Source organism: Salmo trutta, chromosome 2, assembly GCF_901001165.1.
Source record: "Salmo trutta chromosome 2, fSalTru1.1, whole genome shotgun sequence".
NCBI lineage: Eukaryota > Metazoa > Chordata > Actinopteri > Salmoniformes > Salmonidae > Salmo > Salmo trutta.
The window spans coordinates 7,329,546-7,434,106 of record NC_042958.1 but is presented as its reverse complement, the minus strand read 5'-3'; the positions used below and the strand labels follow the sequence as shown (position 1 = coordinate 7,434,106).

The window sequence follows — 104,561 nt, the reverse complement described above, 5'->3', positions numbered from 1 at the left end:
ATATACACCAGAGTTGCTTGCTGATCAACAACCAATTTGAAAGAGCTTGATTAATTTTTTTAAGAATAATGTGCAAATATTGTACATTCCAGGTGTGCAAAGCTCTTATAGACTCACCCAGAAAGACTCACAGCTGTAATCGCTGCCAGTGGTTATTCTAACATGCATTGACTCAGGGGTGTGAATTCTTATGTAAATGAGATATTTCTGTATTTCATTTTCAATAATATGCAAACATTTCTAAAAACATATTTTCACTTTGTTTTTATGGGTTATTGTGTGTAAATGGATGAGAAAACAAATGTTTTTAATCATTTTTTTTATTCAGGCATTAACACAACAAAATGTGGAATCAGTCACGGGGTATGAGTACTTTCTGAAGGCACTGAGTACCCCAAACATTAGGAACACCTACTACCACACCTCGTACCAAGGCATTTACATTTTTTGTCTTGCCAGTCACCATCTAAATGGCACACATACACAATCCATGTCTCAATTGTCTCAATGCTTAAAAAGCCTTCTTTAACCTGTCTCCTCCCTTCATCTACACTGATTGAAGGGGATTTAACAAGTGACATCAATAAGGGATCATAGCTTTCACCTGGATGATGGCGCCGGAGGGGGTGGCCGCCGTTTTACAGGCTCTTAACCAACTGTGCTATTTTGTGTGTTTATTCGCATTGTTTGTAACTTATTTTATACATAATGTTGCTCCTACCATCTCTTATGACCGAAAATAGCTTTTTGATATCAGAACAGCGATTACTCACTTTGAATTGGACAAAGATTTTTTCTTTAATGAGTCCGGAGTGAAGGATATACTGCTTTTTCGAGATTAGGCCCAAATCCCTGTCATTCACGGGGGGGGGCAGATATTGGGGTAAACGGCGGGAGTAACTTTGACTCTCTTAACTGTTGGGGATAGGGGGCAGTATTTGCACGGCCGGATAAAAAACGTACCCAATTTAATCTGGTTACTACTCCTGCCCAGTAACTAGAATATGCATATAGATTTGGATAGAAAACACTCTAACGTTTCTAAAACTGTTTGAATGGTGTCTGTGAGTATAACAGAACTCATATGGCAGTCAAAACCCTGAGAAAAATCCTAACAGGAAATGGAAATCTGATGTGTGGAATCACTTCAAACCTTTGCCATTGAAACACACAGGGACTTATTAATCATTTAGCACTTCCTAAGGCTTCCACTAGATGTCAACAGTCTTTACAAAGTGGTTTGAGTCTTCCATGGTAGAAACTGACCCAAAGAGAGGCTTGGGAATTTGGTCACAGGGGGAGGGCCATTACTACTATGACGCGGGCGCCCATGGGAACCCTTTTGTTCCGAAACGTTTAGTAAGACAATGCAATCGTCCGCCTTGAATATTATTAAAGCTCTGGTTGAAAAAGGCCCTAAAGATTTACGTTATACAACGTTTGACATGTTTGAACGAACGTAAATATATATTTTTTGCACATTCGTGACGACAAGTCCCGCACGCTTCAGTACATTATGAGTAGCCTTCGGAACGCGCTAACAAGAAGGAACTATTGGGACATAAATTATTAACTTTTTCGAACAAAACTACATTTGTTGTGGACCTGGGATTCCTGGAAGTGCCTTCTGATGAAGATAATCAAAGGTAAGGGAATATTTACAATAGTATATTTGATTTTAGATGGTTCCAAGATGGCGCTAACATGTATCGCCTAGCCTATTTTTCTGAGCATACCACGTCGTTTATTGCAAAGTGTGATTTCCCAGTAAAGTTATTTTTAAATCTGGCAATGCGGTTGCATTCACGAGATGTTAATCTATAATTCTTTGAATGACAATATTACATTTTAACATTGTTTTCGAATAGTAATTTTGTAAATTGTAGCGCTGATTCACTGGAAGCATTTGAGGGAAAATATTTTCTGAACGTCACGCGCCGATGTAAAATGCTGTTTTTATATATAAATATGAACTTTATCGAACCAAAAATGCATGTATTGTGTAACAGGATGTCCTAGGAGTGTCATCTGATGAAGATTGTCAAAGGTTAGTGCTGCATTTAGCTGTGTTTTGGGTATTTGTGATGCATCTAGTTGCTTTGAAAATGGCAGTGTGATTTTTTTTGGCAGGGTACTCTCCGAACATAATCTAATGTTTTGCTTTTGCTGTAAAGCCTTTTTGAAATCGGACAACGTGGTTCGATTCAGGAGAGGTGTATCTATAAAATGGTGTAAAATAGTCATATGTTTGAGAAATTGAAGTTATAGCATTTATGAGGTTTTGTATTTCACGCGACGCGATTCCACTGGCTGTTGACTAGGGTGGGATGCAAACGTCCCACCTTGCCCAGACAGGTTAAGGAATCGTTAACCCCGGACTCTAGGGGTTCCTACGTCTCTGAATGAGAAACAGTCGGAGATGGGCAGGTTCGAAGAGACGCTCCTGATGGGATAGGGTGGAGAGGTAGACCCTACTAGACCTTCTAGTAGGGTCTCCCCAAACCCTCTTCATGTGATGCCTAGCAGGGGTGGATCGAGATGTTCCCGACAGGCCGCTGCGGGGAGGTAAGGGAGGAGCCCTCTAGTAGGGTTCCTCCAACCCCTCCTCATGCAACACCTGTGGTGCGTGTGTGGGGGTCTCTTGGGGGACAGGACTGGAGGATAAGAATGAGGCTCTCTATGGAGACTATTCAGACCCTCCGTGTGGACTCCTGGGGAATCCGAACACACGTACCAAGGGTTGGTAACTAAAGGAATTGACGGGGTGCAAGTGACTACTTGTCCGAATCCTAGCCACTTGAAGACCAGGGATATGTTTAAGATTAAGTGCGAAGCCCAGAGTGTCCAAACTGGGGGGATCAACCATGGACTCACACATGCTACGCCAGGGGCATGATTGTGGAAAGCGAAACCTGGTGGTGCGAAAAATGAGCGAACAAATGAGCGATAAGATGCCAGTTGAGAAAAGCGAATGTGGAAAATGGAACTGCAATATCAAGCATTGCTTGAAACGCAGAAGGGCGTGGATGTCCGGCCCGAAGGGGGAGAATTCTCCTCCTCGCAAGAGAGGAACTTGCGAAAACGTATCCTTCCAGGATAAATCTCATGCCTAGAACTCAGATCCTCTCGAAGCCCCGGAAGCGAGAGAGGACGCGAGCTTGATGGCCCCTCAGTGTGTCGGCGAATCAAAGACACCTACCCTAGCATCGAGGGATGGGGGTAGTGAGGTCGTGCTGCCACCACAACCAGTTCAAGCGATGGGAGAGGCCTCAGCCAGTTGCTCGGTGGAAAAAGCCACAATAAACACCCTGCTGGTATCACTCCCCGTCCGAGATTTGAGATGTGGGCAATGTGGAAGGCCACTTGAGACCGTTGGGAAGGCAGTGAGGCACTTTACGAAGGTTCACTCAGCGGTCCCGGTGGTGTACAAATGTCAGAAGTGTGGTAGGTCCAGTGGTAATAGCCACTCCATCGCCTGCCATGTCCCTAAGTGCAAGGGAGTGGTAGTGACCCGAGTGGATATGGGCAGGACTCACCGTTGTGGACACTGTCCAGAGAGCTTTACTACATCGAGAGGACTTACCCAACACAAAAGACATAGACACGTTGCTCACTACTGTCGAGAGAAGGAGGGGGAGATGACAGCAAACAAGAAGGGTAAAGAGGAGGATGGGGATTCAAAGAGCGAAGCGTTGTCAAGAGGAAGGACAGGTCTATCGAAAGACTGTCGGCACTGTCTGTCTGAGAACGAAACTTGCTCACACATTCTCGGACAGTGTCCCGCAGTGAAAGAGAGTCGTATTAAGCGGCATCATAAGCTGTGCGAGCTGTTAGCAAATGAAGCCAAACGCGCCGAATGGAAAGTCATCAGGGAAATGTGCTGTAGGACCCGTGCCGGGGCACTGCGGCGCCCAGACCTGGTGTTCATGAAAAATGGTATCGCTCTAGTGGTAGATGCTACTGTGCGTTACGAGATGGACTATGATATGCTCATGGTCGCAGCTGCCGAGAAAGTTGCTCGTTACACCCCAGTTGTACCGTTCGTTATGACTGCCCTGAAAGTGAAGAAAGTCAAAGTGTTTGGCTTTCCATTGGGACCTCGAGGCAAGTGGATGGCGGGCAACAGCTGGCTGTTACATGCCTTGGGTGTAAATGGTGGTAGGAGCAGACAGCTGGAAAAGCTGTTTAGCAGGAGGGCGCTCCTGTACTCCTTAGATGTTCTTAGGGACTTCTACAGGGCGGAGGGAGAGACGGTGAACTCGGATGACGAGAGCGAGTGATCATCCCTAGGCCCGATATGTGCATATCGGGGAGTGCCTACTATGAGCTAGTGGCACTCTCACTGTCGACCCCGTATGACACCCGAGACCAAACCAGATTCCCAGACTTCACAATCAAAAACAACCCTAGCCGAGCTAGGAGATCCATGGACTTGGCCCATGGAGCGCCATGACGGTTGAAGTACCTCCACAGAGTGCTGGGGAGGTGGCGGCAATGTCGAATCATGGTGTAAGGAGCGGATCCCCAACTTCGATTGGGAGAGAGAGCCAATGGATAGGTTGGGTTGCTTAGTGCAACTGAGCTTACGATAACAGGGTTAAAGGGGATGACTACAGGGAACAGGGTCATCCCACCCTAAGAGCTGGGGCCTTGAGATAACACTTCCCATACCAGGATGGGGTGTGGATAGTCAGAAGGGCCAAATGGAAGGCGAATGAAAGTGAAGAGCGGTTGCTCACAAAGTTAAGTTAAGCCTGTAGCAGCAGGCACCGTGAAAGGCCAGAAGACGCCTGGATACGGTAGTGGATAAACCTGAGGGGCACAGGTTTAGAGGTAAGGACAAAGTGGGTCGGTTGGCCGGTTGAATTTATGAAGGCAGCAGGGCGAGCTGGGTTAAAAAAAATCGGGGTTCCTTTTGTAAATTCATCGCCGAGTGGGTAACCCGCCTCTACCATATGTTCTATTGGCCAACATACAATCACTGGAGAATAAACTGGATGAGCTCCGTACAAGACTATCCCACTAACAGGTCATTAAAAACTGTACTTACGTTTCATAGAGTTGTGGCTGAACGACGACATGATAATATACAGTTGGCTGGGTTTTCAGTCCATCGGCAAGACAGAACAGCTGCCTCCGGTAAGATAAGGGATGGCGGTCTGTGTATATTTAACAGCTGGTGCGCACAATAAAATATTAAGGAAGTCTCAAGGTTCTGCTCACCTGAGGTAGAGTATCTCAAGCTGTAGACCACACTATTTACCAAGAGTGTTTTCATCTATACTTTTCGTAACTGTCTATTTACCACCACGATCCGATGCTGGAACTAAGATTGCACTCAGCGAGCTGTATAAAGCCATAAGCAAACAAGAAAATGCTCATCCAGAGGTAGCGCTCCAAGAGGCCAGGGACTTCAATGCAGGGAAACTTAAATCCGTTTTACCTCATTCCACCAGCATGATACACGTGCAACCAGAAGGGAAAAAGCTCTAGACCACCTTTACACCACACACAGAGATGCGTACAAAGCTCTCCCTCACCCTCCATTTGGCAAATCTGACCAGAATTCTATCCTCCTGATTCATGCTTACAAGCAAAAACTAAAGCAGGAAGTACAAGTGACTCGCTCAATACGGAAGTGGTCAGATGACGCAGATGCTAAGCTATAGGACTGTTTTCGCTATGCCCTCAGACGAACCATCAAACAGGCAAAGCGTAAATACAGGACTAAGATTGAATCCTACTCCACCGGCTCCAGCGCTCGTCAAATGAGGCAGGGCTTGCAAACTATTACAGACTACAAAGGGAAGCCCAGCGGCGAGCTCACACAAGCATACCGGATGAGCTAAATGACTTCTATGCGTGCTTTGAGGCAAGAAACACTGATGCATGCTTGAGAGCACCAGCTGATCAGGGTGATTGTGTGATCACGCTCGCCGTAGCCGATGTGAGTAAGACCTTTAAACAGGTCAACATTGACAAGGCCGCAGGGCCAGACGAATTATCAGGATGTGTACTCCGAGCATACGCTGACCAACTGGCAAGTGTCTTCACTGACATTTTCAACCTGTCCCTGGCCGAGTCTGTAATACCTACATGTTTCAAGCAGACCACTGTTTTCCCTGTGCCCAAGAACACCAAGGTAACCTGCCTAAATGACTACCGACCCGTAGCACTCATGTCTGTAGCCAGGCTGGTCATGGCTCACAACAACACCATCATCCCAGAAACACTAGATCCCCTCCAATTTCACTCAAAAATGCCCTTTCCTACTTGGACAACAGGAACACCTACGTGAGAATGCTGTTCATTGACTACAGCTCAGCGTTCAATATCGTAGTGCCCTCAAAGCTCATCACTAAGCTAAGGACCCTGTGACTAAACACCTCCCTCTGCAACTGGATCCTGGACTTCCTGATGAGCCGCACACCAGGTGGTAAGGTTAGGCAAAAACACATCTGCCTTTCTGATACTCAGCACGAGGGTCCCTCAGGGGTCCGTGCTTAGTCCCCTCCTGTGCTCCTTGTTCACCCATGACTGCGCGGCTCCAACACCATCATTAAGTTGGCCGACGACACAACAGTGGTAGGCCTGATCACCAACAAAAATGAGACAGCCTATAGGGAGGTCAGAAACCCCTGCCTACATGTACATATTACCTCAATTACCTCGACTAACCTGTACCATATTCTCCCCTGTCATTGCAATGGTGAGAGGTTAACATGTCTTGGGGGTATGATATTTGCGCGTCTATGAACAAAAGAAAAGTCGTTTATAAAGTTAATCATAAATAAACAAGGTTTAATACAAGTTGCAACAGGGAGACAACATCCAGCATAGAAGCAGAGACAATGTCTTACTGGCCTCTTGGAGACAGTCGCTTTATTTCTTTATCAGACCAACAAATGTTCTGTAAACACCAGTCTCTTGGAGACAGACCCTTTATATCCTAATTAGACCAACAAATGTTCTGTAAACACCAGCCTCATGGAGACAGGCCCTTTATATCCTAATCAGACCAACAAATGTTCTGTAAACACCAGTCTCATGGAGACAGGCCCTTTATATCCTAATCAGACCAACAAATGTTCTATAAACACCAGTCTCTTGGAGACAGACCCTTTATATCCTAATCAGACCAACAAATGTTCTGTAAACACCATCCTGAGAGGCTTGTAGGAAGTCAAAATAAAAGGCAGTGGCTTTGTCAGCTACTCCAGAATCAGTGTTCCACAGAATACAATAATAATCAGTGTCCTCGGTCCTTGTACCTCCAGTCTGGCGTCAATCCCTCTCAACAGTTAGGAGTTTAGAGATACTCTGAATGATCGGCTATGAAAAGCCAACTGACATTTACTCCTGAAGTACTGACCTGTTGCATCCTCTACAACCACTGTGATTGTTATTTGACCCTGCAGGTCATCTATGAACATTTGAACATCTCCACCCGGCACAGCCAGAAGAGGACTGGCCACCCCTCATAGCCTGGTTCCTCTCTAGGTTTCTTCCTAGGTTCTGGCCTTTCTAGGGAGTTTTTCCTAGCCACCGTGCTTCTACACCGGGTTTCTGTACAGCACTTTGCGTCGTCAGCTGATGTAAGAAGGGATTTATAAATACATTTGATTGAATTTGATTAATAATCCACAACATACAGCATTGAGTCTAGTGACCATCAACCCAAGTGTTACAAACAGCACACTGGAAATCATGTTACAGACAGGTCAAATATATAAATATGCTGAACATTATATGAATCGCTCTAAAGTGAATCTGAACTTTATTAATCTTAAATATTACCATTACTTATGATTTTTTTATTTATATATTTTGGGGAGTTGTCAGTTAGTGTTGATCAACAGACACAATTGAGGCTGAATTTGAGGTTGTTTATTAATTGCACTGTAATAAAAACCTTCACATTAAATCTCAGTGTTATTGGTCCAACACGTTACACATCTCATGTGTAAACATTAGAGCATAATCATTTTTATTGGAAACAATACAAAAGTGACAGAAAATGCTAATGAATCTTTCCCCCTGAGCCAACCAGATTTCCTCATCACGCTCCAAGCCAATGGCCATTTAGTAATCCCAGGGACTAGCGAGCAAATACAAATATATTGAGGTGTTAACATTGTTTAAAAATGTTTAAATGAATATGGATATTTAAGCTTGTCCTGATTAGATATGATTCTTTGGGCTAAAGCTTGTAAACATCCAATGCCTTTATACTTCATTGCAAGATGTCAGTAAGGTACTGCTTAACACTGATTCTGCTCCATCACCTAAAACCTACTGATATAGCCACTGACAGTGTGTGGTAGCATGAACTGCATTCGTCAGTGATGCAGTTGCATCATCTCATTGTATTTTCTTACAATTTAGAAACTTTGGTTTACATCTACCCACATATAAGCAAAGCAGTTTCCACAAAACTGAAATTAGCTTGTTAGTAATTTTTTGTCCGTCCCACAATATTGCAGCATCAGTGTAGTGTAATGTCCAATAGTCAATACTTTCTTCACTCTCTGAATCATCTGGTCCCTCCGCCTCTCAATTCCTGATCCTGTGCTCCAGAGCCTTCAGCTCTCCCTCCACCTGATGGGGGAGGTCAGCTCCCACCTGCTGTGTAAAGTACGCCCTCAGCTCCTGAGTCTCCTTCTCCCAGAAGGCCTTGGGCAGGTCGAAGAGGGCACCCATGTCCACCTTGCTGCCCAGTCCCTGCAGGTTGATGGCTCCCTCCAGTGGCACCCAGCCCACCATGCTCTTCTTGGCCGCCTCGTCCTCCCTCTCGCGGCTGCAGCGCTTGAAGATCCACTCCAGAACGCGGGCGTTGTCGCCGAAACCCGGCCAGAGGAAGGAGCCTGACGCGGGGTCCTTCCGGAACCAGTTGACATGGAAGATCTTGGGCAGGTGGGTGGCGCCCTTGCGGGTCTCCATGCTCAGCCAGTGGGCCAGGTAGTCACCGAAATTGTAGCCGAAGAAGGGGCGCATGGCGAAGGGGTCGTGCATGATAACCTTGCCTGGAGAGAAAAAAACAACAACATTTTATTCAAAAAGGTCATTGAGGAATCAGGGAAAACAGTATACCATCATATCAGGTGATAATAACCTTAGAGGTTTTTACTGTCTACTCTATAGACAGCTGCTATCCACTTAAATGTTACATCTGGTTTTTATTTAACTAGACAAGTCAGTTTAGAACAAATTCTTATTTACAATGACGGCCTACATTGGCCAAACCCGGACGACGCTGGACCAATTGTGCACCGCCCTATGGGACTCCCAATCATGGCCGGTTATGATACAGCCTGGATTCGAACCAGGGTGTCTGTACTGACTCCTCTAGCACTGAGATGCAGTGTCATTGACCGCTGTTTCGGGAGCCCGAAACATTAATTAAATTATTGAATTAACTTTGATTTAATTCTATGACAAGCTCTTTAATGTGGTTAATGAAGTACTGTACCTTTGTACTCAGCAGCTGCTGTGGCCTCAGACCTCATAGAGGCTCCTACAAACACACCGTGGCGCCAGTTAAACGACTCGTACACCAGAGGGACTCCTGGGAAACAGAGGTCAGAGCAGAACAGTGTAACAATGTCCCAAAGTGACACATTGGATAAAAATGTCACATCAGTCATCATAGGGAATCATTTGTATTGTTCTCGTTACATTAACCAAACTGTATAATTTAAAACACTAGATGCTAGTATGAAAATATATAGTGGTAATCTTAGATGAGCTACTAAACCAATGTTTTAGTCATTGGATCAGTAGAGGCCACTCACCCTCTGGCCTCCTACCCCCAAAGATAATGGCATCGATGGGCACACCCTCGTCACTCTCCCACTGGGGGTCGATGATGGGGCACTGGGCCGCCGGGGTACAGAACCTGGAGTTGGGATGAGCACACGGGCCAGAGTCTCCTGTGAGGAAGAGAAAGAGGGTGAATATGATTGGAAAATATTATTACTGTTAGAAATGAATAGTATTAGAACATTAACATTTATATTACATTTTGATTTGATTGTATACATATAAATCACTTAGAAACATGATTACATTATAATGTAACACTAATAGATTCATGGATAAATGCTTTGTAGTGATTTACAAAGAGACAGCAGTACTAAAGTGTTGCAGTATTTTCTCAAAGCAGTGACAACAAAAGGATAGTATCATGCTGTGTCACCAGGTGTCACTATTACGACTACAGCAGAGGTTCCCAGCACTTCCGGTTCGGAGGACCACCAAATCACAGTCAAAAGCTCAAGGACCACCATTTGCGGAGTTGCAGATATATATTTTCTTTTTTACACCAAATTTCTCAGTAGTCAAATTTGGTCCATTTTAGCAGTGAATGTAACAAATGAATGCTGGAATCCTTAGTTGCTACATCTATATGAATGATATATACCCAGTGATTCTTGAAGAATATAATCCTCATGAGCTTCGTTCAACTGTCGTACCCCATACTCCAAGTCGATATTCACGTCTTAAGAAGTAAATCTCCCTCGACTAAACCCACAAATTGGGGAAAAACAAACATTATTTCCCATTGACCCCCATTGTAAAAGAGCCAACTTTATTGTTCAATGTACACAAAACCAGGTCAAAAAATCCTGATCTACGGTTCGCAATGCTCCCACGTAGGGAAATAAAGCCTGCGAGAAGAGTCCTGTGGCTACAGGTTATTCGGCGTGGGAAATGTGGGGAGCCAATGTCCAAGTAGACTACACGTTGCTATGGGTGTGGGAAACATTATCACTTTAAGACATTTCACTTGTTTTAGTCGATTTGTAACTCCACTCACTAGCTGTATAGTCTGTTTGTGTTGTTGGTCTTGTCTATGTTCCACCCACTAGCTGTATAGTCTGTTTGTGTTGTTGGTCTTGTCTATGTTCCACCCACTAGCTGTATAGTCTGTTTGTGTTGTTGGTCTTGTCTATGTTCCACCCACTAGCTGTATAGTCTGTTTGTGTTGTTGGTCTTGTCTATGTTCCACTCACGTGGCTGCTAGTACCTCATGAAAAGGGGCATGAAGGAAGCCCTACAGTCAAGATTACATTATTCTAAGTAGTGAGAATGCTCAGGAGCAAGCAATGTTGAAAAGTCATCTTGTACTTCTCTTAAATGTAGTTTTGTAATTGACTAAAACAAGCAGATAACAAAAAAAACTGCATTTAAACAAGGTCAAGTATTTGCTGTGAGCCAATGGGGTAACTTAGGTAACCGCAGGTTGTTTTCCCCACAGCCGGTCAGGGCCGTGACATTCCACTGGGTGTATCAGAACCCAAAATACAGTAGAAGCTTGTCCAATGTTTGTAAACAAACTAAATGTAAACAAACACTGTATATAGCCTCAACACAAGGTTAAAACTATGATTTTATATATTTGATGGACAGTCCTTGCATACATAGCTCTTGCTTTGAATTTGAGAGTGGTTACATTTCTCCAGGTCCATCACTCAGCTTTTTACCAAAACATTGTTTCATTTAAAGATTCCAGCTTAAAGGGCTTATTATTATTATTACTACTACTACTATGATAATAAAGAATTTGCATTGTGAAAAGTAATGTAAAATTGCTTATAATACCATTAATATCCCCAAGATATATTTTATTTGTATTAAAACAAATATATAATGAAAAGGACCACAGGACCAACTACAGGCTGGGTCCCACTGCACTACAGTGACTCAACTCTACCTGCTTTCCAGGATTTGCCGTGCCAGTCGGTCAGGGAGACCCCAGCGGCAGGGGGGTCCAGTCCCTCCCACCACACCCCTCCGTCGCTGGTCTCGCCCACATTGGTGAACACAGTGTTTTTGGCGATGGTCGCCATGGCATGAGGGTTGGTCTTCAGGGACGTGCCGGGAGCCACACCGAAGAAGCCGTTCTCTGGGTTGATTGCCCTGAGTTTACCTGAGAACAAAGTGACAAGGGCAGTGAGTGACAGAGATGCATGTATGGATTTGTTTCCTGAAGGAAGCACAATGAACTCTACAACAGGAGGGAGTTGATGGTTATAGTTTCAATGGGTTGTACAAAATGTCTGACCATGAAATGAATAGCCTGACAGTAAATTCAAAGCTTGAGTATGTTAGGGGTCGAGTCTTTACTAGTATGTTACGGGTGGAGTCTTTACTAGTATGTTAGGGGTCGAGTCTTTACTAGTATGTTACGGGTGGAGTCTTTACTAGTATGTTACGGGTCGAATCTTTACTAGTATGTTAGGGGTCGAGTCTTTACTAGTATGTTAGGGGTCGAGTCTTTACTAGTATGTTAGGGGTCGAGTCTTTACTAGTATGTTACGGGTCGAATCTTTACTAGTATGTTAGGGGTCGAGTCTTTACTAGTATGTTAGGGGTCGAGTCTTTACTAGTATGTTACGGGTGGAGTCTTTACTAGTATGTTAGGGGTCGAGTCTTTACTAGTATGTTACGGGTGGAGTCTTTACTAGTATGTTACGGGTGGAGTCTTTACTAGTATGTTACGGGTCGAATCTTTACTAGTATGTTAGGGGTCGAGTCTTTACTAGTATGTTAGGGGTCGAGTCTTTACTAGTATGTTAGGGGTCGAGTCTTTACTAGTATGTTAGGGGTCGAGTCTTTACTAGTATGTTAGGGGTCGAGTCTTTACTAGTATGTTACGGGTCGACTCTTTACTAGTATGTTAGGGGTCGAGTCTTTACTAGTATGTTACGGGTGGAGTCTTTACTAGTATGTTACGGGTGGAGTCTTTACTAGTATGTTACGGGTCGAGTCTTTACTAGTATGTTAGGGGTCGTATGTTAGGGGTCGAGTCTTTACTAGTATGTTAGGGGTCGAGTCTTTACTAGTATGTTAGGGGTCGAGTCTTTACTAGTATGTTAGGGGTCGAGTCTTTACTAGTATGTTAGGGGTCGAGTCTTTACTAGTATGTTAGGGGTCGAGTCTTTACTAGTATGTTACGGGTGGAGTCTTTACTAGTATGTTACGGGTGGAGTCTTTACTAGTATGTTACGGGTGGAGTCTTTACTAGTATGTTACGGGTCGAATCTTTACTAGTATGTTACGGGTCGAATCTTTACTAGTATGTTAGGGGTCGAGTCTTTACTAGTATGTTAGGGGTCGAGTCTTTACTAGTATGTTAGGGGTCGAGTCTTTACTAGTATGTTAGGGGTCGAGTCTTTACTAGTATGTTAGGGGTCGAGTCTTTACTAGTATGTTAGGGGTGGAGTCTTTACTAGTATGTTAGGGGTGGAGTCTTTACTAGTATGTTATGGGTCGAGTCTTTACTAGTCAGTGTGTGTTGAGTGTGTATCCCTCCCCTCACCCTGACTGTCGAACTTCATCCAGGCGATGTCGTCTCCTACACACTCCACAGTCCAGCCAGGCAGCGCAGGCTTCATCATGGCCAGGTTCGTTTTCCCACAGGCACTGGGAAATGCTGCCGCCACGTAGCGCTTCACTCCCTGAGGATTGGTGATGCCCAGGATCTGGTGGGGGAGGAGTGACAGAAGAGAGAGAGAGAGAGACAGGAGAGACAGGAGAGAGAGAGAGAGACAGGAGAGACAGGAGAGAGAGAGAGAGAGACAGGAGAGAGAGAGAGACAGGAGAGAGAGAGACAAGAGAGACAGGAGAGAGAGAGACAGGAGAAAGACAGGAGAGAGAGAGAGACAGGAGAGAGAGAGAGAGACAGGAGAGAGAGAGAGAGAGACAGGAGAGAGAGAGAGAGACAGGAGAGAGAGAGAGACAGGAGAGAGAGAGACAGGAGAGAGAGAAGACAGGAGAGAGAGACAGACAGGAGAGAGAGAGAGACAGGAGAGAGAGAGAGACAGGAGAGACAGGAGAGAGAGAGACAGGAGAGAGAGAGAGACAGGAGAAGAGAGACAGGAGAGAGAGAGACAGGAGAGAGAAAGACAGGAGAGAGAGAGAGAGACAGGAGAGAGAGAGACAGGAGAGAGAGAGAGAGAGATAGAGACAGGAGAGAGAGAGACAGGAGAGAGAGAGAGAGAGAGACAGGAGAGACAGGAGAGAGAGACAGGAGAGAGAGAGACAGGAGAGAGAGAGACAGGAGAGAGAGAGAGAGAGAGAGAGGAGAGAGACAGGAGAGACAGAGAGAGAGAGAGAAGACAGAGAGAGAGAGAGAGACAGGAGAGAGAGAGAGAGAGGAGAGACAGGAGAGAGAGACAGGAGAGAGAGACAGGAGAGAGAGAGAGAGACAGGAGAGAGAGAGAGAGAGAGAGAGAGACAGGAGAGAGAGAGACAGGAGAGACAGGAGAGAGAGACAGGAGAGAGAGAGAGAGACAGGAGAGACAGGAGAGAGAGAGAGAGAGAGAGAGAGAGAGAGACAGGAGAGAGAGAGAGAGAGAGAGACAGGAGAGAGAGAGAGAGAGAGACAGGAGAGAGAGAGAGACAGGAGAGAGAGAGAGAGACAGGAGAGAGAGAGAGAGACAGGAGAGAGACAGGAGAGAGAGAGAGAGATGGAGAAAGAGGGTGGGTGTTGCATTGAGTAGTTTCTCCCATAATGTAGGAACATCACAAGGGACTAACTAACTACTCCCTGCTACTGTATGAGGTACTGACTGTATCTGTATCTGGCAACCCATCTCCTGATATTGCAGGTCAGCACAGATATTCCTGTCTGCTCTTCCTGTCTAAGATACAGTATTCCTGTTGGAACCCCTCCAAAAAGGGAATTCAGTGCACCCCTATCAGTTCCCCGTTCTCACCAGCATGTGTTCGGCCAGCCAGCCCTCATCCTTGGCGATGCGCGAGGCGATCCTCAGGGCGAAGCACTTCTTCCCCAGCAGTGAGTTGCCTCCGTAGCCACTGCCGAACGACAGGATCTGCCTGGTGTCTGGCAGGTGGGAGATGAGCACCTTCTCTGGGTTACACGGCCACGAGTTGACCAGGGGAGCTGGGAGGGGGACCATGGGAGGGGGACCATGGGAGGGGGACCATGGGAGGATAATGGTGATGGAGGTATGAATGAATATAGAATGGAAGTAAAGTAAATGGAGAGAATAAATGAAGCGAGGTAACTGGCATACAGCTGGATGTGTTTGGTTATGTAGGGGATGTGATGCATGACAGCAGATCGAGAGAGGGCCTCTGTGAAATGGTACCTTTCAGTGGGAGGGGTCGACCGAGGGAGTGCTGGCAGCGCACAAACTCTGCCCCCTGTGCCAGTTTGTCCATGACGGGGGTACCCATGCGCGTCATAATGCCCATACTGGCCACCACGTAGGGCGAGTCTGTCACCTGCACGCCAAACTTAGACAGCGGAGAGCCCACCGGGCCCATGCTGAAGGGGATCACATACATGGTTCGACCTGAGCAAGAATGAGGAAGTTAATTTAAATAAACATTGAGAGTTAGGCATTATTTTTCATTAGACAAGTCTCAGTTAGCTGATAAAAAGACTTGGTGTCTCCAAAAAATGTAACCCTTTTCAGATATTTATTTAACTCTACATTTTAATCCTAAACTCGACCATTTTATCTTTTAATGACTACTGGCCCTCTCACTGTCTAATTAGACTTCAGTGGTATGACACTATGACACTATAACACTCGACTCAACGTTGACAGTCAACTATGACACTATAACACTCGACTCAACGTTGACAGTCAACTATGACACTATAACACTCGACTCAACGTTGACAGTCAACTATGACACTATAACACTCGACTCAACTTTGACAGTCAACTATGACACTATAACCCTCAACTCAACGTTGACAGTCAACTATGACACTATAACCCTCGACTCAACGTTGACAGTCAACTATGACACTATAACACTCGACTCAACGTTGACAGTCAACTATGACACTATAACACTTGACTCAACGTTGACAGTCAACTATGACACTATAACACTCGACTCAACGTTGACAGTCAACTATGGCACTTGCCACTGTCAACTTAGCTAGTTATTTGGGAGGTTTAAGCCTGGTTTTCTGGTAGGCAAAAATAGGCATAAAAAAAGGTGATGAACCCAATTTGACTGAAGAATAACACTCCATTACAGACTATTCATATAGTGTAGACAGCTGGAACTATAGACGGGGTGGTGTAAACCTCCAGAGAGGCCAGAAGGAGAGGAGGGTTGTGTACAGTCCAGTACCTGCCATGCAGCCTGGGAAGCGGTCCTGTCTGGCCTTCTGGAAGTCACCCTCGCTCATCCAGCTGCCCAGCTGGCTCTTAGCCCCCCCATCAGGGATAGGGATGGTGTCCCTCTGGTTTTTGGTGACGATCACAGTCTTACTCTCCACCCGAGCCACGTCCTTGGGGTCTGTACGTGCCAGCCAGCTGCACAGAGATAAAGGCCATAAACAGACTATTAATTCTCTTATCATTCTTTATGGTAGAGTGAGAATAACAGGCTTTTGATGAGCTCCAGGGCCACAGTGGAAAAAGTGACTCAAAAAACTGATATTGTGTTGTAGATTAATTTAACAGAGTCAGCCAGATTACTTAGTTTGACAGACTTAGTACTCTCAATAACGTATATATTCAACGTTCGCATTCTTTACTAACCAGAAAAATCATAGTTAATGTATTATATTCTTCTCTACATTACCTTAGCTCACTATCTTACTGCTTAGTGACATACAGAGCCAGATTCCTACCATTCACAGCGGTGCTAGAGTACGTAGGGGATCACAGCAACACTCACCAGTTCTCATACTTGGGTAGCCTCTTCACCATGCCGTCTTTCTCCAGGCCAGCTAGGATTTGAGCAGACTCCTCTGAGCTCCCCGTCACCACATGCACATTGGCAGGCTTGCACTCATCCACGGCCCTCTTCACAAAGTCAGCCACCGCTGGAGGCAGGGAGGGGATCGAGGCTAGGGAGCGGACCCCCACGGATGTCCCCACTCCACTCCGTCTGTACCAAGACACAGGGAGGTAAGAGTGGGTGTGTTACGGAGGCTGACAGGAAGGGGAACTGTATTCAAAAACATACTGTACCATAATATAGTTGATATCAGCTGTAAGAGGAGCAATACTACGATCATTTAGCAACTTGCCGTTAAAAAAAAAAAGATACCCCAAATGGATATAAAATTTAAATCTGGTGTCAAAATAGGAAACAATACAAACAACATTTAAATACTGGGTAGCGAGATGCATAATGGTAGCAAGACAAACAATCAACCTCTTCAGTTTCAGGAAAGCAAGTCTATGGAGAGCAGACTAGAGGACAACGTGTCACTATAATCCTACTAGTAGTGCTAGTGAGTAATCCACACATTAATAATATATAGGGGTAATGGACTAATGTACTGTCACTTCTCAGATCGCACTTTTTCGGGTTTCCCCAAACAAAGGCAAGCACTGTGAATGTGTTACTTCTGAACATATTCTACAAGAGCATTTCATGATCCATACATGTTCCCCATGATTTAAAAGTCTGTGAGACATATCCCATACCTTCAAAACTCAAATGACTTTCATGAGGCAAGGCCATTGACAGAGCAGCCATCTTCCTAAGCGGTTTGGTTTTGCTGCTCTTCCTCAGGCTAAGTAAGAATGTAAGTAAGTAGCAGGAAGTGGGCAATCTAATGCAAACTGTGTCCAGGGCAGTGCAACCTGAGACTTCAGCTCAGAGCTCTTTATAATGACAGGGGCACGTAGGGGGGGCTTTCTGTTGTTTGTTAACAGCAGTGTTCATAAACAAGGGCAGAACACAATCAGTTACAACACGTGTGAGCAATCTGACTAGCTGACTAGAAAAACCAGGCACGTGGCCGATGGTTTTACAAAAAAAGAAAAGAAAAAAATAGGGCTCAGAATGATGATATGGTTCTTCAATTGAACTTTTTTAAACTCATTTTATTGACCAGTCTAGGAACTGATCTGGGCTCTCTTTGGCTCTAGGAGCTGATTTACAATTGATCTCACATTCCAACTCATGGCTATAGGTCCATTGACTATTTGGCTTAAAATTCAAAAATCACACTTTTCAACTAGTTGAAAGATTATTGTTTTATTTAACTAGGCAAGTCAGTTAAGAACAAATTCTTATTTACAATGACGACCTACTGGGGAACAGTGGGTTAACTGCCTTATTCAGGGGCAGAAACACTGTTTTCCTTGTCAGCTCGGAGATTCAATCCAGCAACCTTTCGGTTACTGGCCCAATGCTCTAACCACTAGGCTACCTGGTATAAGTGCTAGCACGCAGCCAGTCCCAACTGGCTGCATCGTTGGTGTCATTCAACTTAACGTGTACATATCGGCCATTTCTAAAGGAAGGGTTAAAGGCTGCCCAGTGCCCTACGTGCAAACTGAGAAGATAACATGTTGTTGATGGAAAAATGGCATATTGCCAAGAACAATTCTTGCCCAACATCACAGGGAACAAGTGTTATTTAAAACACTGTTTAACCCTTTACGTGATGATAAATCATCTTAAAGATCTTATAAGTGACACATTTCTGCATGCAGTCGACCTAATGTGTGTTGAGAAACTTCAGACTGGGAGAGAGCAAGCAAGCAGACAAAAAATAATGAACCAGGAGAGGAGAAAGGATAGGCTTTCCACCTTTTCCTCAGTGTAGAATGCCATGCTTCAGGCCACTTAAAACAAACAGACTTCACTGAAAATCTATTGAGCATAATGCAGGAGCTTTTGTTCTGTCATGCAAACATCTAAACTATACACATGCTGCACAATATTACAAAGAAGAAAAAACGTTTTTTTTTTAAAGGATGGAGAATGTGCTCAACATGTAACATGAGCTCATATGTACTGTATAAGCTCTATATGTTTCCATTTAAGGGTATGGCAAAAGTCCCAGCTCCCACTACAAGTACCATAGCAGCACAGTTCAACTTCCGAGAGTACAAATCTGCCTGTGTAATTTTGCAATGTAGCTCACCAAACATAAGCTATATTTAATTACGAGGGCACCCTGCTTTACCATTGTGGGGCGCCTACAGACATTTCAGTGAAACTGAATGTAAAACAAGGAACAGGCTACAGTGTTATCCTGACTTAGTCAGGGAGAGAAACATGTGAGCACAACGATAACCATAACAATGTATCATTTCTCAACCCCTGTGGCCTTCTCTTTGGGTCCCAGTTGAGCTTTGCATTGTCTCATTTACACCAGGACAAAAACGTAGACCAATCACCATGCACCACACACGGTCACCCCCACCATATTGAATGTTAATAGCTTGGTCCAGAAGGAATTTTCAGGAACTGAGCAGAAATGCATGTAGCACATGCATGCTGGAAATACATAAATTCACCATGCATATACATGCAGAAGTCATTAAAACTCCTATGTCAATTACGCAGCTACACAAATCCTGACAGCGCACTCTCTTGACAATCTAAAAATATATATAATCCACTATGATTGTGTATCAACACTCACGCACCAATCACAAACGCACAGACACATAGACATAGATCCTCTCCAGACTGTCAAGACAAGATGCAAGACTGCTCACGTTTACTTTTTTTAGTCTCCGTGTGATGTCACCAAAGCCTAGAGAAAAAGTTGTGAAGGGGAACGTAAGAGATTCAAAATGAGGGACATTGAGCAGGTCTCTTTGGGCAGTCCTGTCTCTCACTTGTTATAACAGGATCGTAAAATTCTTTCCGTAATTTTCTATCTCAGAGGCAAACAGCTTTTGAAGTATGGTTGGTCAGATTTGTGCAATTCTAAATCTGCCTGACACAAACCAAGACACAGAGTTGTCGGTGTGTGCTGTGCTACATGTCTGACACTATTTCATAACTGACAATCAAGTTGTAGATGATGAATGGCTCAGTTCTTCGCATTTCAGTGCTTCACAAATTCTTCAATAGGACCTTCCATTCTACAATAGGGACATTTAATCCTTAGTTTGTGGACATTTAATCTGTTGTTTATGTATCCTTGATATTTGGTTACAATGTATCTCTGATATTGCAGGGTGTGTGTATTCCCCGAGTTTGCCGCCATAAACATATACCCTATCATAAGAAGGATGTTTGCCTAGGATTTCTGCCAACAGACATACAGTATCTTGAGTGAGATAGCAATATAACTGGTTAAAGTATCCTATCCACGATAGGGATATTACCAATTCATGAAAACTAATTTAATACCATCTTTAGGCGACCATTGCAGTTTCTAAAATGTTGAAAAACCATAATGTTTGCTGAGTAGGCTACACTATATTCTGCCATGGTTGGTCAATAAGGAAATACACTGAATAAAAATATAAACGCAACACGTAAAGTGTTGGTCCCATGTTTCATGTTTCATGAGCTGAAATTAAAAAAATCACAGAAATTTGCCATACACATAAAAAGCATATTTCTCAAATTCTGTGCACAAATTTCTCCTTTGCCAAGATAATCCATCCACCTGACAAGTGTGGCATATCAACAGCATGATCACTACATAAGTGCCCCTTGTGCTGGGGACAATAAAAGCCACTCTAAAATGTGCAGTTTGTCAAACACCACAATGCCACAGAAGTTGAGGGAATGTGCAATTGGCATGTGGACTGCACTGTTGCCACAGAATTGAATGTTCATTTCTCTACCATAAGCCACCTCCAATGACATTTTAGAGAATTTGGCAGTACATCCAAACGCAGACCACAATTGAATTTTAAAATGGCTATTTGAATGCACAGAAATACCGTTTAGAGATCATGAGGCCCATTTTTATCTGTGACCAACAGATGCATATCTGTATTCCCAATCATTATAAATCCATATATTAGGCCCTAATGAATGTATTTCAATTGAATGATTTTCTTATTATGAACTGTAACTCAGTAAAATCTTTGAAATTGTTGCATGTTGCGTTTATATTTTTGTTCAGTATAAATTGAGTTTAAAATGGCAAAATGTTAGATACTCACCTTCTGATAAGTCCAAGCAAAAGGCACGACATCTTGTAAAATACAAAAATGGGGTAATGAAATATAAAAGTCTAAAAAAATAAATATATATATAGAGAGAGAATAAGAGCGTCGTGTGCCCTTTAGCACCAACTACAACTCATGTCTGATTGGTCTATGAAGAAGAACTGCAATGTGAGGTAGACCAGTACAGGCTAATGAAAGAACTTTGCACTTTGCAACACGTGTAACAATTTATCGGAGGCATACACATTGACTGAATCTAGGTTCTGCGCATCTCAGTCGACGATGATGCTTAGGTTGATAACTTTAATGCAAACGAATCGCCAACCGATTGCATATATAGATATATATATATATATACACGCAAATGTATATTTATTTCGTCAAGTAATCCAGCAGTAGGCTATTGATGTAGCTAGATCTTCGTTATATCCGTTCAGAAAAAGGTTATAAAAACAGGACAATCTAAAAACAAATAGAAGGACCGCGAGGAGTCTGATTTTATGTTAAAATTACTCGCTTTCAATAAAACATGAAACAACTAAGAGGAGCATTTCATACAACTATCCTATCTCTGCTCCTGCCTCCTTCACATCCAACCAAACCGCCTCTACCGGGTGATGCAAGTTCTGAAGTTCCTGTATCCGCTAAGACACAACAGCCGCCCTGGCAACCCTCATATATACTTCAGCAATGGTGGCTGGTGGTGGATGTAAGCACGTACGGCCTGTGGAGAATCAATGTTGAGGAAAATAGTTGTCCGCTTTTGGTGTGTGCTCGAAAGGGACATGCAGAGTCAGCTGAATAAATGCAAAGTCATTGGGAAAAAAAATAGTACAGCGGAAGGATATCTCAAAATGACAATATTGGCTCCGTAAATTCTCTTGAGCCAGCTGGTGCGATGCAGGTTATCCAACAAAAGTGTTATTGCATAAACTAGTAGGCCTACCTAAATTATTACACACTGCCATGGGCCTACCTGTAGGACAAATAGGCCTGACAAATTACCGAGACTAGTAGATACCATAACCTATCATGACTTCTGTGCATCTGTAGTTTGATTTTGATAAGGGCAACTATGAGCAGTATGAAGCATACTAGGCTGAAAGTATATGGGATTCATCTAAAAATATTTGCTATCTGTGATACCACTATGTGATACCACATTGTACGTTCATTCAATGTGTAGGAGGCCTGAGCTGTATTCGTGGATGGGACAAAAAGCTTCTGATCTGTTGACCAGTTCTGTCCAGAATCTACCAAGCAATGCAATGTCTGGGCCTGGTCTGAGAGATGCAAATTGCAGATTTCCTGTTAATGTTTCCAAGTTAGAGAGAGGAAAAGTTAAAGGGGACGTTGTGTTAACAGTGTGTGTGAGAGAGAGATACTGACAGTAGGGTAGACAGAGTTCAAAGAAAGATGAGCCCCCAGTGCCACTGGTTAAACTTCTATAAACTGTGATATGGCCAGCAGAATCAGCCGCCATATTATGGAGAACACCATGCACTATTAATGCATTCACTCCCCCGCCCACAGATGCAGTCCTTGGTTATCAAAGAGAACATTCAGAAATGCTGCTGCTGGCACAAAAAAAAAAGGCATTTGAAGCTCAAATCATGGTTGGAATGTGGACTTAGTCTTGTTATCTTACATTGAGAGTCCATGAGAGAGGCCTATCATAGGTTACATGTACACTGATAAGGGAACAACTGCAAAAAGTAAGATCTCAACCAGACCCTTCTCACACCAGGTAATGTGGGTTGTTTGATTTGATTTGACACCAAGTAATGTGGGTTATTTGATTTTTTATTTATTTTGTTGTTCATTTTTTTACATTCTCAAATCAGGTCACAGAACCAGGATGGAAACTGAAATGTCATCTTTAAATGCACATTCAAGAATAGAAGGCAGACGATGCAATAATGAGTCTTACTTCTAGATTGGTTTAAATGTTCTAGAACCAAAAGGAAAATTATTTGACTGAGGATCAAAGCAAGATCTCTTGATGCTTGTTCTTTTATAATCCTAACTAATATGTCAATAATGAAGTTGATTCAGACTTGTATTTGTAGTTGGAACTAATACCATTTCATGGAACACTATTAATATGTCAGGCAACCTTTGCTACCATGTTTCTCTCCTAGACGCTCCCCTCCCCTTTATCGGTTGTCATCCATTGAGGAAAGACCTTTGGTCAGTATATTTCGCAACTAGGCAGAAATGGAAAACAACTTTCAACACCGTTTGCCATTTGGATTAAATGCATCACAAGGAAAGTTTAAAATAAATATGGGCCATTTTGTGTAACTCTCCATTGACTATAAAGGACATACATAATAAGTAAATAAGTCAAGACCTGTTTAAAGCATTTTTTATTTTACTAAAATTGATTATTAATGTCTCAGTCAAATTACAGTGCTTTCAGAAGTATTCAGACCCCATGACTTTTTCCACATTTTGTTACGTTACAGCCTTATTCTAAAATTGATGAAATTGTTTTTTCCCCCTCAATCTACACACAATACCCCATAATGACAAAGAAAAAACAGTTTAGAACTTTTTAAAATATATTAATAATAATAAACTGAAATTGGATCGTACTTTGTTGAAGAACCTTTGGCAGCGATTACAGCCTCTAGTCTTCCTGGGTATGACGCTACAAGCTTGGCACACCTGTATTTGTGGAGTTTCTCCCATTCCTCTCTGCAGATCCTCTCAAGCTCTGTCAGGTTGGATGGGGAGTGTTGCTGCGAAGCTATTTTCAGGTCTCTCCAGAGATGTTCGATCGGGTTCAAGTCCTGGCTCTGGCTGGGCCACTCAAGGACATTCAGAGACTTGTCCCAAAACCACTCCTGCATTGTCTTGGCTGTGTGCTCAGGGCCGTTGTCCGGTTGGAAGGTGAACCTTTGTCCCAGTCTGTGGTCCTGAGTGCTCTGGAACCGGTTGTCATCAAGGATCTCCCTGTAATTTGCTCTGTTCATCTTTGCCTTGATCCTGACTATAAATCATTTAAAAAACAGTTTTTGCTTTGTCATTGTGGGGTATTGTGTGAGGATTGCTGAGGATTTGTATTTATTTAATCAATTTTAGAATAAGCCTGTAACGTAACAAAATGTGGATAAAGTCAAGGTGTCTGAATACTTTCTGAAAGCATTGTATATCATTTCATCAATGCAACACACCACAGCACGACCCCCAAACAGTACATTTTATGTTTATTTAACCTTTATTTAACTAGGCAAATCAGTTAAGAACAAATTCTTATTTACAATGATGGCCTACCATAAGGCAAAAGGCCTCCTGCTGGGACAGGGGCTGGGATTAAAAATCAAACATTTAATAAAAATATAGGACAAAACACACATCATGACAAGAGAGACACTACAACACTACATTTAGAGAGACCTAAGACAACAACTTTGTCACGCCCTGATCTGTTTCACCTGTCCCTGTGATTGTCTCCACCCCTTCCAGTTTTCGCTTATTTTCCCCAGTGTATTTATCCCTGTGTTTCCTGTCTCTCTGTGCCAGTTCGTCTTGTATGTTTAGTCAAGTCAACCAGCGTGTTTTTCCCCGTACTCCTTTTGCTATTCTCCTTTTTCTAGTCCTCCCGGTTTTGACCCTTGCCTACTTTACTGTTCTACCTGCCTTGACCACGAGCCTGTCTGCCACTCTGTACCTCCTGGACTCTGATCTGGTTTTGACCTTTTTGCCTGTCCACAACCATTCTCTTGCCTACCCCTTTGGATTATTAAACATTGTAAGACTCCAACCATCTGCCTCCTGTGTCTGCATCTGGGTCTCGCCTTGTGCCTTGATAGTACGAACTGGCCATGACAGACCTAGCAGACTTGGACCAGCTCCGCCACGCTGTCTCCCTGCAGGGAGCCACCATTAGGAGACATGAGGAGTTGGTACAGGGCCTTTTGGAAGGGCTCAGGTCCTTGATGGAACGCCACGGCCATGTGTTAAAGGCTATTATGGAGCAAATCAGGGAGTTAACTCAGAGGCTACCTGCCACCTCTGAAAAACCCCAATCACCCAGTAATTTTCCCTTATCTGTGGTGAGTTTGTACAGTCTATCCCAGCTCCCCGAGAACCCTGCTTACCACCTCCGGAGTGATATTCGGGGAATCCTGGAACCTGCCGAGTTTTCTTTCTCAGTGCTCGCTTATTTTTGTGCTACAGCCATCTTCGTTTCCTTCAGACAGATCGAAGATGGCGTATATTATTACGCTAATGTCGGAAATGCGCTCTCCTGGGCAACGGCAGTTTGGGAGCAACAATCTACCATTTGTGGTCATCTGGAGGAATTCATGGCAGAAGTGAGAAAGGTATTTGAGTTTCCGGGAGAAAGGCGGCCAGTAAACTGCTTGACTTACGTCAAAACTCCCGTTGTGTTGCAGACTACGTGGTTGATTTTCGCACGTTAGCCGCCGAGAGTGCCTGGAATCCAGAGTCTCTTTTCAATATTTTTTGCACAGATTAGCTGAGGAGGTAAAGGATGAACTAGATGCTCGGGTATTGCCGATGGATCTCAACTCCCTTATCGCCCTTACCATTATAATTTGATGGACGCCTAAGGGAACGCAAGAGTGAGAGGTCTGGTCTCAGGCACACTCGTGCACCCGCTATGGCGCATTCACCTCCAAGGGAATCCGGATGTTTCCAAAGGCAGCTCTTCCAAGAGGATTCAGAGCCACCCAAGCCCTCTCGGGAATCTACAACGGGTGAGTTGGACACTCCTGAGCCTATGCAGTTGGGAAGAGCTTGGCTATCAGTTGGGGAACGCTCACGAAGGATGAATAATAACTGTTGTCTGTACTGTGGAGGGGCAGGACATTTTATGGCTACCTGCCCTATTAGGAAACCCTTGTCTCTAGTGGGTACCATTACTATGGTGAGTCAGACTGGGAGTTCCCTAATTCCCATCACCCGCACACCCCTTTTTGTTCTTGTGCTGTGGGGAGACCAATCTAAGTCTCTCCGAGTGCTCATTTACTCTGGGGCTGATGAATGTCTTATGGATGCCACTATTGCTTCGGGGCTTGGTATTCCCACTCAGCCTCTCTCTGTGCCCATGGATGCTAGAGCACTGGACGGCCGCTCTAACATTAACATTTAACATTTAAGTCATTTAGCAGACGCCCTGCGCCGCTTCCTGTGTGAGGCAGGGTCGTACTCTGCGAATGTTGTAGAGCATGAACCTACAGGATCGGGTCACCGCCTTGATGTTAGTGGAGAACGACAGGGTGTTGTCCAGGATCACGCCAAGGTTCTTAGCACTCTGGGAGGAGGACACAAGGGAGTTGTCAACCGTGATGGCGAGATCATGGAACGGGCAGTCCTTCCCCGGGAGGAAGAGCAGCTCCGTCTTGCCGAGGTTCAGCTTGAGGTGGTGATCCGTCATCCACACTGATATGTCTGCCAGACATGCAGAGATGCGATTCGCCACCTGGTTGTCAGAAGGGGGAAAGGAGAAGATTAATTGTGTGTCGTCTGCATAGCAATGATAGGAGAGACCGTGTGAGGATATGACAGAGCCAAGTGACTTGGTGTATAGCGAGAATAGGAGAGGGCCTAGAACAGAGCCCTGGGGGACACCAGTGGTGAGAGCACGTGGTGCGGAGACAGATTCTCGCCACGCCACCTGGTAGGAGCGACCTGTCAGGTAGGACGCAATCCAAGCGTGGGCCGCGCCGGAGATGCCCAGCTCGGAGAGGGTGGAGAGGAGGATCTGATGGTTCACAGTATCAAAGGCAGCAGATAGGTCTAGAAGGATGAGAGCAGAGGAGAGAGAGTTAGCTTTAGCAGTGCGGAGAGCCTCCGTGACACAGAGAAGAGCAGTCTCAGTTGAATGCCCAGTCTTGAAACCTGACTGATTAGGATCAAGAAGGTCGTTCTGAGAGAGATAGCAGGAGAGCTGGCCAAGGACGGCACGTTCAAGAGTTTTGGAGAGAAAAGAAAGAAGGGATACTGGTCTGTAGTTGTTGACATCGGAGGGATCGAGTGTAGGTTTTTTCAGAAGGGGTGCAACTCTCGCTCTCTTGAAGACGGAAGGGACGTAGCCAGCGGTCAAGGATGAGTTGATGAGCGAGGTGAGGTAGGGGAGAAGGTCTCCGGAAATGGTCTGGAGAAGAGAGGAGGGGATAGGGTCAAGTGGGCAGGTTGTTGGGCGGCCGGCCGTCACAAGACGCGAGATTTCATCTGGAGAGAGAGGGGAGAAAGAGGTCAAAGCACAGGGTAGGGCAGTGTGAGCAGGACCAGCGGTGTCGCTTGACTTAGCAAACGAGGATCGGATGTCGTCAACCTTCTTTTCAAAATGGTTGACGAAGTCATCCGCAGTGAGGGAGGAGGGGGGGGGGGGGGGGGGGGGGAGGAGGATTCAGGAGGGAGGAGAAGGTAGCAAAAAGCTTCCTAGGGTTAGAGGCAGATGCTTGGAATTTAGAGTGGTAGAAAGTGGCTTTAGCAGCAGATACAGAAGAGGAAAATGTAGAGAGGAGGGAGTGAAAGGATGCGAGGTCCGCAGGGAGGCGAGTTTTCCTCCATTTCCGCTCGGCTGCCCGGAGCCCTGTTCTGTGAGCTCGCAGTGAGTCGTCGAGCCACGGAGCAGGAGGGGAGGACCGAGCCGGCCTGGAGGATAGGGGACAGAGAAAATCAAAGGATGCAGAGAGGGAGGAGAGGAGGGTTGAGGAGGCAAAATCAGGAGATAGGTTGGAGAAGGTTTGAGCAGAGGGAAGAGATGATAGGATGGAAGAGGAGAGAGTAGCAGGAGAGAGAGAGCGAAGGTTGGGACGGCGCAATACCATCCGAGTAGGGGCAGAGTGAGAAGTTTTTGATGAGAGCGAGAGGGAAAAGGATACAAGGTAGTGGTCGGAGACTTGGAGAGGAGTTGCAATGAGATTAGTGGAAGAACAGCATCTAGTAAAGATGAGGTCAAGCGTATTGCCTGCCTTGTGAGTAGGGGGGGGAAGGTGAGAGGGTGAGGTCAAAAGAGGAGAGGAGTGGAAAGAAGGAGGCAGAGAGGAATGAGTCGAAGGTAGACGTGGGGAGGTTAAAGTCACCCAGAACTGTGAGAGGTGAGCCATCCTCAGGGAAGGAACTTATCAAGGCGTCAAGCTCATTGATGAACTCTCCAAGGGAACCTGGAGGGCGATAAATGATGAGGATGTTAAGCTTGAAAGGGCTGGTAACTGTGACAGCATGGATTCAAATGAGGAGATAGACAGATGGGTCAGGGGAGAAAGAGAGAATGTCCACTTGGGAGAGATGAGGATTCCAGTGCCACCACCCCGCTGGTTCGATGCTCTAGGGGTATGCGAGAACACGTGGGCAGACGAGGAGAGAGCAGTAGGAGTAGCAGTGTTATCTGTGGTGATCCATGTTTCCGTCAGCGCCAGGAAGTCTAGGGACTGGAGGGTAGCATAGGCTGAGATGAACTCAGCCTTGTTGGCCGCAGACCGGCAGTTCCAGAGGCTGCCGGAGACCTGGAACTCCACGTGGGTCGTGCGCGCTGGGACCACCAGGTTAGAGTGGCAGCGGCCACGCGGTGTGAAGCGTTTGTATGGCCTGTGCAGAGGGGAGAGAACAGGGATAGACAGACACATAGTTGACAAGCTACAGAAGAGGCTACGCTAATGCAAAGGAGATTGGAATGACAAGTGGACTACACGTCTCGAATGTTCAGAAAGTTAAGCTTACGTTGCAAAAAACCTTGACTAAAATGACGAAAATGATACAGTACTGCTGGCTGGTGGAGTAGGCTAGCTAGCAGTGGCTGCGTTGTTGACTTTGTTTGACCGTGTAGCTGGCTAGGTGTAGCTGGCTAGGTGACCTCGATAGTTTCAGTACTACACCTTGTCATGATACAAAAGCAACTTTGTAGCTAGCTAACATAACACTAATCAAGACGTTCCTTTGTAATGTATTTAGTTTCTACAGTGTTACTAGTTGGCTGGGTTTGGAAAAAATGGCGTCGCGGGGGACGGCAATGGCTGGCTAGCTAACCTCGGTAATTACTAAACTACACAATTATCAAGCTATGACAAAGACAACTATGTAGCTAGCTAGCCAACACTGCACTAGTCAAATCGTTCCGTTGTAAAGTATTGGTATCTACAGCGCTGCTAGTCGGTAACGGTTGGCTAGCTGTTTGCTAGCTAGCTAGCAGTGGGTTAATGATGACTAGGTGTGTTGACTACGTCTGGCGTCGCGGCTGGCTAGTTACTAATAATTACTCTAAACTACACAATTATCTTAGATGCAAAGACAGCAAAGACAACTATGTAGCTGGCTCACTAACACTACACTAATCAAGTCGTTCCGTTGTAAAGTATTAGTGTCTAGAGCGCTGCTAGTCGGTAACGGTTGGCTAGCTGTAGGCTAGCTAGCTAGCAGTGGGTTAATGAAGACTAGGTGTGTTGACTAAGTCTGGCGTCGCGGCTGGCTAGTTACTAATAATTACTCTAAACTACACAATTATCTTAGATGCAAAGACAACTATGTAGCTGGCTCACTAACACTACACTAGTCAAGTCGTTCCGTTGTAATGTAATAGATTCTACAGTGCTGCTAGTCGGTGGAAGTTGGCTGGTTGGCTAGCTAGCAGTGTTGACTAGCTAGCTAGCAGTGATGACTACGTTAGGAGGACGAAGATAGCTAACTTCGATAATTACTCTAAGCTACACGATTATCTTTGATACAAAGACGGCTATGTAGCTAGCTAAGAAAATAATTGCTCGGATCAAACAAATCAAACCGTTGTAATGTAGTGAAGTGTAATATTACCTGTGGAGTGAAGCGTAGTGCGACTGCTCGCTCCAAACCGGAAGTAGTTTTCATAGGGGAAGTCACCCATAGTACTGTGCCCGTTCAATTACGCGTTTCTGGTAACCACAGTGAGACAATACAGTTCCTCCTCATTGCATCTCCCCATGTTCCGGTTGTTTTGGGATTTTCCTGGCTTCAAAAGCACAATCTGATGATTGGACCACAAGCTCCATCCTGGGTTGGAGCCTATTTTGCCATTCCCACTGCCTTCAAGCAGCACAGCCTTCCTCAAGTCATCTTCCTCTGGATGCTAGCAAGACTGTGGATGTCTCTGCTATCCCCACAGAATACCATGACCTCCTGGAGGTGTCAGTAAGGCACGTGCTACTTCCTTTCCTCCGCACCATCCTTATGATTGTGCCTTTGATCTTCTCCCAGGAACTACATCACCTCAGGGTCGATTGTATTCTCTGTCTGGACCAGAGACCAAAGCAATGGAGGAGTACATAGAGGAGTCTCTGGCCACGGGGGCCGTCATGCATGTGTTTTTCTTTGTGGAGAAGAAGGACAAGACCCTGTGTCCGTGCATTGACTACCGAGGACTTAATGACATTACTGTCAAGACTCGTTACCCCCTACCTCTCCTCAGCGTTTGAACCTCTCCAGGGGGCCACCATATTTTCCAAGTTGGGCCTTCGAAATGCCTACCACCTGGTTCGGATACGCGAGGGGGATGAGTGGAAGACAGCCTTCAACACAGCCAGTGGACATTATGAGTACCAGGTCATGCCATTTGGACTCACCAAAGCCCTCGCTGTTTTCCAGGCTTTGGTCAATGTGCTTTGGGACATGCTAAACCGATTTTGTGTTCGTGTACCTTTTTTCCCCGATCTGCACAAGAACATGTTCCTCATGTCAGACAGGTCCTTCAGCGCCTCCTGGACAACCAACTGTTCGTGAAAGCAAAGAAGTGTGAGTTCCACCACTCTAATCACCTTTCTGGGATATGTCATTGCTGAGGGCAATTGTCAGATGGATCCTGGAAAGGTGAAAGCAGTGGTGGATTGGCCTCAACCAACATCCAGTGTGCAGTTGCAACGGTTTCTTGGGTTTGCAAACTTCTACCGCCGTTTCATTCGAGACTACAGCACCCTGGCGGCTCCCCTACAGGCACTCACCTCTCCCAAGGTACCGTTCAAATGGTCTCCAGCTGTCGACAAAGCCTTTGTGGACCTGAAGCATCGGTTCACAACAGCACCCATCCTCATCCATCCGGACCCCTCGTGTCAATTTGTGGCAGAAGTGGATGCTTCAGATGTTGGAGTAGGGGCCATCCTGTCCTAGCAATCTGCCCAGGACCAGAAGCTTCATCCCTGTGCCTTCCTGTCCCATCGTCTCAATCCTACTGAAAGGAACTACGATGTTGGCAACCGAGAAGGAGCAGAACAGCCATTTCTGGTCTGGACCGACCATAAAAACCTGGAATATCTCCGTACAGCCAAGCGCCTCAACTGCAGGCAGGCCCAGTGGGCCCTCCTGTTCACCAGATTTACCTTCACCATCTCCTACCACCCAGGGTCAAAGAATGTGAGGCCTGACGCCGTCCCACCTATACAGTTCCTCTGCCACAACCTCGACCTCTGAAACCATTCTCCCTACCTCATGCCTTGCTGACACTGTGGATTGGGGTATTGAGAATCTGGTTCGTGAGGCGCAACGCTCCCAGCCTGGACCTGAAGGGGGCCCGGCTAACCGGTTGTTTGTCCCTAATCCAGTCCGGTCCTGGAATGGGCTCATTCCTCCAGGCTGACCTGTCATTCAGGGTCCTGTCGTACACTAGCCTTCCTCCGACAATGTTTCTGGTGGCCCACAATGGTCCCTGACGTCTCTGTCTTCGTCGCCGCATGCAAAGTGTGTGCTCCGAACAAGACTCCACGGCAAGCGCCTTCTGGCTTCCTTCAGTCACTACCGGTCCCTCGTCGTTCCTAGTCTCATATCTCTGGACTTTGTCACTGGGCTCCCTCTGTCTGATGGCAACACTGTCATTCTGACGGTGTTTGAACGCTTCTCCAAGGCCGCCCATTTCATCCCTCTCCCCAAACTACCTTCTGCCAAGGAGATGGCCCAGCTTATGGTGCAGCATGTCTTCTGGATCCATGGACTCCCGGTAGACATGGTCTCCGATCGGGGTCCTCAGTTCTCGACTCAGTTCTGGAAGGCATTCTGCACCCTTATTGGTTCGTCGGCCAGTCTGTCATTGGGATTCCATCCCCAAACTAACAGTCAGTCGGAGCGAGCCAACCAAGACCTGGAGACCACCTTAAGGTGTCTGATCTGAACCCCACTACCTGGAGCCGTCAACTGGTCTGGGTGGAGTATGCCCGGAACACCCTTCCCAGTTCTGCCACGGGACTCTCCCCTTTCGAGTTCTCCATGGGGTATCAGCCTCCACTCATCCTGGAACAAGAGCAGGAGGTCAGCGTACACCTCGGCCCAGATGTTTGTCCACCGCTGTCAATGTACCTGGAGAAGAGCCAGGGTGGCTATTCTCAAGACCAACTCCAGGTATCGTCGACAAGCGGACCGTCACCGGACCCCAGCTCCCCGCTACCGCATTGGGCAGAGGGTAATGCTTTCCACTCCGGATCTGCCCCTTCGGGTAGAGTCCCGCAAGCTGTCTCCCCAGTTCATTGGTCCTTTTCCCATCTCCAGAGTCCTGAGTTCCACTGCTGTCCATCTTGTGTTACCCCGTACCCTCCGTATTCACCCTACCTTCCATGTGTCTAGGACTAAGCCGTGTCTCACTGTCCTTTTTCTTCTGTCACCAGCCCCCCCCCCCCCCCCGCCCCGGGTTATTAGTGACCAGCCAGCGTATACGGTGAGACGCCTCCTGAAGGTTCGACCACTGGGCAGGGGTTTCCAGTACCTGATTGACTGGGAGGGTTATGGCCTGGAGGAGAGGGGCTGGGTCCCTGCTAAAGACATCTTGGACCCGGCCCTCATCGTCGATTTCCACCGCCGATACCCCAGTCAGCCAGGTATGCGCCCAGGTAGGACGGGGGGGGGGGGGGGTGTACTGTCACGCCCTGATCTGTTTCACCTGTTCCTGTGATTGTCTCCACCCCCTCCAGGTGTCGCTTACTTTCCCCTGTGTTTTCTGGCACTGTGCCAGTTTGTCTTGTATGTTTAGTCAAGTCAACCACCGTTCTCCTTTTTCTAATCCTCCCGGTTTTGACCCTTGCCTGTTTCTGGACTTTGTACCCGCCTGCCTGACCATTCTACCTGCCTTGACCACGAGCCTGTCTGCCACTCTGTACCTCCTGGTTTTGACCTATTTGCCTGTCCACAACCATTCTCTCGCCTACCCCTTTGGATTATTAAACATTGTAAGACTCCAACCATCTGCCTCCTGTGTCTGCATCTGGGTCTCGCCTTGTGCCTTGATAAACACAACATGGTAGAAACACCACATGCCAACATGGCAGCAGCACAACATGGTAGCAGGGCAAAACATGGTACAAACCGTATTGGGCACAGACAACAGCACAAAGGGTAAGAAGATAGAGACAATAATACATCACGCAAAATAGCCACAACTGTCAGTAAGAGTGTCCATGATTAAGTCTTTAAATGAAGAGATGGAGCTAAAACTGTCTCCCCTATGAGAAGTAACTAGGCTACTGATAAGGGCTTTATTGGAGGTCCGTGGCAGAGAGGGGTTTATAATCAGTGTTACTTAATACACATTTCTGGGTTGTTCCATTAATAGAGTACATTTTGCGTCCCTTTGATATTTTAAGTAGACATTGTGCACCAATATTCAATTTAAATGCCTGTTATAGTAAATAAACTGCCCTTTAATATTGAACACATGGAAAATGTTATCTTTAAAAAAAAAAAAATGTTTATATGAATAGTCTTGCTAACGTGCCAAAACACAGCATTTCGATATTTCCCTTGTCATGTTTTTCCGACTTCTAGGAAGATTTTAATCCAGATAATCCCAAAATGTCTTCAAGTTCACTGTCACTGTACAGCCCTAGTATCTTTGTCAAAGTCATTTATTTATTTCATCTGATTAGTGATTAATTTACATCTGTCCCTCATTTTTAAGGTCAACCCTGTTTCATGAACTGTTCTGTCGTTCTAATATGGTGAAACTATTCATTTTTTTATTAGAAAGAAACATGAACATATAATTGCCAAATCAAAGTGAAAAAGCAGGTGAGCTGGTTCTACTCTTTTTTACATTTTTTATGATTTTGAAGCTCGCATTCAATTACCCCTTCCTGTTGCACATGACAAGCTTATATTCCCCCTGTCACAACGGGATTTATGGCTGATTTAAGATGACAACCTCAAGCCTGTTACGGTCAACCCTGTTACTTTATTGGCCCTTTATTGGCACTTACTATATTAAAACATTTTAGACAACTTGATGTGATGACATGCTCTTTATGAAGTTGAACATGTGCTCTTTATGGCAGAATGTTAAAATGAGTTGAAATTAATAGTTGTCTGACCAAGTTACACTACCCAAAATGTACTCTATTCATGGAACGACCCTATTTTAGAGTCGTTCTGTTGGCTGTACTGGATGCCTGCAACACTATAATAGATAATATTAGGCGCTTAAATTTGTCCTATTTGGATATCCCACTCTCCCTGAGACACCTTCAAGGAGTGGGGTCATGGATCAACAATTATTGACTACCCTGGAGCAGCTAGAGATAACTGCCTTGCTCAAGGGCACATTGGCAGATTTTTCACCTAGTCAGGTCTGGAATTTGAACCAGCAACCTTTTTGTTACTGGCACAATGCTCTTAACCACTAGGCCAACTGCCACCCAATGTGCCCACAATCATGTTTGAATATATCCACTGACATTACTGCGGTTTGCACAGGTCATTGCTTAAACAAGTGGATGATTCATTGGCAGCTAAATATTCAGATTACGATTGTCAATTAAATAATTTGAGTAATCAGACAAAACAATTAGATTGATTTGCAGTAAGTTTGGATAACTCAAATGGATCTTATCAATTGTGGCTGATTTCAAACTGAGATGTTGAACCAATTTAACATGTACATTACTACATTACTTAAGTAGATAAATGAAATCAATGACATGTATCATGAAGTTGCTGAGCCCTGTTAATGTGCTTGGGTGGCTCTAAACCATTTTTCACTTTGCATCACTTTGCATCCAATATGAGTTTTTTTGCTGAAAGTGGAACAACTGCAGGTCAAAGCACCCTTCATGATGCAAGCACTCACACCACAGTGTTGCCATGAGCAGCAAAAAATGACCTAAATATAGCCACACCATTGTTTCAATATTAGACACATGTTGTCCAGTTTAGTACATCTTAGGAGTCTTACACGCTAGCAAGGTTCATACAAATCTGTGCTGTTGCAAACTTAATGCTACATAAAAGCATACACTTACATAAAAAAGGGGATTCTATAGAACCTTTTGGTCTATTCAAATTTGATAAACTATAAATTTGATAAACTATAGCTAGACTAGATAGATAAAGAATTTGAGCACTGTTTGTAAGCTAGCTAGCTAACTAGCTAGACGGGTCAAAGCTAGGCTTCTTTAATTAGCCACTTTACAAGCTAGCTCTTACAAATAAACACGATTTTGTATTATGGAATATGCCAAATAGAGCTGACTATGGCTACTAGCTAATTGTTACTTTTATTTCAATATTTCAGTGTGGAGTCAGATGAGGGGACTATGTTTCATGAAGCTATTACAAGACTGTTGTTGACCTCTGTTGAATGCACTTGATGGGCAGTGGGCTGACTGAGAGGAAGTATTTATCTAAATTATTTATATATATTTGTCTTGGTGATTCAATAGGCTAGTTAATCATTACATGGCTTTTGACACACTATGTTTTTCTCAGTCTGGCAGTAACCCATCAGAGGCAGAGGATCTCTTTCGGCTCTCTACTCTATGTAAATTGTTCTTCTAAATCATAATGATTATATGTCTGCATTGCAATTTATCTTTATTTTGGCAGATTAACTCATGCTTATTTCTGTAGATGAACTCATGTTTTTGCTCCTTTTTTCTTGTTCTCCAGACCCAGCAGGCAACTGTACTGTTCCATAAAGCCACAGAGTTGGTACCAAGATTAACGTTGGTCATCATTCAAGCAAACAGATTCCAACCTGGCCACCAGTGCATATTTCCAAACTATGTTTGCATATAATGACAATAAAATGTCAAAACATTGCTGGTATTATTTGGTCCGTTAATGTTTATTATATTATATTCTTGGCTAAAAAAATATGACTATTTATTAGTAGTAGCCATAATTCATAAATGGCACCATACAGGGTTCTATATGGAACCAATTTTGGTTCAGTGAAGAAGAAGCCTTGGGATTGTAATCATAGAACCCTATAAAAGGGTTCTATACAGAACTTTTACGGGTTCCATATATGAAGCAAGTTTATATAAGGACAACAATTTTTTCTAAGTGTATAATATGCCATTTGTTTCGGGTTTTTTTGTCAAGATTCAACAGTTCATCAACGTTGGTCAAAATTACTAGAATGTAACATAAAATATCAATAATAGGATTGACTTTCCCTCAAAAAGCAATATTACTACTTAGAGAAGCAGAGTTGATCAACCCTTCATGGCTGTTTCAAGCTCTCTGAGCAGAGAGCAACTTTTAATCTGTACAAAGGCTTGTAATTGATCTGCGTAGGGCAGCAATTAGGCTACTTGAATTACGTTGTTTCAGGTGATGGAATCTTCAAGTGAGAAAGCCCCTTTGACCAAGATTGGCCCAGCTTGCACACTGTAGTCTTTGTAATCATGGTTTCTTTGCTAATTGAGTGCCCAACCTCATGTCATGTGCACTTGCACACTGGGAGCTACAGTTTAGTATTCTGTCTTCTGAGTTATTAGGCTATCCATGGTTATTATGAATTCAATCAAAATTGGAAACCAGAAAGCATTCTGGATAAAACAAATTATATATCAGATTTTCATTGATGAGACCTACTTAGTCATATGACATCAGACAGACATAAACTGACCATGAGCATATCTCTCAAAATGACAGAAGCAGTATTTCCATCTATAGGACACACTCAGAACTGCAGTTAGGTAATACTTTCTCTGCTATTAGTCATACATAAATGCTTTAAAATTCACAAAAAAGTGACGTTCGCTGATGAAGATTATCTCATAGAACAAAACCTGTGTTTACCCCGTACGCATCATTGGGCCACACTTTGGTACGCTACGGTCCCATAATCAAACTACAAATCCCACGATGCTCTAGCTTAATCTTCTAAACAGGAAATTACGTCTCTGTGAGAAGGGTTCAGTTACTTTCATTTTCACTTTTTGAGCTGACTAACGGGTGACTATTTTCAGCGTTGTGCACTATCAGACATTTAGGGAAATCCGTGCATTCTGTGAACTACTTAGTTGCTTTCTATTTTTGCATTGCAAAAGGTCATTTTTGCATTGCAAAAGGTCATTTTTGCATATCAAGTAAATAAATTCCCATCACAAGATGACTTCCATAGACATTCGCCCGGAGTCGAAGAAACAGGTAAATTTGTCATTTTGTTTTCGAATTTTGTCTAATATAATCATTTGACTATAGAATATCAATATAATTTGTGTCAGATAACTCTTAAACTCAGCAGCCCTGTTCATCTTCAAGGCGTTTTGATATTTAGACCAACAATAGGGCCATGTGAGTTCACATCACAGCCTTGTGTGTGTGTGTGTGTGTGTGTGTGTGTGTGTGTGTGTGTGTGTGTGTGTGTGTGTACACGATGTTTGGTATGGCTAGATAAGACGGGTTACTTAGGCAAAGGGTGGGCATATAACGCAAACGTCTAGCAACCCAAAGGTTGCATGTTTGAATCTCATCACGGACCAATTTTTCATTTTAGCAACTTGTTTTTTTCTACTTTACAACTACTTAGCATGTTAGCTAACCCTTTAACCTTAACACCTAGCCTAGCTAACATTAGACACCCAGTCACCTAGCTAACGTTAGCCACAATAAACTATAATTCGTAACATATCATAGGAAATGGATGATGGACATCCACAAATTAATACATACCATACGAAACGTAACATTTTCACGCTGATTGGAGTGTCCGAATTTAAATTAAGGTGAACCTGACCCACAGTCCAGGTGAAGGTAACAGTCCAAACATTATAGAGATACTGGGAGTTGGGTTTTCTGCTGTGAATTCTAAACCTTTTTTCTGTGTTTGGTTTCAATTTCCTAGGTTGATGATTTCTGCACTCAGCTCACTAAAGAGGTAGGCCCCTAGTGGTGCACGTCTACTTGAATAATAACTGAATGACCACATTTGAGATGTTAATCATAACTGTGTCCAAAATTGGTAACTGGTGTATTACAGGCAGAGACCCTGGTCACATCATTCTTCCCTCAGAAGATTGCAGAGATGGACATGCTGTTGAAGGTGAGGCTGTGGAAAAACACAAGCACACCTTTCAATCTTAGTCCAAATACCTTGATGCAAAGCTATTGTACATAAGTATGCAAATATAATCTATATTTTTGTTTATGTGAAATGGTCCCCAGACATCCTTAAGCACTGAAGGCCTGGCAGCTCTGAAGGCCCCTCTGGACATCCCAATACCAGACCCGGCTAAAGAAGAGGCTAAGCAAAAGAAGAAAGAGGAGGTACAGACGTTTCACCCAATTCAGCGTTCTATCATGATTAACCCCTTGGATTACAATGGAATCACTTAAAGTAGTATCGACCATGCATACACACATGAAGGAATCATGCAAAATCCTTTGCCCGCCCCTCTTCTCACTTGTTTTGCAGAAAGAGGCAAAGGAAGGGAAGAAAGACAAGGACAGCGAGAAAGAAGATGAAGATGCAGGTAGTTAAGACACAATGCCATCGATTTACAACTGCGGTTAGCTGTCAAATTGCTTCCACTAATCTTAACCTTAACCATTAGAGAGGACACACAAATAGAATCTTAGACCAGTGCGTTGGTATAACTTCATCCTACTCTTGGGTTTATCTCATGGTGTTTCTCTCCCTAAGGGCCTCCCTGTGGTCCGATCCCCTGCAACGAGAGAGTGGAAAGTCTTCTGAAGGAGATCAAGCCTCAGATCCAGCTATTGAAGGAGAAACTCAACACAGTCAGTCAGCCCTTTGTCCCTCTGTTAGTCTCTGTGTGATTTTACATCTCAAATTCACTAGCACATCATTTCCTATATAGGTGAGAAGTGTCTAGAGAAATACATACATACTCTGATCTCTTACTCTGGCAGGTGTCAATGTGGGTGCAACTTCAGATTCCCAAAATTGAAGATGGGAACAACTTTGGGGTGGCTGTACAGGTCAGACTTTCTGATCTTAATAAAACGATGATTGTCATATCAGTCGTACCTTGATAATACTGTTGGTAGTTCCTACGCTGATAATGTTGTTCCACAGGAAAAAGTGTTTGAATTGTTGACCAACACTCGCACAAAGATCGAGGAATTCCAGACACAAATCTCAAAGTAAGAGGCCTTAACCAAAAGATCACTGTTTACATTCATATCTAATTAGTTATGTAGTTGTTGTGTTAATGTGACTAACAAACACCTTCATTATCTCTGATGTGTTGTCAGGTACTACAGTGAGAGAGGGGATGCTGTTGCCAAGGCCTCAAAACAACCTCATGTGGTTAGTATCCGTGTGTGTGATCACTTTCATTTGTGTGTGTGTGTGTGCGTTGACCATATTTTGTGTAACTTTACCTCCAGGGAGACTACAGGCAGTTGGTGCATGAGCTGGACCAGTACCAGTACTGTGAGCTGCGCATTGTGGTTCTGGAGATCCGCAACACCTATGTAAGCTAAGACGCCTCATGTATCATACCTCTTTGTCCTTCATTAGATGTGCTCAGCACCCCCATAATTTAACCCCCAAGTTAAATAACCTTTCCCAGTGTGAACAAGTATTCACCTCGACTTGAAGAGTTGTGAATGGAAACAAAAAAAACCTGTTACCGAGCGAACAAATTGATTGAGTTTATAATTACCAATGCCTCTCCTGCTCCTCACATTGTACTTACCTACCTGTCTTCCTCTGTTTGATGCCCTTGTTGTCAAAAAAGGGTTGTTGTAGGTGGTGATGATGATGAATGTGTATGTTTGACGGGTCTATCGCGGTGCATTTTCTTGACGTAATGCAAATATCTGTGTGAAACAGACAATAAATAAAATATCTATCTTATCCAATCTAATGATGAAAGGCTTTCAGTGATGTAATTACCGTACTATTTCTGTCACCCATTCACCAGGCCTTGCTGTTTGACATCATCAACAAGAACTATGACAAGATCAAGAAGCCCAGAGGAGACTGCAAGGCCCTCATCTACTGATCACTTGACTCTTGTGTACATCCACTGGAGACGGCAATATAGCGACACACTCTTACTCACCCATTCACATGTTATGATACAAATCGTGTAGTGTGACATGTTAAAACGCTTGTTGGGTAACTGAATACCTTCAGACACAGTGCATTTAAAAACGTTTTCATTTTCATAACAAAAAAACTGCTGTATTACAGTCAGTGTATTCAGATTTCAAAATAAAGTAGCGATAACTAGCATAACATCAAGTGAGTATTTTTTTTTTAATGTTTCATGGTGAGATTTGAAAGAATTTCAATAGTTTGCTTATGAAAGTTTGACTTTCTCAATTCTGTGACAATGTACATAATCTTCCTGTTATTATCCAATTCGATGTTCTTGATGTTAGGAGTTATCACATTGAATATAAAGCAAATGAAAATGTAACTATTTTAGTTTTTATAAAATATCAAGCAGAGCCCTTTTTGCTGTTGAGTCATATCCATTCTTATTTTGATCTGGGGTGCAAATAATATTTTAGCCAAAGACATCAATACTTTGGCCACACGTCATGAACACCCCTTTCACTGTACGGCTCTCTCTGAGTTGTGATGAGAAGTCCCTCTCCAGGCCACCCAGGACAGCACCAGCTGGGCTGCAGGCGATACCAACCCTGATACAGTCCCCTCCAGCCCAAACACCCTAGAGCTCCCCCCAGAAGCTGGGAGGGGAACTGCGGGAAGTAAGCCAGCAGACAGAGCAACAGAAACAGCCACAGACCCAGTAAGGAGACGCAGAGCAGGAAGAGCAGGCGCAGCGGGGGCCCCGAGGGCCCTCCCAGGGCTAGGTAGGGCCCCAATACTGCAGTCTCCTCGGCCAGGAGCAGGCAGCAGAGGCAGAGGAGGAGAGTGTCCTCCGAGACCTCCCAGCCCTGCCACAGCATGCCCGCTTTCAGGCAGGAGGCCTTGCGCTCGCCCTCATGGAGCAGGAGTAAGGACTGCCCTGGGACACTGGCTCCCTGGCCAAGGTTCAGGCCCCCAACCAGGGTAGCAGGCATGGGCTCGTAGCAGCTGCCTGCCATGTTCTCCAGCAGAGTCAGGAGACTGCGAGAGCCCCACCGCAGTGCTCCCACGGTGGCTATCCGTGAGAGATGGCGAATGGAGAGAGAGAGGGATCGACGGATGGAGAAGGAGAGGACAAAGACGAAGGAGCCAGTGAAAACACAGGTCCAGCCCCAGCCTGATCGCAGGAACATCCTGAAAGAGAATCCAAAGCAAAGGTATCCAGTATAAATGTAAGATGGCTAAATGGCTCAGGACCAGGGGTGGATTGGCCATCTGGCAATTCTGGCAAATGCCAGATGGCTGGACAATTTTTGGTTGTTGGGTGGACTGGTCAAAATTGACACACAAAAATATTTTTATATGGAGAAAGGTTATGTGGCCCATGGGCCATTTTTTTGGTTTGTATATTTTTTTGCAAATTTTCTCTGTTATACTAATCTATAATGAGCCTTTGGTTGCTCAGTGGGAAACGGCCGGCCCCCCTACCAAGATGGTCTGACCCGGTTTTCTCAACTCACATTCAAAGGCGGAATCATCTAAAACCATGATTTGGTCATACAGTAAAGTGCAACATCCTGATGATTCCTCTAATGAAAGTGTCTGCTCTGTGCTTGTGTCCTCGCTCGGGCCTGCTCCTGTGATGAGCAAGTCACTCTCCTCTCCCCCCATGAGCTCAACAGAAACATTTGTTATGATCATTTCAAAATGCAATTGAGGGGAAAAACACAGCTTTGGAAGCTTCATCCTTTTGTCCTTGTCGAAGAGAGGAGGGTCTCAGATTTCTGTGGCTATACTTTTTATTTCTCAACTCTCAATATTGATCTCAATAGCAACTATTTTTCAACCAAGATATTTCATTTGGCTTTGAGATATGGAGCATCATGCATGCGAGGGCACAGGCCTGCCTATTGGTCTCATGGGTAATAGCCCACAACTGCTAGTTCTTTTTAGGAGATTACATTTACTGTTTGATGAATACATGGCTACTAGCAATGGGTATTATACTCAGTTAGCGATCTAGTTAATGTGCTTTGAGTTTCCACTTTTTCAGGTGTTGAACCCCAAATGAATTTGCCTATGATAATTAGTGCACATAAAGATGTAATTCATCTCTATTGAAAAAATTTATAAAATGTGAATCTATAGTCTAATTGTCAACCGAAAATTCACAACTATCACTGGATTAGGTTAGTGACTGCACATCAAAATATCTTTAATCATGCATTTCTGCTTGGACATGCTCGATGAAATACCTCAGTATTATACTTCTTAATTAATGACTTCATGATGAATTGGGTCAGACCAAGTCATGGGCTGGTGCCACCAACTGTAAAAGTTAAGTGACACGAGGGGAAAATGTTAGTCTGGAGTCCTGTAATAGTAATGAACACTTAGGGTAGGTGTTGATTCAGGGAAACACATATGACAAGCACTAATTTGCATTATAAACTGGGTGGCTCGAGCCCTGAATGCTGATTTGCCATACACTGATATACCACAGCTGTCAGCCAAACATTTATTTTTACTTGTCTAATTACGTTGGTAACCAGTTTATAACAGCAATAAGGCACCTTAGGGTTCGTGCTATATGGCCAATATACCGCGGTGCACACAGTGATGTGCCAGGGCCAAATTCTTGTACCAGTCCGCGCCTGCTTGGGACAGAACTAGGTGGTATGGACATTGGGAGAATATTATGTGTGAAATCAGGAAAACATTAACACATTCATTATCACAAACCAACAATAACAGAGCTTTGAAAAAACGGAACTTTTATCTACTCTCTCCAATATTCTATATCATGCTAATGCCCATTTCATCGACATGAATAGTGGCTTTCCTTAATACTGATGGGCGTTGTCAAAAAAAGACCTCACCTGTAGAGGTAGTGGTTCCTGTTTGCAAAGATGCTGTACTTGGACACCCACAGACTCAGGGCTGGTCCAAACAGAACCACGCCTGACAACAGGAGGTGAAAATGGCGTCTGAATACGGCACTGCCAAGTAGTCCAGCCCAAAGGTCTGTAACAACCACCAGAACAGAGTTTAGGACCATCATGGCAAGCTTCACCGGTCGGCTTTGGTCCTTAGCCATTCGTGTAGTTTCTCCCTTGTCATTTTCTATAGTTCTGTTTGATTTGTTTTTAATCTTTGGATCCATTGCTTTTATCCAACTTTCTAAAGAGTCACATCTTTCGATTCTAATGTTATCGTCCACTCTGTCATCGAGTGTGTACTGTATTTGTATCTGTCCAGTGCTGTGCTGTACACTCCTACCCTGTGTTCCTTTATCTCTGTGGCTGTCAGAGAGCACATGGTTTATACCCATTCGTTCTTTCCTACCCCTCCCCCCCGTCACTGCATTTTGAAAAAAGCCAGTCTCCTTTTTTGGCCAAAGTCCTCTCCACTAGGCCCTCCATTCACAGGCTCAGCTGTTGATGCCAAAGTATATTTCAGTCCATCACTGGCAACACTTGCCTCACTGAGCGTTCTCTAAAGGCCCATTCCACTACTTAACATCCCTTTATATGCTGCTCCATGTATCCTACCACTTAGCATCTGCCTGTCTTCATTCCGATATGAGCCCCTGAGGGTTTCTCACACAGATAGACGTACTAATAGCCGTGGAGGCTAGTCCCCAGACAGACAGCTCCCATCCTCTATCTGGGCTATTTGCTCACTCGCTCTCGGAGGGTGCCAAGGAATCCGACTAATTTTAGAGCATTATCAGCATTCCTGCCATTACAATACCCCCCCGGAACTCTGCTGTGGCTTTATGGCAGCTAATTGTCTGTTAGCTGCGGGGGGGCAACCCACTAATTTAAAGCTGTTGATTGGTTTCAATTTCTTTCTCCCTCTTGCTTCCTATTGCTCAAGCAGTGACTTTTATAGAAAACCCATCTGTAAAGCCCATTACTGCAGAGGTTGGACAGGTAGTCACAATTAATGTTGAGCAATCTTAACTTTTGCAGATATCTGGCAATTCCCTTCGTTGGATTTCTGATGACTGTATTTGCCAGGTTTTATGCACAATAAAACATTTTATTGTAAAACAATTTGCAGAGATTATATCAAGGTTGATGTTCAAAGCACACTCACACCCCCAAACCCTTTACTGTGTCTATAAGCCCAGTACACACCCAATCCCTTTACTGTGTCTTAAAGCCCAGCACACACCCAAACCCTTTACTGTGTCTTAAAGCCCAGCACACACCCAAACCCTTACTGTGTCTTAAAGCCCAGCACACACCCAAACCCTTTACTGTGTCTTAAAGCCCAGCACACACCCAAACCCTTTACTGTGTCTTAAAGCCCAGCACACACCCAAACCCTTTACTGTGTCTATAAGCCCAGCACACACCCAAACCCTTTACTGTCTCTTAAAGCCCAGAACACATCATTTAGATCTTAGATTGGAATTGTTTACATTGGACGACAACATTCACTGAGTGTACAAAACATCCTAATATTGGAGTTGCACCCCCCTTTGCCCTCAGAACAGACTCAATTTATCAGGGAATGGACTCTACAAGGTGTTAAAAACATTGCAAAGGGATGCTGGCCCATGTTGACTCCAATGCTTCCCACAGTTGGGTCAAGTTGTCTTGATGTCCTTTGGGTGGCGGACCATTCTTGATACACACAGGAAACTGTTGACCGTGGGAAAAACCCAGCAACGTTGCAGTGCCAAACCGGTGCACCTGGCACCTACTATCATACCCTGTTCAAAAGGCACGTTTGTCTTGCCCATTCACCCTTTGAATGGCACACATACACAATCCATGTCACAATGGTCTCGAGGCTTTTATTTTTTTTAAATCCTTCTTTAACCTGTCTCCTCCCCTTCATCTACACTGATTGAATTGGATTTAACAAGTGACATCAATAAAGGATCATAGCTTTAACCTGGATTCACCTGGTCAGTCTCATGGAAAGCACAGGTGTTCCTAATGTTTTGTACACTGTCTTCTTACCCCTGGACATTAATACCCTTACAATATACCTTATACTGAATTATCATCATTCTGTGATTTATGACATGGTTTTAGTCTACATATGCATTATTTGGGGGCTGCTTTTTCCTCTAAGCAACAAAAACACAATGTCGGCATGAGGCTTGTTACGGTCTCTTAGTGAGCTTCAATAAGTTCTGCATAAACGTCTCCAGCCAAACTTTGTCCTATTCTTACTGTACACTGGGGTGCATCAGAAGAGACAACTCTCCTTAAATCTCATTGTTTTATAACTCAAGATAGCGTGGCTCCATCTGCACTGTCGCTGGAGGGATTATGTCTGTGTAGGAGTAACGCCCCCTGAAAGAAGACAATGCCTCAACTGTATCCCTTCTCTGCAGATTGGTGAATACAGGGGGTAATAATGGCTTCTGCACCAAACACACAGAGGTAAGAACTTACACTGTATTTATTGTTATCCAGCATTGAATCGATGCAATTTCACAGTTCACTCTGAGCTTGTTCTCCTCCCTCTGTTGCGGTCCTGCCTCTCCCCATAGTGATGTCACTGACTGACACAGTCAGGCTGTCCCACACTTATGATATCACTTCCTTTTCCTCGCTTGTTTCCACCCCACAGTACCTCTCCTCATCCAGCAGGTGGGTTTGCCTGTGCTCCCAAACACACACACTGCTCCGTCCCACTGTGAAGAGAGAAAGAGAGAGATGTCAGTATGTCATTTGACAGGAAGGATGAGCGAACTTACAAGCACATTGGTTTAATAAGAAGAGTTTTCTAAATGGTCTATGGAGACTTCATATTCATTCATATACATTTTTTTAAATTAACTTCCTGAATTGAAATGGAATTGAGCGCTGCCCCGCAGTAGAGTGGAGCAGAGATACAGAGACTTACAGAGCTGCTGATGATGTCCTGGTAGGGACGCCAGCTGACATCCCTCACACAGGCGTAATGGTCAGAGAGTCGGGTCACAATGCTGGCCATCAACACGTCATAGACTGGGCACGCACGCACACACAGTTAGCACACATTACACTGCTCTTGACTCCGCTCACGCATGCGCACCCCCCCGAAACTAGTGTTTCTGGCCCACTTGCTAATCTAAATGTGATCTAGACTAGGACCCAGTACAGATGTACAACAACCTCATGGTCTCCCCAGCACCATTCTGGGCAACCAGCTGCCAACGGTAGTCCCAGTCCTGCTGGACGATGTTCAGCCGCGAGGCCACCAGGCCCTCCATGGGGGAGAACTTCCTCATGTCCCACAGCCTGATGGACTGGTCCTTTGAGTTACAGATCAGATAACGGGCGTCGCCCTGCAAGGTGAAGAGAGGAGGTTTATAATGGACCTGTATCTTCCTGACAGTGATTAGTGGAGTCAACAGGCACACAGGGGAGGTTTATACCTTAATGTGCACAGTATCAGGATGGAGTGGTTAGAGTTTTAGACCCTATCCAAATACTAAAAATGCATCCTTCCTCACTATCGAAGCGCTTGCTGATTGGTGAAACGGCACTGCATAGCTTTCACCTGTCCAGTTATATCAGAACAGTGCATTTGTGTATAAACAGTAAATTGTCCCATGTATGTGTTTAGGGCTTTGATATCGATGATTACATACATAGTAAAAGAATGTAAGAGGGTGATTGCACATGCTGGACGCATACACACGGTAGTGGTTCTTTATTAACTTGCTGTGGATGAAGGTGATGCCGTCTCTGTGTCCAGACAGCTGGCCCACGGGCTGGGGTCTGTCCTCCCGCAGCGTCTACCTGTCCCACACCTTGCAGAGCGCGTCGTCACTGCCTGAGAACAGCAGCTGGGACGAGCTGTCGGCAAACGCCGCTGTGTTTACATCGTGGTCGTGAGCTTTGATCTGAGGAGATAGAAGGGGCGGGGGGGGAGGGAGGAGAGCGAGATGGCAGAGGTCAACAACACAGTGATGTGGGTAATGACAAAGGGTCCCAAGAGAAGAGGGTTGCTCTGTATCGTCAGCTAAAACCAGACACGGTGGTGTGAAGCTTACAGTGGGAAGACAGAGGGTGACCAGGTTGTGACTGAATACTTGCAATGCCAATGTCCATAGGCGGGCGGACACACACACACCTTAAGAGTTCTCTTATTCTGTTCCCGATCGATGACATAGAAGCAGCCATCGTTTGCTCTGTGAAGAAAAAACAGGGTGCTAGGCTATAAAACGCAACAAACTTTTTATTTATTTTCAAATGTCTCAGAAAATGCTAAATTGGGATGAAATAAATTGGGTGCACTCACTCTCCAATGACCTCTTTCCCATCTGTGGAGGCAGCCAGAGAGAAGACACAGAACCTATTCTTATCTGGGCTAAGAGGGAAGGACAGAACATTAACCAGCCTCAGCCAGAGAGAAGACATACGGGTCAACCCCAGGTGGTGAGAGTAGGCAACAGGTTAGAGAACTGGCAGTGTGGTGACAACCTCTCCCTCAACTTCAGAAAGACCAAGGAGCTGATTGTGGACTACAGGAAACAGGGGTGGGGTAAAAGCAGCAGAAGGTCAAGGGCTTCAAGTTCCTTGTTGTCCACATCACTAAGGACTTAACATTGTCCTCTTACACCAGCAACTGTGAAGAACACACGTGGCATGGCAACACCTCTTCTCAGGAGGCTGAAATTATTTGGCATGGCCCCTCAGATCCTTAGGAACTTTTACAGCTGCACCATTGAGAGAATCCTGACTGGTTGTATCACAGTCTGGTATGGCAACTGCACCACCCGCGACCGGAAGGCTCTACAGAGGGTGGTGCGAACGGCCCAGCGCATCACTGGGGGCGAGCTCCCAGTCATCCAGGACATGCATGCCAGGCAGTGTCTGAGAAAGGTCTGGAAAATGTCCCGCCTCCAGCCACCCGAGACATGGACTGTTCTCCATGCTGCCATCTGGCAGGTTCAGACAGACTCCTATACAGCTTCTATCCCCTGGCCACAAGACTGTTCAAATGGCTAACTACTTGTCATGACGTTGGCTTGTGGGTAAGGTTTATGACCCCCCCATAAATTCCTTTCTCCCTTCACCTCTCTCTCTGACCCTACTGAAGGACTTTTGAATAGCCTTTGTTAAATATAGAGAGTCTGGGAACATCAAACAAGTGGGGGGAAAGGAACCATATTTCGGTAATAGAACCAGTTGGAAATATACCAGGTACTTAATGAGTATGGATGTCAGTTCGGTTGTCATCTGAGACATTATGACTGATGACAGGACGACAAACTGTACCTGGGAAAGTCCACACATTCTAGTTATCAGAGTCACATGGAATTGTTGTGCAATTTAAATGTTTGATATTGAAACTGTTTGTTAGGAGATGAAATGTAATTTAGCTCCCAATTGAGAGAATTGGGTTTTCATAAGGAAAGAGCCCTGACCAATCAGTGGCCCGCCCCTGTGAAGAGACAGGGGTTCTAAACGATGAAACACACCCTTCTCCCCTCGCCACTATATAAGTCAGTGACAAAATGTAACCAGCCGGTTCCGGGTACGTGAGGTCTGCAGCCTCTGCGTTAAAAGGACTCACATGTCAAGTACAAAACTAAGCCAACTTCAGCGTGAGCTTTGGTTGCGAATGGTATGAACTTTGAACTCTTATTCACTACAGAAGTGATACTTCCTAGCTGTTGAGTTAGCAGCAGACGCTGTAGACGTGGGCTAGGAAAGGACGGACGACGTATCCAGTCTAAAACACAACAAAGATACAACGTATCCATTTTACCACCAGTGACATTCTTCCGAGGACAGGAAGATCTCTGTTGGCCAACACGGCCAGCATCTACGACCAACCTACCGAAGCGCAGCTCAGAGTAAATATTTATTGCATTTTCCTTTTCCAAATGGGCGGTAATTTAGAATGCATACGATACTGTATTTACGATAGCACAGCTGCTTTCTTTGTTCCTCAGTCTTTACGCTCTTTCATTCAAGCCCAACCCCCTTTCTTTGTGTAACAAGCCGCCATGCCGGTTTAGCCCACTAGGGCACATTCTCCTATCATTTCCTTGTAACCATATCTACTGTTTGTTATGCATTTCTGTGAATTATTTAGTTAGCAAATAAATGATTTTAAGACAATTGATGTATGGATGACTCATAGTGAAGACTGGGTTCGTGCAGATAACCAACAATTTACGACGTTTGGAATGAGACTGACGTGAGGTAAACGAATACGTCATTAATCAGAAGACTCAGATCAGATAGTATGATATCTGAAAGTTATATTAGGAAAATTATAACTTTAATCTGAATATATTCCTTGGTGCCCCGACCTCCTAGTTAATTACAGTTACACGATTAATCAGTTTAATCGCGTAATAATAATTACAGAGAGTTATTTGATAAACATGTCTTCCGTTTTAATGATGCCAAAGACACGACATACTGCTCTCCCACAGATTATACGGTCATCCACAGACAACCTACACTGCTGCTAAAATGATTAGATGTATTACTCCATTACGCTGTTGTCCATTGATTGCAATTACCATTTATCCTGCTACTGGTCACTATTACTTCTGTTTACATGTAACAGTACCTTCAGAAAGTATTGATACCCCTTATTCCACATTTTGTTGTTACAGCCTGAATTCAAAATGTAGTAAATACACACAATACCCCGGTTACAGCCGCGAGTCTGATTAATGCCGTGTTCAAAACAATTGGTAATTCGGAAATCTCCAACTTCCGAGCGTTCAAAACTTATTTAGGCTTGGCATAACAAAAGGGATGGAATACTGACTGACTCAAGACATTATGGGGTATTGTGTGTAGTCAAATAACCAGGTTTCCAGCCAAACTTTTTACACGCGTAAAGTACATGTCTGATAAATATATAGAGTCATGACAGGCCTGATGGAAACAGAAAATGTTTCGGTAAACATTCTAAATGTAGAAAAAAAACAAGCTCGACAAAGTGGGATCTTTTGATGTCAGTCAAATTAATTATGCGAGAAATTTGTGGAAACACTTATGCGCAAATATTGATATAATAACCATCATATGGAAGTAAACTTGTCACACGATGACACGGTGTGTGGTCCTCCCACTACGACTCAGGGAAACCAGTTTATTAGGCTCCAGATTCAATCATTTATGATGAACTTCACAGGGTGGTGAAAGAGCACAGTGATCTTGATGCTCTTTTCCAATGAATATTGAGGGTCTTATTCTGGTGACATGATGATCGATGCTTGACAAATCTAAATATTCTTGCTCTTATCCATAATAAAGCTCATCACGTAGACTAGCCTACCCACACTGTAACTGTTGGATAGAGCGCATGCCAAGACCAAAGTAGGCACATTTGTTATTGCGACAGTTCGTGACAACACTAAAATCAGTAGAGTTAAAAATTCAATGGAAACGCATTGAAAATTTCATTTTTATTCGTTACATGAAAACATAACTAGAAAAAGTACATTGTGTGCATCATCACGCACTGGTTTTTATCCGCAACAAGTCAGTTTGGTGGAACTAATATATTAGAATATTTGCATGAAAATTGGATGGAAACTTGAGCTATGTGCACAAAATCTCAATTTAATCCGTTTTAAATTCAGGCTGTAACAACAAAATGTGGAAAAAGTCAAGCGGCGTGAACACTTTCTGAAGGCTCTGTATATTACCGTAAGTATTTATGTATTCCTGCTACAAGTCACTTTTCAGCTCCGTTTACATGTATATACTGGCAGAAACAACCTTTAACCATCATCATAGTTATTGTGTGGTTTTTATTCTTACTTCAATGTTTTATAATATTTCCTATTAGTAGTAGTAGTGGTAGTATCACTGCATTGTTGGGAAAGAGCTCTCAAGGTAAGAATTTCACTGTACCGTTTTACACCTGCTGTATCCTGTGCACATAGCAAATAAACTTTGAAACTTGAACGATCTCTCGTCTGGGTTACAAGGGAAGAACAGAACATTAACCAGCCTACACTGAGAGTCAACTCCAACTATGGAACATCTACAACCCATGGAAAGAATTTGCCTGAAATGGGGCTGCGCTTAAAGCTGCCAAATACGTTACTTTTTGAACAACCGGACCAAATTCACACAGAAAAGTGGGTTATAGAAGCAAGTCTAAGAAGCAGTAGATCTGTTCTATGTGCGTTATTTCGATGCGTCCCTTAAGTTTCGTTTTGTCTTTTACACACCAGCTTCAAAACAGCTGAAAATACAATGGTTTTTAGTTCCAAAAATATATTTCACAGCGTTGTAGATGGTACAATGATTCTATACACTACACTTGCTTGTTTTGTCACAAACTGAAATTAGTTAGCCTATCAGAATTTTAGCAACCAGGAAATGGTGGATCGATTTCTGCATAGTGCACCTTTAAAAAGTTTCAATCCTAACTTGAGAGAAAATCTGTGTAAGTCTCACTTTGACATCAATTCATAAGTAAAAGTTCAAGACACACACACTTTTAGTTTGCCTAAAAAGCAGTAATTAAATGGGAAATCACATGAACTGAAGTACTCAGCTATCCATGTAATTGATGTTCTGGACGATGAATTTATCTAATTTAAAACATTTCCTGTTGCTCCATCAGTGGGAACAAAGCCAGTAATAGATGGCTGAGATGACTAGCTCTAATGTCATGCATCCTTGTGAATCAAGAGGATTGCAGGTAGGATGGTTAACTTCCTCATTGGTTAAGCTATAAGTACTATGAGGAGAAACACTAACTTGTGGTCCAGCTCGGTATGGGTTTCACTGTCTCCATCTACACTGCAGACATAAACTAGAGGGATACAAGAGGGCACACGTCAGTACAAACTACACAATGAAACATCCTAACAAGAAGCCCAAGAGAGATTCTGAGCCTATATTCTGGTGAATATTGTGACAGAAATCTAGTGATTTTGAAATCACTCGTTTCAAAATTAGCAAGAGTTTAGCTTTTTATTTATCAAAGCTCCCGTGATTATTGACTGGTTAAAGTAACTGTCCACTGAAAAGTTCATATTCTGTTAACTCACACCCAAATAATGTTATTGACGTGTCCTATATTCGTATGTGGCCAAAGCATTACTAATTGGAGAAAGAAAAATTGAAATAAAGAATACCCCACCACAAATTTGTATTTTAAACAGACCGGTTCAAAAATGTTATTTTTCTTGCATAAATATTTGTGACCAGTATACGCCCACACCACTCAAATACAGAAAAGCTGCTTTTTAATATACTTAAAATTGTTTTCCTTATATAAAAAAATGCTAGTTAACTCATGTAATTATAGGCCATATTTCATAGAAATGTAGAAACACTTTACTTATCTTCAAATTAAATACATATCTTCAAATTAAGTTATAATCATATATCAAAAACATTTTATTTTTTAAAAGCAACCCCCCCAGTGTGTGTAGTGAGACCAGCTGGAATGGAGCATCTTGTGGGAGTCGGGGGTGACTGCTTCAGGTTAAAGCGCCCCCTACTGGTGTCATACAGATGTATGTTCTGGTCTGAGAAAGACAGGGAAGCATGTGTTAGGAACCAGAGGTCACTACCGATAAAAATAAATAAAAAGTGACATTGTTTTAATATGTATTTGGACATGTAAACACAGCGATGTTGTTAAGAACTAAAAGGAATTGCAATAGTTTTCCCCAGTCCACTGTAATGGTTGTGTTCTTTCCTTCTTCCACTCTCACGGAGCTCCGTCAGCATGTGGGTTAGAGTGCTCACTGAGTCCCAGAATTCCATTGCGCTCTGTTGCTCTTCACTCAGACATTTGCATTTATGATGGATTAGAGTTTGGAGTTTAGTCTGACGAATATCAAGTATGTCACCTTGAAGTTATAGGACTACAACCTCTGGTGATAAACCAGACAATGGAGGAAGGTTGGGTATCAGAGGGAGAGCTAGCTCAGTACGTCCACACAGATCCAGGTCAATAAGAGTAACTGGTTAGACCACCTGTGGTCCAGACCAAGCATGCAGATACCCAGAGCTCTGGCCCAAAATCAGGTCCATTCACATTATGATTTGTATTGTCAGCTCCATTGTCAGAATGGCCCTGTGTATTCCCATTGAAAGGTATGATATGGGTGAGCACATTTTCTTGGGGTAAATCCATTGTTTTAATTCCACACAAGAGATTTGCTTTGGTTATTTCTCAATGTAGGAGAGGTCCCATCTGGGGTGCCATTTTCTACGTAATGGTTTTGACTTGAGGTTATTGTTTGTAGGAGTGCCAGGTAGGTTGTGCCTACCAGAGAAAATATTGATTTCTCCTTTTGGTTTGGAAGGGAATGAGTCCTGTCTGGTCCGTCAAGTCTACACCAATACAAAGGAATCGTGTTAAAAAAATAAAAATCAGTACGGAAATAACCTTGCATAAACCCTTAAAACATTTGAAATAACTTCAAAAATTATTTTGCGTTGGTTATGTTAACCAAATAAATCACACCACACACACAAAAAAAAACAAAGATGAGCTCTAGTTCCTCAAGGAAAGGTCCAGTACCGGTAATGATTGAATAATTACCAGGCCTAAAAGAGTCCAGCCCGGTAAAGGAGTTCAGTGAACCCAAGTGACCTTGTCCTGTCATAAAGAGATGCGTAATACCAGCCTCATTAAAACAATCAGATTGCAATCAACTATTTTACTATAGAGTGTCACATCTCTGTAGTCTTCACTACAACTGAACACATCAATCACGGTATACATCACACCAAAACAAATGAAATACCGTACGCAAAAAGTTGTAGTAAGTCAGACAGACAATCCAATCCTCCAACAGATCTCCAGCGGGGGAAAGGCCATGAAGAAACAGCAGAGACCAACGTAGAGCAGTAGTCCAACAACAGACATAAGTAGATCGAATAGTGGCTGATCCTGGATACAGCTAAAGTACACACTTTTTACTACAAACAAAAACTGGGTCTCAACGAGCTTCCAAGCTGAGGGGAGACCACTTCCTCTCTCACACCACTGTCACAACCCACGTCCTTACCATGGCCGGCTGAGAGGAACATGTTGCCATCGTTACTGTACACACCACAGAATGCCTTCTGCTGGTATGTGTCCTTGTGTGCCACATGATTGGGCAGAAAACTGAGGAGACATTTCAATGACAACAGGCTCCTCTTCACCTGTCAATAATCAGGTCAATGATCTGATCGATAAGGCTTTAGTCATGTAAAGAAGTTTAAACTATTAAATTGAACAATTTATAAAGCATCAGCTTTCACTTGTTTTAGCAATGACTTCACGGCGAGTAGTTTATGCATGTGTGGATATACTCACTGTGAGCGAATGCGAATGCACTCTGTGAGAAAAACTGGAGCCTTGACACCGGCCTTGTTCCCTCAGAGAACATTTTTTTTTTTTTTTTAAAGAACTACCCTCTTGACCTGAGAAACAACTTTGTAAGAAACTACTGTGATAAAACGAGACCAACATGAAATTGCTCGCCCTCACCTCCGTCAGCACGCATGTGAAGCTTTGCCTGGCTTTCAGGCCGGATGAGGCAATGGCCAAGAGGATCTGAGTCCGGATTTCACTCTGGTCCAACTCCTGAGTGTCGGGCTGGGAATCCACTGGCAAGACACAAGCCACAGCAGCAGTCAGCCAGAGACCAGTGGGGCATACAAGTGTAGGTATAAACACTTTTGAAAGGAACATGCCATTATCATGCATTATGTTCAGTCTTAAGACACGTGTTATTGTTTATTTAAGTGTTGTCTAGTAAGTGCATTGAAATATGTATGAAGAGCACTATATAAAATAATCACGTTTCTTGGGGTCGTTTTTCCTTTCATTGCTTGAGCTCACAGTAAAAACAGCAGGATGTCTGTGACTAGTGCACACTACAACCATGACACCCAGTTTGGTTTACCAGGAGGGTTGCAGCGGACTCCCAGGCGCCCCTGCCAGGCATCAATCGATGTACTTGTCGGAGTCCGAGAACAACTGGACGAGCTACGGACCTGTCGCACCATTCACATGGATCAGCCTCACCTTCCCCCTTCAGGTGCACACAGAGATGGGGAGAGGGTTGGGAAAACACTTTGTGCTCAGTGACATGAACTACGGCTACATATGTAGAACCCCAAATGAGCAATCACTTCATTCAGCATTAGGGGCGGATAATTATTATTTTGTGCATGTACTACAGACGGCTATAAAATCAGCCCAATAATACAGGACTGGTAAAGGAAGTTATTCTAAAAATCATATATATATATATATATATATATATATATATATATATATATATATATATATATATATATATATATATATATATATATATATACACTGCTCAAAAAAATAAAGGAAACACTTAAACAACACAATGTAACTCCAAGTCAAACTGTCCACTTAGGAAGCAACACTGATTGACAATAAATTTCACATGCTGTTGTGCAAATGGAATAGACAACAGGTGGAAATTATAGGCAATTAGCAAGACACCCCCAATAAAGGAGTGGTTCTGCAGGTGGGGACCACAGACCACTTCTCAGTTCCTATGCTTCCTGGCTGATGTTTTGGTCACTTTTGAATGCTGGCGGTGCTTTCACTCTAGTGGTAGCATGAGACGGAGTCTACAACCCACACAAGTGGCTCAGGTAGTGCAGCTCATCCAGGATGGCACATCAATGCGAGTTGTGGCAAGAAGGTCTGCTGTGTCTGTCAGCGTACTGTCCAGAGCATGGAGGCGCTACCAGGAGACAGGCCAGTACATCAGGAGACGTGGAGGAGGCCATAGGAGGGCAACAACCCAGCAGCAGGACCGCTACCTCCGCCTTTGTGCAAGGAGGAGCAGGAGAAGCACTGCCAGAGCCCTGCAAAATGACCTCCAGCAGGCCACAAATGTGCATGTGTCTGCTCAAACGGTCAGAAACAGACTCCATGAGGGTGGTATGAGGGCCCGACGTCCACAGGTGGGGGTTGTGCTTACAGCCCAACACCGTGCAGGAAGTTTGGCATTTGCCAGAGAACACCAAGATTGGCAAATTCACCACTGGCGCCCTGTGCTCTTCACAGATGAAAGCAGGTTCACACTGAGCACCTGACAGACGTGACAGAGTCTGGAGACACTGTGGAGAACGTTCTGCTGCCTGCAACATCCTCCATCTGGGACATCATGTCTCGCTCCATCCACCAACGCCACGTTGCACCACAGACTGTCCAGGAGTTGGCGGATGCTTTAGTCCAGGTCTGGGAGGAGATCCCTCAGGAGACCATCCCCCACCTCATCAGGAGCATGCCCAGGCGTTGTAGGGAGGTCTTACAGGCACGTGGAGGCCACACACACCACTGAGCCTCATTTTGACTTGTTTTAAGGACATTACATCAAAGTTGGATCAGCCTGTAGTGTGGTTTTCCACTTTAATTTTGAGTGTGACTCCAAATCCAGACCTCCATGGGTTGATAAATTGGATTTCCATTGATTATTTTTGTGTGATTTTGTTGTCAGCACATTCAACTGTGTAAAGAAAAAAGTATTTAATAAGATTATTTCTTTCATTCAGATCTAGGATGTGTTGTTTAAGTGTTCCCTTTATTTTTTTGAGCAGTCTAATATATATATATATATACACACAGTACTAGTCAAGTTTGGACACACTTACTCAATCCAGGGTTTTTATTCTTTGGAATAACAGTGAAGACATCCAAACTAGTAGTAACCATGTTAAACAAATCAAAATATATTTTATAATTGAGATTCTTCAAAATAGCCACCAGCTTGACAGCTTTGCACACTCTTGGTATTCTCTCAACCAGCTTCATGAGGTAGTCACCTGGAATGCTTTTCCAACAGTCTTGAAGGAGTTCTCATATACACTAGTTATTTTTATTCTGATTTTTCAGGGCCCTCTGCATCCCTACTTCCCACAGCTAGTGTCATGTCCTGACCAGTAATAGGGGTTATTTGTTATTGTAGTTTGGTCAGGACGTGGCAGGGGGTATTTGTTTTATGTGGTTCGGGGTGGTTGTGTGTTTAGTGGTGTGTTTGATTTATTATTCCGGGGTTTTGGGCACTGTTCTATGTTCATGTATTTCTATGTTTAGTCTAGTTCTTTGCATTTCTATGTTTAGTTAATTGGGGATTGGACTCTCAATTGGAGGCAGGTGTTCTCTAGTTGCCTCTGATTGAGGGTCCTATATATAGGTATGTGTTTGTTTTGTGGGAGATTGTGCTGTGTATAGCTCTGTGCCTTACCGGCCTGTTATTAGTTGTTTTGTTGTGTACGTGTTGATTTTGGTTAACCTTCTTTGTCCGTTGAAATAAAAGAAGATGAGTGCACATTTCCCCGCTGCGTCTTGGTCCGCTTTACCCTACGACAACCGTGACAGCTAGAGTATGGTGTTGAGTAGTTTTTGACTTGGAGCAGAGCACTTCTCATGTGCTAGGTCTACTCTTTAGCTAGACTTATTTTTTTAAATAAGTAGGCAAGTCAGTTAACAAATTCTTATTTACAATAACGGCCATCCACAGACGACACTGGGCCAATCGTGCACCGCCCTATGGGCCTCCCAATCACAGCTGGATGTGATACAGCCTGGATTCTAACCAGGGACTGTAGTGACGCCTCTTGCACTCAGATACAGTGCCTTAGACCACTGCACCACTCAGGAGCCTGGTCTCCCAGTCCCAGCTACAACTTACCTCCTCAATAGGTAAGTCAGCACATCAATATAATCGTGTTCCTCCTCAGTTAATAACTGCATGTCACCCTGCTGCCACTGTTGGATTCTGCTTCAGAACCGTCAGGGTTGACGCTGGAGCCCCGACCGCCGGACATCCCGGAACTAGACAGAGCCCATAGACGGTGAGCTTGGCAGGGAAGTCAATTATGTTGTCTATGAGAAGTGAATAATGATAAGAGTCAGATAAATGTGTTTGTTGTGTGAGAGATTGACAGACTACTACCAAAAATACTTAGCTAGGATAATTTATGGCAAAACAAGAAGCACAATCAACAATCTACTTATGTAACAGTGTAGGTTCCGTCCCTCTCTTCGCCCCAACCCGGGCTCGAACCAGGGACCCTTGCACACATCAACAACTGACACCCACCAAAGCATCGTTACCCATCGCGCCACAAGAGCCACGGTTGCAAGCGGAAACCCTACTTTAAGTCTCAGAGAGCGTGACGTCACCGATTGAAACGCTATTAGCGCGCACCACCGCTAACTAACTAGCCATTTCACATCGGTTACACTTACTCTAACGTTAGTTACATATCATTAGCTGACCATCGCATGTATTGTCTGACTAATCTATGGACTAACGTTATCTAACCAGCTAGCCTAGCTTAAATACCTAACATACACTAAAACATGCTTGACAGTTCTTTGGTGCTGTAGATTAAGTGTAATAACTTGCCAATTATGTTGTCACGAGTCAGTTTATGAAAACGGTTGTTATCTGTAGATGATCAGCGTTTTTCTTTGCCGATGTTTTCAAGATATTACCAGACCAAAGTATGCTAAACGTCAGCTATGCACCATAATGTTTACAATGCTGGAACCCCAACGCGTGTCTTTTTATTATGCCCAGAGAGGAAGAGGAAGACTCAACTCCGCGGAAAATCTGTCTCCCTCAAGCAGATTTGTTTTTTTTTGTTGTTTTTTTTAACCACTAAGCAAGGAGCTTTTGTATGGAGGTCAACGAGAGTGTCGAATTTGGTCAACAAAAAATGAATGGCTTATATTTGATCGAATATACGTTTCGTAATAAGTAACACGTGACATCCCGGCAATTTTGAGAAAAAACACTTAATATCAGAGTTGTCTAGAGATGGCTATGCATGTTCATGGTATGAGGCTAGTAGCATAGCATCTCCAAAAATGTTTATAACTAACCCATTGTTCTATCCGCGGCATCTCAATTCCATTTCAATGTAAGGCCTTTATTGGCATGGGAAACATATGTTAACATTGCCAATGCAAGTGAATTAGATAATTGTTATTGTTTACTTCACTTTTGTTTATTAACAGTAAACATTAGTCACAGAAGTTCCAAAAGAATAAATACATTTTAAATATCATATTATGTATATAGTATTGTAACAATATGCGATCACCATTGAATACAGGCGGTTGACGTCAACAACCCTCATCGAATATTCAAACAAAGATTACAATAATGAGATGTATCCACCAATCCAAAGAAAGGATAGGCGGGAGCTAGAGATCCCGCCATGCCGTTTTGACGACAACGACTCCCATTGTGAGCGGACTCGGAGAGACGTATCTTGTTAGTATATACCACAGATAGATGACAACATCTTTGTCCATACTTCAACCTCAGTGGCCTGTGCACTTTTGCTGTCACATGACCCACTGAAATTGTGCCAGTGCATGTTGAAACTTGGATGTGTAGACCTTATAAAATTCAAGTCATGTTTATAAAACTCTATATATGGATTAGCATTCTCGACAGGAAAACCCTGAAATGAGGACATACATAAAACCGCAAGGATATCAACAAATTACAAGGATTTTATTTAAAATTGTATTATGATCCCCATTAGTAGACACCAATGGCGACAGCTGGGTCCTGACACATAAAGGCAGTGGCGACGTGTCATTCAGGCAGAGCACCACATGCATTTTTGTTGTTGTTGTTGCCCGTTTTGCATGTTACTTTGGCAGTAACACGTGTCTCTTTTTTGCTTTCTTGAGTAAGGCAGCTCCAAAATGCAGGTGTTTCAGCCTAGGCCAGTGCTTTCTCTGGTGGTGGGTTAGCCAGTGGAAATTACGGAGCGTAGGGGTTGGTAATGTTCTCTACTTGCGCTGTGATTGGCTCAGTGTTCTGTCTCTCAAAGGGACACTACTTCACCACAAACTCTACGGGTAGAGCAAAACAATTCAAGCCCCTTGGGTGCTGCCATATACTTACATTAGAAGTATCTCAGTGCTAGACACATCACTACAGACACCCTGGTTCGAATCCAGCTGTATCACAACCGGCCATGATTGGGAGTCCCATAGGGCGGCGCACAATTGGCCCAGCGTTGGCCGGGTTTGGCCGGTGTAGGCCGTGGTTGTAAATAAGAATTTGTTCTTAACTGACTTTCCTAGTTAAATAAAGGATAAATATGAAGATAAATTATTGATAAAACGTACCGGTGCTCATCGCCATTGAACATAAACATTATACAACAAGTTGGAAATTGCAAATTCAATAATGAGCCGTGACCAGGAGACCCATGAGGCGGCGCATAATTGGCACAGCGTCGTCCGGGTTAGGGGAGGGTTTGGCAGGCCGGGATGTCCTTCTCTCATCGTGCTCTAGCGACTCCTTGAGGCAGACCAAGCGCCTGCAAACTGACTTCGGTTGTTAGTCCGACAGTGTTTCCTCCAACACAATGGTGCGGCTGGCTTCTGGGTTAAGCTAGCAGTGTGTCAAGAAGCAGTGCGGCTTGTCTCTTGACCTTCGCCGAGTCCGTAGGGGAGTTGGAACAATGAGACAAGATCATAACTACCAATTGAATATTACGATGAAGGGGGTAACACCATGGGCAAGAAAAGTTTTAATACAATGGCCATGCCATCAATCCAGCATGACTTCTGCCGCCTTCAAAACAACTGGAAACTCGGAACTGGGAAATCTCAGACTTCAATGAGTTCAAGACAACTAGGAACTCAGATAAAACTAGCTCCGACTGGGAAAATACAGAAAATAATTTTAAGCGGTCATCCAACTCGGAATTGTAAATCGGGATTTCGGGGCTCTTTCTAGAGCCCACAAGAAGCACCGCGCCACTTCCATGTTCAAGTGAGAACAGCACAACAAAGTGAGTACAAAAATGTATTCTGTGCTGCTGCATAAATGATGTAATATGCCAGGGAGATATGTATACTGTAGCTAAGAAAGTAATACTAAGTGTATTTTGTGTAGTAAGATGTTAGTAGCCCATGTGCCTCACCCTAATAATTTGAATTGTTTAGTGTTGTGTTGTGTAGTGGCTTAGCTGGCATGCATCCCCAACATTTCTTGTTTGTTTGCCAGACCAAGATTTACATGCTAAAATCGCCACTGCATAACGGAAAAGACCAAATACTTTAGAATGTACATGTAGTATGCGTGTTTGTATGCATCTATGAGTTACACATACATGTCAGTGCATACACAACAAGTGGGTCACATGGGGGAGAAGCGTTGTGTCATGAGGTGTTGCTTTATTTGTTTTTTTGACACCAGGTTTGCTGTTCACTTGTGCTATATCAGATGGGAGTTCCATGCAATCATGGCTCTGTATAATACTGTACGTTTCCTTGAATTTGTTCTGGACCTGCGGTCTGTGAAAAGACCCCTGGTGGGGTAAGTGTGTGTGTCAGTGTTGTATGTAAGTTGACTATGCAAGCAATTTGGAATTTCAAACGCATTCATGTTTCTTATAAAAAAACAAGAATTGATGCAGTCAGTCTTTCCTCAACTCTTAGCCAAGAGAGTCTGGCATGCATAGTTGATATTAGACCTCTGATTACAATGAAGAGCATTTTCTGGTCCAGCTGCAGCTTAACTAGTTCCTTCTTTGCAGCACTTGACCATATGACTGGACAATAATCAAGATAAGACCAAACTAGCGCCGGCGGGACTTGCTTTGTGGATGACATTCAAATCAAAATGTATTGGTCACATACATGTGTTTTATTGCAGGTGTATTGAAATGCTTGTGCTTCTAGTTCCGACAGTGCGGTAATATCTAACAAGTGATGTCAAACAGTTTCACAACATACACCCAAAATACACGTAAATCTCAGTAAGAAATGGATTAAGAATATATATACATATGTCAGAGCGGCATTGGACTAAGATACCGTAGAATAGTATAGAGTAGAGTTTACACATATATGAGGTGAGCAATGCAAGATACGGAGACATTATTAAAGTGGCTAGTGTTTCATGTCCTTAAAGTGGCCAGTGATTCCTAACCTATGTCTATAGGCAGCAGCCTCTGATGTGCTGGAGATGGCTATTTAACAGTCAGTGATGTAGTATACAATACAGTATATACATATGAAATGGGTGATGCAATATGTAAACACAATTTAACAGTGACTAAGATACCATAGAATAGTGTGGAGTGCGGTTTATACATATGAAATGAGTAATGCTAGATACGGAACATTATTAATGTAGCTAGTGATCCATTTCTAAAAGTGGCCAGTGATTCCTAATCTATGTCTATTTGCAGCTGCCTCTGATGTGCTAGTGATGGCTGTTTAGCAGTCTGATGGCCTTGAAATAGAAGCTGTTTTTCAGTCTCTCGGTCCCAGCTTTGATGCACCTGTGCTGACTTCGCCTTCTGGATGATAGTGGGGTGAACAGGCAGTGGCTTAGGTGGTTGATGTCCTTGATGATCTTTTTGGCCTTCCTATGTCATTGTGTGCTGTAGGTGTCCTGGAGGGCAGGTAGTTTGCCCCCGGTAATGAGTTGGGCAGACCGCACCACCCTTTGGAGAGCTTTGCAGTTGTGGGCGGTGCAGTTGCCATACCAGGCAGTGATACAGCCCGACAGAATGCTCTGAATTGTGCATCTATAAAAGTTTGAGGGTTTTAGGTGTTTAGCCAAATTTCTTTAGCCTCCTGAGGTTGAAGAGGCGCTGTTGCGCCTTCTTCACCACACTGTCGCAGTTGTAAATGAGAACTTGTTCTCAACTGGCCTACCTGGTTAAAGGTGAAAAAAAGGTGAAATAAAACAATTTATAAAAATTAAAAACTGTCTATGTGGGTGGACCATTTCAGTTTGTCAGTGATGTGTACGCCAAGGAACTTGAAGCGTTCCACATTCTCCACTGCGGTCCCATTGATGTGGATAAGGGGATGCTCCCTCTGCTGTTTCCTGAAGTCCACGACCATCTCCTTAGTTTTGTTGATGTTGAGTGAGAGGTTATTTTCCTGGCACCACACTCCCAGAGCCCTCACCTCCTCCCTGTAGGCTGTCTCATCGTTGTTGGTAATCAAGCCTTCTACTGTTGTCATCTGCAAACTTGATGATTGAGTTGGAGGTGTGCTTGGCCATGCAGTCATGGATGAACAGGGAGTACAGGAGGGGGCTGAACACGCCCCCTTGTGGAGCCCCAGTGTTGAGGATCAGTGAAGAGGTGTTGTTTCCTACCTTCACCACCCGGAGGCGACCCGTCAGGAAGTCCAGGACCCTGTTGCACAGGGCGGGGTTCACACTCAGGGCCTCGAGCTTGATGATGAGCTTGGAGGGTACTATGGTGTTGAATGTTGAGCTATAGTCAATGTACAGCATTCTTACATAGGTATGCCTCTTGTCCAGATGGGACAGGGCAGTGTGGTGGCGATTGCATCATCTGGGGATCTATTGGGGCGGTAAGCAAATTGAAGAGGGCCTAGGGTGGCAGGTAAGGTGGAGGTGATATCCTTGACTAGTCTCTCAAAGCACTTCATGATGACAGAGTTGAGTGATACAGGGCAATAGTAATTTAGTTCAACTAGCTTTGCTTTCTTAGGTACAGGGACAATGGTGGCCATCTTGAAGCAACAGATTGAAAAAAATCTGAACACACCAGCCAGCTAGTCTGCGCATGCTCTGAGGACGCGGCTAGGGATACCATCTGGGCCGGCAGCCTTGCGAGGGTTAACACGCTTAAATGTCTTACTCATGTCGGCCACGGAGGAGGAGAGCCCACAGTCCCTGGTAGTGGCCTGTGTCGGTGGCACTTTATTATCCTCAAAGTGAGTGAAGAAGGTGAAGAAGGTGTTCAGCCTATCCGGAAGCAAGACGTCGGTGTCCGTGACGTAGCTGGTTTTCCTTTTATAATCTGTGATTGTCTGTAGACCCTGCCACATACATCTCATGTCTGAGCCGCTGAACTGGGACTGAACTTTGTCCCTATACCAACATTTAGCCTGCTTGATTACTTTGTGGAGTGAATAACTACACTGTTTGTATTCTTCCATATTCCCAGTCTTCTTGACCTGTTAAATGCGGTGGTTCGCACTTTCAGTTTTGTACGAATGCTCCCATCTATCCACGTTTTCTGGTTGGGGTAGGTTTTAATAGTCACAGTGGATACAACATCTCCTATGCACTTCCTGATATACCGATACGGTGAATAAGTTTGTGTCGATATTATTTTCTGAAGCTACTCTGAACATATCCCAGTCCGCGTGATCAAAACAATCTTGAAGCATGGATTCCGATTGGTCAGACCAGCGTTGAATAGTCCTGACCACGGATGCTTCCTGTTTGAGTTTCTGCCTATAGAAGGGGAGGAGCAAGGTGAAATCGTGGTCTGATTTGACGAATGGAGGGCGGGGGAGGGCCTTATATGCATTCTGGAAGGTAGTATAGCAATGGTCGAGGGTTTTAGCAGCGTGAGTACAGTAATCAACATGTTGATTAGAATTTCAGGAGCCTTTTCCTCAAATTTGCTTTGTTAAAATCCCCAGCTACAATAAATGCAGCCTCAGGATATATGGTTTCCAGTTTGCATGAAGTCCAGTGAAGTTCTTTTGAGGGCTGTCGTGGTATCCGCTTGGTGAGGGATATAGACCGCTGTGGCTATTATTGACTAAAATTCTCTCGGGAGATATTACGGTCGGTATTTAATTGTGAGATAGTCTAGGTCGGGTGAACAGAAGGACTTGAGTTCCTGTATGTTATTGCAATTACACCATAAGTCGTTAATCATAAAACATATACCTCTAACCTTCTGCTTCCCGGAGAGATGTTTGTTCCTGTCGGCGCGATGTACTGAGAACCCAACTGGCTTTACAGAGTCAGACAGTATATCTCGAAAGAGCCATGTTTCTGTGAAACAGAGTATGTTAGAATCCCTGGTGTCCCTCTGAAAAGTAACTCTCGCCTTGAGCTCATCAATTTTATTATCCAGAGATTGGATATTAGCGAGTAAAATAATCGGGAGCGGTGGGTGGTGTGCACGCTTCCTGAGTCCGACCAGAAGACCGCCTCGAGTACCTCTCCTTCGCCGGCGTTGTTTTGGATCAGCCTCTGGAATAAATTTGATTGCTCTCGGGAGAGTAAACAAAGGATCCGCTCCAGGGAAGTCGTAGTCCTGGTCGTAATGCAGGAAGTTCTGGTGAGTTACCGCCGCTTTAATATCCAATAGTTCTTCCCGGGCTGATATAATGACACAAAACAATTCCTGAGCTAATAACGTAAAAAATAGTACATAAACAAACAAAATATTGCAGAGTTGCTTAAGAGCTAGTCGCGATGCTGCCATCTCAGTCGGAACCATCATGTCTGATAAAGTGTAGCAACTGAGTGTAACACTCCAGCTCAAATCAAATTTATTTATAAAGCCCTTCTTACATCAGCTGATATCTCAAAGTGCTGTACAGAAACCCAGCCTAAAACCTCAAATAGCAAGCAATGCAGGTGTAGAAGCACGGTGGCTAGGAAAAACTCCCTAGAAAGGCCAGAACCTAGGAAGAAACTTAGAGGAACCAGGCTATGAGGGGTGGCCAGTCCTCTTCTGGCTGTGCCGGGTGGAGATTATAACAGAACATGGCCAAGATGTTCAAATGTTCATAGATGACCAGCAGGGTCAAATAATAATCACAGTGATTGTCGATGGTGGCTAGCTTAGTTCATCCCCCTAGCTAGCCTATTGTGATGCTGCCTAGCATTGATTTGTTACAAACCATGTGCAAATAACCAAGGAATACAAAAACCATGACTATTCCAATTCCAAATAGGTACCAATATAAACAAGACAATAATTTTTTTTAATCTAAAATGTGATTTCTGACATGATCGAGGGGTGGGGGGGCTCAGTCTGGATTTCAATTTACTCCTGGAAATGGTAAAAGTAGAATGCACAAGGTGCAATTTCGAAATTGGATAGTACATCAGCCGTTTTCCTCTTGTCATGTCAGTCATTGCAGACTGAGTTATGTATAACTTGTCATCAATGTCCAAATCAACTAGACCATGTCAACTAACATTTTTTAGCTCATTTTTTTTGCCCATTGATTTTGTTGTATTGTTTTTGTCACTCAAATATCACATGAACACACAAGAAATGACAATGCTGGAAGTGGGGCCTGAGTGAAAACGTTTGGGAACCCGTTTTATAGGGTAACATTTTGATTTCTAAATCTCAAATGGTTGCTATAAACTTGTCTTAAAATCTCTTAAAAATGTGTATTTAAAAATGATGATTGCGCAGGATCTTTTTTTTTTGTATCTTGTATTTCATTTGGAAGGTAATTATACTAACTCAATGTTATTTTTTAAATTTTTTTTAAAGGTTGGTTAACAAGACCAAACACACCTAGTGTGGTGATCGAGGTTGGAAGACACATTCCCATTCCCAATCACCCAGCCAGAGTGGATCCAAAACTTGCTGAAAGGCAGATGAAAGTATCATTCAGTGACACTGGAAGTGATTGCTCTGATTTGACTGACTCCACATATGGACAGGTTGGTAGTTCATTATTCTTTAGAAGTGGTTGAATTACCATGTACTGGGCCAATGACACCCAGACGCAGGTAAGCTAAAACCACGCCCACGGCGTTCTATTACGCTCCCATTGGCTAGCTAGCGTTGTCTCACTGACAGGCGATCAGTGCAGAGACAGTGACCTTTCAAGGTAAGGATGGAAAGTGTAATTTAAAAATTAGCTGCCTACCGTAATGCAGGCCTATTACTATCATGTTTGGTAACATTTGCCAATGTATTTATTTTCAAAGTTTCAATGAGTTGTACAAATGTCTCATAACTCTGCTGTATTCCCTAAATTGAAGGTCAGCTAAATTAACCTATCTCGGTATTTGACTTTGATATATTGTCATTAGTAGTCTACTATCAGGTAAAAGCAAATGCTTATTATTCATCATTTCTCAAATATTTATTAGCTAATAATTCAGTCGAATACTCTATGCTACAGCCATTGAATCTGTCTTTGAGCGTTAAAGGATGCTAATAGCTAGCTCGGTCCACGACATTATGTTATTATATTTTTCAATTTTGAAATACAAGGGAAAAATGTTATTAATTAGTGACTGAAATTTCGCGCTACGTGAATATTCACTTCCGGACTTGGAGAGCGCTCAAAGCGTTGTAGAACGCCTCTCACAATAACGGGGCGTGGTTTTGGCTGAACTGCGTTGGGGAAAAGAAAGACGCCACCTAGACAGCACAGCAGGACATACCTGGAAACCAATCATAATAACTTTTCATTGCATGTTTGTAATAACACAATTAGACCATCATTTTAGTGTTAACCAGTTTAATTAGACAAAGTTAAGGACATGACAAACTAAGACAAATTATTATAATGTGCAGAATTTTCTCTGACATTGGTCAGCCACTATTTGTTACAATGTACAGCTGTATGTGCAGTTAGTAATTTTACATGGTGCTCTCGGCGGTATCTTTGCAGGTAGACATCCATTTTTCCTTGAACCCGCTGATCGTCAAACATAACTAAAGGTGGAGTTGGAAAGACAATATAAAATATGTATAACATAAATACACAATTATCGGACATTAAAGCACGGAATATAGTGGTAATAACATGGTAACAAGTTATTACCGATCAACAATCATGCAAAAATATGTTGGAGTTTGAGCTTTCCTAAATCTCTGACAGCTGCAAGTATTTTAGAAAGGCGCAGTATGGACACCTAGGTGATTACTGCATTCCCGGGCATCATAGCCCGTCATAATAACGCAGAAAAGGTACATTACAGCGATTGGAAAACAACTGTAGCAGTTTTTAAACATATACACTATACTCGTTCTATCTTTGTTATAACCCTAATGCCCCGTGACTAATGCAACTATTGTGACGCACTACTATGCAATACAATGTACAGTAATATAAAAGTGTTTGGTGAAATAAGAAGTGACTTAAACGTTTGTTTGTGTACCGCCATGATATAATAGAAGCAGTAGAAGAAGTGACCTAATTAGATAGGGGGCGATCCTATTAGGCCCAAGTGAAAAGTGCCAATCTCATTGAATAGCCTGCAATTGCTGGACTCAGAAACAAAACATAAACCAAATAGCTTTAATCGAATACATATATTGGCTCACTATAATTCGAAATAAATGTAACGTTTGATCTAGATACATTTCCTATATAGTTGTTTAAAGTTTCAATCTGTAAACTATTCACTCTGTTTAGTTATTTTAATCCTAATCTGATGACCCCCATACAGGATCAGGATGTTGGGTATGAAATCTGATTCAATCCGGTTGATTGACTTTTACAAATGCTTATTCAGATCAGTCGCCATGGCTCTGGAAAAGCCCACTCTCAGCGTGCTTCATTACATTAAACAGCAAAACTGGTTCGTGGAGACAAATATTATTTGAATCAACTCATATTGTTACATAAAGGTTTTATATTGACGACACGTCTGCGTCCCTGCTGAATGTCAGCGATCAGCCTTGGGGGGAGCTGTCGTGTGTTTACTAGAGAGAAGAGGGAGGGAGAGAGACGAAGGGAGAGAGAGAACAGGCGAGGGAGGGCGAGCAGGAAAACTTTTCAGTTTTAAAGAGCGAGAGGACGCGTGTGCTGGAGCGGCGACCATGCAGGTAAATGCATTAACTAATTGCTCAGAAGTTAATTAAACGATATTGTCGATGTCTTAATTGCGATTGTGTTTGGAAGATTGAAACTATCATTTGAACAACAATCGAACGATGAATTGTTGTACATCAAATAGTTCTAATGCACCGAATTCGAACATAAATGTCCAAACTTTTCTGCCTCCCCTTCTCTTCACCCCACCACCCCCCTTTGCCGTGCGCAGTGTGCAAGTAGCTTAGCGTTTGATTTATTTTGTCAATTATTGCACGAAGCTATCTACAATGATTGTTAAGATGTTTATGAATACTAAAACTCATGGATAATGAAACTGATCATTAAAATGCGTCCTGGGTTTTGTGGAATGGTGAGGGAGGAGGGGTGCGATTTAAAAAAAAAAGATTTTTTTTTTTTTTTTTTTTACACATCTGTGAAGGGAAGCCATATTCATTAATTAAATAGCTTAGTCCATGTAGGCCTCAATTTGCGCTGTTGAGCAGGCAGCGGGTGGCGTAATACTGGATGCCCGATTGGAAGCCCACAATCTGTGGGGTAAGGGAACCACTCAAGGCCGAGGTTTCGGATGGGAACCAAAAGCCTAGCGACTCAGTCTGTGTGTATCTATTTGTAGTGGAACGTTATTCTTCAGGATGTGTAGCCATTATAAACCTGGGATAAGTTATTTATTTGGCTACTGGACTAGCTAGTTGAAAGACGGTTGAGAGTGCGACGGGTTATCTTGCTAGCTAACAGGCTGGCACAATTGTTTGATCCTTTTGTTTAATTTCGCAACGTTAATGAATAATCAATGCGGTAGGTTCGAGTCTCTGTTTTTAACCGTCTTTATAATTGCAGAGCAGAAGAACTAGTGTTTGTTGCATTTCATAACATTTTAGTTAGCATCACAACGTTGATAGCTTGGCTAACTAGCTTGCTAGCTAATTGATTCACCACTGTTCCGCGTATCTAATTAATCTGTACCTTAATTAGCTAAAGAATGAAGAGCAATGGGAATTTATCAATACCGTTGTATAAATCCTTAAACTATGGTTTATAACGCATTGCACTCTCTCAACCATAATAATCATGCAACCTTGCTGGTAAAACGATATTTTCTGGGCACGGCTAGCTAGCTAATTGGTGAGGACGGAAGTGGGCAATACAGCAGAGTGTTGGTATTCGGCATGTATCTTTTTATCGCTCATCGATTAATTTAGAAGTACCGGTATTGAAAGTTGTAGCCTAATAATAGGGTCATTCGGTCTAATTACACAATTCAATTTCTGCCAGGGAGTTTTGGAAAAGGACAACACTGCATTGTCTCGTGGTGGGGTATGCTGGCCATTTACTAGGCTATTATATTGGTGTGTGTGATAACGTTCAAATGGCCCATGGTTCGCTCATCAGTTACAATGAAGCGACGTGTTATGTTTTGCATGACCCCAGATATCGTACTTGTTTCTGAAATTTGCTAAATGTGTGCTGGTCAAGGTCAATAATCAGGCCATTCACAACGATTTAATTGAAATGGAATAAATGTTTCTTCGTGCCAAGTGAAGTGACATTGCATTCGAGTCAGAAAATATTCTATTTTTATTTGTCTGTTTTTATTTATTTATTTGGACCAAGTTCAGTTCATACTATTTTGACTGTAGCCTAAACAATTAGACTAGCGATAGGCTATATGTGTTTCTTCTGATAGTTATCTATATTGAGGACTAACTTGGATTATTCTCACTATTTAGGTTTATGTAGATTTCCATTTCCAACATACTTACTGAAATAACATTTGCACTGTGTACCCTATGACATTTTTTTAATTCAAAGAAACACCCCAGGATATGGTCTTCATTTCAGAGCAATATTTTTCTATCCACTGAAACACATTTTGATCTTGCAGGAGAAGTCTGGAGAGACGGTGTGCAGTGAAAGCAACGAGGTGGCGGTGTGGTTGTGCCCCCTGTGTCAACAAGGGTTACCAGACAGGGGCTCCCTTTCTCTGCACCTGTCTGGCAGTCATAGCGTGCTCCCTAACTGTGTAGACAAGCTGCTGGACATTGTAAGTAGTGCTACGCTACATCACATGGGTCTACTAAACTTGACTTGTGTGTCTGTTATTATGGTGATGTGTTTCATGCATGATACTTGGATGTCAAACAGTATACATGATACATTATTGTACATTATGTGTGTACATGATACATTATTGTACATTATGTGTATACATGATACATTATTGTACATTGTGTGTATACATGATACATTATGTATACATGATACATTGTGTGTATACATGATACATTATGTGTATACATGATACATTATTGTACATTATGTGTGTACATGATACATTATTGTACATTATGTGTATACATGATACATTATTGTACATTATGTGTGTACATGATACATTATTGTACATTATGTGTATACATGATACATTATTGTACATTGTGTGTATACATGATACATTATTGTACATTGTGTGTATACATGATACATTATTGTACATTGTGTGTACATGATACATTATTGTACATTGTGTGTGTACATGATACATTATGTGTGTACATGATACATTATTGTACATTGTGTATACATGATAAATTATTGTACATTATGTGTGTACATGATACATTATTGTACATTGTGTGTATACATGATACATTATTGTACATTGTGTGTATACATGATACATTATTGTACATTGTGTGTATACATGATAAATTATTGTACATTGTGTGTGTACATGATACATTATTGTACATTGTGTGTGTACATGATACATTATTGTACATTGTGTGTGTACATGATACATTGTGTGTATACATGATAAATTATTGTACATTGTGTGTGTACATAATTGTGGGATTTTAGACCGTTCAATAGAACTTTATTTACCCCCTTAAGACATTATTAGTAGTGGATCACTGGTTATGTGAAATATTGCAGAATGAGTCACCAATTTGTACTAAGATGCTCTCTTGTTGGACTGCAAAGCTAAGCAGTTGGTTCCTGTGTCAGCAGAATTTAGTCTTAAGGTAATGTTTCCTTGACGTGTTTTTCAGAATGAATTAATCACATTTTCTTCACCAGGCTGCTCCCAAACAGGGGGCGAGTGGAGTGGACACCGATGTTCTGCATGACGCAGGTGAGTTTCTCCTTTGAATGACCGCAGTACCCACCATTTTGCACTGTGGATTAGTTTATCAATATTGTATTTATGAATTTATTTGAATGGAGGATACAAGCACATTGACAGAGTAACCTAAACATCTAGCTTGTGCTAATTTTAAACGCCTGTTACTAAGAGGGTATTGTAACACCTACAAGCATACATTTTGCTATGACTGTATTTGTGTTGTCAGGAAATAAATTAATCGGGTGCTGTCAGGATTCCATCTACCAAAAAAAGCTGTTGAAATATCTTGCCTTTCTCCTTTACATCAGATGCCCCGTCATTACAGCTGAAGCTTTTAGAAGCCTCCGCCTCCCTCTCAGACCCGTGTCATAATAATGAGAACACTGACGGACCCCAACATAATTCCGACAGTAGGCACACTCTCATTGGGTCTGGAGACAAAGATAAAGAGATGGATAAGGAGGCAGAAGGAGCTAGAGACCCGGAAGGAGGTGGAGTTGTCTTTGAGACTCATCAGGAGAGAAATCAGTCCACAGAAACACCTGACAACAATGAAGAGTCAACGGGTACAAATTGTGTAATGGCTGAAGGCGATGACAGTCCTCCATTCAAGTGTAATGCGTGCTTAGAGGCTTTTCCTACCAGGACCGCATTAAGTGTTCACTACAACTCTGCATCCCATGTGCAACGGATGAGAACAGGATCACTAAAACAGGGTGGTGAAAATGGGACCTCAGCCGCTCCCTCAGTCCCTTTTCTGTCTCGGCCATATCTATCAAACAAGCCCTACCAGTGCACTGTGTGTCGAGTCTCTTACAACCATGCCATCACCCTGGAGAGTCATTTGAAATCTGTTTTGCACCAGACTCGTAGCAGAAATGCAGGAATCTCTGCCAACAGTGCAGGTGGAAATTCAGGAAGGACCAATATGGCTACTAATTTAGTTGTTACGTCTGGGAGCAGTGCTGCACAGTTGGTTAGCACCACCAGCAGCAATTGTGTCACCCCGGCAAGCCTGACTGCTGCAGCAATGACTAACAAAGACGGAGAAGCAATTCAAACCCAGCCGGCTCCCTCCCTGCTTTCCTCCCCTGTGACCTCTGCTCAGGCAGTCTCTGCTTTTCTCACCCTCCTCACGTCCAGCCCAAGCGCTATCTCACACTCACTCCTCCCCTCTCTGTTTGCGGCTGGTGCGTCCCCTGCCACGGCCTCACCTCAGCTCATAACCCAGACTCAGATGCTCATCCCCTTTATCCTGAATGGGCTCCAAACACAAAGCCAGAGACTAAACCCAGAGCTTCTGACCCAGTCAATACCCCTACTAGGTCTCAATGCTGCCCAGCAAGCTATCCTGGCCCAAAGACTCAGTAGCTTACAGAACCAGTGGCCAGCTGTCGGTCTCCAAGCAATCACACAAGCCTGTTCAGAAGACAGCCAAACAAACAAGAGCAAAGTGAAGCAAGACACAAACGAGGCGACTGCTGAGGAGAAAGGATCACTTAAGGCTGAGAAGGAGGAAAGTTGGTCCAGGGAATGTGATGATGGAGAAAGAGAGATTTGTGAGGAGGATGGTAAGGGGTATGCACAAGAGCATCTCGGCGCCTTAGTAAGCAAAAATAACAGGGCTGAGTCATGTATGATAGATGGAGATATTGAAATGAAAGAGAGCACAACGGAGAGCGGGAACTCAGCAGGTCACATGGGGCCAGATGAGAAAGATGGGGACAATGACAAGTGTAGTGACCGCTCACCGTCTGTTACCAGCAACTCAAGCCTAAGTCCTACCACTTTAAATCTTATGCTTAGCCCTGATTCTACCCCTCAAAAATCTGAAGTTGGCACAAGCCCTTATGCCTCTGTCTGCTCCCCAGAATCTAGCCCCTCTAAACGCACCTTAAATTCCCTTGATCCAATTCGTCCCCATGCTCATTTCAGGGCTCGCCACTTCTCAGGCCCCCCGATACTGTCAGAGTTCCAGATACAGGTTATGCGTGCGTTTCTGGAGTCGCGTAGCGAGGCTGATGCGGCCAGTCCTCCCCGTGATGACTGCGAGTCGTTGGGCAGGGAGGTGGGGCTCACCGAGGTGGAGGTACGCAAGTGGCTCACCGATGCCCGACGAGCCAAAGAGAGACAGAAAGCTGGGGGAACAGAGCACATGAGCAGCATTGCAGGCTATGGTAAAAAATACAGGGGTCTTGATAACGAAGACGAGGAAGGTTGTCTTACAATAGATGAGACCGAGGGTGGGGTCAGCGACGAGGCCTCTGGCAGTCACGCGATGGATTTGTCAAATAGTGGAGGGCGTAAAGAGATGGGGAGGGAGAGTCAAGGGGACTCGTGTCTGACCTCAGACAATGAAGAATTCTACACCTCTGTCATTGTGAGTGATGAGGACAGCCTGAGTGGCTCCATGAGGGAGGGGCCAGGCAGCCCTGCTAAAGAGGAGGCTCTGGTAGAACTGTCAGGAGACAAGGGTTCAGGAGGAAAGGTGTTGCGCTCCACCACTGTGTTCCTCTCAGACGCTGAGGATGACGATGATGCTGAGGAGTCCGCAGCTCAGAGAGCGAAGAGAAGAAAGAGAAAGAGGGAGTTGGAGCGGGAGGAGGTAGAGGTTAAGAAGGAGAGACTAGACCCCGATGTGGATTTACAACTAGAGGCTCAAGCTGATCCTCCTTCCCACCTTCCCGTCACCATTGACCATCAACGGCTTCCAAGTGGCATTCTACACTCCCTCCCTCTGTCTCTGTCCCTCACTCCATTCTCTACTCAGTTCCATAGCCCGTATGTTCTCTCTCTCCCTCCCTCAGTGGTTGGGCTCGGAGTTGCAGAAGGAGATGGAGGCAAAGTACCTGCCTTTCCAAACCCCCCTAACATCACCCGGTTCTCTGACCCTCTCATTACATCATCCCTCTCCTCCCATACCCACACCTCCCACTACATGTCTAATGGTGGAGACTGTGAAGCTGCTTTAGATCTCAGCATTGGGAAAAGCAACAGCTCAACGTCTTATTCCTCCACGTCTCTCACGGGTGACAAGACTTCAGCACAAAAGGGCCGTCTGCTTGATGGACTCGGTCTAAGGCCCACAGCTTTTGGGGTACCTGGGGAAGGGAGACTCATTGTGGTCAAGGTCAAACCTGAGCAAGCGACTTCCAACAGCAGTGGCTTTGTCAGTGGGAATAACATGGCCAAGGCCAGCACTGTCTACATGAGGGAGAAAGAGGAGAGAGATCAGAAAGGCAGGCCCAAAGCACGGCGGTACCGGGACATGAGACGATCCAGGACCATCATCCAGGCTGAGCAGCTAAATGTGCTTTATGGCTGCTATTTCAAAGACCCAAATCCCGGGAAACACGAGTTTGAGCAGATATCAGAGTGGGTTCATCTCCCAAAGAAAGTTGTACAGATTTGGTTCCAGAACATGCGGGCTAGGGAGCGCAAGGGTGAGGTTCGCTTCATCAGTGATGGCACTCTGGCAGCTGTGGGAAAACCACTCATCAAGTTCACCTGGCCACTGTCACAACCCATCTTCTCCAGCACCCCCAAATCAAACTCCAACAGCAGCAACTCAACTGTAGCCAGTCCAGTACGGGCCATCCCAAAGATGGAGGTGAAGAAGGAGGAAAATGTTAAAAAAACAGTTCCAAACAGGCCCAAGGAGGTGGCCTCTTCTGTTTCCTCCGTGAGCCACAGTGTGTCTGCAGTGCCAAAGACCAAAATGGAGTTGACAAACAATGTCACAATGGTCAAAATCGCCCCCAAAAGCATCGCTCCAGCTCTCCCTGTCGTCCCCAAGGAAACCCGACCTCCCCCGCCTCGCCCCCTTCCCAAACATGCGCCTGAAGAGGAAGTTGAAGAAGATGATGAGGAAGTGGATGATCGTAACCAAGCGAAGCCACTTGCCGGGCCTGGATCCACCAACCGCATGGTGCCAAAACTGCCCTCGACGCCAATTAGCAAGTCTCCTGCTGCGACGTCACAAAAACAAAATGGGCTCAATTATTGGTCTGCCAAGGGCCCCTTTAAGATCAACACACTGTCTAGGGAACAGTTGGGTCTGTCAGCACCACGTACCTTCACAGCTGTCGGTGCAGCTGCTGCCCCCACTGCCATCACCATTTCTGCCACGTCCTCTGCTCCTGCCTCTGCTGCCACAGCAACTACCACCCCCACCACCACCACAACAGCAAGTGCAAGTAATCAAACCACCGTCACCATCGCTAAGACCTCTCCATCGGAGAGCAGCTTCCTGCATCACTCTACCACCCGCAGGCCACGCACACACCTGTCCTGTCTGCAGCTGTCCATCCTGCAGTCATGCTATGAGACGTGCGCTCACCCTAACGCGATGGAGTGTGAGGCGGTAGGGACGGAGCTGGGGCTGCCACTCAAGGTGGTCCAGATCTGGTTCCAGAATACCCGCGCCAAGGAGAAACGCTGGAGGCTGCAGCAGGAGAAACTGGTCAGACATTTTACTGTACAGTATGCAATGAATTGGTATGTGGAGATATAAAAAAAAAATTTACTTTACAGGCAGCTATCTAGGAAAGAGATTAAGCCCAGTTGTGGACAAAAAAAAATCAATTTCAATGGAGATCTCCATTGTGCATGTGTTTTAGTCCAGGACTAGGCTGAATCTGTGTCTGGGAAACCAGCTCTAAAATATAGCTTCTTGTCTAGAACTGTATATATGTACGTTGAGGTAATACACCAGTGACCTTTTGTTGAACATGTATGTCAGAAGCCAGTGTTGGAGTGACACCTTTCTCTCTGCCCCTTTCTCTCTGCCTTTTGTAGTCTCCTGTGTCGTCAGATCCCTCCAAGACGGTTGACATGAGCTCGGGCAGCTACCTGCAGTACAACGCTCTGCGAGCCCACCGTCCCATCCTTCCCAAACCGGTTCAGCTGACCGTCCTGGAGCCCTCTTCTCCCCCAGCCGGGGGCCAGCCTGCAGGTCGAGAGACGCTGAGAGGCAAGTGCCAGGCCTGCAACACAGGCTTTGAGTCCAGAGCAGCAGCAAGATCCCATGTCTTCTCCCTTCGACATTTAGCCACTCTGAGAACCACTAACTTTGGCCAGCCAGCGACCATCATCAGCAATAAATCTGATAGCGGGTCTATTTCTGTTTCCGCCTCCGGGTCTTGTGTGGAGGACCCTTCAGCTTCCCCACCCCTACCCAGCAGCACCAGCTAAGGCACCCATCAGTGCTGGTAAAGACTGGACCCATTGGGCTCCTTAAATGTTTATAAACACATTGGGCACTGGTCCTCCAAGCTAATATTCTTTAATGTGTAATGGAAAGGCCCAATCACCTACCACCCTTGCTCCCTCGCATTGGACGTCTTTCTGCCGAGTTCTTGTGTCCAAACTGGATACACTGTTGTCACACTGCTTCACCAAAAGTTATCAAATGAGTGAACATTTACCAGTCCCTTATATTGTCCTGGGCTGCGGTTATAATCTTGTCCTTAACCATCCTGGCCCAGTTTTTAAATCGCTCTTATAATACTTGTGTATTATCCCTAAAGACTGTGCTTATGCAAAAACAATTAGGCCATTATCTGACTGACTAAAAAAGACTGCTGGGATTACGTGTAACTGTATAGATTTGGACCAGAATTGAGAAGTAACTCTGTTTTTAGTGGCGTTGAACTTGCCATCTTGATTGTGTCTGTGTCACTACAAGCTTTCTGTTAGGATACAGGTGGCGTGTGTTCAGATGGTGTATGCTACTTCACATGGAATCGAAAGGTACTTTTAACTGCTTGTGACTAGAATTGGCCTGTTAAACTGAACAGATTATCCCCTCCTGTAAACACACTGGCTGTGGCTGAAATGGAATCCTCCATGGGCCCTGGTCAAAAGTAGTTCACTATATAGGGTTCCATTTCAGATGCACCCACTCACTGTTCTCATGACAATCCTCTATAGACAGGGAAAAGAGAGGCTGAAGAGGGCAGACTCTCATTATACGGCACTTTGATGCGTTTTACATTGTATGAAACGTTTTTATTCTTAAGCATTCTTATGCAGAGTGTCTTTCTACTTAATGAAAGATGTGCGTGTTGCATGTTGGATGTCTTATTGTGAGTTACATGAATTACATTGGAAACATTGTTTTTGGTACTTGCAGTCTGTCAAAAAAAAATCTACATTAACTCATTAAACACCAAACAAAACGGATCAGACCTTACTGCTGTGCAAGGAAAGTCTTAGTCCTGACACTTGTTAAATTATTTCTAAATTTATTAATTCACTACTGGTGTTTTTAAGATCTATTGAATGAATGTGGAGCAAGAAAATAATGTTTCCTTTTTTGGTCAATGAAAATATCCACAACAAATCATTTCAAGAGGTAATATTGAAACAAGTGATATTCCTTATAACAACCAATATACACTGAACACAAATATAAATGCAACATGTAAGTGTTGGTCCCATGTTTCATGAGCTGAAATTGTCCAAACACACACAAATGTGTTTTACATCCCTGTTAGTGAGCATTTCTCCTTTGCCAAGATAATCCATCCACCTGACAGGTGTGGCCTATCAACAAGCTGATCCTTACACATGTGCCTCTTGTGCTGGGGACAATAAAAGGCCACTTTAAAAAAAAAATTATATAACAAAATTGCAGTTTTGTCACAACACAATGCCACAAGTTTTGAGGGAGTGTGCAATTGGCATGCTAAATGCAGGAATGGGCACCAGAGCTGTTGCCAGAGAATTTAATGTTAGTTTCTCTACCATAAGCCCCCTCCAAGGTTGTTTTCGAGAATTTGGCAGTACGTCCAACTGGCCTCACAACCGCAGACCACGTGTATGGCGTCTTGTGGGCGAGCAGTTTGCTAATGTCAACGTTGTGAACAGAGTACCCCATGGTCGGGTTATGGAATGCACAGCAATACCGTGACGAGATCCTGAGGCCCCTTTTTTTTTTTTAAGGTATCCTTGATCAACAGATGCATATCTGTATTCCCAATCATGTGAAATCCATAGATTAGGGCCTAATGAATTTATTTAAGTGGACTGATTTCCTCCTATGAACTGTAACTCAGTAAAATATTAGATAATTGTTGCGTTTTTTATATTTTTGTTCAGGATACATCAACTTCCTGGGGAGGTCAAATGAAACACTTGACAACAAGAAATAGAAAAGAATGGGGTTTTAATTTCTGAGATTTCTTTTTTTTTTTTTTTTTCTGTCTTGAAACATATGTGGTTGCAAGCCAATACTTATCTATGTATGGGTAGAAACAATGCAAATCCAGAAACCAGGAGAAGGGAGTCAGTTGGGTACTCTAGTCGTCACCTTTTGTCTTACTGGGGATACTTCTGTAAGCAATTGGGACATGCAAAAAGTCAAGACCGCACAAACTATGAAAGGTGCTGTTTTGAAGGACACATAAAATACTAAAGATGTTTTTCCTTCTGTTTTAAGTTGTATATTATTAACAATGTTACTATTAATAGTTTTGACAAAATGCAAAACAACAAATTACACTTGTTTTTTTTTTTTTTAAAGAAATATATTAAGAAAAAAATGATATTCCAAAGTTATCCTTCCTATGCTTTCTGTCATTTAAAAAAACCAAAAAGCAATCTTGAGGTTGACAGAGCAGCAGAGATGTTCTTCATGCAAACTGTAAAGGAACTCCCATGGCTTGACATTTGAGCCAGTCCAAGATTTTTACCATGAGCTACAGATGAATGCATTTCAGCCTTCATAACATGGGGCAGGCACTTGATTTGGCTCATAGACTACAAGTTTTAAAATATCCTTCATAATTACTAATCTTTTTTAATTTTATGGTGTCGAGCTGTAGCTTGTGTCTAAAACAAGGACTGGGTTGCAGTGCTGTGCTCCAAGTCTGGGATCTGTCCAATGTAGTTTTATGGACATCTGCTTTTTATTCTAATCACTTTTCATTGTCACTTGATTATCACTATTGTTATAACTACTACTTCTGCTATTTTTATCATTATTCATCACTGTTTTGATTATTGACTCATAACGGTTTTAATGATGTCTCTTTACTCAAGAAAGAGAATTTTTATTGGTATGAATATTGAACAATAATGGTGGCAGTGTGTTATAAGTGTGTTAGCATATTGATTAAGCTTTTTTCCTTGTACTTTCATTTTGTGTTGGATCGCCATTTGGTTTTCTTTGGTATACAGAAAATAAATACATTTAATTGAACAACAAAACTGGTCTAATTACCAAGTTATTATTATGTCAGTTGGGTTTATTGCTCCTCAGCTTGTTACATGAATTTCACCAGTCACTTGTAATTGTCTACATGTTATCATAACCAAGAGTATTTGCAGATTCACTGGATATGCCTATGTGGCCTGGAGGTGCGGATGCTTCTAGAGGGGAATACAGTAGAGTAGGGTGATGAGAGTTCTACTCTCTGAGGAGCTCTCAATATGCATGTTTACAGTTACATATTTAGTTAAGCAGCCAGACAGTTTATAGATTACAACCTAATCTGCAACCCAACCTGATCTGCTAATATAATAAAAACAAATAGAAGTTACTCTGTAAATGGAACACTTTCTCTCACTACACTTTTCTTGCAATAACATCAACCACCACCATATTTGTTCAGCCATCCCTATGGGGAAAAATGTATGGGGAAAGAATAGGATTTGGGAATAAATGTTGAAAATAAGGTCTGAGGTTAACACCGATTTAGGAATAATAGCAGTCGGTTAACAAAGCCTATGTGATTATTTTATTTTTAATTACATAAATTCTTCCAAATTCACAAAAAAATGACTAGCTGATGAAGATTCTCAATAAAACGAATGTGATCTCTTAAAGCCTGTGTTTACCACCTTTTAATTTCGTTATTTAGCCAAAAACACAATCTACCTCATTCATAGGCTTTGTCCAAAGATCCATGGCGGAGTTAGTGCCTACAAAAAGACGCCATTTAATGATAATGCAATCAGAGGTCGCAAAACAAATAGGGGAGTGGGCTTTGTGATTGACAGATTTCTAATCGAATCAGATTTTGAAGTGTAAGACAAAAAAAAAAATGGGTAAAAAGAGATAATGTGCTGCCAGATATCCAATAGACGCAGGGGTGTGTGTCTACAATCATCAACTGACTAATAAAATTGCGAGTTTACGCCCGCAGTGATACGTAACTCCACCCCCCCCCGGCATCCATTTCTGAACTGAGGGGACACTGCACTCGCGAAGAGAATCCACGATTTTATGTATATTTCTTCATGTAATATCACTGTAGATTATCTTTAGAAAATTCGCGACATAAAACTAAAGTAGCCACTAGCCTTTGAAATCGTAACATATATTAATCCGTTCGGACAGAGGCAAGAGTTGAAGCTCGCCTTTTATTTCACGGTTAACTTTCCTAAGCGGCGTGTTCAGCCGTTTTTTGTTTTTTTCTCCCCCTTCTTCCTTTGCCCCGCTCACTCTCCCCCCCTGTGTTAGTAGTGGCCTGTAACGTTGATTTAGCCACGAGGCGGGTCGGATCAACCGGAATTGGGCGATGGCGGAGTTCGGTAACGGACTGGACTCAGGAATGACGGAGGAATCTCTACTGGACTCAGATCCAGGGCACCCAGAACTAGAAGACCCGGGTGTTGGCGATGAGGAGCCGGGATTAGAGGAAGGAGAAGCCGCAATTGAGGACCCGGTAAGTGAAGGGCATAGTTTATGCCCAAAGCCTCTCTGAAGTTGTGACAAATGTGTATTGTACGATATGTATTGTGGGTGTAAAGCCGTTATTTTAAGATGGATTTAGCTATATTTATATACCCTGTGGTGGTATGCGACTGTGACTTATCTCTTGGTCGATATAACCGCCATTGTGGCTCACGCAGTGCAGTATAAATGGGTGGTGACATGCGTGGTTTTTGGCGGCCATGTTGGCGCAGCAGCGGTGGTAGTTTCTCTGCAGCAGAGTGGTCGACCTAGTGAGGGGGGGGAAAAAAAATATTCGTCGCTAAAATGCGAGACCGAGATGTGGACAGGGGCGAGGGTAGGACAGGCGCCATTAGCCGCGGCATTACGAGTCTATCTGCAGACACGGAGAGACAGCTCACGGTAAAACACGCCTCCTTTATTTTCTCATGCGCTGACAGCTGCAGAAATAGAAGCGTATACATAATATGATAGTCAATTAACAGTCATTGCTAGCTACAAGCAAGCGTTGTAATGTGCCATTAGCCATCCTTCTAACAGCATATAGCTAAAATGCTAGCAAAGGGTATGCGGCACTTGCGCTATTGTAGGTACGATTTGATATGGACATTTAGGACTTGATATAGTGGCGGGAGCCGACTCGCTAACTTCGCTAATTGGGGCGATCATGACATGTCCCTGGACACACGTTCATCTTCCCACTTAAAGGCATTTAACGTTAGAGGGATATGCACAAACACAAGCACTTTTGTGCGAACGAGTAGTCTTTTGATTTACTCTCGAGTACAAGTATTCTGTTGATACATTTGTGGGTCATGGATATTACTGTAGTTGTGTGCAAAGATGCGGTTTGCTAATACTTTGAAATTAAAGCTTTTGGTTTGCGTTTTTAATGTTTTTTTATAGCTACAATATTTTAGATTTTATACGGACGTGGTGATTGCGTTAGTTGACATAGGATGTGTTCAAAAGCAGTTGTGGGGGTGAAGTGTTTTATTTTTTAATTTATTTTTTTAGGGCTGGGCCCGCACCCTTCGGGTACGCTGCTTTTTTTTCTCTTTTTTTTTTCTAGGGCTGGGCTTGCGCCCTAAAATATTTTCAGGAGGGAAGAGACACTAAATATGTAACAAAATACAGACCGGTATCAGTGATGACCGAGTCAAATAAGCCATGTTGTTTTCATGAATTTCAGTGTCATTTTGAAGCCTGTCAAAGCTGTTGAATTCGTCTATTGGTTGTTGGTGTCATGTATGACATCCCCAAGACCTGGAATGGATTTCACTGCAACGCAAATGTTGTCATTCAGTGAGTGTATGTCTATCGTTATCTAGTTGAGGATGTGGAACAGGAATGCAGCTGTGTCTGAAATGAATGGTGAATAAGTCCTGCCTGTTACAAAGACCCAGCCAGTGGTCATGTGCCAGGCTGTTCCCACTCAGAAGCCAGTGTAGAAACGAGGTCAGCTCAGGCTGCTGAAATTTCAATTGTGTTACGTGCATGCAGGTCACGGATGGATATGATGAATATATTCCTTTGGTTTCTTTTTCTTTCAGCTGATTTCTGTCCTGACTGATGTGGTGGTCTTTGTAATTGATAGGTGTCTCTTTGTTTTATTAATATATATATATATTTTTTTTTTCAGGAGCTGGAGGCAATCAAAGCCCGGGTGCGAGAGATGGAGGAGGAAGCAGAAAAGCTGAAGGAGTTACAGAACGAGGTGGAGAAACAGATGAACCTTAGCCCTCCACCAGGTGAGTTTGTGGGAAGAAAGAGTAATGAAGTGCCTAGGTGAATGTCTTCCAAAAATACGTTTGAGAAAGCCAACTGAATGTTTTATTTCACTGAGGTTTCCAAAGAGCAGATGCAAGACAGAGATTAATATCAGACTCATCCAAATGTATATCTGTTTGTTCTTTAGTTCACCATTTTGAAATTTCACTCATTGCTGAATTTTGCTCTCAATAGCCGGTCCCGTCATCATGTCCATCGAGGAGAAAATGGAAGCCGACGCAAGATCAATCTACGTTGGAAACGTAAGGCTTCGCCTCCCCTTAGCCTCCTTGGATGTTGTTTGGGTTGCTCTTAGGGATGTAACGATTCAACAATATGCATCGGTCCCTGGTAAAAATGTTTAAGATACCAATGCATTTGGTCAGTGGGAGCCCCAAACCAATCCAAATAAAGCATGCATCGATCAGAAAACCCATTCTCACTTTTACAAATCGCCCAATTCACTAATGTTTTTACTCATTGTTTTATCTGTTGTGATGAAATTGATGCGTCCTCTCCTTCAGTAACTTATCAAGCTTTTATGCATGTAACTGTGTATGACTGTCACGTAACAACTGTGCGCACAGCGCGGGAGACACAGCTGCTCGCGCCAACAGGAGGTAGGCCTATCTCTGTTCTGATAGGCTATTCGAACATCTGGGCGGCACCTACAGTCTTCAGATGCTTCTAAAATGGCTTTCGCAATGTCAAATCATAGGCTTTATTAGTCATGACAAGCAATGTCATTTGCTTGTCACTCAACTAATAGTTAGCAAGTAGGCTGTAGGAAATAGTTTTACCGGCGTTGTGTAGACTAACAGAGTGGATGCAACTGCTGATTGCAGTTTTCAATCATTCAGATTGTCCAGGTTCACATAATACATCGTTTTGGTAGTTTCGCTTTAAACAGTCAGTGTGTTTGTTCATTTTTCCATGAACTGGGTAATTTTCATTTTTTTGCTAATAAATATTGCTGTAGTACCAGCTCACAATTTGAATCAGTGGGTGATGGTGATTTCAGATAAGTGGGGGGACAAAAAGCATACATTCCCCACCCCTAATCTGATAGTGGGGTGGTAGATGCTCAGTCTGCTGTATGGCTCAGCTCAGGTACCTACATACACCATTGCCATTGAGACACACAGCCATTTAGTTAAGAGAAGTAAGCTGACAGATCCAGCTCAGAGGCGGAGCGCCCATCAGCAGCAGTTTTTAATTAAAAATGGGGAATAAATGTCTTCATGCCACACAAAAGTGCATAGACTCCTATTGAACTAAATCGCATCAATTCGTTCCCTTAATCAAACCCGAGTCACACGGTCATTTCAAACTAAGGCCATGTATCTACATATTTATTGAATAGTTCATGAAAGGAGATGCATGCAAACAGAGTAACCAAGGATGTGTATGTGGTGATTCTCCTTGTCAGGCCTATCAGTTTGCATTTACTATCAGTTTCAAAGGGCTGACTCAAATTTCCACAAATGTCTTGTTGACATCAGTGCAGCCATGATGTCCTGTTGACGTTAGTGCATGATTTTCATATGAATTTGTGCATAAACTTTTTTTAATTTGGGGTTTTGGCTCTGAGTGAATTCTCTATATGGAATCAACTAGCCACTCAGTTTGTCATTTGTTCTCCCTCTCTGTGGACAGGTGGATTACGGCGCCACGGCGGAGGAGCTAGAAGCCCACTTCCACGGCTGCGGCTCCGTCAACAGAGTCACCATCCTGTGCGACAAGTTCACAGGGCATCCCAAAGGGTACGTATCTACACTCTGTTCCTCCATGTGCTCTTTCACTACAGGCCTGCGAGTAAACAATACTACCGTCTTCTATCAGTCATCTAGAGCAGTGATTCCCAAACTTTTTATAGTCCCGTACCCCTTCAAACATTCAACCTCCAGCTGTGTACCCCCTCTAGCACCAGGGTCAGCGCACTCACAAATTTATTTTTTAGTTTTTTTGCCATCATTGTAAGCCTGCCACACACACACTATACGATACATTTATTAAACATAAGAATGAGTGTGAGTTTGTCACAACCCTGCTTGTGTGAAGTGACAGGGCTCTTATAGGACCAGGGCACAAATAATAACAATCAAATTATGCTCTTTATTTAATCATCTTACATATAAAACCTTATTTGTTCATCAAATTGTGAATAACTCGCCACAGGTTAACCTCTCTGGGTAGCAGGGACACACTATTCAACAGCCAGTGAAATAGCAGGGCGCCAAATTCAAAACAACAAAAATCTCATAATTCAAATTTCTCAAACATACAACTATTATATCCCATTTTAAAGATACACTTCTCGTTAATCCAACCACATTGTCCGATTTCAAAAAGGCTTTACGGCGAAAGCATAGCATTAGATTATGTTAGGACAGCGCCTATACAAGAAAAACCACATCCATTTTCCAAGCAAGGAGAGGTGTCACAAAAACCAGAAATACAGCTAAAATTAATCACTAACCTTTGATCTTCATCAGATGGCACTCATAGGATTTCATGTTACACAATAAATGTATGTTTTGCTCGATAAAGTTCATATTTGTATCCAAAAACCCAATTTTTACATTGGCGTGTAATGTTCAGAAATGTTTTGCTTCCCAAAACTTCTGGTGAATGAGCACATCAATTTAATAAATACTCATCATAAACGTTGATAAAATATTAAACTGTTATTCAAAGAATTATAGATACAGCGGTTGCATTAACTTCTTGGGGCTATGTGGGACGTTAGCGTGCCCCCCGTGGCGCACCCTATCAACAGCAGGTGCATTTCAAGAGCGGCAAATTTGAAACCAAATAAATGTCAAAATTCAAATTTCTCAAACATACAACTAACTTACAGCCTTTGAAAGATAAACATCTTCTTAATCTAACCACGTTTTCCGATTTCAAAAAGGTTTTACGGGGAAAGCATAAAGTTAGGTTATGTTAGGAGAGTACATTGACAATAGCTGTGTGTAGTGTATTGTCGATTCAAAGACAGGCGTCACCAAAACCATAAAATCAGCTAAAATTATGCACTAACCTTTTACAATCTCCATCAGATGACACTCCTAGGACATTATGTTAGACAATGCATGCATTTTTAGTTCTATCAAGTTCATATTTATATCTAAAAACAGCGTTTTACTATGGCGTTGATGTTCAGGATATCGTTTCCCTCCAATACCGGCAGTCAAGTCATGACAACAAAATAATTAATTAATATTAGAAAACATTGGTAAAATATTATATTGTCATTCAAAGAATTATAGATTTACATCTCTTGAACGCAATGGACTTGCCAGATTTAAAATTAACCTTACTGGGAAATCACACTTTGCAATAATCTGAGCACTGCGCCAGAAAAATACGCATTGCGATACAGACTAACCGCCATGTTGGAGAGATCTAAAATCTAAAATACTATGTAAATAATCCATTACCTTTGATTCTCTTCATCAGACGTCACTTCCAAAGAATCCCAGGTCCATAACGAATGTAGTTTTGTTCAAAAAAGCTCATCATTTATGTCCAAAAACCTCCGTGTTGTAGCACATGATCTAAGCCAGCCGGACTTCACTTCACTTCAAGAACGGAAAAAATATATTTTCGTTCGTTCAAACATGTCAAACGTTGTATCGCATAAATCATTAGGGCCTTTTTTAACCAGAACATGAATAAAATTCAAGGCGGACCATTGGGTTCTCTTTTAAAACGTTTCGGAATGAGAGTACCCACCATCAAATCGCACGCCAGGTGTCTAATGGGCCATCGCCGTTCCATGGCTCTTCTTCAGTCAGATCTCACTGTAGAACACTCAAAACACTTTGTAAAGGCTGGGGACATCTTGTGGAAGCAATAGGAAGTGCCAAAATATTCCTCCTTCCCTTTGTTTTTCAATGGTATAGGCTTGAAGTCAATTCAACACATCAGGTATCCACTTCCTGTCAGAATCTGTCTCAGGGTTTTGCCTGCCAAATGAGTTCTGTTATACACAGACACCATTCAAACAGTTTTTGAAACTTTAGGGTGTTTTCTATCCAAACCTGAACAATAATATGCATATTCTAGCTTCTGAGTTGGTGTAATAGGCAGTTAAAAATGGGCACATATTTTTTCAAAAATTCTCAATACTGCCCCCTATACCCTAACAGGTTAAGGAGAAGTGTGTCAGATTAAAAAAAAAAAAAACCACAGCGAAAGCACACTTTGCAATAATCTGAGCACAGCGTTCAGACACAAAACCAAACCCGCCATTTTGTGGAGTCAACAAAACTCAGAAATAATATTATAAATATTTACTTACCTTTGATCTTCATCAGAATGCACTCCCAGTAATCCCAGGTCCACAATAAATGTTTGTTTTGTTCGATGAAGTCCATAATTTATGTCCAAACACTTCCTTTTTGTTCGCGCGTTCAGTCCACTACTCCAAATGCAGGAAGCGCGTGCAAAATGTCACGACAAAAAGTAAAAAAAAAAAAAGTTATATTTACGTTCGTAGAAATATGTCAAACGATGTATAGCATATATCTTTAGGATGTTTTTAACATAAATCTTCAGTAATATTCCAATGTCTTCAAAAAAGAAAAGGAACACAGCTAACTCTCGCGCGCCACTGAGGTCATGTCATTTTCTCATTCATGTACTTCCAGGAGCTCTTGTTCTCTCCCTATTCACAGTAGAAGCATGAAACAACATTCTAAAGACTTTTGACATCTAGTGGAAGCCTTAGGAAGTGCAAAATGAACCCTAAGTCACTGTATACTGTATAGGCAATCACTTGAAAAACTACAAACCTCAGATTTCCACACTTCCTGGTTGGATTTCTCAGGTTTTTGCCTGCCATATGAGTTCTGTTACACTCAGACATCATTCAAACGGGCACGCCTTTCATCCGGATGTCAAAATACTGCCCCCTACCCTAGAGAAGTTAATGAGAAGGGTGTGCTTGAAAGGATGCACATAACTCTGCAATGTTGTATTGGAGAGCGTCTGTCATAATTTTCCAGTCTGTGCCTGTATTTAGTTTTCATGCTAGTGAGGACCGAGAAACCACTCACACATAGGTAAGTGGTTGCCAAGGGGATCGATGTCTTAACAGCACGATTTGCCAAGGCAGGATACTCTGAGCGTTGCCCAATCCAGAAATCTGGTAGTGGCTTCTGCTTTTAAATTAATTTTTCACAGAACCGCTTGTTGCAATTTCAATGAGGCTCTCTTGTTCAGATATCGGTAAGTGGACTGGATGCAGGGCATGAAAGGAATAACGAATCCAGTTGTTTGTGTCATCCGTTTTGGAAAGAACCTGCTTATTTGCGCACCAACTCACTCAGGTGCTTCGCTATAATCACATTTGACATCGTCTGTAAGCTTGAGTTCATTTGCACACAAACAATTATACAATGATTTGAAAGACCTGTGTGTTGTCCTAGTTAATGCAGCCAGAGAAGAGCTCCAACTTCTTAATCATAGCCTCAATTTTGTCCCGCACATTGAATATAGTTGCGGAGAGTCCCTGTAATCCTAGATTCAGATCATTCAGGCGTGAAAAAACATCACCCGGATAGGCCAGTCGTGTCAGAAACTCGTCATCGTGCAAGCGGTCAGCCAAGTGAAAATTATGGTCATTAAAGAACATTATAAGCTTGTTTTTTAAAATTGTATTTATTTAATTGAGCGACATGTCAATACTTTGTCCCTTGATAACCAGAGCACTTCTGTGTTGTAAAAGCATTACGTGGTTGCTACCCATATCATTGAATAGTGCAGAAAATACACGAGAGTTCAGGGGCCTTGCTTTAACAAAGTTAACCATTTTCACTGTGTCCAAAATGTCTTTCAAGCTGTCAGGCATTCCCTTGGCAGCAAGAGCCTCTCGGTGGTTGCTGCAGTGTACCCAAGTGGCGTCGGGAGCAACTGTTTGCATGGGCGTTACCACTCCACTATGTCTCCCTCTCATGGCTTTTGCGCCATCAGTACAGATACCAACACATCTTGACCACAAGTCCTTTTGATGTCAAAAAGCTGTTCAGTACTTAAAAAAAAGTCCTCTCCTGGTTTCCAGTGCTTTGCAGAAGAGCCGTAATTGCTTCAACATCTCCTGCCATGTCACTGATGTGTCGTGAAACAGTGTTGTTTGATGAAGTCGTTGTCTGTATAGTTGTTTTTGGCCTTTTCCCCCAGCATTTTCCCAGCCATATCCACGGCAGTAGGAAGAATTAAGTCTTCCACAATAGTATGGGGCTTGCCTGTCCTAGCCACTCGGTAGCTCACCATATAAGACTCTTCTAGCCCCTTGTTAATGGTATCTGTTGCTTTTATACATGTCTTACTACTCAAACGTCATCTTAATTCTCGCTCAAACTCCCGTGGCTTAGTTTTCAAATTGGCATGTTTTGTTTCTAAATGTCTGCACAACAGGGAAGGCTTCATTGAGTTGTGAGATCGTACTTTTGCACATATAACACACTGTGGCTGAGGAAAGGCACTACTCCCAATATAAGTGAACCCCAAATCAATGTAGTTCTCATCATATTTGCGCCTCTTTGATGGTCCAACGTCTGTATCTGTTCGGTGCTTTCCCTGGTAAAGGGTCAGTAGCTCTTCTGCTGCATCAGATTCACAACGGTCAGTGTCCATGCTAGCTGGGCTAACAACAAATGTAGAATTACTGATGCCAACATTGGATGTGCTTTTGGAAGCAGGGCAACTTGTCATTGACAGGTGCAGGTGTAGTACTGCTGGTACTAGCAGTACTACCAGTAGATCTGGTATGTCTCTGTAGACGCGGTCCTTACTATTTAAAAAAATATATTTTTAAACGTTTTTATCAATTTTTGAGCAAATTAAATGAGCAGCAGCTACGTTTGGCTACATACGGACCGTTAGTGGAATTCCTGCGAGAGAGTAACGGTTAATGTGATTGGATGTTAATTATTTGACTTCCTGTATCTGACATTGGTGTTATTTTGCAGAACACTAGATGGTTTAATTTTATTTTTGGCAGTGAAACGAGGCTACTCAGGCGAGCGAAAAACCTCACCCAAATGTACAGCCCCGTTGGAAAAATATAAATGAGCTGTTAGATAATGTGAAATGTTATTTTTTTTCAACAAATGAACGTGAATCACATTTATATGGCGTACCCTTGACGCCATTGTGTACCCCAATTTGGACATACCTGGTCTAGAGGAATGAGTATACACAGCGTACGTTACTAGATTGTAATTGTCTACACTCAATGTGCAGGTTAGCAAAGTAGCCCACTTTAATTCACATGGATGTACAGTGCCTTCAGAAAGTATTCACACCCGTTGACTTTGATTGTTACAAAGTAGTAATAAAATGGAATCATTTATTTTTGTCAGCAATATACACAAAATACTCTGTCAAAGTGGAAGGATTAATTTTTTTATGGAAAATATAACACCAGATATTCAAGCTCCTGAGTCAATACGTGTTAGAATCACCTTTTGGCAGCGTCTACAGCTAGAGAACGACTGTTAATCGGCCGGGCCAATATTGGCTTTTTCTAGTCTATCTGCTTTGCTGATAGTCCCGCTACATAGCAAAACTGCTGCTATGCCAGCCGCCACTCACCGCCTGAACCATGCGCACTGCACAATGCTGAGGAATGTCTAACTGGGAAAACCAGCAGCAAGCTAGTTCATTCTCCAACACAAAAGGTGCAATCTTGAGACATGGATGAATTGACACAGTGACCAAAATCAAACTCCTGTTGCAAATATTTATTTAGGTAATTCACTAATGGCTTACGTCGACGTGCCGTTAGACATGTATGCAATAGAGCAGGCCTGGGCAACTCCAGTCCTCGGGATTGTGCGTTCTCACGTCTAAAACTATTGGCATATTTCAGTAATTCAGACAGAATGTGCATTGTCGCTGGATTTCTTTTTCTTCTCTTCCCCCTACTGTCGCTCTCCTTGTCAGATATTATGCACATTTATGGTTTGGTAGGAAATGTCATTGCCATTTAGCTAGTTTTCGCAGTAAACACCAGAAAGTGAAATGAGATGTGAAAAGGAGTGGAGTTACTTCCTTCCTTGCTCTATCCAATCGTAGCAATATTTCAAGTTGCAACCCACCCATTTCTTGACAGATGGCTGAACTTTTCCCGATCACGGAAAATGACAAATACTAGTTGCATCAGTGATCACAAATCATGATGTTACGCTGGCGCCATTTGCATTGAATAGATGTTCTTTTATATTGTCAAACTAACAGCAGTGCCTATGTCTTTCCATACAGGCGTGACATGCTGGAGTGATGCTTCGACGCAAATGTTGTTGAAGGAAAACAGACTCCACTAATCAGGCAAAACAAGCTCTATAACTCGACGCATGCACACATTCCTATTAAATATGCATTCACCTGTATTGTGAGTAGGCCTATTCAATCTTAACTTACCCAGTTTATCAGGAGATTTTAACATTCAAGTAAAATTATTAACATGTTATGTAGTTTGGTAAAAAAAAATCATTGTTGGATTTTAAATGCGTACATAGCCGTCTCTGGGAAATTGTCCTAAATATTTTCAAATGATATTGAATAGCGACCTCCTTGACCCTCAAATCTGCATCGGCCCTAAAAGAAAAATGCATATGGGTCGTTCTCTAATTACATCTAAGTCTCTAAGAGCTTTACACACCTAGATTGTACAATATTTGCCCATTTTGTATTCTTTTAAAGTCTTCCAGCTCTGTCAAGTTGGTTGTTGGTCATTGCTAGACAGCCATTTGAAAGTCTTGCAATAGATTTTCAAACCAATTTAAGTCAACTGTAACTAGGCCGCTCAGGAACATTCAATGTTCTCTTGGTGAACAACTTGTGTGTATATTTGACCTTGTGTTTTAGATTATTGTCCTGTTGATTTTTGTCTCCCAGTATCTGTTGGAAAGCAGACTGAACCAGGTTTTCCTGTAGGATTTTACCGGTCCTTAGCTCTTTTCTGTTTCTTTTCTTTCTGTAAAAACTCCTTAGTCCTTGCCGATGACGAGCATACCCATAACATGATACAGCCATCACCATGCTTCAAAATATGAAGTGTTGCTCTGTGACGTGATGGGGGTTCTACTAAGCTAACATGGAATTGTTTTAAGAAGGTCATACCAAGGCTCGTTTAGCTATTGTTTTTATATTTTAGGACCCCTTAATGTATCAAAAAATATAAAATTGTTTGAAACATTGAATTGGTCCATACGGCTATTAGCCCATAGGAACACATTGATTAACAGCTTCATACATGGATGAACAGTTAAAAAAAAGAGAGAGAAAAAAGATCAGGAAACAATTTCTCTTTTTACATGTATTTAACCCTTTATTTTAGGCACGATCTCCAAAAAAACGTATTCTTTTTTTATATTGATACCCGGCTACCTTCAGACTAGGCTTGTGAAAGGCAGTGTGAGCATAAGGAATAGGTAAGGCCTCCAGCCTAAATCTACATGCTCACCAAGTCTATGTTGATCATCCATGTGCCACTGATCTAGAGCAGTGTGAGCATAAAGAATAGGTAAGGCCTCCAGCCTAAATCTATATGCTCACCAAGTCGATGTTGATCATCCATGTGCCACTGAGTCACACACAGCGTTGTTGGATTATTTTTTATTTTTTATTTAACGTTACAGATCTGTGTTCATCCAACACCACCGTATTTTATCACATTGCTCATAGACCTTCTTAGCTAAGCTGTTTCTTTGGTAAACTAGCACATGCTTTGGCAGTGCACTGGATGCTTATTGGAGCACGTGCTTGCTTGCTTGCTTGCTTGCTTGTATGACTAATTTAGCGTTCCTTCCCTTGCTTGGTTAGACCTTAAGGTCCACATGGTGTAAAGTGGACTGACAGCTATAGTGCATAGAGCTGGGTGATATGGGGGGGGGGATTCTCATAATCAATTGCCTACATTTATGCGATAACGATAAATAGAACAAGTTTCTAACACTAAACTGCACCAGCGTTTTAATTTTTATGATCCTTTAAACAGAAAATATATAAACGCAACATGTGTTGGTTTCATGAGCTGAAATGAAAGATCCCAGAAATGTTCCATATGCACAAAAAGCTTATTTCTCTCATTTTGTGCACAATTTAGTTTACATCTCAATGGGTATGCATTTCTCCTTTGACAAGATAATCCATCCACCTGACAGATGTGGCATGTCAAGAAGCTGATTAAACAGCATGAGCCTTACACAGGTTCACCTTGTGCTGGGGCAATAAGGCCACGCTAAAATGTGGCATTGTGTTGCGTAACAAAACTGCACGTCTCAAGTTGAGGGAGTGCCCAATTGGCATGCTGACTGCAGGAATGTTCACCAGAGCTGTTGCTGGGAAAATTGATTGTTAAGCCACCTCCAACTTTGTTTTAGAGAATTTGGCAGTATTTCCAACTGGCCTCACAACTGCAGACCACGTGTTATCGTTTCGAACTTCACATTTATCTAGTCTAGGCATCTTATCGCAATAAACGATATCAGCAAAATGCCTGCGGTAAATGTCCGGTGTCAATTTCCGGTTTATTGTCCCAGCTGTAATGGAGCACAAAGGTTTTCTTTTCTGACATAAGCCATGCACACAATGCACAATTCATGACTAGTGTCAGTGTTCCCCTATATTAATTTAATTCCTCTATATACATTTCTTACCACCGCTGCCAAAAATTAAGTACATTTTTATACACACACACACGCACACGCACACACGCAACAAAACATTAACACCTTCCTAATATTGAGTTGCACCCTTTTACTTCAGAACAGCCTTAATTCGTTGGGGCATGGACTCCACAAGGTGTTCTGTGGGAAGTATTGGTCCAGCATCCCTGGTCCATGTTGACTCCAATGTTTCCCACAATTTGGCTGTATGTCCTTTGGGTGGTGGGCCATTCTTGATACACATGGGAAACCTTTGCGCATGAAAAACCCAGCAGCGTTGCAGTTCTTGAGACACTCAAACCAGTGCACCTGCTACCATACCCTGTTTTGTCTTGCCTATTCACCCTCTGAATGGCTCACATCATTGATTTTTCTCACTCTCTCTCTTCTCCATCTACACTGATTTGAAATTGTAACTTGTTAAATCCACAAGGGATTGTAGCTTTGGCCTGTATTCAGTTGGTCATAAGAGCAGGGGTTCTGTACAGTGCAGAATTCTGCTTTTAAAAAGTTGTTAGCTCAATGACTTAAGTCTGTGGGAACAGCTAGCACCCCCACACCACCCTTGTCTTGTGCTAGAGCCAAACTTTGGAAGGTACTACACTGTGCACAGACCCCCTCCTACACTCGACGTTGTCGAAATTCGTAGAGTTTCCTTGTAGGCCTATTTACTCAACCATGAGCATTAGTGAGGTCAGACACTGATGTTGAGCAATTAGGCCTGGCTCGCAGTCGGCGTTCCAATTCATCTCATTGGTGTTCAATGCGGTTGAGGTCAGGGCTCTATGCAGGCCAGTCAAGTTCTTCCACACCGATCTGAACAAACCATTTCTGTATGGACCTCGCTTTGTGCATGGGGGTATTGTCATGCTGAAACAGGGAAGGGCCTTCCCCAAACACAGCCCAAGACCATTATTCCTCCTCCACCAAACTTTACAGTTGGCACTATGCATTAGGGCAGGTAACGTTCTCCTGGCATCCGCCAAACCCAGATTTGTCTGTTGGACTGCCAGAAGGTGATGCGTGATTCATCACTCCAGAGAACGTGTTTCCACTGCTCCGGAGTCCAATGGTGGCGAGCTTTACACCACTCCAGCTGACGCTTGGCATTGTGATCTGCGGCTGCTCGGCCATGGAAACCCATTTCATGAAGCTCCCGACGAACAGTTCTTGTGCTGATGTTGCTTCCAGAGGCAGTTTGCAACTTGGTAATGAGTGTTGCAACCTAAGACATACAATTTTTGTGTGCTTCAAAACTTGATGGTCCCGTTCTGTGAGCTTGTGTGGCCTACCACTTCGCGGCAGAAACATTGTTGCTCCTAGAAGTTTCCACTTTACAATAACAGCACTTTTTACAAACAATTATTTAACCAGGTAGGCCTGTTGAGAATAACTTTCATTTACAACTGTGATTGGCCAAGATGAAGCAAAGCAGTTTGACACAAACAACAGTTACACATGGAATAAACAAATGTACAGTCAATAACACAATAGGAAAAAATCTATATACAGTGTGTGCGAATGTAAGATTAGGTAGGTAAGGCAATAAATAGGCCATAGTTTCAAAATAATTACAATTTAGCAATTAAACACTGGAGTAATAGATGTGCAAGTAGAGATACTGGGGTGCAAAGGAGCCAAAAAGAAATAACAATATGGGCATGAGGTAGTTTGGGCTATTTACAGATGGGCTGTGATCTGGCTGTGAGCTGCTCTGACAGCTGATGCTTAAAGTTGGTGAGGGAGATATGAGTCTCCAGATTCTGTGAGTTTGTTTTTATTTTTTTGTGCAATTTGTTCCAGTCATTGGCAGCAGAGAACTGTATGGAAAGGTGGCCAAACGAGGAATTGGCTTTGGGGGTGACCAGTGAAATATACCTGCTGGTGCGTGTGCTACGGGTGGGTGCTGCTATGGTGACCAGTGAGCTGAGATAAGGCAGGGCTTTACCTAGCAAAGACTTATAGATGACCTGGAGCAAGTGGGTTTGGCGAGTATGAAGCGAGGGCCAGCCAACGAGAGCATACAGGTCGCAGTGGTGGGTAGTATATGGGGCTTTGGTGACAAAACGGATGGCAGTGTGATAGACTGCATCCAGTTTGCTGAGTAGAGTGTTGGAGGCTATTTTGTAAATGACATCGCCAAAGTCAAGGATCGGTAGGATAGTCAGTTTTACGAGGGTATGTTTGGCAGCATGAGTGAAGGATGCTTTTGTTGCGAAATAGGAAGCCGACTAGATTTATTTTTTTGATTGGAGATGTTTAATGTGAGTCTGGAAGGAGAGTTTACAGTCTAACCAGACAACTAGGTATTTGTAGTTGTCCACATATTCTAAGTCGGAACCGTCCAGAGTAGTGATGCTGAATGGGCGGGCGGGTGCGGGCTTACAGTTGACCAGGGCAGAAATTTGACAAACTGCCTTGTTGGAAACGTGGTATCCTATAACTGTGCCATGTTGAAAGTCACTGAGCTCTTCCGTACAGGCCATTCTACTGCCAATGTTTGTCTGTGGAGATTGCATGGCTGTGTGCTCGTTTTTTTGTGGGTGTGGCAGAAATGGCTGAAACCACTAATTTGAAGGGGTGTCCACATACTTTTGTGTGCCTCTAGATTATAGCATACTGAATTTTGATCAGTTGTGAAAATAGAACATTTAATGTGGGGGGGGGGATTGATCTGGTAAAAGGCCGACATTACAATAAAAAGACTAGATGGATGGCTTCGATCGTCTAGCAATCGAATTGCAAGTCGTTCATATGCTAATAATCAAAATAGAGGTCTTGCACTGCTACCCTCAGCATTTATTATTCTCAGAGGATCAGAACAAGCAATGGAAACTGAATTTATCCTCAGTGCGGTGGGGGGGGATATCCTGGTGCATGAAGGCTACACCTACAGATGGGAACGACAGACCACAATTAAGTCTTTCTGGAAGTGCACCGACTGATGCTCTTGAATGCCGAGGTCGCATAACCCTCACCAACAGGATTATTTCCAAGTTAACCGACCAATGTTCATACTTAGGATACTGCTACAGTAACAGCTCGATACTGACAATTTCTAAAAAAAAATTAAGAAAATTTAAAATGAGTGCCTCTACCTTTTTTTCAGACAGTAGAATTCTTCTCTGGCATAGAACGTTCTATTGTTTCCCTGACAACAAATGTTGCTGATGTGCTGTTTTTTTTTAATGATGGGGTAGATTGGCGTGTTTTAATTTAGATGGATGTGGGTTTTAATTTAGATGGATGTGGGTTTTAATTTAGATGGATGTGGGTTTTAATTTAGATGGATGTGGGTTTTAATTTAGATGGATGTGGGTTTTAATTTAGATGGATGTGGGTTTTAGGGTAGATGGGTGTTTTTCTTCCTACACAGGCACATTCTTTTAATAACAGACTCAAACACAATCGTGCTGTAGTTAACATACACAACCTTGTTTCACATTCTTTTTAAGAGACTCAATCATACAATAGGCTACAGCTGGCTTCACAGCTTCCCTGGGAAACTCAATGTTTTGTGGCCTCGTGCGGACGTTCACGGTAAAATATTACGCGTTGTGAGGGCGCTTCGACCTTACTATTTTTGAAAATGTATTTAACCTTTTAACTAGGAAAGTCAGTTAAGAACAAATTCTTATTTACGATGATGGCCTTTGCCACTACTGCTGAAGTACTGCAAATAAACAAGTTAATTGCACACTGTGACTCCAATTCCCAGTAATGTTACATTAGTTGAGTTACAGCTTATTCTAATAGCCTGGAGGGGTCTATTCTGAAGAGCGTAGAAACTAGTGATCTGGTTTTTCAACTTTAAGCGCTGTTAATCACAGTTTATTCTCGTTAGGGGAATTGAGGAAAAAAGGTGTCGACATTTGTTTAGGGAATTGTGCTTTGAGACTTTATAGCTTCAATATTTCACTTCTCTGCGCTTGTCTGACGCATTTTATATTTCTGCTGCTGTTGCAGGTTTGCCTATATCGAGTTTTCAGACAAGGAGTCTGTGAGGACGGCCATGGCACTGGACGAGTCTCTGTTCAGAGGAAGGCAGATTAAGGTAAGGACGTGACGATGCTTACACATCAGTGGAGGCTGCTGAGGGGAGGACGGCTCATAATAGCTGGAACCTAATGGAATGGCATCAAACAGAGAAACCATGCATTTGAGATCATTATGCTCCAGGTATTACCACAAACCCTTCCCCAATTAAGGTGCCACCAACTTCCTGTGATTGCATTTCCATTTGAGTCATTTGGCAGACACACTTATCCAGAATGACCTACAGTTAGTATATTCATCTTGAGATAGTTTGGTTACACAACCACATCTGTCATGGTAAGTACATTTTCCTCAATAGCTATCAGCAACGTCAGCACTAGTAGGAAAAATTAAAGTGCCGGTGTCAATTCAACTAAAGAACTGGTACAATCTCAGGATTTTGACCGATGCATCTGTCTATGAAGTGAATTTCAGTTAGATTTCCTATGTTGTGTGTGTGTGTGTGTGTGTGTGTGTATGTATGTATGTATGTATGTATGTATGTATGTATGTATGTGTGTGGTCCTGTACTAGTGTCTGACCTGTGGAGTCCTGTTTCCCTTCGCTCTTGGTTCTGGCAGGTGGGGGTGAAGAGGACGAACAGGCCAGGCATCAGCACCACAGACCGCGGGTTCCCCCGGGCCCGCTTCCGCTCACGAGGAGGCAACTTTAACTCGTCACGTGCACGTTACTACAGTGGCTACGCACCGCCCAGAGGCAGAGGACGGGCCTTCAGGTGAGCACCCTGAGATTGGGAGACAGCTGGCCATTACCGGAGGGAGGAGGAGGATGGCTAGCCCCGGGGGGGGGGGGGATGGCTAGCCCCGGGGGGGGGGGGAGGATGGCTAGCCCCGGGGGGGGGGAGGATGGCTAGCCCCGGGGGGGGGAGGATGGAGAAGTAAAAGGGCAGAAGACTGAGTAGTGAGATTATAGAAGTAGTGGGGGAGAGAAGAGGACCCCCCCCCCCCCCCCCCCCCCAAGCGTTGTTAGCCCCAAGGGGGAGGATGGCTAGCCCCGGGGGGGGGGGAAAGAGGATGGCTAGCCCCGGGGGGGGAGAGAGGATGGCCAAAGCATCCCCCTGTCCTAGACTCTGTCCATCAAGAAGTGTCTCTGGGCTGAAACTGGCCATATAGAATCATTGAGAAGCATGTCTATAAGTCTGCCTGTAGTGGGAGGAGACTGAATCTGTGGCTGACATTGATGAACATCACTACAGCCATATCAGTGAAGGTGTTTCCACAGCAGAGTGGAGGACAGGGTTCCTTTAGGGGGGGGGGGGGGGGGGGTCCTTTAGACTGGGGGGTTAGGGTGAGTGGGTTCCTTGAGACTGGGGGGTTAGGGTGAGTGGGTTCCTTTTAGACTGGGGGGTTAGGGTGAGTGGGTTCCTTTAGGGGTTGGGGTGAGTGGGTGGGTTCCTTTAGGGGTGAGTGGGTGGGTTCCTTTAGGGGTGAGTGGGTGGGTTCCTTTAGGGGTGAGTGGGTGGGGTCCTTTAGGGGGGGGGGTGGGGTCCTTTAGGGGGATTATGGTGAGAGACCGGTGAGAGTCGGGTAGGTTAGTTGAGGTGTGTGTGTGTGTGGTCTTGTTGCATGCACCACCTATAACTGTTTCAGAGGAGGCAGCTAAACTCTCAGCCCACAGCAGTGAGGTCCTCCCAGGCTGTACATGTATGGGAGGCAGGCTGTTTGTATGGCTTTGAGCTACATTACATATACACACTGACTGTGACTGGGCATCTCTCCCACAGTGCTGCTCTTTAATGTTAAAGGTGACAGGCAAAGAGTTCCAATTAAATGTCAGTTCTCATTTGTTCAGTGCTAATGGTCGGATTCCATTTTCTAATTTGGTCGTGAAGATTTTAAATGCAAAGACGTTAATCTTTGTAGATGCATTGCTTGAATGTTAATTGGCATGTGTATCTATGATATAGTTGTTGTTCTAATGATGTACCAGTGTTGAGCAGTAGCCTGTATCCATCCTGTGTTCCATCTCATCAACGCAGTGCTGTGTGTTCACCTGTCCTGGGCCAGCTGTGTGTTCACCTGTCCTGGGCCAGCTGTGTGTTCACCTGTCCTGGGCCAGCTGTGTGTTTACCTGTCCTGGGCCAGCTGTGTGTTCACCTGTCCTGGGACAGCTGTGTGTACACCTGTCCTGGGACAGCTGTGTGTACACCTGTCCTGGGCCAGGTGCTCCAGAGCCGTGTTTTGCCTGTGACCTTTTCAAAAGCAACACCCCTGGTATCTGGATTTGTTTTCAATCTGTACAAAAGCTTGCCCCCTATGTATGTAAAACCTGGAGTGGATCAAAGCGCTGTGCACTGGGAGTCTGGTGTGTCTCCCTGGAGTGTGTGTCCTGCTGTGTCTCTCAGTGTGAGGTGAGAGGGGGGTTCCCGTGCTGACTCATTGAGCGCTCACAGTGGGCCTCACGCTGGAGCTCTGTCTCTGGGCCCATGTCCTGTTTTTTTAAATTTTTTAATTTTTTAATTTTTTTTATAAGCATTGCTGAGAAGAGGGGCTGCAGGGCAAGCACAATGAGCATCCTCACCAACTGACAGATTCTGACCAATGGACCAACCTTTCCACTCACTACTAGACCAATGGTGTCAGTTTAGTCCTATGTAGTAGTGCCTCATTGGCCCCTCTATGGGAGTTGATATGATCGTCAATCACTGAACGATAAGATCTTTTAGAAGGGCTTGACTTTTGAAGTCCTATTTTTAACACATTTTGTAAGGATGACATCCTGGTGAGTGTAAATGATTTGGCCCACCACTCTCATACACATAGCTCAGACATAGACTAGCCTGGGAACAGGTGGCTCTGCTATAGGGAGATGAAAAGCAGGAGTCTAGATGCTTTGGCTTGCTCCTAAAACCAACTGTGTTAACTACACATTGGTGCATCAGACACACAGGCTAGATGTTCCCTTGGTCAGACATTCCCACCTTCACTTCCAGAATGGAGAGTTCATTCCTGCAGCCTGATTTTGACCACAGCATTCTAACCATTTGGTTTCTACTGATATGACCTGTGTGTTTGTGGGTACTGGATGCCTGGGTTTGATGGTCGTGGTGTGTGTGTGTGTGTGAGACAGGGTTTCTGTTAGCTGGTAATAGGCAGCTTTTGTCTGGTTGTTCTTTTTTAGAAAAAAGGCGAAATAAAATTGGTGCTGACCAATTGTCCGGGAGAACAAAAAAATCACATTGTGGGATAATGCTTTTTTTTTTTTTTTTTTTTTTTACCTATTAATTGATGTAAATGCATTTAACTGGTCATTCTTATTGGTCTATAGGTTAATTTGTATAATTTAGTGGAATTAAATTGGCACGTGTACAGTATATTTATTTATCACACGTCTACCTGTACAGAGCCTTTGAGTGTAAAATCTGTCGGTCCGAGCGAGATGCTGCATCTTGTGGTGCTTTCAAAACAGCTGGGAATACGAGGTGAAACCATGACGTCGGAGATTTAGACTCCTCAGTTCCCGAGTTGGATGACGGTTCAAAACTATTTTTCGGCGGTCGTATTTTCCTCAGTTTTTAAATGCGTCGTCAAACGGCAACGGAAGGCAGGCTTCAGCAGTGCGTCGCTCCACTTTGCGATGGCCTGGAGGCAGAATGCATTCTGAAAACAGAGTTGTTTGAAACCGGAATGTTTTGCTACATATTATGAGCTTATTAGATCTCTCTCTAAAGCTCTACTAGATTTTCATTTGTCACATCAAACCGCTCGCTTGTGCATTGCCATTTTTTACAACGGTGTTTTCCTGCCAATTGCATTATGGGATGAGCATTCATGTATAGCCTACTGCCTTGTGCGCATTGCTGCGCTTATAATCTGAGGATATAATAGTTAATCAACATTTTAAGCGAAACGTTCTGATCTTTTGCATCAGACTCATTGCTTTGAATGTTTGTATTATGTAGCCTAGGCCTACTGGTTGTATGAATTTGGGATCTGTCGTCCCAGAACTGTTTTGGAATAGGCTGTTTCTTTCTTCACAAGCTGACCAACAGAGGTTGTCTACTATAGTAGATTGACACAGGCTAGTGATTTTGCTCTTAGTTGTCTTGTTGATATGAATTACTGTATTCAAAATGTGCTTTCTGTCATTTTGAGCACCGTGGGTGAATGCATTAATTAGGTCACTCACCCAGTGCATATGGGTCCAGTACAGTTCTCAAACATCCGGTAAAAATGTTTTAAATGTTGCTGGTCAAATGTCCGGCTCCACATTTTCCTAATGGAAACCCTGTTGTGTGAGTGGTTGAGCTTTGATGCTGTTTGAGTGACGGTGAAGTCCAGGTTGTCAGGAGCCGGGTCAGTCAAGTCTGCGTGCTGAAGCTATGTGTTGCCCTTCCTAGCATGTGCCATGTGAATGACTTTGACTCTTCTGTGGGGTGAAAATGGAGGCTTCTGTCCTCAGGGTCTCTCCCAACAGCGATCTCGGGGAGGGGGGGGCCGCTCTCGCACAGAGAGAGAGAGAGAAAGAGGGAGAGAGAAAGAGGGAGAGAGCGCTTCACTGTCCCACACACCACACCATTATTTCTATAGTCCTGTATAATCTCAGAATCAGATATTTTACTGTTGGCGAAGCTGTTCTCTGCTTCTTTCTGTACTGTTAATTCTTATTCGTAATAATTTGAAATTGTGGTAATTCAACACTTATCAAAGAAAGGCACAATACCATTAAGATGGTATACATGTCATCCTACCAACAATTTCTGTATACTTAAAACAATTATTCATACATATATTTTACCCCTCAGTTTACACCGGATTGACTTCTCACCAGGCCCCTTTCTATCTGCACACTAACAACCACACTACACACCCTAAAATTGGTGTCCGTCTTTAAGCCAATCAAGAAACTCACCCTCTTTTTCTCTCTCTTTTCCAGGGGCCGAGGGCGAACGACATCGTGGTATTCCCCTTACTAATACCCCCAACCCCCTACTATCACCCCATGTCCCCATACAAAAAAAGTCCCAGGAAAAAACACTGAGAAGAAAAAAAAAAGATGAAAAAAAATAATAATAATAATACCAGTATTCTCCTGGACAGACTGACTGACTGGCCACAGTGTGTGCTTGTGTGTGAGCGTGCGTGTGCGGAGGTGGTGCGGTCACCCTGGTAATGTATCTGATGGCCGTCGGAGATTTGGTGGCATTTCTTTTTTGAGAAGATGTTATCTCAGGCTGCAGATTTGTCTCCTTTGTCTGGCTGTGACCCTCACACCCAACACAGCCCCCAAATGCTTGCATTCGAAAAAGCAAACATCGACGAGAAAGGAATGTTTAATTTTTTATTTTTTTTTGTGTACCATACATGTTAAACTTCCAAGAGCAAGAATGTTATTTTTTAAGTTGTGGTGTTGGGAGTTTTCATTTCTTTGTCTTTCTGTTCTCTGATCAGTTACGAACTCACCCCACTCCTTAACTCTCGCTACTTTTGCTACCATCTTCTCCCTCTGGTTCCATCTCACGCTCTCTTGTGTTCAGTATCTTAACAGCTGTGACTTCTGTTCAGTGGGTCATTTTGTTTTTTATATATATTTTTTATAGTTTTTGATTTATTTTTTTGGTCTATTGTACCTTTAGTCTGTAGCATTCACCCCAAGAAGGCATGGCCAGAGCTCTGCCAACTTTTCTGTTTTGTTTTTTGTAGGCTTCAAACTTTTTCCCCCTCTTCTTGCACCCCTCTGCCTTTCTGTGCTGCTGCTCCTACCATTTTGTCCTTCACCTCTTCTGCTCTCATCTCTTTCTCCTTCTCTCCTCTCTGTGTATATTAGACCACTTCTTGTCGTTTCAGGTTTCAGGACCAGTGGAGGCTGACAACACCTCCTCCGGTGGCCGCAGCGCCCCCCAATGTCTCGGCAGGGTCTCTCTCTCTCTCTGCTCCTGCTATGCACACTCACCCAATCCTGTCTGTGTGGGGGGGAGGGGGTCAGGGCGACCACAGGGCCACCGCAGGGGGCGTTTACTACAACAAGCGTTGAGTTGACTTACTCACCCGGCACGCACTCACACATACTAGGCCCACACACACTTCAGACACCACACAACCAGACAACCACACATATTTATATAGCGAGAGCTAGTCAAGATGGCAGCAGCTGTTTTAATTGGAGTGAGAAAGACCGGACCAGATAAGGGGTGGGGGCGGTTCCAGGGCGTGTCTTTAACAGTGCATAGTGCAGCCACGGCTTGTCGAGGACTAGGGGTGGGGCTAAAGGCATCGATTTAATTTAATAGCCGAGAGGGGCGGAGCTTTTATTTTAGATGGGGTAGGGGTGGGTTTGTGTGGAGAGGTTTGAATTTTTTGAAACGGGAGAGTGGGTTAAACAAAAAAAAGATGTTTTGCTTTTTTTTATTTTTAACCCATTAGTCTGTAATTAGAAAAAAAATAAGAAAAAAAATAAAGACGTTGTGTAAAAATTATTAATTTGTTTGTGATTTGTCCCTAGTTACAAAAGCATTTTAAAATCAGTTCTTGAAAGTAAAGCTTGGAGAATTCTGAACCCAATGACTGACATTCTGCAGTATTTTTAATCAGTATAGTTTCAAATGTCTTTCTGTTCTTTAAAGGTGCGAAATGCAGAATATTGTGTTTTCAGAGGTTTGAAGCTGGTGTAAAATGGCACACAGAACAGATCT

General features: G+C 43.4%; 5 protein-coding genes and 1 pseudogene across 9 annotated transcripts; 3 read left to right on the top strand and 3 right to left on the bottom strand.

Moving 5' to 3' along the window:
- Positions 1-7,872: 7,872 nt before the first annotated feature.
- LOC115149607 (phosphoenolpyruvate carboxykinase [GTP], mitochondrial) lies at positions 7,873-21,597 on the bottom strand. Of its 2 annotated transcripts, XM_029692563.1 has the most exons (10): positions 20,874-21,597; positions 16,675-16,887; positions 16,123-16,307; positions 15,117-15,323; positions 14,721-14,908; positions 13,322-13,484; positions 11,714-11,929; positions 9,792-9,929; positions 9,470-9,565; positions 8,554-9,023 (listed from the first exon to the last, which is right to left on the bottom strand). In XM_029692563.1, exons 1-10 carry the CDS (start codon positions 20,903-20,905, stop codon positions 8,554-8,556), a joined length of 1,908 nt encoding a protein of 635 aa, XP_029548423.1. In that variant the 5' UTR covers positions 20,906-21,597. The 2 variants fall into 2 exon arrangements, with proteins under 2 accessions (XP_029548430.1, XP_029548423.1); XM_029692570.1 differs by lacking the exon at positions 20,874-21,597 and having other exon boundaries at positions 7,873-9,023.
- Positions 21,598-36,994: 15,397 nt separating this feature from the next.
- On the top strand, positions 36,995-40,474 carry LOC115149635 (proteasome activator complex subunit 1). Its single transcript, XM_029692585.1, has 11 exons — positions 36,995-37,232; positions 37,930-37,962; positions 38,065-38,127; positions 38,250-38,351; positions 38,500-38,557; positions 38,728-38,825; positions 38,958-39,026; positions 39,124-39,191; positions 39,303-39,357; positions 39,438-39,524; positions 39,977-40,474. Exons 1-11 carry the CDS (start codon positions 37,194-37,196, stop codon positions 40,055-40,057), a joined length of 753 nt encoding a protein of 250 aa, XP_029548445.1. The 5' UTR covers positions 36,995-37,193; the 3' UTR covers positions 40,058-40,474.
- LOC115149626 (fat storage-inducing transmembrane protein 1) lies at positions 40,296-43,401 on the bottom strand. Its single transcript, XM_029692580.1, has 2 exons — positions 42,972-43,401; positions 40,296-41,286 (listed from the first exon to the last, which is right to left on the bottom strand). The coding sequence occupies exons 1-2, from the start codon at positions 43,253-43,255 to the stop codon at positions 40,581-40,583; spliced, it is 990 nt and encodes a 329-aa protein (XP_029548440.1). The 5' UTR covers positions 43,256-43,401; the 3' UTR covers positions 40,296-40,580.
- A 2,097-nt stretch (positions 43,402-45,498) lies between these two features.
- Positions 45,499-57,905, bottom strand: LOC115148684 (DDB1- and CUL4-associated factor 11-like; annotated as a pseudogene).
- Positions 57,906-66,383: 8,478 nt separating this feature from the next.
- LOC115149569 (zinc finger homeobox protein 2-like) lies at positions 66,384-77,894 on the top strand. Of its 3 annotated transcripts, none has more exons than XM_029692529.1 (5): positions 66,384-66,490; positions 70,505-70,663; positions 71,701-71,755; positions 72,055-76,208; positions 76,544-77,894. In XM_029692529.1, the coding sequence occupies exons 1-5, from the start codon at positions 66,425-66,427 to the stop codon at positions 76,937-76,939; spliced, it is 4,830 nt and encodes a 1,609-aa protein (XP_029548389.1). In that variant the 5' UTR covers positions 66,384-66,424; the 3' UTR covers positions 76,940-77,894. The 3 variants fall into 3 exon arrangements, with proteins under 3 accessions (XP_029548389.1, XP_029548400.1, XP_029548394.1); XM_029692540.1 differs by lacking the exon at positions 66,384-66,490 and adding an exon at positions 68,519-68,612; XM_029692534.1 differs by lacking the exon at positions 66,384-66,490 and adding an exon at positions 69,054-69,156.
- A 3,010-nt stretch (positions 77,895-80,904) lies between these two features.
- On the top strand, positions 80,905-104,311 carry LOC115149592 (polyadenylate-binding protein 2). 2 transcript variants are annotated; one of them, XM_029692548.1, is made up of 7 exons: positions 80,905-81,417; positions 83,068-83,176; positions 83,391-83,458; positions 84,852-84,958; positions 97,841-97,928; positions 98,491-98,645; positions 103,717-104,311. In XM_029692548.1, exons 1-7 carry the CDS (start codon positions 81,271-81,273, stop codon positions 103,901-103,903), a joined length of 861 nt encoding a protein of 286 aa, XP_029548408.1. In that variant the 5' UTR covers positions 80,905-81,270; the 3' UTR covers positions 103,904-104,311. The 2 variants fall into 2 exon arrangements, with proteins under 2 accessions (XP_029548408.1, XP_029548413.1); XM_029692553.1 differs by lacking the exon at positions 103,717-104,311 and adding an exon at positions 102,806-103,182 and having other exon boundaries at positions 80,907-81,417.
- The last annotated feature ends 250 nt before the right edge of the window (positions 104,312-104,561 follow it).

Excerpts from the sequence above, each read along its gene's own strand:
- LOC115149569 (XM_029692529.1), top strand. The coding sequence starts at position 66,425 with ATGAAAGTATCATTCAGTGACACTGGAAGTGATTGCTCTGATTTGACT. Across the intron at positions 66,491-70,504 it reads CTGACTCCACATATGGACAG|GAGAAGTCTGGAGAGACGGT; the intron begins GTTGGTAGTTCA and ends TTGATCTTGCAG. Across the intron at positions 76,209-76,543 it reads GGCTGCAGCAGGAGAAACTG|TCTCCTGTGTCGTCAGATCC; the intron begins GTCAGACATTTT and ends TGCCTTTTGTAG.
- LOC115149592 (XM_029692548.1), top strand. The coding sequence starts at position 81,271 with ATGGCGGAGTTCGGTAACGGACTGGACTCAGGAATGACGGAGGAATCT. Across the intron at positions 81,418-83,067 it reads AAGCCGCAATTGAGGACCCG|GAGCTGGAGGCAATCAAAGC; the intron begins GTAAGTGAAGGG and ends TTTTTTTTTCAG. Across the intron at positions 97,929-98,490 it reads TCAGAGGAAGGCAGATTAAG|GTGGGGGTGAAGAGGACGAA; the intron begins GTAAGGACGTGA and ends TGGTTCTGGCAG.
- LOC115149607 (XM_029692563.1), bottom strand. The coding sequence starts at position 20,905 with ATGTCGTGCCTTTTGCTTGGACTTATCAGAAG. Across the intron at positions 15,324-16,122 it reads CTTCCCAGGCTGCATGGCAG|GTCGAACCATGTATGTGATC; the intron begins GTACTGGACTGT and ends ATTCTTGCTCAG. Across the intron at positions 9,930-11,713 it reads CGGCAAATCCTGGAAAGCAG|GAGACTCTGGCCCGTGTGCT; the intron begins GTAGAGTTGAGT and ends TCTTCCTCACAG.
- LOC115149635 (XM_029692585.1), top strand. The coding sequence starts at position 37,194 with ATGACTTCCATAGACATTCGCCCGGAGTCGAAGAAACAG. Across the intron at positions 38,826-38,957 it reads TGAAGGAGAAACTCAACACA|GTGTCAATGTGGGTGCAACT; the intron begins GTCAGTCAGCCC and ends TTACTCTGGCAG. Across the intron at positions 39,027-39,123 it reads ACTTTGGGGTGGCTGTACAG|GAAAAAGTGTTTGAATTGTT; the intron begins GTCAGACTTTCT and ends GTTGTTCCACAG.
- LOC115149626 (XM_029692580.1), bottom strand. The coding sequence starts at position 43,255 with ATGGATCCAAAGATTAAAAACAAATCAAACAGAACTATAGAAAATGAC. Across the intron at positions 41,287-42,971 it reads AGGAACCACTACCTCTACAG|GATGTTCCTGCGATCAGGCT; the intron begins GTGAGGTCTTTT and ends ATTCTCTTTCAG.